The 144179-nt window shown below is 43.3% G+C and overlaps 2 long non-coding RNA genes and 1 other non-coding gene across 7 annotated transcripts; all 3 read right to left on the bottom strand.

Moving 5' to 3' along the window:
* Positions 1-25789: 25789 nt before the first annotated feature.
* LOC128349816 (uncharacterized) lies at positions 25790-78529 on the bottom strand. Of its 2 annotated transcripts, XR_008319009.1 has the most exons (4): positions 78461-78529; positions 57521-57639; positions 36631-36949; positions 25790-27395 (listed from the first exon to the last, which is right to left on the bottom strand). It is a non-coding gene; the product is annotated as an uncharacterized LOC128349816 (long non-coding RNA). The 2 variants fall into 2 exon arrangements; XR_008319010.1 differs by lacking the exon at positions 57521-57639 and having other exon boundaries at positions 78461-78524.
* LOC128352592 (5S ribosomal RNA) lies at positions 53239-53357 on the bottom strand. Its single transcript, XR_008320521.1, has one exon. It is a non-coding gene; the product is annotated as a 5S ribosomal RNA (ribosomal RNA).
* A 3310-nt stretch (positions 78530-81839) lies between the features above and the next one.
* On the bottom strand, positions 81840-124300 carry LOC128349814 (uncharacterized). 4 transcript variants are annotated; one of them, XR_008319007.1, is made up of 4 exons: positions 89458-91608; positions 85252-85378; positions 84198-84295; positions 81840-82430 (listed from the first exon to the last, which is right to left on the bottom strand). It is a non-coding gene; the product is annotated as an uncharacterized LOC128349814 (long non-coding RNA). The 4 variants fall into 4 exon arrangements; XR_008319008.1 differs by lacking the exon at positions 89458-91608 and adding exons at positions 123165-123391; positions 124165-124300 and having other exon boundaries at positions 81840-85378; XR_008319005.1 differs by having other exon boundaries at positions 81840-84295.
* Between the last annotated feature and the right edge of the window lie 19879 nt (positions 124301-144179).

Raw genomic sequence — 144179 nt, 5'->3', positions numbered from 1 at the left:
TTTGGAGGCCTGGCTGCCTTTCACCTGGCTCCCATTCACTGTGCCGGTTGCTACCGCACCACTCATGTGGGATCACGGCACGGCAGAGCCATGAGCGGCAAGGATTGTGGGGGGGGAAGGCAGGTAGGCTCCTGCCTTGCTCTCAGCCCTCCCCAGCACCAGTGCCGATGGTCATGTGATCAACCTTAGTCTCTGATAGATAATCACTGTTTGCTAACGAGAACCCTGATGCAAGAGGACTGGAGGCTGGAGTGGCTTGTTCAGCCGCATTGCCTGGTAGTGGAACTCCCTCCCCTATGAGGCCCATCACACTCTTTCAGAGGATCTTTAAAACAGCCTTCTTTCACCAAGCTTATGATCTGGTGGAATATTTCAGGACGGGAGGGGAGTGAGTTTCACTGTTTTGTTTTGTTTGGCTATTGAACTCTTTGGCTACTAGTTGTTTCATCTGATGTTTGTTTTATTTTGATTGTTTAAATTGTTTATTGCTTATTTGTGGAATGCTTACTTTATTGTTAACCACTCCAAAAACCTATATAAGTAGAGGGGTGATTGATTGATTGATTGATTGACACATCAATCAATCAATCAATCAATCAGTAATATTGCAAACAGCAAAGAAAACATGGGAAACTCCAAACCGCACAGAATAATCTACTTTGTCTATATAGCACTATGGTTATTTCATTATTGATGATCTATATCACTAAAGAAAGTCCTAGAAAACCAAATAGTGACTTTTGTAGATTCTCAGATACCAAATCAATGACTCAAAAATACCCTTTAAAATTAGAAACAATTGACTGCTAGCCAACAATGTGTATATTTTAAAATACATCAAATTTTCAAAATCCATTGTCAAATATTGTTTTAGAATTTTCCAAAAAGTATTGTTTCAGCTCAAGTTCAGGTAGAAATATGTGGAGCACCAAGGTGAGAGTGTCTTGAACCAGATCAGCCAACAGCTAGTCATTGGTTTCTTACCTCGTACTACATCACCAGAGCAGCATTGTGTACAGGGGAAAGATCTAGGTGTCCTGAGCCTTGCCTCACCTCATCTTGGTTCTTGACAACGCATCCAGCCCCCTGGACCACTTCTTTCATTTCTAGCCCTTTTGATACATGACTACCTCTTTGGGTACTTGACCAGCCCCCCATCCTCAACTATGTCCTCTGCCTCTTACCCTTCCCATCCCCATCTGCCTACTCAGGTACTTAATGTCTCAGCCTGCCTTGACCACATTACCTACATCTGGCCCCTATTTGATCCTTGTCCCTCTGCATCTTAACCAGACTCATAGCCATGGGCTGTCTTGGAGCTTGGCCAAGTCCCGAGAGAGTTAATATTAGATGAGCATTAATGCACTCTGAATAAATGACAGAAATTCGATGTCCCTGCAATGTAGCATGTTGTAATAACTTATTTAGAGGTGGGGCTTCCACCTCTAGCTAAGACATCTAGCTGAGATGCTAGCTCAGATGCCAGCGTTTCCCATACCAGCTTCTACTGGTGAAGGTGTGTTATGCTTCAAAATCAGAGGAGTTGTTTTTGCTTCATGAATCTTTCTGTGAGATCAACATTTATTTATTCAGGCTGCTTTCCATTAAAAAAAATTAAACTTGAATTAAACAAAAACATTATAAAACAAGAACAGCACAAGCATCTTGACTTATGAAGCACCAATGCTGTGTTCGATTAACACAGGGTGTGCACACGCATGTGTGCATGTGTGTGAGTGTGTGTGGTTCAATGAACTCTCCTCCTGGAAGCATCTGTGCCCTTTGAAAATAAGCCCAAGAGCCATGCAGACCTATTTTCAGGTGGTGCAAGGGCTTCTAGGGGAAGGAGAGGTTGTCAAAATCCACCTCCCTCCACCATGAGTGCTGGTGCTGGTGCTCGAATTCAGCAGCAGCACCACACCAGTGCATCTCATGTAGCACCAGCACCTCGTGTATGCAGTTGGCCAGAATACATACTTTTATTCATACAATACATACATAACAGTGCATACATAAGTTATGTATTGGCCAGAATACATATAACTTTCAAAGTGGTTTAAAATGAGTTATAAAAGCATCCCAAGAACATTCCAAAAAGCCAAGGAGAATAAAAAAGATCTTTGCCTAGCACTAGAAGGATAGCAATATAGGTGCCAGGCAAAACCAGTTCCACAACCAAGAAGATCCTTGCCCTACACAACATGGCCATGGCTCTTTATACCAGGTGTGGCTCTCTGGGGGTGATAGGAGTTGTAGTTCATCAACATCTGGAAAGCCACACATCCCCTCCCTTTGAACTTTGAAACTGATGGATGCCAGCTCAAGAATACAGGTGAAACTCGGAAAATTAGAATATCGTGCAAAAGTCCATTAATTTCAGTAATGCAAATTAAAAGGTGAAACTGATATATGAGACAGATGCATTACATGCAAAGCGAGATAAGTCAAGCCTTAATTTGTTATAATTGTGATGATCATGGCGTACAGCTCATGAAAACCCCAAATCCACAATCTCAGAAAATTAGAATATTACATGGAACCAAGAAGACAAGGATTGAAGAATAGAACAATATCGGACCTCTGAAAAGTATACAGTGTACTGTGCTTGATTGGCCAGCAAACTCGCCTGACCTGACCCCATAGAGAATCTATGGGGCATTGCCAAGAGAAGGATGAGAGACATGAGACATGAGACATGCAGAATTGCTGAAGGCCACTAATGAAGCATCCTGGTCTTCCATAATACCTCATCAGTGCCACAGGCTGATAGCATCCATGCCACACCGCATTGAGGCAGTAATTGCTGCAAAAGGGGCCCAAACCAAGTACTGAATACATATGCATGCTTATACTTTTCAGAGGTCCGATATTGATCTATTCTTCAATCCTTGTCTTCTTGGTTCCATGTAATATTCTAATTTTCTGAGATTGTGGATTTGGGGTTTTCATGAGCTGTACGCCATGATCATCACAATTATAACAAATTAAGGCTTGACTTATCTCGCTTTGCATGTAATGCGTCTGTCTCATATATCAGTTTCACCTTTTAATTTGCATTACTGAAATTAATGGACTTTTGCACGATATTCTAATTTTCCGAGTTTCACCTGTATGTACCACTGTTTTAAGGTCATTCACATCTAGAAATGGACGTAACTGACATATCAGCCGAAACTGATAAAAAGCGTTCCTGGCCACTGCCTCAACTTGAGAAACCAAGGAGAGCTTTAGGTCCAGGAGCACTCCCAAGCTACATACCTGATCATTCAAAGGGAGTTTAGCCTCATTCAGAACAGGCAGATCTAAACTATCTCTCGGGTCCTGACTCCACCCCTGTCAGAACTTCTCTCTTATTTGGATTCAACTTCAGTTAGTTATCCCTCATCCAGCCCATTACTGCCTCCAAGCAGGCATTTAGGGAAGATACGCTGTTCTTCTGGGACTGTACTTCTACAAAATGCAGATGAGGATAATGGCAAAAGCTCCCTGCTCATGGAATGCTGACCTGTCAGGAAAAGGGTTTCTACTCTAGCTAGGCTTCTAAGGGCAAGGAGAAAGAAGAGAAGAAGGGGAAAGTATTAGGTGAACAACAGCAATTGCCCATAGTCTTAGGGCAAATGATACTTGTGGATAAGAGAAACCAAATGTGGCTTCCAGCTTAAAACCCAGTTCACTAAAGGCAGCTTTACATGACCTCTGGTGAGACCCAAAGCTGGGGAAATGTTGAGAACTGTGAGTGTATACTCCTGGCAGATGTGTCGTCTGAACCTGGCCAAATCTGGTTCCTGTGCTGTCTGCCCAACATTCTACTGACTTCCTCTAATTACTGGAAGCCAATATATGAAGATGGGCAGAGGAAGTCAGTAGAATGTTGGGTGGATGGCATGGGACCTGTGCAGGTTTGCATGACACACCCACTGGGAACGCACAGTCACAGTTCCCAACATTCTACCAATGTTTTCCTGGCTTTTGGGCATGCTGATATTTGTATGAAGCTGCCCTGAAACTGCTGCAGCAGCTGTGTATTAGAAAGGAAAGGTGTCTAATGGCCACTAGGGCAGTATAATTGCAAACCCGTGGCTTTGTGATGGCATTGCTAGCCAACATAGGAGCCACCTCAGCAGAGAAATATGAATTGGCAATAATATGCTAATTAAGCCAAGTCAAGTGTATTGCTATTGTAGCAGAAAGAGTTAATTCCCAGACCAAATATAGAGAAAATACAATATCACCAACAGAGGATGGATTTCAGGTTAGAATTAGTTGAAATATAGCACTGAGAAAGCATAGACTGGCTTCTGCTCTCTCCTGAATAATGCAGCTATTAGCCATAAATTATTGCAAAGTTTTGTATACACTACTGCAGTGGTTCCCATTCTGGGTTCCTGCAAACAATGCTGAATTACAACTCCCAACATCCCAAGCTAGCTGGGGATGTTTGGAGTTGTAATTCAACAACATCTGGAAGACCCCAGGTTCCAAACCACTATACTAGTCAAACGTTTGAATGTTGAATATTGAAAAGTTCCAGATTCCACTTTTGAAATCAAAATTTTGAGACTTTTTTTAAAAAATGAAATAATAAACCTTATTGATAAATTTGAAGGCAATAATATTATCATTTATTTACTGCTTTCTACCAAGGTTTTCAAAGTAGTAAGAGACTGAGAATCAAATTTCCATTCAGCCATGACACTCACTTGGGCCAGCTACTACTCTCACACAGGGGCGTAACTACTATCAGGCAAGGGGAGGCGGCTGCCTGGGGGCCCCCACACCCCGAGGGGCCCCCCAGAGAGGCAAGTCACATGACTATATATTGTGAAGTGTGTGTGTGTCAGCGAGGGGCCCATTTTAAAATTTTGTCTCTGGGCCCACTCCAGCCTTGTTACGCCCCTGCTCTCACAGCCTATTTATTAAGGTATTATTGATTTAGGATGTTTCTATACTGCCAAAACATGCATCTCAAAATGGTTTAACCTACCCTCAAAAGGTTGTGAAGGTAGAATGGGGGGTGGGGCATGTATGCCCCTCTGAGTTCCTTGAAGTAAGTGGGGCTTTAAAAAATAATAAATATGAAATCAATGAAACAAAAGTCACAAAAGACAAAATAATAATGGGCAGGTGGTCCTGCGCATTCAGGAGCTGAGAGCATCCTGAAGCTAATTTTAAACTGTTTAATTAATTTTTATCTTATGAGATTGTTTTTAACTTCATTTTGTGAAATTTTAACTGTTTTTACCATTTTTTATATTGCATTTTAAATTTTGCACACTGCTTAAAGATGCACATATCAGGCAGTATAAAAATATGGTAAACAAATAAATAATGAATTAGCCCTGGCCTAGGTTTATTTTCTTCTGCCTTCTCTGAAGGCATTTAGGGCTTACGTAGCCACTGGGAACAGGCAGTAGGGCTTGCCTCAAATGTTAACTATATATTTCAAGAACAGAATGTGTTACATACCATGGCATGGATCCAAAAGTGCCATTGTAAGAGTAGAAGGCTTTTACCATCTCACAAGAGATGTCCCTTATTATCACAAATTCGCCTTTCCACTGCAATGCGTGCCCCCCGCATCACATTTCATGGTATTCCAGAGTGTCCTCCAACAGTTGAGAGACTGTTGAGTTATATGACCAATATATGAGTTATATGAGCAATATATGATAGATATGACAGTCGGGTTATATGAGCAGAACTTGCTCACAGATGTTAGAACCCCACACCTTTCCCATCCCCCACCCCAAAGCCCTTAAATACAAAAGTATCCATAAGTATGAAGGCCAGAGGAGAAATCCAATGACAAAATTATAACACAGCATTTTCCAATCAAATTTGTATTAGGAAAATGTTCTTATATTGTTCTTGACAGCATCCCAAAATAAATTCCTCCCCTCAACCCACCTATCCTTCTCAGGGGGGATATTTAAACCTTTTAAAGCTTGGTTTTAGGCCTGCAGCTTTCACAGGAGAGTCAAAAAGGCCAAAAGCAATAGAAAGCCTGTCTGTCTGTTAGCATCATCCAGTCTCATGACTTCCCTGAGAAAATAAATGCTACTAATAATTTGGGTGGATTGAAAAACATATCCTGAGACTCATTTGAACAGTTGTAGAAATGCAGCTGGGTGTGGGATTTATCATTTTGAGGCACGGTTCTGCTTTTGACACATAGGAAGCTGCAGCAAAGAAATATCTTGTTCGTTATTCCATTTATTAACTTTGTTTTGTTCACTTGAGCCTAGTACCGTGTTAGATTTTGAATAACTGCAGCTATACAGGTAGCCACAGTGGAGTGAATGAGTGAGGCTTTTTTTTCAAGGGTTCTGCTCCCTGCAGAAATGATTTGTACCTCTGGCTGATTGTCACTAACAGAAAATGAAAAATAGGAACATTCAATGCAAAGTAATGTGTTCTGTACAATTACTGGATTAATAATTTTATTCCATTACTATGTGGGGAGAGAGGACATCAGGTTGAAGATCTGCAATTCTAGTATATTTCTAAGCGTCCTGTTAAGAGAGTGAGCAAGGGTCAGGAAACTTAATTATGCCATAACTAGATAGAAATTGCCAAGTGATAAAAAGAAACATCCAGCCAGATTCAGCAGGAAATTACAGCTTTAATAATATAGCATAATGCCTACTTCTATACAATTATTGGAGAGACTGTGAACGGTTTTAAATAACAGGCTTGGGTTTCCAGTAACGACAGGGGGAAAAAAACCTTGAAAATGACATTTTGAATTTTCCTGTAAATATTTTTCTGTTAAAAAGGCATTATTACATGATCAAAACTCTTATATTTCATCTGGGACAGATAATGTAAGCTGATTAATATTTTAAAAGGCAAAGGGAAAGGGAATTCTTTATAACGTTACTTATCCTTGTCCAAACTAACCCTGTACAACAATGTCCTTGTTCCTTCATGGTTAGATTTTTGATATGCTTTTGAATTGTAGAAGTAATGTACTGTACTAAGCCGTGTTCAAAAATGAGCATTAAATAAGGCTGTGTGATCTCACATTTCAACTATGAGATCATATTTGTATTTATCTCTGAAGCATATTCTTCCAAAGTAGTATGTGGTATGATTGAATTAAAGATACACTTTAATTCTGACACACAAGATGGTGTTATACTTGTGAGTTCACACACACACACACACACACACATACATTCTTATTTTGGAGATAAACCAAAATCCAAGATATAGTAGCCTGATTTAAATATTAAATATCATATATGTGTGTAAACATGGCATATGCTGTAAAGGCCCTTTTCAGTATTTGTGTGTGTGCGTGTGTGTGTATGTGTATGTGTGTGTGTGCATGTTTGTCCATTTATTTCTAATGTAAGAAGGGAAACTCATTTCTACTGCTAACCCAGGAGAGCCCTGCATTTCATTTTGTATTCTGCGGATGCAGATTAATCAACCTGACTCCGTTACCCAGGGCTAGCCATTCCGCCTAGAAATCTGCATATCTGCATATTACTGTTCTTCCCTGAATTTAATTTCCTACAGGAGCTGATATTAATCACTCTGTTTAAACAGAGGGGATTTGGAGTCTATACAAATATGACCATTTTTTGTGGAACATTTTTTCTACTTTTTCCCATTTAAAGAGACAATTACTTGGTATATTATTTCTAAGTATAGTAGATTATTCTTTATTAAATAGATCTGGTGCCTACTTGTTACACTTGAATAATTAAAACATGATACAATAATAAAATTGACATTAAAACCTTTAAATGTAGTCCAGTCCTTTTCCATTTGGCAGTTCCATGTATTTAAGGGGAAAGACAGCTAGCTAATAATAGACATCTATACAATTCACGTGTGTGTGTGTGTGTGTGTGTGTGTGTGTGTGTGTATTTTGTACTTAGGTATCTGTACCAAAGACAAACATGAGAAGTACTCTAAAGGAGGCTTTTGGAAATGCTCTGGGACTTCTGACTTTATTTTACATAGCAACAAAATGTCCATCATTATGATGGGCAAAGTGTGCAGAGAAAGAGAGCTTATATATTGGAAAGACCCCAGGGCTCTGGGGAATTCATAGCCTTCTGAAGAATCCTTGTCAGTACAGGTTAGGGCCCCCACTGTAATGGGTGGAGGGTGAGTTTTGCACCCCCAAAGCATCAATTTACCTATCTGCACAGGAGTAAATGACTACCATTCATTTAGATAGTGGGGATGTGCATGAACCGAGGTCCTTGCACTGGTCTGGCACCACAGGGAGTGGAATGGAGTGGAGAGTAGGAACTTTAAAAAGGAAGAGAGTGGGTTCTTACCTGCTCTCCCCTGCCTCATGCAGCTTTCTGCTGCTGCTGCACTCATCCCAAGAATCTGCCCATGGCACCAGTACACACATGCTGTCTGTCCATGCACAGATGTGCCAGTGCCACACACAGGCTCAGCAGCAGCAGAAAGCTGCATAAGGCAGCAGAGAGCAGGTAAGGACCCACTCTCCTCTTTTTAAAAACACCTACTCTCCCCTCCCCTCCATGTGGTACCGAACCAGTTCGGACCAGTTCTGACCTCATCCAAACTGGTTTGGTGCCTAACCTGTGCATGGACCTGTGCAGATTCCTATTAGATGGGAGAAAGGGGGGAAAAACTGTACTTAGACTGCACTGGGTTGGGAACTAAATCTGTTCTCTGCCTTCTGGTGATCCTGACCGTTGAAAATCAACTTAACAACTTTAATTGTATCCCACCCCCCGCCCCCGCTTGTTGTGCTGGTCAGAGACTATAACAAAATTTGAACTGAACTGAACAACTTAACAACTTCCTGCCTTCTTAGTCACACTAGAGTGGCCAAAATATTAGAACAAAATAGAGGGAGAAAACTATCTATAAAAGATTATCTATGGACATGAATCAAAAGTAAACCAAAATATCTCAAGCCTTTCTCAAAATGAAAAATAGAACCTGTGGTTTTCTGATGTTCTGTTGGCAAAACACAGGTATAATTTAAGTAAAGGTAAAGTGTGCCATCAAGTAGATTTTGACTCCTGGCACCCACAAAGCCCTGTGGTTTTCTTTTGGTAGAATACAGGAGGGGTTTACCATTGCCTTCTTTTGCGCAGTATAAGATGATGCCTTTCAGCATCTTCCTATATCGCTGATGCCCAATATAGTACCAGCGGGGATTTGAACTGGCAACCTTCTGCTTGTTAATCAAGCATTTCCCCACTACACCATTAGGTGCCTCATCATTTAAGTATGGAATGGTAAACAATTCTGAAAAATTTGGTCACACAATTAATAGAACAAGTTAACTGCAACTATCTTAAGCTCCATTGATTTGAATGGGGCGTATGCATGACTATTTTCTTCAGCTTGGGAACCTATATTCATTGGTGGGATGCAAGAAAGAGACCCCTTAGAAGTTAAACTGTAGACTCCAGCCAAACATGAATGTATCAGTTCTATATTGGGGGACTCAATCCTGTAGACCCAGGCCAGGGTCAAGAGAGATCCTGGTTTGCACTAGCATGAGGACCTTACTTAGAGTAGATGGCTCTGGATCAAGGCTGCTAGAGCTAGATATGGGAAGGACACAAATGTGGAATGGTGCGCACTCAGCAGCAAAGGGTGAGTGCAAGTTTAAAGACATGTTTGAGCCCTATAGAGATCCCCTCTTGTATGTATAATATTTTCTATACACTATAGATGAGTTCTTTTACAATGGCAGGTAATCCTGCCTCGGATTTCCTTTCCTCGAATGTTCTATAGAAATGCTCACAAATATAATAACAATTAAATAATAAATGTGTAGTTCAAAGTTTATTTTTTCTTAACACATCACACAACAGAATATGCAAAAAGAAAGTTATAGAGACTTGCTCAGACTCATGTGTCCCAAACTGAGGATTTATTTTAGTTATTGGGTTATTTGAGAGTTCTTTCTTTCCCATTAAAGGCCAGCCAAAATCTGGAAACTCACAGTTCTATATCTTGATCTTTCTTGGCTAGTGTTGAGACAAAGTCTGATGTTGCTGAACCCTCTTCTTGTAATCTGAAATTAATAAGTATAGGCTTATGAAACAACCAGCTAGTCTCACGGGAGCTCCCTAGGCAGGGACATTCTTCTGCAAACCTCTGAATCCTCTGAGGATTGCACCTTTTAAACCATATATGGTAGTCCCTACTCAATTTGCCACCCCCTACTGGACAAGCCTATATTACCTAATGTTTTAACCCTTAAAGAGCAGGGGTTACACATGCTCCTCTGTGTAAGCTGTGTGCAGAATGTATCATGTTGCAGTTTTCAAAATTTCAGAAGCAGTCATGCCTTAAGAGGGAGCAGAGAAAAGCTATTGCTCCATGGTTCTTTGGAAACCTGGCCATGGAAATTATTGTGTAAGTGTAGTGAAGTCTTCAACTGGATCACAAACTAAAAGTAACTTTATATCACAGTTATAAAAGCAACTGGTGTTTTTTTGCCTATATGTTTAAGCAGGTGGATTTGCTCCTATATGTTTAAAAATGAGAGAGTAGACTAGACCTTTTCCTGTTTTCCAACATGTTTCATCTAGCAAAAGTCATATTTAAAGATTTGAATCAAACTTTTAAGGAAACAGAAAGCCTATTCACTAGTGATTATGATTTGCTTTAAGATTTTAGGGTAGGTTTTTGTACTATTTATTATCAAAGGCTTTTACATCTTTATGCAATAAGTAGATATTCATATTATTAGTCTTTGAACAGCTAGGCTGCTATATTTCCACTGCCATAACTCACAAGGGTATCAGAATGGTTTAACATGTTTATTTGTCTGTGTTAATAGCATTTTATTTGAAGTCTTGAAACTTGAAAGTGACTAAAAAGGGCGCTTTTATATGATTTCATGCTTTTTCTGCAAAATGACATAGTCTGATTACATTTGTTTTGCTGTTAAACTTTAATATTCTAAGCTACCAACATTTCAGGAACTTTTGATTCAGATTTGGAGCAGGATCCTCTTGAAACAAGACCCTGTTTCCTGGAGACAACAAGGAGTACTTAAGTTATAAACATATTGTTTCCAAGATTGTTACTGTGGTTTTCACTAGTAGAGCATTCCTCTCCATTATTTGTTATATTGCCAGCTTGTCTGAAAAGGAGACATTTAGGATAAATTGCCCTTTTTCTCATTAACAGCCACTACCTGTCTACATTTGTATGGAAGGTGCTGTGTGTGTAAATGTTTAAGGCATATATATTATTTCTCATGAAGAACTGCTCATACATGTTTAGCTCATTGTAGTGTATTGTAGCTCATACACTAGATTGTTTGAACAAAACTGTAGAGTCATCAATCCTTCCTTGCAACTCCCTCATCCTTTGTTTTCTCGACTTCACCTCCTGTTTGTAACATCTTCCTTCTCTTAAAGAGATAGATAGATAGATAGATCCCTAAAGCATATAGACCTCTATAGCATAGATGCATACATGTCAATTGTGGGCACTATTTATTAGAGGATTCTTTCCTAGTCTCTGTTGAAACTAATGAGATTGGAATACAGCTGAACTTCCACTTATGTATGCAGAGTTTCAAAGGGCTTTACTTAGGAAAAGTTATCAGAGGATTCGGCACAGTGAACACAAGTGTGTCTATCAGGGGGGAAATGGTTTTTGCCTATCAGAAAAATATGCAGAAATGAGAACGTAAGAATATAGGAAGATACTTGCTAGATCAGGCCCAATGCCAATCTAGTCTTCCATCCAGCTCCTCACAATGGCGCACCAGATGCCTCTGGGAAGCCCACAGGCAAGAGATGAAGGCATGCCCTCTCTGTTGCTGCCCTGCAACTGGTATTCAGAGGCATCTTCAGAGCTTGGAGGTAGCCTATAGCTATTATAGCTATTACTAGTAGCCACTGATAGAGCTGTTATCCATGAATTTGTCTAAGCCCCTTTTAAAACCATCCAACCTGGTGGCCATCACCACATCCCATGGCAGGGAGTTCCATAGATTAATTATATGCTGTGTGAAAAAGTACTTCCTTTTCTTGGTCCTTAATTTCCTAGCAATCAGTTTCGTGGGATGACCCTTGGTTCTAGTGTTTTGGAAGAGAGAGAAATATTTCTCTCTCTCCACTCTCTCCACACTATGCATAATTTTATACACTTCAATTATGTCTCTCCTTAGTAACTTTTAAAAAAAACTAAAAAGCCCCCCAAATTTGTCAGCATTTCCCATCACACAAGGATGGGAGATAGACTATGAGGCTATGGGACCCTCAGGGACATATTTTTAGGAGGCACCATTGATTAGGGAAGGAAGGAAAGATCATCACAATTCCCCCTCCCCTCTTGCAGAGTGAAAAACACTGGCACATTGGCATAGTGTTAATATGGATGTCAGTCAGTATGATTATTAACAATAATTTATATTGCTTTCCCCCCCCCCGTTCTATTTATATACATGGTAATTTACATAAGGACAATTTCCTATTCCTAGAATCTTATAATATAATGCAGATCATCTGGTGACCCATGGACCATTTCTCAGTTCCAAGGAAACTTTTTAGCTGTCCCCTGGCAGCCTAACCAAATTCTTGTTTTTAAAAATAAAAAGTCTGTCCACAGTTTCACTCAAAAGGAAAATAATTTTTTTTAAAAAATACAGAGCTGTTTAGTATATTATAAAATATTTCATAATTGGTTCAACTACTGGCAGTTTTATAGAGAAAAATGGAAACAAGAAATAGAGAATCTATATGTTTAATTCTCTTGGGACATGCGTGCCCAGGATTTGGCGGTGGAACTCTCGCAACACGCTGTGAGAGTTCCGAAGTGATGACTGAGGAGGAGAGGAGGAAGAAAGTGCCGGCGGTGGCCGGCCAGCCGGCCGGCGGAGAAAAGGGGAGAGAAAGGTGGCAGCGGGCGGGGGGAGAGAAAGGTGGCGGCGGGCAGCGGGTGGGAGGAGAGAAAGGCAGCGGCGGGAGGGCGGGGGGGGAGAGAAAAGCCACGGCAGCAGGCGGAAAGGAAGGAGAAAAAACGGCAGCAGCGCCCTTCTTGGCTGCCCGCCGCAGCTCTGGGGGGGGGGCAGGAGGGGAGGAGGGCTGGAGAGTGTGGGGCCGGAGGGAAGGGGAAGAGAGGAGAGACGGGGCAGGAGGAAGAGGGAGGGAGAAACAGCCGGCCCCAAGGCGCCGCTCAGATTCTCTGTGCGGGGTCAGCTAGTACTATTTATTTCTTTAGAAATTCTCAGTGCTTTAAATTTCCTTTGATTGATCTAATTTATACTCTCATAGGGGGTGCACTAGAGAAGCATGCTACTTTTCAATTTCCAGGATATACCCCATTATCTGCGGTTCATGGCTTTGCATATCCACGGTTTTCAGCAGTGCAATTCTGCCCATACATGGTCTTGCTCTTGCTGCATGTGCTCATGGATTGTGAGAGGAGTTTGGAGGAGGAGAGTGGAGTGCTCTGGTCTGCATGTTTTGAGTTTTTTGTGCTTCTAATGCCATCTGGGGTATCTTTTTAGAGCCTTTCCTCTGGAGTCATTTTCTGGAGCCTCTTGCAGGATTGTGCTGCTCTCATAAGATGCTAATTATTACTTTTATAAGTTTAATTTTAATATTGATAAAATTTTATTTTTAATTAAAATTTTCAAATTACAAATTATTTTAATTTTGATAATTAATGTAAATTGCAGTTATAATTCAATTTAGATTAAAAATTAAAAATTGATTATATTTATCCATTGAAAATTGATTCTCCTCTCACTCCTTGATTCTCACACAGTGTGTTTACTTGAATTGGATTTAATTTTCTGCTGCATCTTTGGCCAACCTACCAACCAATCAGGCCAGGGGATGTGTGCGGCTAAGTGTTAGACGTCAACAGTGGGGTGAGGAAATGTCATGATTAGGCATTATTGGAGAAGCCGGGGAGCATTGCTGGAGGAGCTGGAGAGTGTGGGAGAGCAGGAGAACTGAGGTGGCCAAGGTACAATGCTGTGCTCCATCGAATTTCTGCTTTTACCCTTTTTGGGGGGAGGGGGTGATTTTTTTGAACCTCCCCCCCCCTTCCAATTCCATTGACTCAAGGTTTCATTAGCCATGGTTGTAGGCCAGAACAGAATCCCCCATGAATAATGAGGGCCACCTGTACTACACATGAATATGAAGATATTCTGCTATATTGCATAAACAAAAAGAAGTGCGGGTCACGATATTTTTTTGACTACAATTGTATTCTGCAACAACATTTTTATTTATTATACTGAATATCAAGAAGAGTGCCTGATCTCCAGGAATCTGAGTACTGGAGATGTGTGTCAGAAGAAAAGATAATTTATAGTAAACGTCAAATATTAAATCTTGATCTAGTTATTACCCAGCATATTAGCTATGTAAGAAGCTTAACAATTACAGCTGTGATTGACTAGGTGGGATCCAAAATCCTAAATATCAACTGCCAGAAGGGATAATTATAACACATTAGCACCTGCATGCTTAGACAAGATTGACAATTCCCGTCTAACATCTGCTTAATATCACTTTCATACTTTTTATATTTTTCCTCCTTTTGAAAGGAGTAACAAAGATGTTCTTGAAAGATAACAATAAGTCAGCATTTGTGTTACACATGCAGTCGATTACAGCTGCTTGTTGTGTTTGGCCGTGTTCTGCTGCTGACATATTTGAAAATTAAATAAAGTGTATTAAACTGGGTTTTTAGGGATTAGGCAGCTACAGTTGCGATGCATTCCACACCCCACCCCCAGAAAAATGTGCTTGTCAGCGAGAATCCTCTGAAAGCAAGAAAACTAGCAGAGAAATCTCTTCAGCAGGCTGGGCTGAACAATCTATTTGATCGGGTTTGCAAATAAATGGCTCATATTCCCATAATTAAAATGAGGGAAGATTATTTAATCCTCTGTGGATTCCTCTATGGCCACTTCTGTTTGAGAATCTCTCTGTTCATCTAAAATAGAGGTGACCACAGTTTAAGATCTACTGTATAAATGTACCAGGAGTATGAGAAGGTCAGTTGCAGATGAACCCTAGTGGTGCTTAGTGGTGGAATTAGCTGCAGATGTGTATGTTTAGGCATGATGTCCAAGAATAAAAGGGCTATGGGAGAACAAATTGATTGTTACCCACTCTGGGCCTTCAATACAAGACCCAGGTTAGGCAACATAAGTGGAAACGAATTCATCAATACCTACATCCATACAGAGAGTTGCCAAAATCCTTGGGCCTAAAATGGCTTGCATTTTATGACTGAATAAGTAGCTGTGAAAGAATAAATCAGTTTATTGAGTGGGAATGATAATTCTTCTTTCATGTGAATGCTGCTCTCTAGCACCACAGGCATTGCATTGTACTGTGATTTGGAAAAAGATTGACTTCTGCACCAGTGCTTTTGTTTATCTGAAGGTCTGTGTTGTAAGGGTCAATTCACATGGCCCTATGTATATTGTGGTGCTTGAAGAGAGAGGCTTTTCTAACAATAATAGTTTGCATAGTTCTATACATGGCCTAAGCACTTGCTAATTAATCTGATTGTTGTTGAAGTCTGTAGGGAAGCTATTTTTACACTGCTTACTAACCGCTCATTGAAAAAGGAAGCCGCACTCATAGGTCTGAAGGCATCTGGTATAGTTCCATCTGAAAGCTCTAAAGCTCTGTCCTTGACCAGGATCCGGACTTAAGACCACTAGGAACCCAGCCAGCTCTGAACTCCTTGGAGGCCATGTGAGAAACACACACAAGAAATTTATATCCATTTAATTAATATTGCATGGCACACGCCATGCAAAAATAAGTGCAAAAGGAAAATATTGCCAATGGAAATATTGTCAGAAGAAGAGACATCATATGGGAAAATAACAGGTGATATGTAAAAGCCAATCACAACACACATTTATTTGAAATCCCATTGCATCACTAGTAGTGGCAAATGCTTCAGAGAATTCTATATTTATACGTAATCTTGAGCCAAAGGTGGAGGGCGATGACATGTCTTGCAAAACTCTTCTGTCCCCCACAAAACATAGCACCCTGTTTTGTCCGTTCTGGGGGAGATCATGGAGGGGGGAGATGTTCACTCTGAAGTTTCATGCATATGCCCACACCCCAATTTTAGCATCTCATAGGAAGATAGGAACATAGGGAGCTGCCATATACTGAGTCAGACCATTGGTCCATCTAACTCAATATTGTCTACACAGAATGGCAGCGGCTTCTCCAAGGTTGCAGGCAGGAATCTCTCTCAGCCCTATCTTGGAGAAGCCAGGGAGGGAACTTGGAACTTTCTGCTCTTCCAGAGTGGCTCCATCCCCTGAGGGAAAGATCTTACAGTGCTCTCACATCAAGGCTCCCATTCATATGCAACCAAGGCAGACCCTGCTTAGCTAAGGGTCTGATTAGGTACATGACAACCTTGGTGTTTCTAGGTTTTTAAAGCCACTGAAATTGCAGCTGACAGGGGCATCAAACAGTTTTAAAAGGTAGAAAAGAGAAAAACAGTGAAGGGGGGCATGCAGCCATGGAGGGAGAGTGGAGGAGATCTGGTCATGCTTCTACCACAAGACCAGATCTCCTCCATTCTCCCTCCATGGCTGCATGCCCCCCTTAACTGTTTCTCTCTTTTCTACCTTTTAAAACTGTTTGAAGCCCCTGTCAGCTGCAATTTCAGTGCGGGTGGCAAATGCAGACGGACCTCTCCTGATGATCTGAATGGGCGGTGGGGTTCATTACGAAGAAGCCGTTCTCTTAAAAACCCAGGGCCCAAGCTGTTTAGGGCTTTATAGGTTATGACCAACATCTTGTATTTTGCCCGGAAACATATTGGCAGCCAGTGTAACTCTTTCAATACGGGTATTGAAAATATACGACATCCATAATAATAATAAAAATTGCTCCAAAAAACAGCGAGTTGGGGCTGCAAATAATTATAGATAAACACAAAAGGTTAAGAACTAGGAGTGGCTTTCAGGGATAAAAAAATTGACACCTCGCCCCTTTTTTCACACTGAAAAATGAACCTGGAGAAAATTCAGCACTAGGCAAATGGTTTTCAGCATCGTTGACAGGTATAGATTGATACACATTAAGGTTGTTCACACAACCTTTGAGCGGGGCGGGGAGGACTGGGGGGGGGAGGCAAGTTCAATCTTTTATCCCCCCACCCCCAACGAGACATCCTGTGTCTTGCACGCCTACACAGCTGGCACTGCCAGGAGCTGTGGAGCCCAGGAAGTGCAGCCCGGCTTCCAGAAATCCCTCAATGCATTAACAGAAGAACATAAGTAAAGCCCTGCTGGATCAGGCCCAAGGTGAATCTAGTTCAGCATCCTGTTTCACACAGTGGCCCACCAGATGCCACTGGAAGCCTACAGGCAGGAGTTGAGGGCATTCCCTCCCTCCTGCTGTTACTCTCCTGCAACTGGTACTCAGAGGCATCCTGCCTTCGAGGCTGAAGGTGGCCTATAGCCTTCCGACTAGTAGCTGCTGATAGACCAATCCTCCATGAAGTTATCCAAACCCCTCTTAAAGCCATTGAGGTTGTTGGCTGTCACCACATCTTGTGGCAGAGAATTCCACAAGTGGATTACGCGTTGTGTGAAAAAGTACTTCCGTTTGTTGGTCCTAGATTTCCTGGCAATCAATTTTTTGGGATGATCCCTGGTTCTAGTGTTATGCGAGAGGGAGAAGAATGTCTCTCTATCCACTTTCTCCACACCATGCATGATTTTATAGACCTCTATCATGTCTCCCCTTAGTCACCTCTTTTCCAAACTAAAAAGCCCCAGATGTTGTAGCCTTACCTTATAAGGGAGATGCTCTAGGCCCCTGATCATCTTGGTTGTCTTCTTCTGCACCTTTCCCAGTTCCACAAGGTCCTTCTTCAGATATGACCAGAACTGCACACGGTACTCCAAATGTGGCCACACCATATGTGCCCTTTGTATAAATGCATTGCAATATTAGCAATTTTATTTTCAACCCCCTTCCTAATGATCCCTAGCATGGAATTGGCCTTTCTCACAGCTGCTGCACATTGCAGCAACACTTCAACAAGATGTCCACCATGACCCCAAGTTCCTTCTCCTGATCAGTCACTGACAGCTCAGACCCCATTGGTGTAATTGTGAAGTTGGGTTCTTTTTTACCCCAATATGCATCACTTTACACTTGTTAACATTGAACTGCATTTGCCATTTAGTTGCAAATTTGCCATTTGCCATTTAGTTGCACTCCCCCAGTTTGGAGAGATCCTTTTAGTATCCCTCACAATCTCTTTTGGATTTCACTATCCTAAATAGTGTAGTGTTGTCTGCAAATCTGGCCACCTCGCTGTTTACCCCAACTTCTAGATCATTTATGAACAAGATAAAGAGCACTGGTCCCAGTTCCAATCTCTGGGGGACCCTACTTCTTATTTCCCTCCATTTAGAGAACTGTCCATTTATTCCTACCCTCTGTTTCCTGTCCTTCAACCAGTTACCAATCCACACATGCATTTGTCCCCTTAACCCATAACTGCTAGGTTTTCTCAAGAGTCTTTGATGAGGAACTTTGTCGAAAGCTTTTTGAAAACCCAGGTATACTGTGTCAATTGGATCACCTCTATCCACACACCCATTGCTATTCTCAAAGAACTCCAAAAGATTTACCTTGGGGGATTGGGGGATTTGCAATGGGCAATTTCCACAAGCCAGGCACATTAGATACCTGGTTCTATAGCTGCTCGGGCTGCGGAAAGCCTGAGCAGACACATGAACAGGCTCCACAGTAGAAGGGAACATTCGTAAGGGAACATTCTACCTGGGTAATAGCCCAGGGGAAAACCTCTAGCTACCAGGGTGGGGGGGGCAGTGCCAAGATCAGGCTCAATCCCGGCACTCTACAGAGGCAGCCTTACCCAATAGGGCTGTGCAGACTTGGGTAGGGCTACTCGTGTGAACAGCCTCTGTAAGTACCAGCAAAGAAACACATTCCACACCAGGTCTTAGAAGACGAGGGGTGGGCAATATTCATTGATCTCTTCTTCCCCCAGAAGTGCCCTGCACCACCTAAAAATATGTCCCTGAGTGTAATGGGGGGAATTTCTGGTGAAGAAATTGCTCCCCATCCCCTTGTAGAATCAGCTCTGCAGGGTCTGCTTCAGGGCAGGGGTGCTTCTTCCCAGTGTATGGCCGCATGTTTAGTGGGGATGCTGGCCAATGTCTGACCTAATGGTAATCCTTTACAACCTATTTGAGGGGTTGGGAAATATATTTTTGGTTCTATATGTATATCCCCTGTCAACTGTGCCAAGAGATTCCTTTTTAAAGTGGTGATTCTCTTGATTTAGCAGGGGGACAGCAACTGTCCCTATCCACCCCCAGCATCGCATCCCTCCAGTGGCTGTTGCTGGTGTATATCTTATGCTTCTGTTTTAGATCTTGAGCCCTTTGGGGACAGGGAACCATTTTATTTAATTATTTATATTTATGTGAACCACTTTGGGAACTTTTGTTGAAGAGTGGTATAGAAATATTTGTTGTATTTGTATTCATATTCATTGTGGCTGTGGAGGACATGGAGAAAAGAGGACTGAAGATTTGCTGGATGGGAAAACTTGCTGGATGGAACGACTTGTGTAGTTTGTGCTGCAAATGTAGCATTGTCCAGTATAGTTAGTGCATGCTTATCATTCCTTCTCAGTCTGGTCACTTGTTAAATAAGCAGATTTTTTACAAAGAGAGGCTAAGCCTCCGGTGATCTCACTTCTCCAAAGGAAACTGACCTGGAAAGGCATTCCTGGACTTCCAATAACATGGGGGAGGAGGAACTAAACATGTTGGTAATCTGATTTGCTGTCACATTTAAATGGCATGGCTCTGCATAGTACAGAAATATTCTGCAAGCAGTAGATAATTTCAGGTATATCACATAAGCCAGCAGCACTGAAGCCCTCTAAGGCTATAGGTAGAGGGGCCATTCACATGTGAATGTTGAATCATTTAATGTATGATGCTTGAATATGTGAATGAGCTATCACCATAGTATTTTCATATCACCACACATCACCAAGATCTTCAATAAAATAAATTCACATGCTTGGCTGCAAGCCATCAATATTCATTACTCAAGTGATGAGAAGTTAGGGATGCGCAAGCAGTAAATGAGAAACAACTCAGAGTGAGATATTTGCAGTGAATCAAGCATCTAGAAAATTAAAACTGTAATCCTGTGCAAGTCCTAAGTATTTTTATTTGGGAGTAAGCAATGTTAAACTCAGTGGAACTTGCTCCCAAATAAAAATATTTAAGACTTGGGCTGCCTGACCTTTCCCTCTCTAATCATGGAATATCCATGAGACCATCCTAATTTCTTAGAATTAATTTTAAAGAGAAGTTATAATCTGGTTTTATATTTTTGTTCTCCATTTCTGCATGGAATTTGAGTTGATCCAAAGGAAACTGATATCTTTACATTGCCAACTACTTTTCAACTAGATCCCAGTTGGCCATCATGTAACTGCTTTCAACTATTGATATCCCCAAATCTGTGGCCACATTCTCACGTAATGCGGAACTGGAGTTTAAGGGGCCAGAGGTTGTCTGAATGCATGCAACTCCAGTTCAGCAACGTGAGTGACTTGAGGTATTTTCTTTGGAACTCCAATTTGAATCCTCGGGTTGTAGTGAGTTTCATTGCCCCAACTCAAGGTTCAATGCAGCCTACGTTGCATCCAAATTTGGAACTGCAGGCTCTTTTTCCTTCAACCGGAGTTGCGGGAGAAAGCTTCTCCCTCTCTCCAGCCGTGATTGGCCGTGTAGGCTGTCCTTCATGTCAGAAGGAAGCCCATAAAGCCAGTTAGCCCTCCCCTCTGCAGGCTCACTGACTGCAGGCTCCCTCCACTCCATTATGTCCAAATTTGGACAGGAGAGCCAGGTGTGGGTGGACAGCAGAACTGTGGGTCCATTGGACCCACAGTTCCACATTATGTGTGAATGTGGCCTATAGCATCTAACTAGGATCGGACCCTAGTTCTCTCTTTTCACTTGGCGTTTATCTCAAACTTGACATCCTTGGGAATGTGTCATACTCTGAGAATTCTTTCAATCTGGGAGTTAAGTTTTTTTAGTTTTGATTTTCCTTTGTATTTTCTGCATTCATAGAGGTTTGAACTAAACCCATCATTGAGAAGAATGTGTTTCATTGTAAATATAGATGTACAGTGTTTAGAACAAATAACACATGCATTTCTTGTTTTGGTGTATTTCACCACTTTCAAGACATCTGAAGTGGGATTGTCATCATATCAAATGTCACAAAGGGCTATGATCTCAAGTTTTGATTAGTACATCTCACTTATGTTGCTCCTGCCATTCCATTCCACCCATTTATGTGGAGACATTCCGCCTACTAACTGGCAAGAGTTTAAACTCTTGATTTAAAACAACTTTAACATTGCGCAACACCAAGCTATTTCCCAACATGCAATCAGAAGTCACGCACAGTACAGACATTTTGCCACTCTGGCTACAAAATATTTTTGTAACAGTTTGCTGTGGTGACAGTCATTGTTAGGGAACTTCATTAAGTCTATGAAACTTTCTACATTGGTGGCTGATCTGGAACAAAAGGTTGATGCAAAACTATGGATACTTTGTTTAGTTGGGAATATGGAATGGAGTTTATTCTTGGGCTGACAGCTGGACTGTAATATGAATCCTAACCTACTAATGGTCACTAAGGAGTGTGGCTTTGAGTGGGCAGGTTACTGTGGCAGAGAAGGGGGAAAGTGACAGCAGGTCACCCAGAAGAAAGCCCAGAGGAATGTGGAAGGGAGAGAAATAACTTCCAGGGCAACTGTGACTGTATGTACAGTATGCTCATGCACATGCCATGGGGGAAAGGAGGAAACATTGCTCTGCTACGCCCTGCAGGGATCCCCTTGTGTGTGTGTGCGGCACCTGATCAAGTCCATTTTGTTTTCACATTTCATACTGTTTTTGCATCACAATGTGATGTTTAGCAGTGAAAAGCAAGAGAGCAACCAATACTAACTGGTTCACCATCATTCTTTTTGTAACTATTCTGTGTCATCCCTCTTGGGATAAAAGGCAACCCCTGTAGTCAGAGCTGCAGGCTTATTTGGAATGGGTGCCCTTCCAGAGGCAACTTCTCTGTGACGTTGTTCCTCCTTTCTTCTATTCTGTCCATCTCCTACTATATTTATTGGAGTAAGATCCACTGCACCCTCGTGCTTATCTGTGAAGTAAAGTAACGTAAAGTCGTGCCGTCAAGTCGGTGTTGATTCCTGGTGACCACAGAGCCATGTGGTTTTCTTTTGCAGAGTACAGGAGGGATTTACCATTGCCACCTCCCGTGCAGTATGAGATGATGCCTTTCAGCATCTTCCTATATCGCTGCTGTCCAATATAGGTGTTTCCCATAGTCTGGGAAACATACCAGTGGGGATTCGAACCAGCAACCTCTTGCTCAAAAACATCTTCTCAATGCATTATATTTCCACCACACTTGTGTATGGACTTCTTTTCCCTCTGGCTAACCAGTAAGAGATGGTGGCTATAGTCCTCTGCCCCATGGCAGTCCTGTCCTTGAACAAGAGCTGTCTTCTCCTCTTGTAAGGTAAGGTAGGATCTCAGGAGGCTCTCCTCTTACTTTGTAACTCAACCAAGCCAGACTAAGGAATCAGCTGGCAGCTGTAAGTCAAATGGATACTATCCAAACATTTTACTAGGGCACGAGCCCTGTTTGTTTAGGGGTCATCTTGCCTACCACCAGTTTAATGGGTTGCCTGTTGCTTGCCCATCCTCTTTAGCAATTGCCTTTATAAGCTCTCTGCTTCATGACAGGTCTGTCCTGACTTACAGCCCAAGTTATGGCTCCTTCTTGTCCCACAGTAAGGTACAATCCAAGAACCCCGTCAGCAGTGTTCCATCTAAGACATGTGCATGTGTGCGCACACACAAGATTTTTGATGTCCGCTCAGTTAGTTTTAGATCTATCTTTAGGAAGGTCCCATTTTGAATGCAGGTGCGCACACATTAGGGATGTGCACGGAACTGGGTGGGGGGTAGGACATTAAGGGTGGGGGGAGGGTGCACTTACCCCTCCCCTACTTTCCCCCCACTGGCGCTAGAGTTAGGTAAAATCCCTCGGGGCAGCAGCATACATCCCTGCCACCCCTTCTGCTTCTTCGGCCGGAAGTGGCCAGAAGTACTGGGTGCGTGAGTGCATGCCACGATTGCTTGCGCACCCATCTAACATGTGTATGCACATGGCTGGCATGCACATGCATGCCTGGTACTTCTGGCCACTTCCAGCTGAAGAAGCAGAAGGGGTGGCAGGGAGGTACACTGCCACACCGAGGGATTTTACCTAACTCCAGCGCCAGCGGGGGGGGGAGGAGCGGAGGGAAGGGTCAGTGCACCCTCCCCCACTCTTGAAGTCCTACCCTCCACCCCCGCCAAATGTTCGAACTCGCCAGTGTTTTAACCTATTTGGAGGCCCATAAAAGGGCCTCCAAAAAAGTTCGTGCACATCCCTAGCACACATTGCCTTGATACTGCCACCCACAACAAAACTCATTCCATACACAGATGAAAAAGAATTAGAGGGAACACTGCCTGTCAGCCGTATTAGTCCACCTATCTGAGCCAAGCAAGTCCAAGGACTGGGTCGTAAGCTTGATATCCAGTGACTTCATCAGTGAAGAACGTCGCCATAACTGCACCTGAAGTACTATCTCCATGTATATGTGGTATGCAAATAATCAGTTAATGCAATTGCACTATGCTATTAGCTTTTGAGCTGTTTTTGTTTCCCCAGCTCAGCCACAAACTTCCCTTTAGGCTTAGGCTTAGGCTCAGTATCCCTAAATAACAGAAAAATAAATCAATATACTCATTCCCACTTAATGACCAGTCCGCACAGTTCCTGCTAACCCCTCTCCTTGGTTGCTAGAAGCAAATGGTCTCTGCTTCTAAAGACCGGCGACCTCAGCCCATGAAGCATATACCAGCCTGCTTAGGCTGCTGCTGTCTCTACCAGGCTCATGCAGGCACACTGTGACCCTGATCCTAGCACCACGCCCTAGCTGGCCAAGGATGCTTAAGAAGGAGTGACACAGCCTGCCACACCTCAAATGCCCCCTTGCTATCCTAATGCTTCCCTACCTTGGCTTATAGCAGACAGTAATGATGACCCTGGAAATGAAATCACTCCACTGGGACTAGAACTTGATGAAATTCCAGGTGCTCCACTATAGGCTGCCAGGTTCCTCTGCTCCAATCTGCTTCCAAATACGTGTAAAATACCTGTAAAATGCATAGAATCCCTCCTGCCAGCTACCACATCCCCAGCATAAAACTCCATGGGTATGAGTGAAGGTGGAGGAAGAACATAACAAAAACCCAGCTGGATCAAATCAAGGGACCATCTAGACCAGTATCCTGTGCTAGGTTTGCCTACTAGGGACAAATTTGCCTACTAGGAACATTTTGTTCACTCAGAACATTTTGCTCTCATGAGCAGCTTCTCTTCCTCTGTCTCCTTTTCCTTCCTACTGTCCATGCGTCCAATGGGGAAACCAGAGAGGAAATTCTGCTTCAGTGGCACGTTGCAGGGCTACGTGATGTAGGAGCATGGATGGGTAGGCCTGGCAGGTGCCACTTGCTTCCTTTGTGTGGTGGTGGTGGTGGTGGTAGTGGCAGCGGCAGCGGCAGCGAGAAGTTAGCAATTAGCAGCTAACCCTGCTCAATTAACAGCTAACCCTGCGGAGTAAAAAGGCACCTTTAAAAATGGCCAATCTCTTCACCATTATGGAGAGATCAACTGGCCCTATCCACCCCCAGCACAGCATTCCTTCAGTGGCTGATGCTAGTGTTACCTTGCATTTCTTTTTAGATTGTGAGCCCTTTTGGGGATGGGGAGCATCTTATTATTTATATTTTGTTGAAAACCACTTTGAAACCTTCTGCTTAAAAGCAGTCTATAAATGTTTGTAGTCGTAGAGAACAGCAAGCAATGGGGAGACTGTGCACGCACCACTGTGCCAGCAGGCAAAGAGGCTGGCTCGGTAGCTGGCTGGCTACCCTGCCGCAAGCCAAAAGGTGAAGTTGCTGGCCTGGCTGAGGAGAGCAGGTTGGGCTACCCGTGGGGAGGAGGACAGAGGACTGTGGGTGTGGCAAACTTAATCAAGAGATGAATTTATGGCGAAGAAGCAGGGGCCTTGAGAACTCAGCACCTAGACAGCAGATTGAGCAGACATGCCCAGTCACCTGGTCATCAGCTTCATAGTGGTGAGCTGTATTTATTCTCAGATTATCCAATTTTTATCAAAATATGCATATATTATACCAGTATATGCAATGTCTATGCTAAACGGGGACTTTTTGGGGAGAGAGAGAGAGAGAGAGAGTCTGTGTGTGTGTCTGTGTGTGAAAAGCATCCTCTATTTCCACTTTTGGGGTTATGGATATTGACTTTTTCCACCATCTGAACCTGGCAACCCTAATCCTGCCATCCTGACACCAGGAAACTCTCCACTGGGGAAGGTAGGGAGCAGCCATCACCCTGAATCCTGCAGAACTTTAGGTTCTCAAAGCCTGATTGATCTACCTCTGTTCTTCACACCTCCAGTGACCTCCCACCTCTATTTGTGGACAGATCTATAGCAGATGAGAATGGGGCTGTCAAGGGTGGGGCGATGAAGATGTTAGGGATCTATTCTCTTTATCTTCAGATAAGCAGAGATTTGTTATTTGTGCAGAGCCCTTCTTAAAGAAGAGCTAGTCAAACATTCTCATGAGGTAGGGAACTTTATTCTATAATCTGAAAGGATGGTACAGCGTGCACTTATGACCACTGATATTAACAGATCAATTCAGTGTTTTCAGCTTAATCTTTATACTTCTTGGCTTTTTCATAGCTGTGGTCTTACTGTAAAGAGACCACTCTGAAGATGATTATATTGATGTAAAGATTAACTTAAAGAACCATTTTTGGTTGTTCTAAAAAAGCAATTTAATCTATACATTAACTAATAAATTACTTGAAAGCATTTGTGGTACCTGTGTGGACTCAATTGGTACTTATTGACCAAATCTATATTAGCATCTGTAGGGCAAGGAGGTGGAACAAATTGTCTTATAGTCTATTATTTGATTTTCCTCGAAAGTATTAATAGAAACTGTTTGGGAACCGTTAAAACATATTTGGTTAAAAATTTCTCAGGACCACTTAAGTGTGCAAATGCTGAATTATTTGCCTGGAGCAGGTTATGCCTGTAATACTATATTACTTATTCATTCTCCAGGACCATGGTGGGAAATGATGACACAAGAAAGCAACAGCAACAATATTTACATCACACATTTTTTTAAATGGCAAAAATAGTTCAGGAATTCTACTGTTCAGCCCTGTAAGTCAGTCCAATATTATTACTATTATAATTATTACTATTATCTTATTATTACTGACAGTGAGTTCATGGTTGAACTGAAACCTGAACCTGGAACGTCCATTCACAGCTGTTCAACACTACACTTGCTTTCAACCTTTGCTCTTACCCATATCTACCTAACCCCAATCAGGGATCATGCAGTGAATCGGATGACATTACAGCACTACATACAGATTTGATTATATGATGATGTCACTGGCTGACATACTGCATAAGAGCACATCAGCCTAGTAATGTTGCATTTGCACAATTTATGTAAATTGTGCAAATTGTATCACACAAGAGCAAACCCATTGGAAATAACATGTTTATTCTTGTGTGATGCAATTTGCGTAAAGTTTTGCATTGCACAACTTACATGGCTTACACAAACTGCAGAAATACAACATTACTAGGGTGGCAAACTCTTTCATATTATGTCAGCCACTGTGGGCACTTGGAGGCAGTTGAGAGTGAAGGCACGTGACAACAGATTACATGAATAAGGCAATATTTTTGCAATGAGTGCTCAAAAATCACAAAAGGATGGGTTGTTTTGTGGTATTACCAAAAATGTTCAAAAGCACAGGTAGCAGTTTTAGCTCAGCATTGGTAGAAATGATTTGGACACACTTCTAAAGAAACGTGTTTAGGATCAAAGAGCTGCATTACTAGGCTTTTGCAAATGCAACTGTTTTGTGAAACATTTGACTTCCTTCCAGATCATATGGCAATGCCTCTTTGAACATGGTATTCTTGATTTCCTTTTAAAGTTTCATGGCTCAGACAAAGTTTGATCTCTCTTTTTCAACACCAATACAGTTTTAGAATACTGTTTAGTTTTATGCCTCTCACTTCTTTGACATTGTTCTGTAAGTGCTGTCTTCTTAAGAATAATGTTTCTTCTGTCATGGGTATTCTGCTATAGTTGTTCCATCTCCAAATATGTTTTTTTCCATATCCACATGTCAATCAACAGCTTCCTTTAAATGAGCAAATGACAGACAGTAGAATTCAAATTAAGGATAACAGGTTTTATGCTGAAACCTAACTGCTGATGGTACAAAAGATATATGTGCATCAGAAATGGGAGCATATCCCCACAAATAAAATCTATTCAAATATATTTATTTCACATAAAATAAATATGCTTAGTGTTCCAGAAGGACATTTCTTAGAAACATCTTGGTGCACTATGCAATAAGTAAGCAATCTTACATTACAATAACCCAAACCAGCAGCATGCATCCAGAGATCCTCAGCCCCCAGAGGCCTCCACATTCACTTCTATACAGGAAGTACTTCTCTCCATAAAAAGGATATGTGAGCAGACCTCTTTGCTCCACTGATGTCAGCAGAGAAGCTGGCTTGTGTCAGAGCTTCATTAGAGCGTACATGGGGCTCTGGATCAGAAGATGCTTATAGTAAAATTTTAGCAAGGTTAAATAACAATAATACGTAGCATGATGGCTGCGGAATATAAATATTTGTATGTATGTATGTATTACCAGCAGGGGTGCAGGCACCATTGGGCGAACGGGTTCAAAGAACCTGAGCCGTGCCCAATCAGGGGCCGCAAGCGTGGCCCCAGACAGGCCCCCTGCATCTGACGTCAGACGCAGGGGTGTTATTTCGGTCCCATAGGCCGCCAGCCTGGCTCCACTCCTGATTACCAGAGAAAGTGAAATGTCTGATCGAAAGCCCATTACATTCAATGAAGATAAGATATACCATTAATTTTACAGAACTTATGAGCTGATAAACATGTGACTGACTGTAAACCCAATAAAATATATAGCTCTTTTCAGGAGCAGAGCCAAGCTCACGGCTGCCCGTGTACGACCGCGCCCCCTGGCCCCACCCACCCCCACGTCTGATGTCAGATGCGCCCAGCTAGCCATGCCCTCACATCTGATGTCAGATGCAGGGGTGTGGTCTTCCTTCCAAACGGGGCTGTGTGGCTCCATTTGGGAGGGAGATCAATCGGTCCTGCTTCATTGGCAGCGGGACCAAGAGTGGCTCTCCCCACCTTTAAGGCAGGGAGAGTCACTCCAGCCACGCTGCCAACGCAGCGCGAGCTGAAAGAACGCCCCCGCATCTGATGTCAGGGGCCGTGTCTGGGGCCGTGCTCGCGGCCTCTGATTGGGTGTGGCCCAGGTTCTTTGAACCTGTTCGCCCAATGGTGGCTTTGCCCCTGGTTCTTTTTCCTGTTTGCATGGCCGTGTCTTGCTTGCTTACTCTCAGTTGACTTCATTTACCTTCAGTGATGTCAGATATGATTGGCTCCATAGTGCAGTGATATCAGTCCATTCACTGTATGAACCGTAAATACATCTTCTCAATTCTCCTTTGTCAGTTAGACATGCAGTCTACCAGTATTCTTCATTTATCTCCATTAAAAACATAGGTGCCAGGTCTGCTAAAGTTAGTCATGGGTAAGTCCCATTGACACCAAGCAAACAAGTTAGTTAAGTTTCATTATTTTCAATGGGACTCAATTAGGTCTAACTTTAGCTGGATTGATGCCAATATTATTTAGAATATTTGCTATCTCCTAGTTGGAAGGTCCTTTGGGAGAGAAGGGAATAAGACAAAGGAAATGGGAAACAAATTTCCTTTACTTTAAAGAATTCATTACAAGCTGCTGTTTGTTACATCACTTTACAAGTAAAAGAAAAGCACTATGTTAATTATTCATAGTGTTTCTTTGATTTTTGCTTTAAAAGTGAAATAGACATAGTACCCAAGCTCAGGAAATACAAAACCAAGATGGCAACTTAATAACAGTTGGAATGAATTTACCACCTGTTGTATCAAAACATGCTCATAAAACAGATATCAAACATATGGCCCTTCTTTGGCTGTGAAAAATGAACAGCTGCTCCAAAACAACCAAGCTGCAAGCAAACAAGAAAAAAAGAAAAAAGCATCTAAGGAGCTAAGAGAAATGGTGTGATAATTGATAAAGCTTGAAGCTAAAGAACCACAAACCAAGAGCTAGAATTTACTCACCCATTCATGCACAGCGCTAAATATCACCATGGCTCATCTGCATGGGGTCTCTAGACTTGTTCAAGAAGTAACATGTGTACAGATACTGACATAGATACTATGATATGTATGTATTAAGAATTTTTATATCCCAGGGCAGCCATGGCAGCTCACAACAGTAAAACAATAAAAGTAATATAAATTTTAAAACAGCAAAACAAATAAAATTCAGTGTAGAATAAAATCAGTTAAAAGCATTAAAAACTAAAAACTATAGCAAAGAAACATTAAAAAGCCTTTTAAACAAGTAGGTTTTAAGATCCTTTTTTTTTTAACCCTCTAAGGGTGGGAGCATGGTGAAGCTCTTCTAGGAAGGCATTCTAGAGCCAAGGGGCCATAACTGAAAAGACCTTGTCTCTTGACCCTGCCACCAAATCTTGGTCAATGGTGGAGCCATGAGCAGGGCTCGAGATGATGAGCAAAGGGCCCTGGCAGATTCGTATGGGCGAATGCGATCCAACAGATACTTAGGCCCCAAGCTGTTTAGGACTTTAAAGGTCAAAACCAGCACTTGTAATCTGGCCCAAAATCAAACTGGCAATCAGTGAAAATGCTGCAGGATGGGTGTAATACTTGAGAAGTGACTAGCACCCACCCCACAAGCATCCTTGCAGCAGCATTTTGGACCAGCTGAAGTTTCCAACCCGTCTTCAAGGGCAACCCCACATAGAGCACATTGCTGTAATCCAATCTGGATGTTACCAGTGCATGACTGACTAAGGTTAAGTCTCTTCTGCAAGGAGGATGTGTTTCAATGGCATGGTATCCATATCTTTGCTACTAGAAGTAACCCCTTTGGCCATGCACCTGTACGTGTAATACCCTGAGCCTTAACTAACTTCAGAACTGCCTTAACTACAGCATTAAGTGTTGATGTGCAGATAAAAGTTCCATACATTATTTATCCATATTTAAGAGAGCGTCTTCTTCACTACAAACCCCACCACCCATTGCGGTCATTTGAGGAGGTCCATCTCCAGTTACCACCAACTCATTTGGTGGCTACACAGAGATGGGCCTTCTCGGTCGCTGCCCCAAGATTGTGGAATGCGCTCCCTGCTGAGATACGATCCTCCCCATCTCTGGCAATTTTCAAAAAACACCTGAAAACCCATCTTTTCACCCAAGCTTTCTCAGCGTCCTAAAAAAAATTAGGTTTTAATCTCTGGTTTATTTTTAAATTGTTAAATTGTTTTAAGTTTTGTGTATATGGTTTAACCTTGTTTTATGCTATTTTTAACCACCCAGAGACTAAAGTTTGGGGTGGTGTACAAATTAGAGAGAGAGAGAGAGAGAGAGAGAGAGAGAGAGAGAGAGAGAGAGAGAGAGACTAAGGCTTCACATCAATGCAAACATCATCTTTCAGTGAAGTTGCTTCACACATTCAGCTGCCAGTCATAAAGTACATGGTCCTACCAAGGATTTAGCTATAATTGAGCAGATGGGTTCAAAGAGCCCAGACCCTGAGGGGCCCACAGCTCCACCTCTCCCTATCATGGAGAGGGGTAAACACAGGCACCCTTTCCCCTAGATATGCCCCTGGGTCCTACCTGGAGATATCAAGGACTGGATCTGGACCTTTGCCTACAAAGCATGTGCTGTCCCACTGAGCTACAGCTGTTACCCAAAAGTAAGATATTCTGGAAGCATCTTTATATATATAGATGGCTCCATACCTGATTGGAGCAGCAGTGCCGGTGAGGGGATGTTTAACTTTCCCACGGCACTGATTTTAATGTAAAGAATGTCAGGAAAACCCATCACAGATCTCTCATATCACTTGTGGTTTGGCCCTAACCGTGTGCAGGAGTACAGCCTGCATCTGTCCTCTCTGTTGGTTTTGGAATGTTGAATTCCTCATGGAGGGAAATTTTCTCCTCTGTACAAAAGCTGACGGACCATTTCCTTCTGTTCTCTGACATTTATGAATAATTAAGTGCCCAGTCTTCCCCTTTCCCCCCTATTGCCCTTCTTGATAATAATGTGTGCAGAGCTCCTTGCTGTCATACTACGAATGGCCACATTCCTAGAACTCTCATACTTGGGGGGAAATACCTTCAGCTGCCATAATATTGTTTCCCTCTGTGAATCAATGCTGCCATTTATACTAGAAGCCACTGTTGTACAGATTCTATTTTATCTTTACCTCCAGGTCTTTCTTTTGCTCCGTATTTTTTTTTAAACCATTTTTGTATTTGGGAAAGAAGTCCTTGCCTTGTTTTGTGTCCCAGATCTCATTATCTTGCATTTCTCTACATTTAATTGCACAAGGCACTTATCTTTGGGCCCATTCTCCCTGAGCCATTCTGTCATTTTGTCCTTCTTTCTATTGATTGCTACTTACGAGTATATACAACAAGCACCAAATTTCATTATCTTAGTGTATACCCCTTCTCCTAGGTCACAGCAAGTTGCTTAGACTGAGCTAAGCTTTGGTGCCAAAGCAACATTTTCCTACAACAAACTGCTCCACTTCTCCTCTTGGTGTTGCAGCCTATCCTGATTTACACATTTAGATCATCTCTATAGCACAGTTTTATCTCCTTGCAGAACAAAGGTGTGTGTGCCACATAACAAATTAAATGTTAGAAACAATTACTCCCTTACCATTCTCTCTTCTTCCTCTACACAGACATTCCTGGTTGGATTGTGGCACGCGATGTATTTTATAAACGTCTGTACAAGGAAGCTTATCTTTCTATTTTGTTTACCAGAACCACCACTACCCAGGACCATTTATTAATCATAAATATTTATTTATTATTTACATTTTACCACTCTTTGTCCTGAAACCTCAGGGCAGTGTACAAAAAATGTTTAAAAAACCCAACAACAACCCAACACAATTATCACTAAAATGTAATAAAAACAGCAAGGCAGAGCTCCTTGCTGATTACCATCATGATTTAAATGACTAGTGAGGAATATTCCATTTTCACAATTTAAACCACAAGTGAGGAAGACTCAGTTTCAGCACTGTTTTCCTCTAAAAGTGCATTCTTCATGTTTGATACAAATACAAAGGAACAGGCTACCATCACCATAACGCTTTGCCTCAGGGCTGCTTTGAACTTGTAAGCAGCCCCAACACTGTTCACAGTAGGGATGTGCACGAACAGTTTGTGTAGTCCCTGGAGCAGTGTGTGTGTGGGGGGGGGCTGCTTTTAAGTGAGCAGGTAAGAAGCTCCTTATCTATTTGCCACCTCCCCGCTGCTCCCCGCTTCGCTGGTGCTCCATTTTGAAAGAGGTGCATGGGACTTAAGTGTTCTTTCCTGCATCCCTGATTGGTGTCAGCATGCATGTGGCTGGGGCACACGTGCACCCTAGCTATGTGCCTGATGATGCCAATCGGGGCTGCAGGAAAGAATGCTGCAGCTCCTGCATCTCTTTCAAAACGGAACACTGACAGGGAGAAAGCCAGGAGGAGGTGAACATATAATGAGGGTCTTACTTGTTTTTAAAAGGCACCCCCCCCGCTACCCAATGAGCTGGCCCGAACCGATTTTGCACTTCAAAAAGGGAGCACCGAACCTGTTTGTGTGCATCCATAGTTCACAGGGGGGAAACCCGTGCTAGTACTGCTTATGCAACCACTCATTCGGAAGAGCATCAGGGCTGCTTACAAGTTTGCAACAGCCTTGGGCAATGGTAGGTTGCATGTCATGTCAACAAAATGGTTCTCTACTTAGAGATAGGTGTAGGTTTCATTTTTAGAAGGTTTCATTTTTACACTATATATTGTAAAGCAATGCTTTATTTTGATTTATTTTTAAAATTAATTTGCAGCTACATCAAGAAACTAGAGATGTGCAAAATATTTCAACATCGAAACATTGCAATTTGAAATGGGCCATTTCGAGTGTTTCGAGCTTGAAACAAAACACCCTTTAAATAAAGGCCTTTTTTTTTTTAGCTTGGAACAAAACAACCAATTTCTATTCAAAACATTTCAAGCACCATTTTGGAGGCCTATTTTTGCCCTGCTGGTTGGTTTTCTGGCACTGGCTTCCAATTGGCTTGCAATTTCCTTGCTTCTTAAACAATTGTTTAAAACCACCTGCTTGCCATTTCTTTTGTGGGCTGGATGGTAGGTAGCACCCATCATGCCCTAACCTTCAACCCACTTTGGTGTCCCTAGGAGTTACCCATGGGGAACGATGGGGTGTTTCTAGTTACCCTATTGTTCCCTATGGCCAAAACATTCAAAACGTTTCAAGTTTCACGCTAACCATGAGTAAGCTTTGTACAGCTTACCATTTGTTCAGAAGAATTTTCTAGTAGCAGTTGAAGAGGTTGCATAAGAAAGATTAGGACGTTGGTCTAGCATGTGGTCCAATGTTATTTTGATAAGATCAACTTCCACTTCCACTTCAAAAAGAGACATCTTGAAATGGAGGTCACCGTGGTGTATGGACTTATTTATTCATTTCCACATCATGGACTTCATTGCTTCTTTTTAATTATACAGCATGGAACTTATTCATTCGTGTTTCATACCTATTTCCACATTGTTGACTTTATTGCTCCTATTGAGTATACAGTTGTTTCATTATTGGATGATGTTGGGTTTGTTTCTTTCCTAATTGTCAGTGGTCAGTTTGGTGGGGGATCTTTTGGGTTTCTCGGTGTGTCTGCAGAGATCCCAGTATGCTTTACATTTTTTCTTGTTTTCCCATCTCCTGTTCAACCAATTATTGAATATTTGGGGGATATTTTTGCCATGCTATAATAGGAAGGCTCCTACTGTCACTGAACAGATTTTTAACACAGGAAATGCAGGAAGCTGCTTGATACTTAGATGCAGAAGAGGGCAACCAAGATAATTAGGGGCCTAGAGCACTTTCCTTATGAGGCAAGGCTACAACACCTGGAGCTATTTAGTTTAGAAAAAATATGACTGTGCAGAGACATGATACAGGGATATAAAAATAAAATCATGCATGCTGTAGAGAAAGCGGACAGAGAGACATTTTTCTCTCACACACATAACACTAGAACCAGGAGTCATCCCATGAAATTGATTGCCAAGAAATTTAGGTCCAACAAACGGAAGTACTTTTTCACACAACACATAATCAGCTTGTGGAATTCTCTGCCACATGTGGTGTTGGCTACTAGTTTGGATTATTTTAAGAGGGGTTTGGATAACTTCATGGAGGAGAGGTCTATCAACGGCTACAAGTCTAAGGGCTACAGGCCACCTCCCTCCTCAGAGCAGGATGCCTCTGAATACCAGTTGCAGGGGAGTAACAGCAGGAGAGAGGGCATGTCTGCAGCTCCTGCCTGTAGGCTTCCAGCAGCATCTAGTGGGTCACTGTGTAAAACAGGATGCTGGACTACATGGGCCTTGGGCCTGATCCTGCAGCGTTGCTCTTCTTTTCTTATGTACTGTGTCAGACCATTGGCCCATCTACCTCAGTGTTGCCTACAATGACTGACAGTGGCTCTCCAAGGTTCCATGTGGGGTCTTTCCCACCCCTACCTGGAGATGCCAGGAATTGGACCAGGGAGCTTCTGCAAGCAAAGCAGATGCTCTATCACTGAGCAATGGCCCCATCCTCATAGTAAAGTATACTAACACCACTCAGAATCAGAAACCTACCCCTCAAGACTTCAGGCATATTATGCTCATTTAGCTTTTGTTTCACTTTCTACTGTCTATCCCTCTTTGTATTTATCTACAGACTCCCCCTCCTTACCCAGATCTACTTCACCCCAGACACTCCTCTATCCATTACTTTCTTTGTTCTTGCACTTTTAGAGGGGTTAGAGCTGGGAAACTCCTATTTTGGGCAGCAGTGATATAGGAAGATGCTGAAAGGCATCATCTCATACTGCGCGGGAGGAGGCAATGGCAAACCCTTCCTGTATTCTACCAAAGACAACCACGGGGCTCTGTGGGCACCAGGAGTTGACACTGACTTGACAGCACAACTTTACCTGTGTGTTTGTATATACAAAAAAAATTTACAGAGCAATTGAGAGAGACCAGGTCTGTTATCTCTCATCTCCATATGTTGCTGTTAACAAGCATGTTCACTGTATAGAATTAGAAATCATAATTCTTATACACAATGATAACTTTGAGCCTTGACCCATATCAAAGTCAAATTAAATAGGTTCCAAAAAAATTTTAACAAAGAAAAATAAAATCTCTAATTCTAATTTAAAAATCGGTTTTAAATTTTTTAAACCCCAATTTAAATTTAAAAATCTGATTTTTTAAAAATACTGATTTTTATCTACCCTAAAAAAGTACAAAATCAAAACAGCAGCCATAGAAACCCATCTAATGGGCAGTCAACAGGCAGCAGCACACTCTACAGACCAAAAGCCAGAATTAAAAGAGAAGACTCACTCATCAGCCTGCACTGACAGCATATAAAAGGTAACATTACATAACTGGATATTTGCTGTTTATTAGCTGCTTGGGGATATTGTATGCTCAAGCAACACCTTTAGTATCTTCCATACCGGACCTTGAGTTTAAGACTCAAAGCATCATTATATTAAATACACTTTCAGTGATACTTTTCCTTTGGACAGTGTACAAGATTCTATAGTATCTTTGTTGCCTGACATGGCCTAGAATATGATATCCATTCTCTCAGAAGACTAGTGGATCAACTCAAAAAGCACTCGTATTTCCAGTATTCCTCAGGAGAGTTATATCTCTGTATAATCTAACTAGCTCCCATAATGCGCAGCATTGCATGGGTATTTTGGGCACTGCAGGAACTGTGGCATGCTCTTAACACAGCTTGCATGTAGTTTTGCAAGATTGCTCTTGTGCAAATGTCAGAAATTGTGTAACTGCAGGTGCGCAATGGTGCAGCCATCACAAAAATGCAACAGCGACTGCACTCATGCAATTTCTGTCATTTCCACAACAGCACTCTTGTGCAACCGCATGCACACTGTTAGGAGCAGTTCCTGCAGTGCCCAAAATGCCTGCATGATGCTGTACATTATGAGAGCTACTTATACCCTGAGATGAAATGCAAAATCTAAATCTTGGCACTGAAGATATTACAGATTGCATACTGCCATTTTCATTGGCGAAATGGGGTCACGAGGCCAGGTCCTTGAGCTTGAAGGCGGCATCAGGACAAGTCTTAGAGGAAGCATCACAACTGATATCATTGGGTCACATGATTGATCTCTCACCTTTTATTGGCTGTTTTGCTTTGGAGCTCATAAATCCTTTCAGTGACTTGTGTGTAGAGCTAGTCTTCCTTCTGGGTCGTTCTACTTATATATGTTGGAAATACTACATAGCAGCTTTATCATAGGCCACCTTTTTTTAACCACCTCAAAATCCCAATATTTTTGAGATGCTGTGTGATGGCTACTGCCATGCTCATGCTGTGGTTGAAATTGGGTCTCTGCTCCACTGCCAGGGCATGAACTGCACCCTTTTGTGGGAATCAGACCCTAACCTTGGGCAATCCATCAGTGCACGGGCAGGACCTAAGACTTCATATGCCTAATAAAAAAATAAGAAGATAACATTGATAATTGCATTGTGACAAGCTATTTATACCAAGGCTATACAGAAGATGAAATTCACTAGCTGGTAGTCATAACGTACATGGTTGGGCTCTCATGTAGATGGTTATCCACTTTCCCAGGTGTGCTTGTTTGATTTCCAGATGTATTGAAAAGACTTCAAACTAAATTCTGCATGTTTAATGCATGCAACCTTTACCCTATAAAGTGCTACTGTAGTTCTGCCTAAGAACTCATTATGCCGCATCAATAGAAGGATATTAGCAAAGTATACATATATACTCACTCTGCATCTCTCTCTTACAACAACCTTGTGCCCTGATTTCCAGCTACTTTAAATCAGCATTATAATTACACTAATAAGAACAATGTCTAATAATACCTCTTCAGGTATTCGGCTGACATAATTTTACAGGGTCATATGATGCCATGGGTTCATTAAAATATTTTTATTACAAGATTCACTAATGCAATTCATAAAAAAAATTACAATACAAATTAAAGTGCATATGCATAGCTAATACATTTATTCCAATAACCCATCTTTGTTTGGCTGAGAGCCTGTCACCATATTTCTGTGCTTATTATGACTTTTCAGTTGCTGTTGATGAAGTTGGATGAAATAGAGTGAAGCTAGGAAACAAATATCTGCTTAGCCAAGGGAAAACATTCCTATTTTTGACATTTTACACACATTACAATTATGGGACTTCCCCAAGGGATGAGGGACCTATTTGTAGCAAAGATGGATGGAGCAAACTAGGAGAACACTTATCCTGTCCTGCAAGTGGGCATTCATAAGGTCCAACGTGGTTTCTGACAGGCAGCAAGAGAGAAAGGCAAGGCAAAGAGTTGCAGAATCATGGAAAGCTCCAAGTGAATAAATTGTTCCAACAAAGGCCAAAGGTAGACCTGAAATCTCTGCAGGCTCAAATTGCCCCTCCCAGATCCTGCCTTCATGCTTGGAGAGTGGGAAGTCTTAAAGGGGCAGCTCACTGGCTTAGAGGTTTCCGCTCCTCAGTTTCAGCACTCATGGCCCATTGCCGATGCTGATGTGCGGACTCCGGGGAGTGCAAGCAAGGTCCTTTGTGTGGAAGGGGCTGCTTCTTCAAGGAGCTTGGGCTCAGGGCAGGCAGAGCTGCTTTGCTCTGGGACCTTCTGACTCTGGCAGGGTCTGGGACACTTCCTTCCAGTCCAACTGCTTCCTGCTCCTCAGAGTCAGATATCAAACTACTGCTCAGGATGGGGTTATGGTCACCAAACAAGTCTTAACCTGGTCCTTAAGCCCCCTGACTTTTCAGGAGACAGTTGAATAAATTATGTGGCTTTTGACTACATGTCTGAAAAATATGAACTGTTCATTTTAAAAAGTTCATTTTAAAAATCCTGGAGACTAGGATTTAGTTCTGAATTGGAAAACCTTTGTCTGAGCTTTACCACTTCAGACTGTGTGCAGCTGATGTGGCTGAATGTTCCTCCATACAAAACAATGCACAGAATAAACTGGCATGCCAGGGCTAGAATCTATCTCCCTGACTTTTCATTTTCTTTATGAAGGGAAATTATTTATATGGAAAAGCAGTTGGTCGGAAGTGCTATAACCCAGGCAATTTGAACAAATAAGGGATTTTTAAAAGTTCTGTATTAACAGTATCTTTAAAAATATATCTTTGACTATTTGTCCCTGCATTCGTGTTTTATTAGACTTGTTTTGAAGTGGTAACTCCAGTTTGTAGTCTTATGCAGATTAGAATTCTGTCTTCAATGTACTATCAGATGATTCTTTGTCCTGGGAACAGTTCATTTAGGGAAATGAAACAGACAAAACAGAAAACATGTCCCTGATTACTTTTTCAAGTTTGTGAAAGTTGAGACATGCCTCGGACACTTGGCAAAATGCCAGCTGGCATGAAAAAAAGACATATCTCTGTCATGCACCACTCAATACAGCAACTTGTACAGGAAGCTGCTGGAACTAGGTTGGTGAGACCTCTGGGGGTGAACTCCAACAGTAGCAAGAATAGGAAGTCAGTCTCTGGTCATTTCACATTATGTGTACATCTTTGTTTCTGAGGTGTCACATTCCTTATTATATTACACTCCATTCAGGGTGTTTTTTGTTTTTTGTTTTAAAGCATGCAATGCCCATTTTTATGTTAGACCCATTGAAATGCCTGTCATTATGATAGACAAGGGACAGTGGAGGAAGAGCTAGTATCTTGCAGGGAGCTCCAGAGGAGGCACATACCTCGGCAAGATCCCTGTTGGTGAGCACTGGGACACACAACGTCACGGCTGGAGAGTAGGTTTGCCCGCATCACATTACTTTATTTTCCCAATGGGAGTAAATTAATGGTTGCCATTCATTTCTATGGGAGATGATATTAAGAAACACACACACCCAACCCCTGCAATAAAATCTCAAGACTTAGAAAGCTTGCAATTGCAATTGACTTGGGCATTGCCTTGGGGTCACTGGGTCTGTAAACTGCATTGAAGAATGCATGTTTTATTCCTATATCCCAATAGACACAGACATAGACACAAGCAGCAGCTGGACAGCAAACAGTCATGTTGAAAGAATGAATATTTAAATATTCAGCTCCCATTTTTGAAAATTGCATTGCAATTTTGAAAGCACATTTTCACTTAGGAAAATTAGGCCTTAGAGTCCTGCTGCAGATGACTGACAGAGCCAGCTCCCTGTCAATCTCCTATAGCTCTGAATGCTGATTAAGTTCCCATTTAAACTGCATGACTACATTTCACATTGTATGCTCGCATCATGAGGAACAGTAATGTCTCTGCTGGATTTACTGAGATGATAAAAGAACGAAAAGGAAAAAAATCCCAGCAAAACCATTTGCAGTGCCTTCTTGGTTACAAAAGGTTTCGGCTCTGCACCAAATGACAATCGGCAGAGATTTGGAGCCTAAACCTAGGATTTCTGATCTGTATAATTAAGCCCAAGACATTTAGAAGCTTTTGAGCTGACCTTTTGACTTGTCTTGTAACCAGATATGGCTTGGCTCACCAAGGACGTACCTAGTTTAAGCCATATCACCATTATATTCCTAGGTGTAAATTTACTACCTAGAAATCTATGGCCCATGTAGAAATCCTGTCTCTCTGAGGCAGAGATCTTAAAAACTGTAAGTATATGGGAAACACCTATATCGAGCAGAAGCAAAATACGAAAGATGCTGAAAGGCATCGTCTCATACTGCATGGGAGATGGCACTGGTAAACCTCTCCTGTATTCTACCAAAGACAACCACAGGGCTCTGTGGTCACCAGGAGCAGGGGTGTAGCCACCATTGTGCAAACAGGTTTAAAGAACCCAGGCCGCCAATGGTAGGGGCCGCTGAATTCCCATGGGGGCATGGCTCAGGCTCCAGAAGAGCCCCAAGCGAACTCCCCCCACCCATGCCCGGGCTACTAAGCGCCCCAAGCGAATGCTTCCCTGTCCTTGCTGCCTGAAATCATCTATTACCCTTTCTCTCCCTCCAGAGAGGTAGAAAAAGGGAGAATAGATGCTTTCAGGCAGCAAGCACTGCCTAAAATGACACGGAAGCACTCACTCAGGCTCTGCAGAGTTTATGGCCACACTCCCTTTGTGCACAAAATCACGAGCAACGGGGGCATGTCCTCAAGCTCCGAAGAGCCCAAGCAAGTGCTTCCGTGTCATTTCAGGCAGTGCTTGCTTCCTGAAATCATCTATTCTCCTGGGAAAGAAGGGGAAATAGATGCTTTTTCAGCAGCAAAGGCTGCCTGAAAAGTACGGGGAAGCCATAGTGCTCGCTCGTGCGTGGGGAGGAGATTCTCTCGTGGCTCAGCCACACCTCATGTGCATGACATCATGTGCATGAGACATCGTTAGAGGGGCCACTGGGCAGGGCCTGACCCAGGCCACCACTTGGCTGGCTCCATGCCTGGCCAAGAATTGACGCCAACTCAACAGCACACTTTACCTTTATTTGGGAAGTAAATGGGTACTGTTACATTTGCTCCCTTTGGCTCTGCTTACACATTGTACTCATTGTTGCATTGCAGGGTTTGGAGTGGGATTTGGGGTTTTGGTTGTTTGAATTTGTTAATGGTAGTTGGGATTACTTCAGATGACTACAGTGTTTTTGTGAAGAGGCAGTTGCTTTGACAAAGTTTACCTAGTTAATCCTTTTGCTAAATTAAGAGATCTTCAGAAACCAAATATGGGGGAGAAAAGTTTTAGTACAACTGAGCAAGAGAAGGTGCATCCTCCACTCAAAGCCAAACCACAGATTCAGACACTTCTTCAAGAGCGTCTATATTCCTGCGCAAGTCACTGTTATAAACCAGGAGTTCCCAACTTTGGATCCCCAGATGTTTGGATTACAACTCCCATCATCCCTAGCCACAATGTCCAAACCATTGTGGCTGGGGATGATGGATGCTATAGTCCAGCAATGTCTGGAGATCCAAGGTTGCGAACTCCTGTTATAAACAACTAGGCCTGTGTATTGAGGATGTGTGCTGAAGATGTCATAAACCTCTTGCTGAAGAAGAAGAAGAAGAAGAAGAAGAAGAAGAAGAAGAAGAAGAAGAAGAAGAAGAAGAAGAAGAAAGCTTCCTGTTTCACCAGCATGGATAGCATTGCTAGAGTTACTATGAGGCATTTTTTTAAAGTCCCAAACAACACATATTTTTAAAATGCACTCCTGTTTGCTATTTAATCTTGAATACATCCCAGATTGGGCCTTTAAAGCATTCTGAAAATATCTTCCCTGCCTCCTGACCACTGTCACCATATTTAATCTGAAAGGCTGCCCATATGTTGGTGCAAAATCTGCTGGTGAAAACACTATGCAAACCTTATGAGTACTCTTGTCTCTTATACTACTACTGTATCTTACAAGGGGCTCAGTTAAAATAAGGAAATGTCCCTTCCTTGTGTGTTTTAATTTACTTCATTATTATTAAGACCAGCCAACTGACAAACAACCACACTGATCCTGTTTGTAGCATATTTCCTGCAGTTTCGACATCCAAGAAGGCTTATAAAATTAACAGAGAAGCCAAGTACTTTGTGATTCAGCTGCCCACTTTTGGCTATGCACATGAAACCAAACAGAAAAATAAAAATCTCTTGTGAAGGTGGAGTAGCAGCCCTGTCTCCCTCCCTGTCGAAGTTTAAGTAGATAAAAGAAACACTAGTAATGTAAAATCCATGTGCACTTGGTTTCCCCCATCAGTTTCCGCCCTTTCTATTATGTTGCATTTTTGCCAGCATAAGTGAAAAGGAGAAATGAGTGGATGGAATGGGCCTACTTCATGCAAAATAAGGACACTGTGCATTAGGGACCCGTTTTGTTTTAATCCTTTCATCTTTTTCTTTAGCTCCTTTTTGTTTCAACTGCCATAAACACTTGCTGTGAAGCCAGTGTTCTGTCCTGAATGGATTCCCCCCTCCCCTTTTATTTTCTCTCTCTATTTTGGGGGGTATTCCTCTCATTTCTGTTGAAACATGACACTCAAATTGGAGATAGGAGCAGAGATCAGCAAACCCTGTCAGCTCTTGTCAACCCAGGTGTAACAGTGTGATCTTCTTAAATTGCTGCTAATCTGCCAAAAATCTCTTTTATCTGCAGTCTCTATCATGCTGTTTGCTCACATTTGGTTAACACTTTAAATTTCCCTTTTGGAGGTGTCACTGTTTGCCATTTAGTAACTAAGAAGAACTGTGAGAGCAGCTTAAAGCATGGATTTGGGAAGCTAGAAAAGCTGATTAGCTATTCAGGGAGAATAATCTTATTGAAAGTAGTAAGAGCTGTATAAAGAATGCTTTTCCCTTTCCCCATAACAATCTTCTAATTATGTTGTCAAGCTTGCTGTCGTGTTCTCCCCCTGTGCCATTAAGGAAACCATTTTCTATGTTAAAAAAGAGATTTCCAAATCGTGATGATGTTTGCTGATTTTTTTTATTGTTTAAAGAATCTGTGTGTATTAAACCAAACATTAAAAAATGATTCATGTGCAGCATAATTACTTGCGATGAGGAGTTCAAGGTAAGGGTGGTGGAGAGAGAGCTGGGGAGGTGTGTGTGTGTGTGTGTGTGAGAGAGAGAGAGAGAGAGAGAGAGAGAGAGAGAGGTGGGTGGGTTTAGTATCACACATCAGTGCAAGAGCTTTCACCTCAGTGGCTGGGCTCCGAATCTAGCTGGGACCTTTGTGACTAAAATGCAATCATAAATCGATAGCAGAGCCAGGGGTCATAAGCAAGGCCAACAGATATCTGCAGCTGGAGATTTCATAGCACAACTGAACAACATGCCCGGTCAATGGGTGAATAACAAGTTCAACAGTTCATAAATTTGCTTTGGCTACTAGGCATAGTGCAATTGGAAGAGAACTGATGGGGAAAGAATTGGCCGTGCTGAGCAATAGTCAGCCTTAGCCATTACAGTTTGTAGCCCATTCCAACCAAGCCACTGTATGAGGAACTAACAGAAGAATCAATATATTATTCCCAAGGTTCTGTCACACTATTCAGATCCCGAGGTTGTGTCATGATAGTGTGACCCAAGAAAGGGCTATGCAAATGAAGGGGCAAAACTATGCAGATAGTTTTATTTATTGCCTCTGAGGGAGGCAATAAGAGTTCTCTCTTCATAACTTTGCCAATCAGGACCCACTGCTGACTTTCCCCACATGTATGCTTTCTCTCCCCTCCAGCAACTAACTTCTTTGCTTTGTCTGCTTCCAAAATGGAGGGCCCCACAAACTATTCTCATCCTGGGCCCCATAAAAAGAGCTGGCCCTGCACTGCAGATAGCCACACTATTTCTGTGCTGTCATGCAAAGGGGAAGAGTGATTTTCGCTGATCTTTCCTTCCCTGAAGGCCACTGTGCCTCCCAAAAATATGTCCCTGAGGGTCACATAGCACTAGATGGAGGAAGGGAAAATTGATTTAAAAAAATAGATCCTCTGTCCACTTTGTGAAATGACATAGTGTTTGTGTAGATGTCAGCACCATTGCACCACCAAAGCAATGCTTGTCTGGAAATCAGCCAACGTCTCAGTAAACCCTTGGTCACTTCATGTATGATTGTTATGCTGCTCAACATAAGGGATGGAGGAAATCTCAGAAAGCCAAAATACCCTGGTCCTGTATGTAGACATCATCAGAAAGTCTCTCAGTTTCCATGTACCTCTGTGAACTTTATTAAAATAGTTTACATTTCAGATAGCTGTATTAATTGATTGCAGTAAAGGAAAACTGGTAGCACTATGTAGACTAACTATCCAGATGCTTTAATGATATATTTGAGGATGAGTTTTCATGGACAGTAGTCCACTTCACCAAATGCAAAAAAGAAATTGGTTGAAGCACAGCAGAAAGATTAAAATCATTCCAACATTTTCAAAGGGACAGTAGTAATATATACTAATTGGAATCTGTGTAGTGTGAAGGAAACCTTTATTCCTGTTAAGACCTTTTGAAGTTCATGGATGCATTGTACCTACAGATCCATGGTACTGCAAGAGGTACACATATGGCTCTACAATATGCCCATTTGTTTATGGCTGACTTGGAAAAATGTTTATTGGCTAGCTCAAAAGTCCCTCCAACATACCTTAAGTATATCAATGATATTTTCCTTATCTGGACTCATAGTGAGGAATCACACAAGGAAGTCCACCAAATTCCAATCCTCGCCGTCCTATAGTCAATTTCAGTATTACTTGCTGTTACAGATGTGCAAACAGATTCGACTGTTTGGGGTTGAACCGAACCATTCCCAACCCTAGACCGAACACCCTCCGACTGTGTGGGGGGTTTGCAGACTTCTTTTAAAAAAAAAAAATTAAAAATGTTTTTGCTTACCTCCTTTGGGGGAGTTGTTGGAGGCGATGGCGGTGCGGTCTGTGGAGGTTTTCCCTCCCACCGCCAGCCTCCCTTCATGCCTATACCAGCTGTTCGGCTGGCACTTCAGCCCATTCGGGCTTTCCTCCTCTGGAGCCATGGCCATTTTGGAAGCTGCCACACCTCTGCAATTGGCCTCTGTTTGACCCAGGCCACACAGGCACAGTGGCCTGTGGCCTCCAAAATGGCCACCGCGCCAGAGAGGGAAGGCACAAATGGGCTGAAGAGCATGAAGGGAGGCTGACAGGGAGAGGGGGAACCTCCACGGAATCCCCCCTGCAACCTCCAACAACTCCCCCAAAGGGGGAAAGTTGAAATTTATTTTTATTTTTAAAAAAATGTTTGCAAACACACACACACACCCCACCCCGACTGAACTGAACCAGGGGGAGTTCGAGGGGGTGCCGGACCGAACTGCCCTGGTCCGGATTCAGTCCAGCTGGTTCCATGCACACCCCTTCTTGCAGTATATTTAGTGAAGTTTTCTAGGACTTAACAGGGGTTGTGGTTTTCTTTCACACGACACAAATCTCATTTAGTATATATTACTACTGTAACTTTTTAAAAAGTGGGGATTATTTTAATCGACCTTCCTGCTGTGCTTTATCCAATCCTTCTTTGAATCTGCTGAAGTGGACTATTGTCCACAAAAACTCATGCTCAGATATAGTATCTACGAAACATTATTACAATCTACACAGTAGGAATGTGCAGAACGGTTCCACTGCAAAATGTTTTGACTCGAAATGGGCCATTTCAAGTCTTTTGAGCTCGAAAACAAACACCCACTTTTAAAAGAGTCTGTTTCAAGCTTAGAGAAGAACAACCCCATTTTGATCAAAGTGTTTCATCATTTTGGGTGCCATTTTGGAGGCCCGTTTTTCTCTTGCTGGTTGGTTTCCTGGCACTAGCTTCAGATTAGTTTGTGATCTCCTTGCTTCTTGGTTGGCTTGTTAGCATACGAATCAAGTATTGTCATGGGCAACAGTGCCCCCATTGGCTGGGGGTAGGGAGGAGGGAAAGGGAAACAGAAAAGGAGGGAAATTCAAAATGTTTTCAAAGACGATTTTGAGGCAGAGAGATCCCTTATGCCTCTCTTGAAGAGGTTACATTTGGAGAGGAGGAAGGTAGATTTGATTTTGTGGTTTTCTCTTCTCAGCACCAAGTATAATATGGTGTGCTATTGCTGCTATTAGTTTTTCTGGATCTCAGATTGACAAAGGCAGAACATGGGTGCCTGACTTCCTTGAGTTGTGGTTTGTTTTGTTTGTGAGATAGTGTTGTGGTGACAAATGGACAGTGCCGTGGCAGTTATTTCTTTCTGTGTGCAATATTTCTTGGTGATTGCTATGATGATGAGCTCCATATCTGACCTTGAGACTAACTTGTGCTTCACTCACTGCCCTGGTCTGCTCTGCAATCTGCATTGCAAGCTGTACTCAGTCAAAACATGGCTGAAATTGCTCTAGATAAATAATAAGTTGTTAAATAAATAAATAAATAAATAATAAAATAGTTGAGCTTATGGCTGTGCTTGCTGCTAAGGGGGCTGCTGTGACAGCTATTGCAATGCTAGGAAGTAAGGAGTCATATTTGTGTGTGAGAGAGCAACTTATGCCATTGATGTTACTGCAGCACAGGCACTGTGGCTGGCAGTGGATTCTGGGTCAGTGATTCTTTTTTGGCCATTTTTTGGACTGTGTTTTAAATGTGTGTTCTGTGTTGGAAGGGACAGATTCCCTTCTACTGTGTGCTTCTACAGTATTTTTCAAGGCAGGGTTGCAAAATGCATTGTACTCTTTGAGTGCCATTTCTTCCAGCCATGGGGAAAAGAAATGGGCAAGCAAGCAATTTCTTTAACAAATTTAAACCTTTTTAAAGGTTAAAAAAAATGTTTAAAATCATAGGAACCTTGGTTTTAGGGAAAGGTTAAAAATTTGTTTAAAATTGCCTGCTTGCCATATCTTTTTTGGGCTGGGCTTTTATGGGTTGGGCTTATCCATTTCTTTTGTGGGTTGGTTGAAGCACAGCAGAAAGGTTGATTAAAATGGTTGAACCCATCTTTAGAACCCAACATGCCATACTACACAACTCACTTTGGTGTCCTTATGAGCTACCCATGGGGAACAATGGGATGTTTCAAGGTTCTCCATTGTTCCCTATGGCTGAAACACTCTAAATGTTCCATTGTGTTCCATTGAAACAGCTGGGGTTGACCTCTGTTTTGATGAAATGTTTCGACCATCTGCATTTAGTTTCAAGCTCGAAACGGAACACAAAATCCATTTCATGCACATCCCTACTATACAGTTCTACCAGTTTCCTTTTTTGTTTTTATTAAAATAGATATGACTACCTCTTTCTGAAGATACTATGAAAAGGCAACTGAATTATGAGATGAAATTGTTTATTATGACTATATACTGTATGTCGCACATTTCTTGTTTATTAAGAAATAAAGAAATTATTTATTTATTTATTTTCAATTTCAAACCTTTTGTTAGAAATTAGAAATACCAACAACAAAGAATAAGATCCACAAATTCATAATGCAATCCTATATATACAAAATCAAATTTTTACTTCTGCATTTGCAAACCCATGAACTTGAATTTCTCTGGTATAAGATAAAAGGCCATAATATGGTCTCAGTTTAATTCTTTTCAGTCACGTAAATTGTTCGGTCAATGTCCACATATAGGGAGAGGGCCCTGCCTCCACATGTTTATTGAATGTGCAATTTGCACTACTGAAAAGGACTATGTCTGAATTGATTATTTTCTATTGTCTTTAATTAAGTTTGTAATTTCACCCCCTACACACACACAATACTTACATCCCACACTTTTTTTTAAAGCCAACAGTCTATACTGGAACATTTGGCTCCTTCTACGTTTTAGCAATACAAAATTTAGAAGTCACTAACAAATACTGAACAGAGTTGTAATCCTCCTGTCTACTGATACTTTTCATTGTAAAACCATAATAAAATAGCTGGATCCTTCATTAGCAATACCCAGTAATAATCCTGATTATGTCTAATACTTAACCCTATTTTCTAACTCTTTCTGGTTTATGGGTATTTTTAAAGGTAAAGTTGTACCCTCGAGTCAGTGTTTACTCCTGGTGACCACAGAACCATGTATTTTGGTAGAATACAGGAGGGGTTTACCATTGCCTCCTCCCGTGCAGTATGAGATGATGCCTTTCAGCATCTTCCTATATCGCTGCTGCCCGATATAGGTGTATCCCATGGTCTGAGAAACATACCAGTGGGAATTCGAACTGGCAAACTTCTGCTTGTTAGTCAAGCATTTCCCCACTGCACCACTTAAGGTGTACTCTATACCAAATGTGCTGCCACCCAATGTAGTCCAGGAAGATATAAGGAGCCGCCAAAATCACATTTCATTTCCAATGGTTCTCATTATTTTTTAAAGAAGTTGGTTTTAGTGGCAGACACTGTGCAAGGGGACCCAGGTGGCTTGAGCACCATCCAGCCTCCAGCCAGTGAATAATCACAGTCATCCCCACTCCACTTCAGGGATCATATCTGTTGTTCTGAATTAGTAGAATCTGTTCTATTATCATTCTTTAACCAGTCCAACTATAAGCTGAAAAGGGTTTGTACTACAGAGTGTACAAACAGCATGTACATAATCCATTAGCTGGAGAACAGCAAAAAAAAAAAAGTTCAAAGAAAGTAAAACAGTACTGTTTTACTTCTCAGGAAAACAATTCTCAGGATGAAAGTTTACCTTTAAGTTTCCTCAGACTAGATGCAATTACAAGGGGCAAAACAGATGTTTCTGGGAGACGACATAGCATTTTCAAAATCTGCGGTCTGCTTCAGTCTTAAGGTGACAGGAGAAGATATTCTTGCAGACTAATTAAGTACAGTGCCTCATTTTAAACATTTCTGTACAGTTCTTTGTTAAGGCAGCTTTCTAAAGTTATTTACATAAGGTAGCCATAAATAACATCATAATAAAACGATAAAACTGTGCCATATCTGATTGTACTAAAGGTCTCAAATTAGTATTTACACTGAGGCATGCTAGGCTAGAGAAGTAATTACTAAAGTAATTACATGAACCAACTAAAAATAAGTCAAATTAATTTAAATAGGGCTAACTCCCAGATAAGTGTGATCTAAGAACTGGGCCTTTGTATCAGGGGGACAACTGCCCAATGCCCAATACATGGAGAGAGGATCTAATGGTTAGATATTTGAAATGATCAGATCGATCCTTTTCATTCCATGCAGTAAAACTAATCATTTAATATATAACCCCAGGATCAAGAGCTATTTCAGTATTTTGTGTTTTTACATTGACACCAGATGCAGTGGCTGATATATTGTGCAACATGACACACATGGTGGGATGAAACATTTGTGCAGTTGCACAAGCACAAACATTGCGGAAATGGAGTTGTACAACAGTGCAGCCATGACTTCCCGCATGCATTCAGTATGTCAGCCAAAGAAACGCGACTGGAGAAACAAAAACCAGCAGTTATCAGAGTCTGTGTAGTATCAGTGGTACACATGTTGTGCAGTGTTAACACAGGCTGTGTGGATCCACCCCTGCTGCTGCAGGCTCATAGTGAAGCACCAGCAATCTTGCAAGAGTCCAAATGCTTCATGTAGTGTGCCCATATTTCAGAAGTGCTACTTCAATCAGAATCATGTCAGTGACAGTATATATCCATATGAAAATACAGGGAGGTACTGCTCACACTATCCATCCACCACTATTGTGCAGCTAAAGGATCATGTGAGCCACATTTGGCCCTGTATGCAGCCTACAGACTGGGGCTGTGGGTGAAAGAAACATTGGTAGACTTACCGTGAAGGGTTCTTTTTCAGGTATGGGGAGGGCATCCGTTACCAGATGGGTTGTCAGTCACTGCATGCTCCAAGACAGGGCCAATTAGAATTGAGCACGTTCAGTACTCCCTCTGTCGAGCCCCAGCTTACCCAGTTCTGGTCTTGTGGAGCGACAAATGATCAGCGTTTCGCGTGCTGCAGCTCAGCTCAGAGAAGGAAATAGTATAAAAAACAGTAATAACAGGAATCAAGAAAAGTCAGGAGCTAAGGTACAGTGATAGTTGAAACTGCGTACCCTAGGAGTTGTACCGCCACCCGGAGGAAACCCTCCCAAGCATCCGTGGGTGGGCCGGATGCCCTCCCCATACCTGAAAAAGAACCCTTCACGGTAAGTCTACCAATGTTTCTTTTTCCAAGTATGGGGAGGGCATCCGTTACCAGATGGGACATATCCAAGCTAATGCCTGGGTGGGTAGCGGATGCCTCCAATGAGCCTACACCACCTTCTGTAGGACTGTACGGCCCAGTGCTGCCTGCGGCTCATAAAAAGACGGAATTTTGTAATGCCTCACAAAGGGCGACTTGGAAGACCAGGTCGCCGCTTTACAAATATCTTCCACGGGCACCCGTGCCGAAAAAGCAGCCGAGGTGGACGCGCTCCTCGTGGAATGCGCCGTGATGCCCAGAGGGACCTGCAAGCGCGACACCTCATATGCTAGCGAAATCGTAGCCCGTAACCAACGCGCTAAGGTATCCTTAGTGACCTTGGTCCCCAATCTAGAAGGAAGGAAAGACACAAACAATGAATCTGATTTTCGTAAGGCTTTAGTCCTTCTCAGGTATATACGAAGTGCCCTCCTAACATCTAAAGAGTGCCATATACGTTCCTTTGGATGCTTAGGGTTAGGGCAAAACGATGGCAAAACCAATTCTTGAGACCTATGAAAAACTGAATTTACTTTTGGTAAAAAGGTCGGATCCAATTTCAGCACTACGGCTTCCTTTTGGAAGACACAGAGCTCGTCACGCACTGATAGCGCTGCCAACTCCGAAACTCGCCTGGCCGATGTGATTGCGATGAGGAATAGAACCTTGAATGACAAGATGCGCAATGACATCTTCCTCAACGGCTCGAAAGGTTCCTTCATGAGCACTTGGAGAACCTTGTCCAAATCCCAGGTCGGGAATCTAGGCACTGGGGGCGGGTTCAAGTTGGTAGCTCCTTTTAAGAAGCGTTGCACATCGTGGTGTAATGAACGTGAATGCCTGTCCGAGATGTCTAAGATAGAAGAGAGTGCCGAGGTCTGGCGTCTTAAGGTACTGGTGCGCAGGCCTTTGTCAATCCCTGCCTGTAAGAAACTGAGGACCTCAGGCACCCCAGCAAGCAAAGGACTAACGTTATTCTTACTAGCCCACGAACAAAAAGTTGCCCAAGTCATTTGATAAATTCTACACGTGGACTGACGCCTAGCCGCCAAGATAGTTCGCTGAACCTTCACCGAGTAGCCCCTACCTTCTAATGCCCTGCGCTCAACCTCCACGCGTGCAGGCATAGCCAACCTGGGTCCGGATAGAGGATTGGTCCCTGACTCAGCAGGTCTGGCCTCATGGGCAGCACCCAGGGATCCTCGACCGATAGGGCTAGGAGGTCTGAGAACCAAGGACGTCTCGGCCAGAAAGGCGCGATCAGGATGACCTCGGCCTTTTCGGCCACTACCTTCCTGATGACCAACCTCAGGATAGTGACCGGCGGAAATGCATAAAGCAGGACTCCCCGCGGCCACTTGGACACTAGGGCGTCCACTTGCTCTGCCTGGTAGCAAAGGTGTCGGGAGAAAAACCTTGGGCGTTTGTGGTTCAGACTCGACGCGAATAGGTCCACCGCAGGAAGACCCCATAGACGGGTGATTTGTGTGAACACCTCTTGGTGCAATTCCCACTCTCCCGGATCCAGATATTGTCTGCTCAGCCAATCCGCTAATGTGTTGGCCTGACCCGCCAGATGTTCCGCAGTCACGGACCTCAGGTGAATCTCTGCCCAGGAGAACAATGCGTCCGACTCGCGCATCAGGGCCCGCGACCTTGTGCCCCCTTGATGGTTTATGTGGGCTTTGGTCGTGACGTTGTCCGTGCGTACCAACACGTCCCGTCCCTCCAGAAGTTTTTGGAAGCTCAGCAGGGACAGACGCACCGCCCTCAACTCTAACCAGTTTATATTGTGTTTGAGGTCTTCTTGCCCCCAAACCCCCTGGGCTTGCTGGTTCTCGCAATGCGCTCCCCACCCGCGTAAACTCGCATCTGTGGTGAGGACGTGTTTTTCCCCCAGGTCCAATGGAATCCCCTGCATTATGGCCGGTGAAGTCCACCACAGGAGTGACTCCAGCACCTTCGTTGACTGTCTCACCCAGACATTTGTTCTCTCCATAATATTCTCCTGATGAGGAAGCAGGTACCATTGCAGCGGTCTGGAATGCCACCTTGACCAAGGCACACAATCGAAACAGGCCACCATCATCCCCAGGAGCTGCGCCAGACGCATAAGGGGCACCCTTTTCTCGCGAAGACAAGTGGAGACCACCTTGTAAATCTTCTGTCTCCTTTCTCTTGGTAGACGCACAACGCCTGCCCTTGAATCGATCAGAACTCCGAGATGGACTAGGACTTGAGTTGGCTGGAGATGACTTTTTGCTTCGTTGATCAGGAAGCCATGCTCTCGTATGATCTGTACCAGTCGGTGCACACTTGTTTCTGCTTCTGTTGCGGATCGGGCCCGTACCAGAACATCGTCCAAGTACGGATATGCATGAATACCCTGCATCCGGGCGTGGGCGATGACCGCCACCATTAGTTTCGTAAAAACTCTGGGAGCCGATGAGAGGCCGAATGGTAGGGCCTTGTACTGGTAAAAACGGTCGTTGTACACGAAGCGGAGGAAACGGCGGAAATCTGGATGAATCGGTACGTGCAGATAGGCCTCTGATAAGTCGAATGAGGCCAACCAGTCCCCTGGGAGGATCGCTGCCTTGATGGACCTGAAAGATTCCATCCTGAAGTGCCTTTTCCGGACGTACCGATTCAGCCTCTTTAAATCCAAAACCGCTCTCCATGAATCGTCCTTCTTTGGGACGAGAAAAAGTAGGGAAAAAACACCCTCGGAAATCTGATGTACTGGAACTTGCTCTATCGCCCGAATGTCCATCAGATGTTGAATAGCTGACCACATCAATTCCCTCTTTGCCGGGTCTTTTGACGTTGGAGTATTGAAGAAAAAATCTGGGGGAGGGGAGGTGAACTCTATGCGGTACCCCTGAGCAACTGTTTGAAGGACCCAAAGGTCCGTGGTCGTATTCCCCCAAACCCTGTCAAAGGCCCGCAGTCTGCCCCCTACGTGGGAGCAGTCATTGCTTACGGTTACGTCGATCCTGACCGGCACCGAACGAACCGCCTCTTCTGCTGGTGCCTCTGGATCTGGAGTTCCAGGACTGACGCCAAGGCTGCCTGTATTGGTTTCCTCTGATGTCTCTGGCGTTGAAGCCTACAGCACCCGGTATTCCCAGGCGGTCTCCCATCCAAGTACTAACCAGGCCTGACCCTGCTTAGCTTCCAAGATCAGACGAGATCAGGCGCGTTCAGGGTAGTGTGGCCGTAGACGGCCACTGGAGCATCGACCACGGGAACAGCTAACAGCGACATAATATCATTAGGCAAGGTATATAATTTTTTAGGAAAGTTAAAGGCGGGCTTAGACGCCACCGGTACCCCCCACTCTGCTAACATGACCTCCTTGAACTGGGAGGGGAAGGGAACTGTGGCTGGAGAACTCGAGGTAGATGGAAAAACCTCCTGGTCCAAGCCAGTTAAAGGTTGAGGGTTAGTTTCACTAGACACGTCCTTAATAGCTCTCTTGGCCTTAGCCAAAAGAACCTCAAACTCGGTAACTGAGAAAAGCCGTGAAGTAGAAGGCCTTTCTGATGGGGTTTGCTCATCCGAGAGCTCCCCCTCCTCCTTTTCTGACTCATCAGAGTCTGAGCTGGAATGCTGCGGGCTGGAACCACCACCCCCTGTGGGGGTCGGACCTCTGTGTACTGCAGATACCTGTTGCAGGTTCTGGTTAGTCCCGGGAGCCGCGATCTTATCGGAAGCACAGGGTTCCCTTAATAAACAGGGTCGTTTTACAACCGAAGCCTCTGCGTCCTCTTTAGCTCTCTTGTGTCCTCTTTTTCTGGCATTGTGAGCCAGCCAGACTCTCTCCCCAAGGGGAATGGCCTGCCTGACTGGACTGGAGTCCGGTGAAGAGGAAAAAGAAGGTCTCCTCCCTCTGCGAGGTATAGGCACCTGAGTGTATGGACCCCTATTCCCCTGCAGCGCTGACCCTTGCACAGAGCTGCCTGTCAGCAGGTTAACTGGACCCCCTGTCTCTTGTAAATCGGGACCTCCTGCAGGCTGGTGTGTCACCTGGGGGTTAATTTGAGAGGGAGCTTGTTGCGCCAGAAGAGGGGAAACCACGGCTAAACACTGTTTCTGAACAAACGCGCCTAGCCAGGCAAGCTCTCTAGCAGAGAGCAACTCCCCGCTCGGACCTACCGCCCCTGATAGAAGGTCTTCTGAAAATGTACTCACGGAAGGGGCCATAACTTGTGCCGGCCCCAGGGGCGCAGATGTTGCCGATTGAGTAGGCGCCCTCGTGGCCGCTTGACTAGCAGCCGAAAGCGGCTGCAATAAAGCCCCCAACTCCTGTGCAGGCGGCGCGATCGTTTCTGAGGCAGACAAAATGGCGGGCGCGACTAGCGCGGGAAGAGCCGTTAGCCCTTTTCCCGGTTGCTGCTCCCTCACCGCCTTAATTTGAAGCCTTACGCTCAGTGGCGATTTGGCCGTTAAAGCTTTCTTTTTCTTCTTTTTCTCTTAGTGCCTTCGGGCTTCAAGTGCTTCGATTTCTTGAGAGCCTTAGAGTGCTCTTTAAGCTTCAGTTTCTCTTTTCCTGCACTGTGCCCGGGCGCGCTCTCAGCCGCCGCCAGAGCGGGCGTCACTGACAAAGCATTCTCCCCAGCCCCCGAAGGAACTATTGGGGACTCCAGAATAGCAGGGGCATCAGATACTGGCCCCTCTGAGAGAGGGCCAGTCAGCATATCGCCCGTATGAGCGATCTCCATAGCGGAAAGAATGCGGCAGAAGAAGAGCGAGAGGAGGCTGAGGGAAGGAAAAGGCAGACAACGAGGCAGACAGGAACAAGTGGGGAGAGACTAGACAAATTGTACTTAACCGCGATGACAAGGCTAATTAACGAAGTAACAACTCCTCTCCCCCCCTCGCACACAGAAGAAAGGAAGGAAGGAATGACAGCTGAGCCAGTGAAGTAGAACTGTCCTGGAGCGAAGACAGGACCAGAACTGGGTAAGCTGGGGCTCGACAGAGGGAGTACTGAACGTGCTCAATTCTAATTGGCCCTGTCTTGGAGCATGCAGTGACTGACAACCCATCTGGTAACGGATGCCCTCCCCATACTTGGAAAAATAATAAATAATAACTAGCTGATCCAGTGCAGAGCATCTGCACCCCTAGTCCCCCCACCCCCGCCACTTTTTTGCTTGCCCGCCCCCACAGCATTCTTCCCCACTGACCGTCTTCTTCTCCCACTGCCTGCAGCTGCCTTCTTCCCTGCCCCCATCTTCTTTCCTGCTGTTCACAGCCACTGCAGCCGCCCGCGTACTGGGCCCACCTGCCATTCACAACTGCTCTGGCCGCCCACCGTTTGCGGCCACCCGTCTGCTGGGCCTGGTCGTGGCCACTCTGGCCACCCACCTGCTGGGGCCGCTCACCTATCTGCTGGCCGCCTGTCCTCTCCCCACCCCCGCAGCCAGCCATTCGCTGGGCTGCCACTTCTCCCTGTCACCTCCGGCAGCAGCCGTTTGCTGGGCCACTGCTTCTCCCCCCGCCCCCTGCCACTAATCAGTAGCTCTCTCACAAGAGCTGCCACACATGGGATTAGTGACAGGTACGCCTAAGAGAATTAAAGATATAGATAACGATGACTTTATTTGTTGACTACCCCATTACAAATTGTTATCTAGGCTACTGTACAAAATGTACACTACTGTACAAAATGCACATGTTTATAGCTTGTCTTCCTCCTCCCACTGTGGTTTGGCAGTCATCCTATCAATATGCCATGCTAAAGAACATATTTTATTTTCTGTTTCATTGGTTTTCTGCTGGTCAGCTAGACTGTACTTTGCACTGTAAATGGATACGTCATTTACAGTGTAGATCCTTTATATCCACCCCAGAAATAACAGCACAAACTAATAGACATCTAACAAAATTTGACGTACTGGTTTTGGAAGCCCCGGATACCCTCAAAGGTGTGGTTTCAAAATTATGTGGTTTGATTATAAGCCACACATTTAACCTACTGCCTAGCCTTAAAACGTCTTGGGAAAATGACTTCCAACAGGAAATCAAAGATGAGGAGTGGATGAACATATGGAAATGGAAGCTAGTTACTTCGTCTTTGGCTCAAATTAAGGAGAACTTTCTCAAAATTTTCCATAGATTATACCTGACCCCAGTAAAAATAGCATACATCCAAAAAGACTGCTCTCCAATTTGTTGGACTGGTTGCGGGATGAAGGGAACCTATTTTCATCTCTGGTGGACCTGTACTACAGTCTTATCCTTTTGGACAGAGGTATTCACAGAGATGTGAGGGATTACCAAAAAAAAAAAAAAGATTATGCCTCCAGCTTACATTAGTAAATGTATTTTCTGGGGTCAATATGGATGTGACATCAAAAAAATTGATTGTGTTTATGATATCCGCTGCCAGGTTAGCCAAACACTGGGAAAATCAAACCTTGTCGATGGACATCTGGTATAAGAGCCTAAGGTATATCATGATCTCAGAAAAGCTAACCTGTATTATTCGGTCCCGTGCAAACCAGATTACAAATAATTCATTTTATGTAATTTGTTCAGATTTTATTATTTACACTAATTGGGGAAAATATGGTTGTTTTCCTACCACAGACAATATTAGAGTGTGGATGGATTGATGAATTGTGGTTTGCTGTATTATGTTTTGCTGTTTGTGTTTGGATCAATATTATTTAGCACTGTAAGTTTTTTAAAATAAATATTTAAACATTTAAAAATTATAAATAAATAAATAACTTTATTTGTTGACCACCCCATTACAAATTGTTCTCTGGGCAGCTTAGTACTGTACAAAATGCCCCATACTGTACAAAATCCAAATGTTTATAGCTAGTCTTCCTCCTCCCAGTACGGTTTGGCAGCCATCCTATCAACATGTCGTGTTTAAGAAAATATTTTATTTTCTGCTTCATTGTTTTTGTGCTGGTCAGCTAGGCTGTACTAAGCACTCACATGTATTGCAGTTTCACAAAATACCCACAGACTCCATTTTTGGTCCAATTTTGTTCTAGCCAAAATGAAGCAAAGCCCTATTGTTTTCAGCCAGTGTAAACAAAAGCAGAAGATGCCTTTTCATCTCAAATCAATAGCACAGACAGCTTCTATAAGGCTTTTCTTTAGCTCATATACCAAATTACAGCATAAAATTATAATTATTCTCCAGTTACTATCATAACCCCTCTTTTTTTCTTCCCTCTAGAGGATAATTTGCCATGCAGAGATAGTGGTAAGAACATAGTTATCATGAAGTTGTTTGTCAATGGGAAGTTGTGATCTCCTGTTTCTAGCAAATTAGACAGATTCTTTTTAGTTTCCACATTATAGAAAAAACCAATAGAGAAAGGAATTAGTTTACATTGTAATGATTTTTATTTAATTCTTACCATTTGGCGTATTATTTTTTCTAATTATATCTCAGTGTAAATCTGTATACTTTGGGGTGCCTGTCATGGATGGATGAGATTGTTTGTTGATAGGCTTTGCCTGGTGGGTAGCGTTCTGACTGCAAAAATAAGGAAACAATAGAAAACTGATGTGTCCCAAAGATCTTATTATAGTACATTTACTTGTTATATTTATTATGGACACAAATCTACCAGGCTTTCCATTACTTTGTCCGAATAAAGGAGGCTAGGGACCTGCAGCCAATTGTATCGAATTAATGTGAGACATTCAGCTTTCCTCATCTCTTTAGCAAATGTCCATGTGCACCTCTCTTCCCTGACTCTTCTGTACTCCAGTTTCCTTCCCCTTTCACACTCTTTCCTCTGACCTTCTCTTCTATTTTATACTGCTTTTCAACAAAAATGTTCACAAAATAGTTTGCATTGCAAAAGGGACTATGGTACCCCTGGGGTGTAGATTGGCACCTTTCGTTGGTGGTGCACCAGAGGTTTTCTGCCATACAGCTCAAAAGTAATAATTTTGAGATGTTCCATACTTGGTAGCTGCAATTTCTTTTCTTCCGACTAAGAACATTGGTGGTGATGCATCGTTCTTAAAAAAAAATAAATCTAAACTTTGCTGTTCTTTTGAAGCCATTTCTTCACTGTCTTTCCCTGACCATGTTCACCGCCTATGTAGGCCCCAAATAAATTATATATATTTTTAGCATTTTATAGACTTTGACACCCATTTCAAAAAGGCCATCTGAAACACATGTCATGTGAAACACGTGTCATATCATTCTGCACTTCTGTTTTAAATTGTTCCCAGCATAACAAAAATGTCACAAATAATAAATAGTTTATTATTTATTAATTTATTAATGGTGTGATGAGAATCTTGGTAGGGAGAGAGATAATCCACTTTCCTCTTTTCTTTGGGTTCTTGATGCCACCATCTCTTTAATACCACCCTACCACCTAATGGCACAGCGGGGATATGACTTGACTAACAAGCAGGAGGTTGCCGGTTCTAATCCCCACTGGTGTTTTCCCCAAACTATGGGAAACACCTATATCGGACAGTAGCGATATAGGAAGATGCTGAAAGGCATCATCTCATACTATGTGAGAGGAGGCAATGGTAAATCCCTCCTGTATTCTACCACAGACAACCACATGGCTCTGTAGTCACCAGGAGTCAACACTGACTCAACAGCACAACTTTACCTTTAAAGGGTTTCAAGGAAAACTGTGTAAACCAAACAAGAACATGGCAGAGTAAACTTTCTTCAGAGCATTCAAACACATACTAAGCCCACATGGTCAAAATACACACAAAAGTTTCATTATAGGTTTACAACCAGGGATTGGGGTAGGGGAAAAGGCCAAGCATATAAGAAAGTAAAAACTTTCAAATTAACGTCTAGCCTTAGAGGCCTAATTTACTTCTGTAAATCACTCACAGTCTTTCTAGTCACCTTAACCAGGGAGAAACAAAAAGTACAGGCTGCATTCACCTGAAGGAGAGGGAATGGCGGTAGTTGAGGAAAAGATATGACATCACCAAACCAGGTTAGAGTAGATGGGGATAAAATTAGTCTTACAACCTAGAGGCTATTATATCTCTCACAGAGCAAAGTTGCTGGTAAGGAATCAGCCCCATTGGTGGCTTTGCATGCAGAACATCTCACTTTCAGTCCTTGGAATCTCCAGGCTGGATTGGGAAAAGATCCCTACTTAAAACCTTGGAAAGCCACTGCCAACTCTACTTTTCCTGATGGGCCAAATTCAGGATAAGGCAGCTTCATATGATCTACAAGTTAGCCTCAACTTTTTCTTTATGATAATTAGGGATGTGCGAGCCGGCTCGCATCAAGCTGGACTCAACATCGAAATGGCCCAGTTTGGGCAGTCCAAGTTCAAACTGGACTGGCCTCCAGTTCAAAGAACTGGCTTACAGGACAGCTTGGGGGATACACTTGTAAAGGGGAATCCCCTAGAGGGAGCTTCCTTAGACTACAAAGGGTGTGTGTGGCAAAAGGGGAATATTTACCTTAATTTTCCACCAGTGGAGATGGCTGAGGTGGCTGCAGTGACATTGTAAGTGGCGGCAGGGGCTCCTCCAACTCCACCCCCCAATGGCCTCCAAAGAGACAGGCCAGCTGCGGCCCAATTCAGGCCTCTGCTAATGGGCAGAGGCCCAAACTGGTCCACAGCCAGCCCAGCCTGTCATATGGTAGGCCAGAGGGAGGGTTGGAGGAGCCCCCGCCACCACCTCTGCCACCTCCGCTGTCCCCAAGATTGTCACCAGTGGGTAACCAAAGGTAAATATTCCCCTTTTGCCGCCACCCCCTTCTAACTCTAGGGAATACCTCTTTACTTGTAAAGGGGAATCCTAGCTGGAATACCCTTTACAAGTATATCTCCCGAGCTGGCCGAATGGCTGAAATGGACCAGATGAGGTTCAGCTGTGCCCAAGCCTGCTGAACAGGGCCAGGTTGGTTTGAATCCAGTCTGGATTTGAACCAAGCCGCACACCCCTAATGGTGATGGGTTTATAGCCCTGATCAGGTCCCTGTGGACCTGATAGTATAAAGATTTAGTTAGTTAGTTAGTTAGTTAGTTTTATTTTATTTATTCATCAGATTTATATCCTACCTTTCCACCATATAGATTTTAACGGTGACTTAAAGACATATTTGAATTTCAGAGAATGTCTTCTTCATGAAACCCACCGCCTATTAAGAACATCTAGTGAGGTTCAGTTGCAGTTGCCACCAGCTTGGTTAGTGGCAACTTGAAACTGGGCCTTATCTAGGTTTGCCCTGGGACTTTGGAATGCACTTTCTAACAAAATTAGAGCCTCCCCTTCTCTGAATATTTTTAAGAAGCACCTGAAAACATACCTGTTCAAGTCAGGCTTTTAGTCTATAGTTTTAAAGTTTTAAGTTTTAGAATTTTTATCTGTATTTTAAACTGTGTTTTAATTGTCTTAATCTTTTTATTGTTGTATTTTTAGCTTTTGAACTGCCGTATAAAAATGAGTATAAAAATAAATAAAAATGAGTATAAAAATAAATAAATAAATAAATAGGATTTTTTTTGTTTGGTTGTTCCGATGAGGCACACTTTTGTATACAGGTCTTCCACTATTACACACCAACAGACTCCTGGCCTTCCCTTGAATTCTCACAGATGGAGGCTCAATGGAGTTTTCTTCTTCCCTCATCAGTCTTTATGGTAGTTCTGGCTTCTTGGCTCTCCCTAGAAGAGCTTGCTCCATCAAGAGGGCAAGCTCCACCCTACCCCCACCTGGGATCCAGAGTGAGTAACAATCTCCACACCAAGTCTGCTCCTGCCACAAAAGTCTTCTCATAGACCACTGACTGTGATAATATGGACCTTCCTTATTGGATTGTTGTAAGGATCACTGAGATAATGCATGTGAAGTGCTCTGAATGCACAGATCTAAATATCTTCTATATATTTAATTATCCCATGCGTGGCAGCTCTTGCGAGAGTTCACAAGTGAGCAGCCGATTAGCGATGGGGACGGGAGGAGAAGCGGCATGCCAGGCTAGCTGCTCATGGAGGAAAAGTGGGATCTGGCCACCAGGCAGGCTGGCCAGCTGTGCAAGGGAAGCGGTCACAGCCAGGCTGGCAGGAGGCTGAGGAGAAGTGGCTGCCTCCAGGCTGCCAGGCAGCCACCGAGGAGAAGCGGCAGCTGGCCAACCGGTGAGGAAAAGCAGCCTGGCCGCCAAGGGAGAACGGACTGGAGGGGGAGAGAATGAAATGGGGCTGGGGGTGGAGAAAGAAATGAAGATGGGGGAGGAGAGACAGGGAGAACTAGGGGCTCAGATTCTCTGCCCCAGCTCAGTTAGTTATTATTATTTCCAGATCTATTGATTTCAGGAGCTACTATTAAGGGGGAAATCTCATTACCATATGGAGTTTAGATCACAGTCCAAGGTCCTATAGTATGTGCCCACAATATTCTAGAGTATGGCCTAGTGACCAGTGCTGCTTCATCATCTGCTGCTGCTCCCCCAGGTTTATAACGCCATCCTGGTTGCTGCTGGGATGGTTGGGAGCTCACCTGTGGGAGGTGATGCTTTCAGGTGCAGCAGACTGTAATTTGACTTGCACATTATTACCTCTCAGGCATTAATTGCAAAAATTAGTGAGGAATGTGAGCCGAAGTGCAAGAGTTACCTCACCAATTGCCATAGGATGCCTAGAATCTGTGTGCAATGTGATACAATCTGTTCCAGTAGCACTTTCTAACCTGCCAGTTCCAATATGTGTTACTGCTAAGTTCCTCCACTGGTTCACCCTCCCCCACCACCTCCTTTTCATTTCTACAGGCCCCTTCACTACTAATGGTTCAGACAGCATTCTTCCTTTTCAGGAAGCTTATCTCCTGCATGTCATGCTGTGGTTCTGACTGTCCTTTGCTCTCTGGTGATCCTTTTAAAGTACTTCTAACTCTAATGCGTGCTGACTCCATGCATCCAAGCTATGTTTCAAAGTGTGTGCATTTCCAGTTCTCTCATGTGCATATCAGCACCTGAGTGCTCATTTTTATGTGTATCTGTCTGTATTAATTTCTGAACATTTTGGGGGGCAGTTGATAGGCAAGTATTAATTTTGTGTATTTATTGGACTTGCCAGGCTAATCATGCATTTTTAAAATCATAATCTCTCCTTGTTATTTAGGATGCTTTCCTCAATAAAATTAGGTTTCTTCACTATAAAACAGTTATTCAATCTCAGAAGGCGAGACCAGAAACTAAGAAGAGGGCTACTTACTAGATGTTATGCTACAAATTCATATTTATTTTCAGAGAGTTCAAGATAGATTTAAAAGAGATGACAACAATGCTAAACAATAAATGGATTCCATACAAGGTTATTTTCCCCACTTGTATTTCTGCTGTCTCTCTTCTTTGTATATCTAATACCCCAATCCTATGGATGTCTACTCAGAAGTAACTCCTAGTATTTACAATGGGATTTACTTCCAAGTAAGTGTGCATAAAATTGCAGCATAGGTTTAAAAAAACTGAAGCTGCTAATTTGAAAAACTGTTCTGAGTGTGCAGGACATTTTTTAAATGTGCAACCAGACACAAAATGTGTGGTTCCCCCCCAAAAAATATGTGCTGTTCTGAAAGAACATTTGTGCAATTTAGAAATTCAAGTCATGCAAAAGTTGTATTATGGTAGAGAATTGCCTTTTTCACACACTCTTATCCTGGCCTATTTGAAACTAGGCTTAATGTGGATTACTGACAGCATGATTGCGTGAACCTACATCATGGTGGCTTATGGCTCAAGATGAAACTGATATTCCCACCTTGGTGTCACACAATCATGCTAATGTCAGTAACCCACATTAAACCTAGATTCCAATGATTGTGTGAACCAGGCTACTGTAAAAAGTGACTTATTAAAAAGGTGCAGTTTCTAGTTAAGCTTCTCTTGAACCCAGGCCCTGATCAAGCAAACCCATTTCTCCTCCCCTTGCAAAAGCTGTTTCCTGCAGACTCTTCTCCTACTCCCCACAGAGACATCAACAATGAATGCTCTTCTGCAAGAGTGCTGTAAAATTCCCAGTTCTGAAGATTTTCTCACACTCTATGTAGGCTTCTAAATGTCATAGAATATTATTCTAGGCAATTATGTATGTATAAATGGACAAGGAAAAAGCACAAGTGTGTGTTGTAGCTATGCATGCTAAATATGCGAATTATACTCTCATACTATTGTGCAGTTCTAAATGTTCCTTTTAAAAAGCCCTGTGGGTATGAACAATTTTCAGTTCATACCAGTCTTTTTTTCAGACTTGTCACATAATCACTATTCATGTTGTTGCCACTTGATGTTTTTTGACCCTTAAAAGAATCTGTCAGTAAAGCCACTAGAATACATGAAAAATAGCCAGTGTGAACACATCTCTTAACTATTTGAGCTCTTCACAACCTTTTCCTCCAAAAGCGCATAATCCCTTCTGTCTCTCTGAAAGCTTTCCCATCTCATGCCTGACTTCTTAGCCCTGTTTCCCTAGCTCTCCAAATCTCAGCACCACTGCATCTCAAGCACATTGACTCCCCAGGCTCCTTTGCAAGACAAAGCCAATCTTGTCCCCAGGACCCAGATGAGAATTTCCGACAGTCCAAAGTAAATTTCTACTCTGGAAAGAGGAGAAGCAACCTGAGAAGGTAGCAAGCTTTCCTTAAACAAACAAACAAAAAACATTTTCTTCTTCAAACAAACAGGAGGAGAAGGAGATTTTGAGGGGCTGGAGTCTCTTTAGGGGAGAAGTCCCAATGTGTGTTTCTGTTTTTGTTGTTGTTTTCTTTGCCCGGGCTTGTATTTGACAGGGCTCATTTTGGGGGCTTCGTTTTAGTTTCTGTCTTGCCTGGAGAGACACAGTGAGAGTTGCTAGCTAGGGCTGAGGTGAGTCACACCTAGTGAAAAAGGCCACATTCTTGTTGAGCATGTTTGCTTCAGTTTGAAGCCACTCTCTACATAAGAGGCCAGGAAACTTAGCGAACAGAGCTTAGCAAACAGGAATTAGCTAACAGGGTAATAGGAGTTTTGTGTAGAATTTACCAGGTAGAGATGTGCACGGTCCGGACCAGTCCGGACCGGCACTGAAGGGGGGCCCTTTCTTTTAGGGCGGGAGGGCTTTCTTACCCCTCCCGCCTCTTCACCCCCTCCAGCGCCCGTATTTAACTGAATAATGGGGCGCTGGAAACCAGCCGCCTCCGCCGCCGCCCCCCCTGAGCAGATTCACATAGAAAAGTGCCCATACCCCTGCCGCCGTCGCCCGCCCGCCCGCCAGCCAGCCCTCCCTCCCTCCCAGCTGCCCGCCCGCCCACCCGAGTCCTTACCGAAAGCTGCAGGAGAAAACGAGAGGAGCTCCCGGACAGAGCTCCTCTCGTTAGAAAGGCCTGCTGCAGAATGAAGGTGCTTTGCGTGCGCGCGCATGTGCGCGCCGCAAAGGACACCGGAGGCCCGGTCTACCCGCCGGGAAAAGGCCGGGTAGACCGGGCCTCCGGCGATCGGAGGCCCGGTCTACCCGGCCTTTTCCCGGCGGGTAGACCGGGCCTCCGGCGTCCTTTGCGGCGCGTGCATGTGCGCGCACGCAAAGCGCCTTCATTCTGCAGCAGGCCTTTCTAACGAGAGGAGCTCTGTCCAGGAGCTCCTCTCGTTTTCTCCTGCAGCTTTCGGTAAGGACTCGGGCGGGCGGGCGGGCAGCTGGGAGGGAGGGAGGGCTGGCTGGTGGGTGGGTGGGCGGGCGACGGCGGCAGGGGTATGGGCACTTTTCTATGTGAATCTGCTCAGGGGGGGCGGGGGCGGGTGGTTTCCAGCGCCCCGTTATTCAGTTAAATACGGGCGCTGGAGGGGGCAAAGAGGCGGGAGGGGTAAGAAAGCCCTCCCGCCCTTAAAGTTATACCCCCCACCCGGACCCGAACCAGCAAGGGCCGAACCGGTCCGGCAGTTCGGCCATTCCTTAGAATGGCCGCCGGACCGGTTCGGACTCACCCCTATTACCAGGGAAATGTGCAGGGGAGCTTGAAAGGATCCCCTTGGTCACAAGGAGCCTAGTGGGTATTAAAGGTAAATACTACTCCCTCTTTCATATTCTCGGGGGGGAAAGGTTTAAAACTGTTGAATAGCTGACAACTGCAGCTAAGACCTCACTTTCACATAAACAATCTCCAAATACACTAAACAGCCAACAAAAGCAATCATGAAGATAGAAAGCCAGCAAGGAAGGGGTGCTTACAGTGTATTGCACAGAGTGTTGCATGTATGACTGTCTGCTTGATGGGCAGAAGTCATGGGCAAGTCCAGGGCAAGGAGCTCCTGGCTGTTAGGAAACATGTTCATTCCCTTGAAGCCTAAATGTCTGATCTGGAGAAACTCTGAGAGTCAGAGAGCTACATGGACGAGAACTTCAGGGACATTGTAAAGGCATCCCACTCCTAGGCTGATGGCTTCTTGGAGAATGAAGGTATCAGGGAAGGAGGACATCATTCTGAGGAAAAGGGAAATGCTCCCTTAGATGGGACCCCTTCCATGAATGATGAGCCCATATCATCTCACACAGGGAATACTCTGGGGGGGGGGGCTCCTGGTAGTGGGTGATTAAGTCATTAGGTGTTTAGACAGATGGTACTGTGACACGTGTGTAGACCGCACAGTGGCTTGCCTGCCCAGTGCGAAGGGTGGATGTCATGCAGCAGCTAGATAAGCTGTTAGGCAGTGCTGGGGAGGAGTCAGCTACTGGAGGCAGTGCTGGGGAGGAGGCAATGAGGGGGAGGAGTCAGCTACTCCTAGGAGCCCCCCCCCCACCGATTAGTATCCCCTGTGGCAGAGGATATGGGCTTATCAATCAGCACCAATGATGTTGGAAAATGCAGTCGGGGGTCCTGGAAGCCTAATTTAGACTTTAAGTAGCATATTGAAGTCCAGGACCCCCAAGGTAGCATTCTCAGAAATGTTGCCTGTTCCACACACAAGGCCAGTGAGACAGGCGAAGCTGAGGGGTCTCAATGATGAGACAGTGGTACCAGAAGGAGAGGTATAGATTTGTTAGGCATTGGGAAGTATTTTGGCTAAGATGAGCCTGCACAAAAGGGACAGGCTCCACTTGAACCAAGATGTAACCAGACTGCTGGCACTTAAAATAAAATTTTTAAAAGTTCACAGAGTAGCTTTTAAAATGATACCTGTGGGGTAGCCAGCAGGAGCTGGGCAGTATCTGGTTCGGCAAATGTCATCCCTTAAGGTGCGAAGGTGTAAACGCTTCAGATAAAACAGAAGGGGACAGAGTTGAGCCAAATAAAGAACAGAGAGAAGGATGTGTAAGCTGGTCAAAGAGATCAAATGGCCAAAAGAAAGATAGCACACACCAGGTAAGAGATTCAGCATATAGGTGCTTATATGCCAATGCCAGAAGCCTCCAAGCCAATATGGGTGAGCTGGAGTGCTTGGTTGCTAATGAAATCATAGATATAGTGGACATAACAGAAACATGGTGGAATTGTGAGAACCAGTGGGACATTGTTACCCTTGGATATAAGCTCTATAGAAAGGAGCGGGAGGGGTGAATTGGGAGTGGAGTACCGCTGTACGTTAAAGACAGGATAGAATCTAAGAAGCTAGAAAACCTAGTATGACTGGAATCCTCCTGTGGGTGGCACAGAGTAATGTGGTACTGGGGATGTGCTATCACCCTCCAGATCAAAACGCTGACAGTGACTGGGAGTTACAGAATGAAATCAGGGAGTAATCAAAGAGAGATCGAGCTGTAATAATGGGTGAATTCAATTATCCACATATAGACTGGGTAAATTCACATTCAGGTAATGACAAAGCGGCCAAATTTCTAGATACGCTGAATGACTGCCGTAGAACAGTAGGTAATAGAACCAGCCAGAGAGAAGGTGACCTTGAACTTAATCCTGAGTGGTGTACAGGACCTGGTATGAGATGTCGGAGCCATGGAACCTTTAAGTGACCAAAGTGTGATCAAATTGAGCATATTTTTATTTATTTTTATTTTAAAAAATATTTCTATACCACCCAAAACTTGCGTCTCTGGGTGGTTTACAATTAAAATTATTTAAAACGTTAAATCAATTAACAATTAAAATCATTTAAAAGATTAAAAGCATTTAAAACCCAGTATTAAAATTATTTACAACTATAAATCTAATTTAATCTAATTAAATGCCTGGGTGAATAAATGTCTCTTCAGTGCCTTTTTAAAAGTTGCCAGAGATGGGGAGGCTCTTATTTCAACAGGAAGCGCATTCCCAAGTCCAGGGGCTGCAATGGAGAAGGCCTGTTCCTGAGATGAGTTGGCAACAGCCGCAGACAAAATTCTCCAGATGATCTTAGCAGGCAGAGGGGCTCATGGCGAAGTAGACGTTCTCTTAAATACCAGGGCCTAAGCTGTTTAGGGCTTTATAGGTAGTGACCAGCACCTTTTATTTTGCCCGGAAACGTATCAGTAGCCAGTGCAATTCCTTCAAGACAGGAGTAATATTGTCTCTCCCAGATGACCCAGGGACCAACCTGGCTGCCGTGTTCTGAACCAACTGCAGTTTTCAGACTACGTACAAAGGCAGCCCCACACAGAGCGCCTTGCAGTAATCCAGCCTAGAGGTTACCAGCAGATGTACCACTGTTTTGAGGTCATTCATCTCAAGAAATGGACACTGTTGGTGTATCAGTCGATGATTTAAAAAAAAGCAACTCTGGCCTGAGACACTGGCCTCAACCTGAGACACTGAGACTCTGGCCTCAACCTGAGACACCAGGGAGAGCTTCAGATCCAGAAGCACCCCCAGACTGCATACCTGTTCCTTCTGGGGGAGCGTGACCCCATCCAGAACCAGCAGATCAAAACCGTTTCCCGAGTTTTGACCCTGCACAATAAGTACCTCCGTCTTATCTGGATTCAGCCTCAGTTTGTTATCCCTCATCCAGACCATTACTGCTTCCAGGCGGGTGAGGAGAGAATCACCAAGGAAGTCTAACACAGATACTTGAATTTCAGAAGAGGAAACTTCTATAATATGAGAAGTTTGGTCAAAAGAAACCCCTCTGCGAGCTCATAGCTAAAGCATGCATGCTCCCCCCTATTTGTTTGTTTGTTTGTTTGTTGAATTTATATTCTGCCTAGTATAAACATCTCTAGAAATAAAACATAAAATCTAACACATTTAAAATTCATAAAAAGATAAAAAATCATAGAGAAAAACATATTAAAACACATTAAAATTTAAAAATCGAATCTCATTTGAAGGCCTGGGAAAACAGGTACATCTTCAGCGTCCTCCTAAAAGCAAACAAAGAAGAAGATGCTCTTATTTCAGCAGGGAGCGCGTTCCAAAGTCCTGGGGCAGCCACAGAAAAGGCCCAGTCCCGAGTTGCTACCAAACGAGTTTGCGGCACCTGTAGTCAGACCTCTCCCGATGATCATAATAGGCGACAGGGTTCATGACAGAAAAGGCACTTTCTTAAATACCCTGGACCTAAGCCATTAAGGGCCTTATAGGTAATAACTAGCACTTTGTATTTCATTCTGAAACCTATCGGCAGCCAGTGCAGTTCTTTTAGAATTGATGTTATATGGTCCCTTCAGGTAAACCAAGAGACCAGTCTGGCTGTCGTATTCTGTACCAATGGTAGTTTCCAAACTAGGTACAAAGGCAGCCCCATATAGAGTGCATCACAGTAGTCAAGCCTAGATGTTACCAGCATATGTGCCACCATTTTAAGGTCACTAGTCTCCAAGACTGGAAGTATCTGGCATATCAGCCAAAGCTGATAAAAAGCACTCCTGGCAACAGCCTTAACCTGAGAAATCAGGGAGAGTTTGGAATCCAGGAACACTCCTAGACTATGAACCTGATCTTTTAGGGGCAGTGTAACCCCATCCAGAACAGACAGCTCTAAACCATCTCTCGGATCCCTACCACCTACAGATAGTACCTCCGTCTTGTTTGGATTCAACTTCAGCTTGTTATCCCTCATCCAGCCTAATATCGCTTCCAGGCAAGCACTTAGGGGGGCCATGCCATTTCCTGATGAAGTTGGTATAGAGAAATAGATCTGGGTGTCGTCAGCATATTGATATCATCCCAGACCAAACTTCCTGATGATCTCTCCCAGCGGTTTCATGTAGATGTTAAAAAGCATTGGAGACAATATGGAGCCTTGTTGAACTCTACACTTCAGCTCTTAGTTTTCAGACCAATAGTCTCCAAGCAACACCATCTGGAATCTGCCAGACAGGTAGAAACGGAACCACTGCAAAACAATGCCACCCAATCCCACCTCCTTCAAGCGACCCAGCAGAATACCATGGTAATTGGTATCGAAAGCCACTGAGAGATCCAAAACGATCAGCAGAGTCACACTCCTTCAGTTGATCGCCAGTTGGAGATCATCCATCAGGCCGACCAAGGCAGTCTCAACCCCATAGCCCACCCGAAAGCCAGTCTGGAAAGGACCTAAATAATCTGTGTCACCCAAAATTGCCTGGAGCTGAGAAGCAACCACTCGCTCAATCACCTTGCCCAACCAAGGAAAATTAGAGACAGGCCTATAATTAGCTAACTCTGTGGAATCCAAAGCAGGTTTCTTCAAATAAGGTCTAATAACAGCCTTGTTAAGGCGAGGAGGCATCCTGCCCTCCCTCAGCGAAGCATTTATGATATTTATGAACCTCTCTAGTAATAAGACTATCAGGTGAAATAAGCAAAGTTGGACAAGGGTCAAGAGAGCAGGTGGTGGTCTCTTACCAAGCCGCCCACTGGGCAGCAGCTCAGTTCTGGCCTCCACGCTTGTGTGGATGCCTTTTGCATGCCATTTGCATTCAAATTCTAGCCAAACCATGGTTTTGGGTTTGTGCACATCTCTATATCCAGCTTTCTATGAGTGATCCCTTCCCCATCGAAGTTTAGAATGAACATTCAATGACAATGGCTCTAGTACATGACCACAAGGGGCTTGTGGAGAAGCAACAGGTGACAGCCAGTGTTTATCTGATTGTATCTAAGATAGTTAAATCTTTTTGTGCAAATATTGATAACCATCTAAAAACTCCTTGACTGGAGTGCCATGGAAACAGCATTTAGAAAGAGGAAATTGCAGCTAGAGTTTCCCCCACCTTTTGTGTTGATGCTTTTGATCATTTAAAAAATGCAGAATCTGTTATCTACAGATAGCATGGCTTCATTTCAAAAACTCCTTCCATCTGGTTACTGCAGATGAGGTATTTGTATTTATATAAGTAATTCAATTAATATTTGAGGGCAAAATATCTACTTGGGTGCATGTAAACATACTGGTTAGGCAGTATATCTTCATTTCTTCCACTTCAGTGAATGAAACTGTGGAGAATAGACTATAAAAATTGCACCAAAGAGCTTTATTCTCTTTTTATTGCCTGTCAAATTATTGCTGTGACACCCATAGTTGGTGGTGAAACATTGTGATCCACTGCTTGCAATGAAACACTGAGTGTAAGTTTCTTATTCAGTTTAGGTAATGTACCATAAAACATTGCATGAAAACACTAATTTTCTCAATATATATTAGTAGACACCGTGTTTACCAACGAGAAGGGAAGATGTTTTTAAACACAGTTTGTTCCCATGAAGAGTTGGCTAGGCTTTGTTTATCTCTTCATCAGCCCTGTGATGGCAAGTGGGCCACCAAAATGCTGACAGGTGGACCCTGGTGGCAGAGCGGCCCACTCTCCTAGCCTCTGTGTGTGTGTGTGTTTGTTTGTTTTTTCATAACAACAGCCCATGTTGATGTTGCTTGATCTGTTTTACAGGCATTTAATTTCTGTAACAAGTTTTATAGAAGTGGGTTCTAGATCTTAATGGATCTAGTCTAATCATTCTTGGCAAAAGGGCAACTTTTCAGTCTACCAATGACCAGTGAAACTATGGGAATTCTTCATTCCTTTAGAGAATTGCATGCCTTGTGAGACCAAAGAAGCAAAGTGACTACAAGCACATGAACTCATACATTGGCAGTTGACTAGATTTGTCAACTATTCTCAGTTTCAGATCATGTTGTTTTCTGTCAGGCCAGGAGAATCGGAGTCAGAGTGCCTCTGGGTATTACCTCAAGCACCATCCATTCAGTCCACAATTCTACTCTCCTCACAACTCGGGTGATTGTGCTGCTACTGCCGTGTTAAAGTTGTCTGTGTTCCTGGTGCACACAGAGCAAGGCCTTGATGGATGATCTATTCCAAAGTGTGTGCATAGGAGGAAAGGGTTTATATTAGGGACACTGGAAGCTGCCTTATACTGAGTCAGACCATGGGTCTATCTAGCTCAGTATTGTCTACTCTGATTGGCAAGCTCTCCAAGGTTTCAGGCAGGAGTCTTTCTCAGCCCTTCCTGGAGCTTCCAGAGACAAACTGGAGACAAATATGCAAAGCAATAGTCTTCCTAAACGTATGTATTGAAACATGCAATAAATTAAATAACTCTTAGCTCCTTAAAACATATTTAAAGCCAGCCTGTGACAGTTGCCATGAGGGCCAGTCTGATAGAAAGACAACTTGGTAGAGGAAGTAAATATAGAAGGGGCTGATCTGGAATAAATGGTTTGGTCATTTGAGTCTCTGCTGAGATGTACCTATTTTCATATCTAGTTCTATCTAGATATAATATCTAGCTCTATCCTCGTGTCATCGACACCCATAGTTTTATCAGGAAAGCTGGCAATTTGGCACATCCTATTGTGATTGTGAGTTTAGTCCTTATTACCTACGCAACGTACTTAATTGGTGTAATTTTTAGAGCAGCAATTTGCCCTGTGAGGTTATTGTAAACATCACATTGGGCATTTGTTCAAAGTTTTTGACTGTCACCACCACTGTCATTTCAAAGTCATATTAAAAGCACGAGAATGAGCCAAGCCTTTTATCTTACACTAATAAATATCTACTCATATGAAAATGAGCATGGATCAACCTAGGTCTGTAGCTGGTAGCTCCTTCATGTGCTCTAACACCTGGCAAAATTATTCATTAATTCAACAAGCCCATTTAAAAGCAGTAGTTCAAAGGCCCAGTGAATTGTAGAAGAAGGTGTTCAGAACTGAAGGGCACTTCAGCTGTGGCAGTGTCAGAGTTTAGACAGAGCACCATTTCCTGTGAGATGAAGGGGCTTGCGGAGTGAGCTATCACAAGGCTTTTCTCTCCCACAGACTTCTTCCAGCCAGGATGTGACAAGACCCATAGTTTGGCACTAATCGAATTCCATTCAGTTCATGTTCGGAAAGAGAAGCCTTTGATACATTGGTGTCTCCAGAAATGCCTGTGTGTTTTGTTTTTTAAATTAGTTGGGCATAAAGTGGGGGAAAGCCATATGCTAAAATCTCAGCCTAAAGGTTGTGCATAAGGAAAGGAAAGTATGCTAAAGAAGCTGATCCCAATCCAGCAACTAGTATGTGCAGCAGCTAGTAACCCATGATGGTGATGCCCCTCTGGATGTGTATCTGTCTGCATCACCTATGCCTGGTCTTCCAAACCCAGATCTCCAGTAAGGGATGACTGTGGGTAGTAATACAGTTTGTGTAGGTTTATCAGGTGATGTACAGCTTAAATAAAGAACACAGGAAGCTGCCTTATACCAGATCAGACCATTGGTCCATTTAGTTCAGCACTATCTTCACTGCCTGGCAACAGTATTCCAGGATTCCACAAAGGGATCTTTTCCAGCCCTATGAAGGGATGCCAGGAATTGAGATCTAGATCTTTTGCATTCAACACACATGCTCTACCAAAGAGCTACAGCCCTTCCCTCTCTCAAGTGGGACTATATTTCAACAGTGCCAACACTTGCTCCAGATAGTCTTTTGAGCACAATTCTAAGTGCCGGTTTTGATCTCTAAAAATTTAGCAACTTTAATCTTACATGCTTTCAAGATTACCTTTTCTCCTGTGTACCATCTTGACCATTAATATCCTTCTTTGCCTTCTTTTCTTTACTAACATATTTGTGCCAAGTTTTAACACCAAGATGATTGGTCTCTCTCTCTCTCTCTCTCTCTCTCTCTCTCTCATTCCCAAAGATGCCTTGATATTGTAGAGCAGTAATTCTCAAACTTGGGTCCTCAGGTGTTATTGGACTTCAACTCCCATAATCCCCAACCAAAGGCCACTGAGGCTGGGGATTATGGGAGTTGAAGTCCAATAACACCTGAGGACCCAAGTTTGAGAATCCCTGCTGTAGAGCATTCATGTCAAGGAGCAAAGGGAGAACAGAATCCTGCTAAGTCTTATGCTGCTCACTCTACATATAGGCACGTGCCCCCATGTAGAGATGAATTGGGCACAAGACAATATCGTTTTTGCTCTATTTGTCTTGCCTTCCGGGTTAACGGATGTTGCTAGACCATCAAATAGGGTTAAATATGGTGGCCGACATTCTGACTAAAGAAGCACCAGCACTTCTCATGGAGAGGGGCTGCTGCTGCACGCTGCAGGCCAAAACAGCTCCACTGTTAACAGGAGTTGCCATCTCCCCTGCCCCCGGAAGCACTCCCTGAAGCCTGGAAGTAGATTCTTATGGGCAATTCTTGAGGGAACACTTCTGGAGGTAGGGGAGATCAGTGCAAACTCCCCACCCTACATGTCAAATCGATCCAGAACACAACAGCAGTGCCTGACACTGATGGTTCTTTAGTCATGGTGTTAGCTGGTGTTGAGAATGGTTGGTTTCATCTCTTACCCCACACTTGTAAGATTATTCCAGGCTCAAAAAACATTAAACAGAAGTGATATATTATCATCGTGAATATATAGTCAATTTCAACTTCCCAAGATGTGCTATACCATGAAACAATAGCTTGCATTTTCATTGCTACAATTTCGAAATGGCAGGAATTCTTGCCGACAGGAAGTCAGCTGTGATCTTCTTGCTAGTGAGCCAAGAAGAAGAAGAAGAAGAGGTCTCTTTTTCTGTTGTTGTTGTTGTTGTTGTACACCTCTTAGAGGAGGGGAAACACAGTTCTGTAACAGGGTGCTCAGAAGATTCTCCATCACCCTGATGGTAGATTCTAGGGATGTGCAAAAAATTTCGGGCACAGAACGATCTGTGCCCAAAACGAACAATTTCGGGTGATTCGGGGCCGAACCGAATCACCCCCGATGTCCCCCGATATTTTTCGGGCACGAGCCGAATCACCCGAATTTCGGGCACAAAAAGTTCGGGTGATTCGATTCAAGGTTGATCTTTGGCGATTTTTTAAAGTTTTAGTGACTTTGGGGCAGTTCGGGGGCATAGCATGGGATCTGGGCAAAAGGAGTGGGGTGGGGTGGTAGTGCCTAATGGGTGCAGGCTACCACCCCAATTTCAGGGGGATTGGGCAAAGGGATGATTTTTGGTAAATTTCTGAAAATTTCATGTCTTTGGGGCAGATTGGGGCATATTGGGGCAGAAAGTGGGGCCTGGGGCAGAATAGTGGGGTGGGGTGGTAGTGCCTAATGGGTGGAGGCTACCACCCCAATTTCAGGGGGATTGGGCAGAGGGCTGATTTTTTGAGAATTTTTGAAGTTTGGGTGTCTTTGGGGCAGATTGGGGGCAGAAAGTGGATCTGCCCCAAAGGAGTGGGGTGGGCTGGTAGATAGTGCCTAATGGGTGGAGGCTACCACCCATCCCCAATTTAAGAGTGATTGGGCAGAGGGGTGAATTATGGTGAATTTATTTGTATGAGGTTTGTCTTCATAAGGTGAAGTGTGCTAAACTGATTACTTCCTCATATTATTCATAGTAAAGGAAAGTGTGAAAAAGTGAAAGTGGGGTCATGAGAGTTGTTTAATTGAAAAATATCTCATTTGCTATGATAGAATGAGAATTCACACCTCAGAAAAATAAATATGCTCATGTGAGGTAGTTGCTTATTACTTGCACTTATTCCAGTACAACTCCTTCTGGCTATGGTTTTCGGAAAGAGGCTATTGATTCCCTTTGTTATCATAGGTAGTCTACTTGCCCAAATGCAACACATACCGGATACATAAATGGAAATGCAATCATATGATGCTTACTCATGCCTCGTGAGTTTGAAAGTGAAAGTGAAAGTAGTCTGCAACAGTATTGTCTCTTGTTGTAGTAGCTCAAAAGGAGAAAAATTATCTCCTCTAGTCAGATAAAGCAACAACTGGAAAAGAAACTTTATCTAAAATTCCCTGCATCGCCTGAATTTTCCCCTGCATTTTTCTGCATTTCACCACTTTTTAGGTGAGATTCCCTGTTCCCTGATTTTTGAAGCTAGAATTCCCTGCACTGGGGGGAAATCCCTGCAGGGAGCATCTTTGTGCACAACCCTCAGGGACATATTTTTGGGAGGCGCAGTAGACTTCAGAGGGAAGGGGAATTTTTTTTTTTTTAATTGCTCCTCCTCTGTAGTACCAGTGCAGTATTAGCACCACCAGCACCAGATTAGTTTGGATGTCAGCCAATGTAAATTTCCTATTATTTTTCTGTTCCCCAACCTGCAGATATTGTTTGACAATACTTTGATGCAAAATGTATTTCCCCCCCCAGTTTTCATTCAGTCATTGCTTTTGTTACTTTTATATATTTAACTGTAATCTTTTTAACTGTGTGTTTTCTCTTTTGCTATAATCTTTACTCTTGTTTGGGGGGAAATAGAACATCTCATAATGTTCTTTAAAAAAAAAAAAACAACCTCATGAGATCTCGGTTTCTCACTCTGCAAGGCTACACAGTGAATACATTTTAAAGCTTTTTTGTCTGTAGTCTCAGGGCTTAGAGAGTTACAAATAACACCACAAGGCTTGAGATAAAAAATATGGGCTGATCCAGCCCAGTGGAGGTGGGCAGAGTCAAAGTGGATGGTGCAGGGATGGAGCAAAAAAACCAAAACAAAACAACACTAACTCCTGTGGGCATATAGGAAGTAAAAGGTAAAGTTGTGCCATGGAGTTGGTGTCGACTCCTAGCGACCACACAGAGCCATCTGGTTTTCTTTGATAGAATGCAGGAGGGGATTACCATTGCCTCAGGGGCATAACTACTATTAGGCAAGGGGAGGCGGCTGCCTGGGGGCCCCCACGACTCGAGGGGCCCCCCAGAGGCCAGTCACATGACTATATATTGTGAAGTGTGTGTGTGTGTGTGTGTGTGTGTGTGTGTGTGTATCAGCGAGGGGCCCGTTTTAAAATTTTGTCTCTGGGCCCTCTCCAGCCTTGTTACGCCCCTGCATTGCCTCCTCCCACGCAGTATGAGATGATGCCTTTCAGCATCTTCCTATATCGCTGCTGCCCGATATCGGAGTCTGGGAAACACAGCAGTCGGGATTCGAACCAGCAACCTCTTGCTCCCTAGGCAAGTTACTTCCCCACGGCGCCATTAGGTGGCTATGTCATTCCAAGGAACATACTTATAAAAGCCTCAGCACTCAAGGACACCTATTTTCAGAGTTATAAAAACATGCCACGAGTACGTGTCTGACTGCATGGATTTTCCCACATTCGCACTATGACACACACTTTGTCTGTATACAGGGCTGTGTGCTCATGTTCTCGGAGACCTTGTCACCAGCTACAGACATGTATGCACACAGTCCCATGAGCATGCACATAAACCAAAATTCTATCCGCACATGTAGATGCACATCCATGCTCATGAGAGCACACACACACACAATTCATCCATTCATACACATGCATGTTTGTTCCACTCAAAGAGAGCCACACAGTTCCTCAAACCTCTCTTTGCTAATCACTCAGCTTGGGGCTTCTTGTGAGCTGTTCCCCTTCACCCCTCCATTTGCAAGAACTCAGTTTTAAGTTCTTGGCATTTTTGTTGTTCTATTCAGAGGGACTGCAGGAAGATGGGAAGGTCATCCTTTTATGGACAGTGGAGTTCAGCCTCACAGAACCAGTCACCTTCATTAAGTAAATTCCAAAGTGAGAGGAATTGCTCAGCAGAATCTACATCTGCCCATCCAGTTCCATGCATGGAGGGCCAGAAGCCTCCTGCCTGTCCTATCACAGTTGTTTGGGGAATTATGCACTGCAGCAGAACTCCTACTGCCCACCCCTCCCAACGGAGATCTGTGAACTTTCCCAAGAAAGGACTTTTGCCTTCAGTCTTGTTCTGCAGATGAGAAAATTACTTTAGCCCGTTTGTCTATGCCAGGCACCCTTCACTGTCTACAAGCATAGCAACAAAGTCTTTGAAGAAATACACCAGAAAGTTGGAAGTGCCTGAAGGCTGGGGAGAGTATATGCTCTCAGAGGGGATAAAGGGACTTTCCCAAGGCTATTAAGACAGTCCTGATCAGAGAAGCAGGACCAGAAGGTTAGAGGACATCATGAGAGAAAGAAATGTTGCTCTGTTGTCACACTACTACCAGTGGTAGCCTACCACCCCCACCCCACTGTTTAAATATACATTGTAAGCTCCTTGGGGCAGGGAGCTGCGTCATATATGGAGTTACCCCATTTTTGCAGAATTTAAAGACAACCATTTCATGTGCAATTTAAAAAATGAGTTTCTTGTGAACTGATTTGCAAAGCCTTATTTTGAAGCAAGTGTACAAAAATAGACTTTTGGTGGGGGAGCATGCTACAAGCACAAAGCAAAATAAAATAAAATAAAGTAGTAATGTTTAAAAGGGGAAACATGTTAAGAGAACCATTTTCTCATATTTTGCTATTTAGGCCATTGTGAGAACTCTGTTGCTAAAAAACAGCATATAAATATTTTTAATAAGGGCGGAGGTGGGGAGAAGAGAAAGCAACACACACACAGAGACCAGATTAGAGCTATAAACCAGTGTAACTTCAGGAATAAAAGGAAGAAACCAAAACGGTGGCTCTGCAGTTCCATACAAATTCCAAGCGGGGGAGGATCACAAGACTCCAGGAGAACCAATAGAGCTGGGAGTAAAGTTAACCCTTTCTTGACTGTCTGCTCCTGCCAATTTCCAAGGCCTGCCTGGAGAGCTTCAGGCTTCAGCGAGGCCTATAAATAGGCCACTCTGGAAGCCTAGCCCACCTGCCACTTTTTACTATTTCAGAAATGCCTAACAGAGAGTTTTGAAATATTTATCAATCATTTCCCTTTCTCTTTTTACTTGTAACCCTGAATGCCTAGAAAACCATCTGTCTGGCTCTGTAGCTTTGGTGTATTTAAAAATGCTAAAAACAAACAAACAAAAAACCCACCAAAACCCTCCACAAATTAAGTCAAGTTGTTATTTCCACATAGTACTAGCATGAGGGGCTTATGCCTGAAGTGATCGCTTTAGGTACAGACCTGAGGTCTGGTGCAGGGGGCTACCTACCACGCTGTAATTGCTGCTAGCAATTACATAATTTACATAATCTGACAATTACATAAACTTAACTCACATAATCTGAGGCTCAAGAAACAAAATAAATGGTCTCTCAGCAAGCTCTGCTCTCAGCACACTGTCCAAGAATGAACAAAATGGTGATTGCCGCTCTCTTCCTTCAGAAGACTAGAACAAGGACTGCCCCCGGCCACCCTGACTGCTAGTCAGAGGCAGAGGGATCTGTCAATCAGTGTGATGTCTTCTTGATAGGGCTATTTGAATTCAGCCCATCTTTTGACAACAAAGGCAAGCCATGGGATTGGCTCCTGCCTTATGAACACTGTTATTTGAAACTGTTTCGTGTGCTCTTATAGGTGTTTAAGCAATTTTACTACCAGCTCCTACTATATGGCAACACTGCAGGCATGCAAGTCAGGGAGGGAAGTGCAGGGCTGCAGTGACTGAGTCAGTCAGACCTGAAATGCTGGCAGAGGACAGAATGGCTGACAATTATTATTGTTTTTGGACCATTTTTATTAGTTTCTTTGGACATTTTTGGCCTTTTTGGGGGGTGGGCATTGCCCACCCTGCCCTAAGGGAAGAGCCCCCACTGATCCAGCCAAAGTAAAGCACAGTAAAGCTGAAATCCTAAACATGCAAAAGAGTTTGTAAGTCCCATTGAGCTCTGCGAGACTTATTTCTGAGTAGTCTGATAAAATCATGAAGAAGCTCTCATAGATTTCAGTGGGAAAGTGAAATAAGTGAGCCATGCTTAACTTTGTCTGAATCATGCTACATCATATTTGAAAATCCTCAGTTCAGTGAAGTACTATGCAATTTTAACTGTTTGTACTGATTCATCCAATTCTGGGGACCTGTTTCCGGTTTTCAGTGACAGTTCCAGTGAGGTCCTCCTCATTCATTTCTCTGGAAAGAGCAGATGCATAGGATATTCCTTGGCAAGAGATTATGGGCACAGGTTTATGTGGAAATACCACCCTCTGGTCTTGAAGCCCTTTTTTCTAACCCCTGGCAATCAAGGAACCTTCTCATTGCTCATTGGCACAGGAATTTGCTCAGAAACTTTTCATATTATTTAGTTATTTATATTTTTATACCACACTTTGTCCTAAGACCCCCAAGGCAGTGAACAAAAAATTAAAAACACAATTTAATAATCAGTAATAACATCCTCAGTAAAATAGACACGGCCATAACCTAAAAAGGGAGAAGGGCCAAAAGCCTGGATAAAAAGGATAGTTTTCATAGGGCCATCCCTGTCATATGCTTCAGGGATAGGCCTTGCCTCAAATTTAGCCTCGCACATGAATGTGCTCCCTCTGTAAAAAGGAATGGGGCAACCCATCTGAACATCAGTTTATTCACAAGGCTGTAGCCCTTTTAAAATCAGACAACACTGGTTTTGTTTACAAAAGGGTTGTTCATTGTTTTCTATAAGAGGATGTAATTTTGGGGTCAGGCTCAAATGGCCGAACTTTTCAAATGCTATGCTGTCTTCCCATTTCCCTTGCTTTTTGTTGTCATCAACACATTAGTCTCTTCCTTGGCAAATGAAAACCTTGAAGCACCTCTTACCAGCTGAGCCATTTGCTTCCCCTTTTTAAAGGACCCACAGAAAGGGGTCGCTCGACTCCTCCAGGAAAAAGCATATTAGGAGCAACCTCCACAGATTATGGGTTCCTTAGGGGAAAGGCAGAAAAAATGATGAAAATAAACACAATCTATACACTTTTCCCCCCGTGCAATAATTTTTCCATGGATCCAGTAAAAAGAGCAGGAAAGGCACACAGCCACTCTAAAAGATAACGGCCCATATTCTAAATATGTGGCACATTGCTACGTATGTTATGTTAAAGGTAAAGTGTGCCATCAAGTCGATTTTGACTCCTGGCACCCACATCGCCCTGTGGTTTGCTTTTGGTAGAATACAGGAGGGGTTTACCATTGCCTCCTCCCATGCAATATGAGTTGATGCCTTTCAGCACCTTCCATATCGCTGCTGCTCAATATAGTACCAGCAGAGATTCAAATCGACAACCTTCTGCTTGTAAGTCAAGCATTTCCCTGCTGTGCCTCTTAAGGTGACTATATGTTATGTTACTGTTGGTATTTCCCCATGCACCAAAAATTTGAAGCAGCTCATTCATGAAGTATCATGAGAGACCTCTCCCTCTTTAATGGACTGAGTAATTATTATGATCTTTCATTCCATAACATCTTTGTCAGCCTTTAAAAGAGCCCTTAAGACACATTGTTTTTAGCCTGGCTTTTAGTAATCCTTGAATGTTTTACTCATGGTTGTTTTATTATATTTATGATTTGTGAACTGCCGAGAGCTGTCAGAGTCAGGTGGTATATAAAATTTTAAAATAAAATAAAATAAATAATTATTTTATTGAACTGGCAAGCTACTTTGAGTATGTGGGGTAAGAACTGAAATGTTTTGCCTTGCTTCATGTTACCATTAGGAAAAAATAGCACCAATAGAGGCCTTCTATCTTACTATTTGTTGTCTGGACTCATAGGGAATACCAAACAGAAGTAATGAAAGAAGATTGTTATCAGAGGAACGGTAGTTTGTCCTGGTCATGCAGAGGGGTTCTTTTTCACTTGGGAAAATTAGCCCTGCATAACAGTTGGTGGTTCAAGCACTTTGTTCATAATGTTTTGCTTTCCTTCATACTTGATCATAAACAGACCACATCAATTTGTCTCATCACTTTATGTCCTTCTGAAAGGAAATAGCTGGGTAACTCTAACAGATGTGCATTTCCCTCCTATTACATTCTTATTTCTTTCTTTTGCATTATCCACGTGTGTATGGAAGTTCCATTCATAAACGTCTTCAAAAACAACAGAAACTCATACAATGCAATCAGACTGAATTCCCAAGTTTTTTTTATAATAACAAATGACAAGTCTTCTGACCAGAGCCCTCACGGGATTTTTGACCCTATGCTCTTCAGTACTCAGTACATAAACCGCATCTTGTGAAAAGGGTGCAAGAAAGCTGTAAATTTGCACCAGACACTGCAACAAATGGGTGTTAAATTTGCACCTGACACTTCCTGGATATTTTTATATCAGGTGGTATAGAAATATGATTAATAAATAAATTGATGTTTTATTATACAAAACAATATGGGAGAGATAACAAGGCTGTGGTTAAAACCATTTCCATTTTCAACTCTGCAAAGGCTTTGAGGCTGTTCACATGAGGCTGTCATACTTGCTCCTGACTGAAGCAAGGAGCTGAGGGTATTTCTGGAAAGGCATCCTGTTATGGTCCAGGCCTGATTTATATACTAAATATGCTCATTAGCTAGCATATAAAATTAGGCCTGTCTCATAGTGTCACCAAGTGACCAAGTTCTTTTATATAGTGACCATGTAGGATCTGGGCGCAAGGAAGAAAGGAGATCAAGCCAATCCTAAATGATTCAATGGGCTTTATTGAGTATAAAAGAACAACAACTTCAATCTAGCTGAGCAGAAAGCAGAACATTCTATAGCAGTATTTCAACCCAAGCCAACACCAATATTCATCCACTGTTCCTAACTAACATATGTGTGTGTATTAAATCTTCCCAGAGCCTAATACAATTCAGATACAGATGGAAAAAGGGGGTGGTGGTAAGGAAGTCTGAGGCCTGGCATGGTTTGGGGAGATCAGGAATTAGTAGATGGACAAGGGGAAGGGAGAAGAAGGGAAGGGATGAAGGGATCCAAGGCTTGTAGGGGCAGCATATTACCAGGATCAGAGGCTTTGAGAGCGGTGGATCTTTCAGCTGAAGGATCGAGGCTTTTGGCTGGAGACAGGAGCTTTTGGATCAAGCATGCAGTTTGCTCAGAGCACGGCTGAGAGTCAGGGCACCATGGCTCATAGAGTCTATTCAAATCTCATCTTTTCCCGGGTCCCCAAAAAAGGGGTGACAATGCTGTTACCTTCTGGATAATGTCTTCTAATTATTCAGGATATTGGCCAGTCCAGAGAAATCTGAATCCCATCTTCTGTAAGCTGTGAGCTTAGAAAGGGAGAAACAATGCCCAAAGCAAATCTGCATCCCTGAGCTGCAAATGGGCATCTTCCCAGATTTGCCAGCCTGACCCCAAAAAGGTGTTAAAGTGTTAGCAAAGTAAGAATTAAAAGTCTATAGGTGTTTTCTTTGTGTGCATCTACCTATGATGAATTTCTATAGAGAGCAATTGAGTCAATCATTGACAAGAATTAACATGGACTTCTTGCAACAGGAGAGGGGAGATCAGCCTCTGGCCTCTTCCACAGACATTATTTGATAGTGAGTCACATTTTAGCATTTGGATTGTTCGGGCCTGGTTTTTGTGCTTCCTTGAGTACCCATTTCACAATACAATGCTGGATCACCTCTTCCCTCACAGACCAGTTGAGATCTGGGGTGTCAATTCACCCTGAGTCCAGGCATTAATTCATTTCTTAATATAAAATGAAATCAGACACAGGCCTGAATTCCACATACTTCTGGGTTGGTACCTCTGAGTCTATTATGTTGTGGTGCCCATAATAATCCGAGAAGTTAGAAGGAAGATTTACCTAGGATTAGATGATGGAGGAATCACATCTCTGGAGATTCCTTAAAGTTGTGCCATTTGAAACTGTTCATGGGCCATGTTTATCACAGAGTCCTGTAGCTTGCGGGGCCAGGCAGAGTGGAGATGCTGCAGTATTGAGGGCTGCCTCACTGCTGTTCACACAGTGCATTGTGGGATATCTGGAGGCCCCAGCTCTCAATATCAGCAACAGAGATTGCTGCTCTAGTGCTCATTTGGCTGCATAAGCTGTAGAGCCAAAAGGAGGCTCTGGTCACGAGAAGAGGCTTTAACTGTCCTAGTAAAATGCTAGTTTACTGGTGTGATTTGACCAGGATTACCCTGAAATACTAGGTTCTCACAATCAGCTCCACAAGGCTCATTTATCCTGCTTTTTTTTTAAACCAGCATACTTGTGATTGTGTAAACCCAGTCTCAGAAAAGTATTATGGGCCAGCATTGTATCCTACCCCATTCTGGAGGATTGTCCAGCCATCAGGAGAGGCTTTTGTGGGGTGTAGAGGACTGTAGCAGGGAAGAGGGTGGGGAAGTTGCATCCAAAGAAAAACACATGGAGCTCATGAAAGGTAAACTTATATGTTCAATTAGTCTAAAATGATATGGCTTCCTTTTTTAAAAGGAAGATTTTTTGTGTACTACATTGTTTTTCTTTTGCTTCTTTGAAAGACACATTATTCTGGTCTCATAAGAGGGTATTCTTATGGAATTTCACAGACCAAAGTGCTTTGGATAAGTGTATCACCTTGTGGATGTTTAGCCAAATCAGATTGGCCCTCTGAACCTTTTAGTGTTGGCTGGTCTAGCAAAATGGAATTCAAAATGACTGTGAAAGGCTGAGCTGCAGGCCTTGCCCCTTCCACCTCTACCTTACATTTGTAGTTCAAGTTGCTTTGCTGCAAGGTAAATTGACAACAATCAACTGAACACAGTTCTATCTGGCCTCTGGATATTAAATTAAGGCTCTTCAGTATTGGATGGGTTCACCAGGGAGTTGGGTTAGATCAAGGGTCAGGGCTGAACACTGCACTGATGGCCTGCAACTCGTAGCAACCGTAGGGCAGTCATCATAATACAAACTGCTTTGTCATTAAAGTGTCCTTATAATTAAAGGTTGAATCTCTTCTATAAACGATTATAATTTTGCTTTACATATGCCCACGCACCCCGCACCCACCCATTCAGGTATGTTTTGTGATGCCACATACCATGAAGATAACCGTACTGACAGACCACAGGCTTTGCATTCTCGGTTTGGAGAGTGTTTCACAAAACAGCGGAATTCTTAAAGTGTGAGACCATTCACCTGTTCAGACATTTAAGAAGAGGAACATTGTAATAATAATAATAATAAACAAACTTTATTTATTAGCCACCCCATAACAAAATTGTTCTCTGGGCAGCTCACAACACAGCATTAAAACATAAAATAAAAACCCATAACACATTAATCATAACAGATGAAAAGGGGAGAAAGGAAAGAAAATACAAAATACAATACAAAGCCATTCTAAAACTCTTTTAAAATCAGTTTAAAAATCAAATGTAAAAATCAAAATTTATATGTATAAGGCCGGAGCGAACATAAAGATATTTACCTGGTGTCTAAAAGAACAAAGTGATGAAGCCAGGCAAACCTCACTGGGAAGGCTATTGCATAAATGGCATGGAACCACTGAAAAAGAACCACTGAAAAGGCTCTCTCTCTAGTAGCCACCCACCTCACCACATTTGTCAGGGGCACTCGGAGGAGGGCCTCCGAAGAAGATCTTAAGGTTCAGGTTGGGACATATGGGGCAAGGCACTCTCTCAGGTAGCCCAGTTTCAAGCCATTTAGGGTTTTAAAGGTTAAAACCAGCACTTTGAATTGGGCCTGGAAACAGACTGGGAGCCAGTGCAGCTGATGAAGCACTGGCATAATATGAACAAAATGTCCAGGACCAGCTAATAATCTTGCAGCCCTATTTTGTACCAGTTTCCGGATCATTTTCAGTTTCTAGTCCATTTTCAAAGACAGCCCCACATACAATGCATTGCAGGAATCTAAGTGAGAGGTTTACCAGAGCATGAATAACTGTGGTCAAGCTATCTGTATCCAGGTAAGGTCACAGTTGGCGTATCAGCTGATGCTGATAAAAGGTGCTCCGAGCCACAGAGGCCACTTGAGCCTCTAGCAACAATGCTGGATCAATGAGCAAGATTGCAAACCTGATCCTTCAGGGAGTGTACAACCCCATCTAAAACAGGCTGAACACCATTCACCTGGGCAGATGAACCACCAACCAACATTACTTCTGTCTTGTCTGGATTGAATCTCAGCTTTTCATCCTCAACCGGTCCATTACTGCATCCATACAGGCACTGTTTCAGGACAGTCACCACCTCAGCTCTAATGAAAAAGAGAGAGATAACTAAGTGTCATCCACATACTGATGACACCTCAGGCCAAATCTCTTGATGACCTCTCCTAACGGTTTCATGTAGATGTTAAACACCATAGGGGAAAGAATGGAAACCTGCGGAATCTCAAAGCATAACTGCCAAGGGGAAGAGCAGTAATCCACCAGCACCACCTTTTGGAACAGGTAGGAGTGGAACCTCGAGGAACAGGAACCTCGAGGTAGGAGTGGAACCACATCCAAGCAGTGCCTCCAAGCACACCCAACTCAGCTAGCCTATCCAAAAGGATACCATGGTCAATTGTATCAAAAGCTGCTGAGAGATCCAAGAGAATTAACAGAGTTGCACTCTCCCTGTCTCTCTCTCTCTCTCTCTGCACAGGTCATCCAACAGGGCGACCAAAGCAGTTCCTGTTCCAAAGCTGGGCCTGAAGCCTGACTGAAATACATCTAGATAATCTTTTTCCTCTAGGAGTGTCTAGAACTGGTAAGCCACTACACACTCAAGCTCTTTTGCCCAGAAAGGGAATATTGGTCACAAGCCTATAATTGTGGACCCTCTGGGTCCAGACTTTTTTTTTTAAGGAGTGGTTGAATAATAGCTTCTTTCAATGGAGCTGGGACCACTCCCTTTCTCAATGTGATATTTAGAACCTACTGGACCCAGCCAAAGATTCCCTCCCTACTAGATTTAATAAGCCATGAAGGGCAAGGGTCAAGCAAGCACAAGGTTGATCAAACTTGCCTAAACACCTTGTCCACATCCTCAGGGAACAATAACTGAAACTCCTCCAGCAAAACTAGATCAGGTGTTACTCTGGACACCTTTCCCAATAACACTGTATCAGCTGTAGAGTCCAACTCATGGTGAATACAAGCGACCTTACCCTCAAAGTGCTGTGCAAATGTGTCACAGCATGTTACCGAGGGTTCTAATACATCTTGCCCAGAGCCAGATTTCAAAAGGCCAGTTTGATGACATTGACATAATACAATGGTGGACAGGGGAAAATATTTCTTCTGTTCTATCACTGCCACAGAATAGGCTTGATAATGATCTCTAACCTGTGTTCACTCAGACTCAGCCCGGGTTTTCCTCCACTAATATTCCAGCCATCTCCCAACTTGCTTCATCACCCTCAGCTCAGGTGTTTACCAAGGTGCTGCACTGGCTCTGCTTTGTGGGAGAAGGCACTTGGATGTGATTGTGTCAACTGCCCGAGCCATCACTCCATTCCAGAGAGCAACAAGAGCTCCAACAGGAGCACCTGCCATACCAGCTGGAAAATCCCCCAGAGACCTCAGGAATCCATTGGAGTCCACTCCAGGGGTGGACCATTTTTATAGGTGCCCACCCTTGCAGAGTGGTGTAGCCACTGAGACTCTAAACCACAGAAGGAAGTGATCTGGCCATGACAACGGCAGAGATTACATATCCCCCACTTTCAAATCACAATCCTCCTGTCCCATCCAAAAAACTAGATCCAGAATATGTGATGATTCATATCGATAATTCAGTTATCCATAATTCATGTGCTGGGCCAACAACATGTTGGAACAGCCCTATGGTTGCCATGGTGGCACTGAAGTCCTGAGCCTTAGAACTGGGGTGGGGCTTGCCAATGAGACCACAGGACACTGTACACAAGCATTTTTTTTAAAAATCTGCATAGAGCTTATGGATACAAGGGGGGTATCTAGCTGAAGCGTAAATTCCTGCCAGATCCCAAACATTCAGGCATCTGGGGCCTTGATAGGGCCTGCCCACTAGCATTTAATTCATTTTAAAAGTATAAGAAATCAAACGTTTCACCATTACATATTCTTCAAAAACTGAGGACATATAACAGGTGGGTTTCAGAACAGAAGAAAAGAAGGGGCAGCATCAAACAAATAATAGGCAAGAAGTGAGCTATTTAACAGATAATTGGATAGTTTAGAAAATAAAATTGAAAATGACCAGTCATAGGGTCAAACTAGATTTCAGTTTAACCATGTGTTTGGTGATTAGGGGTAGCATGCTTGGTTTTTATTCAGAAAATAGCAGCTGTGTCAGTCACTGTCAATCAAAACTAAGGCATGAGAGAGGAGGGTTTAACCCCCTGTCCTAACCACAGTCTTGACCTTGATCCCCCCCCCATGCCCCGCCACACACACACACCATTTGCCCTGGGGGGGAAAGCTCCAATTGGTAACAAGGAGTTGTTTTCCCAGGACAAATAGTGGCTATGTGGAAGGGATCTAATCTAGATCAGAATTGTAGTAGGGCAGAGGGTTAAGCCTGTTGCAACATGTGTTCTGCCTGTGTGGTTTACAGAGCAAACACCAGTGAAAGGGTTTTAAAATAACTTTACATGTGAGACAAAGGCACTCAGCGATCAGTACAGAACTTGCTGACTCATACACAAAGGGACAGGAACAAACAGGAACAGGAAGAATAATAAAAACTCCTAGCTAGCCCAGCCAATACTGAGGAAACTATAGTGGCCCCTCTGGCTTCTTAGTAGATTACATGCAAACTATACAGCAAGCCAGGCTGCAGTTGTTGCATATCCCAACAAAGCCCTAGGGATGTGCACACACTGGCAGATGGCCGGTTCGGTGTGGCGGCGGGGGGGGGGGGTACCTTTAAAGATCAGGGAGGGTGCTTTTACCCCTCTGCTGTGTTTCCCCCACCAGCACTGCCTTTAAAACCACTGGCATGGGGTGGCAACATACTTCCTTGCCGCCCCAATCAGTGTCAAACCTTGCCACCCTGGCCATGCATGTGCATGCATGCTGGGCACTTCCAGTTTGACACTGACTGGGGTGGCAAGGAGGTATGCTGCCACCCCACACCAGCATTTAAAAGATAGTGCTGGTGGGGGGGAAACACAGCAGGAGCGGGGTGAAAGCACTCTCTCTGATCCTTAATGGTAAACCCCCCCCCCAGCACCAAACCAGTCAAACTGCTGGACCTTTGAACTGGTTCAGTGATCCTCAAAAGGACCCTGAACAAGTTTGTGCACATCCCTACAATGCCCCTTCTTTCCCTCATGCCTCAACGCCATCTCTAAGGAGCTCAATCCAGCTCTCTACTGAATAAAAACAATCCTGCTAGCTCCAATTCCATGCTTAAAGTACATGTCATACATGAAGACTTTGAATATGTGAACAAGGGACATGTAATCATGGCTGGGTGTAGGTATTTGTGGGCACTCAGATATTGGGGAGGAATATAATTCACCCCACTTACCACCACCACCGCCCATGGCAGAGGGCACAACTCTCTGATTCTCCTTGGAACTCCTCCAGTATTAGTGGTGCTAAAAGAAGCATTTAAAAAGTCGCTAGTCTGCTCCTTCAGTGCTCCTTCCTTCCAGAAAGCAATGGAGGATCTCCCAGTGAGCAAAGCAGGAGCCTCTGGAGTGAGTTCCCATTCCTAGATGGGAGGCAGCTTGGCAGCAGTAGGGCACAGCTGTCTTCTGCTTTAGCCCCATTGATGCCAGCTGGGCTCAAAGGAGCATAGAAAAAGGTTGCCTCTTCTAGGCACTCTTCTAGGCACCGCTCCCATTATAAAATGAGTGAGTGGCCTGTTGTCTTCTGTCAGTGGTGGCCCCTCTGCTTAACTGCAAGCCTCCCAAGGTGTGCAGGCATGCCTAGAACAATACATTGCTACTTTTAGCACTCCTCTGAGGGAATATTGGGTGTTTGGTTTCAAACTGGGCAGACTGTAATGGTATTCCTGCTTCAGCTCCCAAAGAAATAGGGATGCTATGAGAAAAGCAGCACTACGTCTGGGAAGCTAGGCTCCTGAAACCTGGAGTTGTGCCAGACTGTGTGGTAGATTCCATAGTGTATTAAAAACCATGCCAGATTTTGCTCCATAATGAACTGAAAAGGGAGAGGAACCAGAAGTAAATGCCTAAAAGACACATCTCTTCCTCAGAAACCTTGATTGCCATTTTCAGCAGGCTTAGGTTTTCATTTTAAGATTACTTAGAAGGAAGTCATTATTATAAGGAGCATGGGGGTGTGCACTCATTAGCTTCAGCTAATGGCACTTCAAGGACGTTGCTTTGCATCTTACCTAAGTGGCCAAATGCATCTACATTATGGTTCTTGCAAGAGCTTTTGCCATGAAAACTCAAATCTTCTCACTTAGCTTGGTCTCTTCATCAGAATCAATTAGTAGTGTTTAGCATACTAGCAAATAAAAGCAAGCAAAACACACATTTTATGTTGCTGTTCTGTGTATTTAGAAAAAGAATACCCACAGTGATCTTGAACCTCCTGGTCCAAGATCACTGGATTAGAAGGTTGGTTTTTTCAGCCTGCAGTTATTGAAGATGCTACTTTTAATACTTATAAATTAATGCTGTTCTTTGCAGTTAGATCGTTGATCCAGTGGGCTGCACTGTTACTAGTTAATGCTGCTCATCAGCCTTACAGCCCACTCATTTGCAGATTGTTTGTTCGTTCATTCATTCATTCATTCATTGTTCGATTTATATACCGACTTTCATAAAACTTATCCCAAGACAGTTTACAAAAGTTAATACCATTAAATCCCATAAAATCACATTAAAATATTAAAATCAATTAAAACCACAAAAACACCAAAAAGCAACAGCAATAAAAACAAAAGCCAGGAAAAAAGACTGGAGTCCCCTATGGGGTAGAAGCCTGAACAACAGAGAAGGCCCTGTCCTGCGTACACGACAATCAAGTTTCCCTAAGTGTCAGCACACGGAGCAAAGCACCCTCCGATGACTTTATTGGGCAGGCAGAAACCCTTGGGAGACGGCGATCCTTCAGATGCTCGGTTTTAATTATTCTACATATTGTATGTGTGGACACACACACACATACACACATTTCTTGGCAGTTTACACAAGATTAAAATAAAACACAAATGTTAAAACAAATGTTTAAAACATTTAAAACAATTTTAAATTTAACTAAATGCCTGGTTAAACAGGTGTGCCTTGAGGCTTTTTTTTTTTTTTAAAGCTACCAGTTCCAAAACTTTGGGGCAGCTATAGAAAAGGCCCAGCACTAAATCACCACCAGATGACCACAGTCACAATCCACCACTGCCACCCCCGCAAGTAGTGTGTGCCAGAAGCAGGATGCAACATCACAACATTGCTTCCCTTCCTGGGGCATGTTAGGGTGCACCCAGGAAACCGAAGGCAGAGATTTGAAACGCTGCAGCTGTGGCTTCTTAGAAGGCAGCCCATTTCTCCAATAATATTCGATAGATTACTGATACGATTTGGTATTGCATCAAATTGTTTGCTGATATTGGAGACATTTCTCAACTGAACAATTTCTGATGAAATATAGCCCAATAGGGCTTGTATAATCTCGTACCCAATTATTGGATGCAATGCGCAGCTCTTACAAATATATTTCCTGGAGAACCACTGAATTTAGAAGTTGCTTCTCATAGGGTTAATTAGGGAAAAGATGCTTCTTTTTAGATTTGTAGACTTCATTGAGCTTTCTAGTTCCACCCTTTTTGATACCACACTTTATAGCCAGGGCTGAGATCCAAAGCAGTTTGTGATACAGCATATGGGCCTGCTTTCTCATGGAGACAAAAGGCAAACTTTGTATACTTAATACAGTTCTTTGTATGTCAGCCCACATTTCCAGTATATCGTTGCCCCTTCTCTAACAAATTCAGTATAGCAAACACATTTTCATACGTTCTATCTGAACCAAGCAACTGATTTTGGCCCCATTCTCTGGTAAGAGTAATGGGGGGAAATCATTTCCTGACATAGTGATGAAAATAACTCAAAGTACTTCCACTGAAATCAAAGCATCATTAGGCATGGCCTAACTTGTCCTTTTAATTTTAATGGAACTACTCTGAATAATTTTCATCAGTATGGCACTGCTTGGTTAGCTAAACATATTCTCCCTGATAAAGCAAACAATTCCCTCAGCCTCGGGGGGAAACCAGCCAAATCCAATGTCTGACCCAATAAATGCTGCATTCTGAAGACTGAATAAATTCAAAGTAACTAGCCAACCCCGCACAGAGCATCTGTGCGCTCTTTGGGGCCGGAGGTTACCTCTCCCCCCCCCCTTCTGCCCCAGTCTCTTTTTCCAGGCCCAGCCACCTTTCCTCCCCACTGCCACTTATGCCCCTCCCAGTTTCATTCCCCCCTCCTGGGCCTTGCTTCCATGGCTGGGCCTGACCCGGGCCCACCACCTCTAGCCTCCATGGCTGGGCCGCCACCACGGCAACCAATCCTCCTGGGTGTGCCTCAGCCAATCAGGTGCGTCCGCCGCCCAGCCAATCAGCTGGGCTCTGGGACGCACATTCCAAGGCACACCCAGGAGAATTAATACAATAGATCAATACAGTGCACATATATCTCCACATCACACATTTCATTCTACTTTTGCTGCATATGTGGAGAAGCAAGAAGCTATGCAGAAGGCACAAGCCACACCTTCAGACTTCCTTGCATCTCCACATGTCTCTGGAGTTTTTATCAAGTTCTGTTCACCTGTGTTCAAGTTTATCTTCACAGCTGGATTTAAAAACTTGATTTGAGAGCTGGAATTATTTTCAAGTAGAGTTCTGTGTCTAATAGCAAATTATGCTATTGTGAAGTGCAGTTGCAGAAGCCCAGAACAAACTGATTAACATGGTACCTTCATTGTGATGGAACCAAGCACAGATCCATAGACTTTAAACAAGTCTTGAGAAGTAAAATGTGTCAGGATTGGACTTCCGACAGCCCTTTCTCTGCAGAGGTTCCCCCTCCCCCTGCCAGTCATCCTTTTCCTAAAAACCACCCAGTTTGGGCATCTTCGGCCTTTTCCGGGCCTATTCCCTGGTTCAGTGGCCATTTTGGAGGCTGCCGTGCCTGTGCAGTGGGACCCATAGTGCGGCCATGGTGCCTCCGGTATCGGTCCAGTCCCGGCAGTACACATGCGCATGCAAAACTGGGCTGTGCTCCCTTAGCCTGGTTTTGCACATGCATGTGAATAGCCTCATATTATATAAAAAACTTCAAAAGAAAACTAGCCTTCATATTATATATGAATAGCCTTCATATTATATGGAAAACTTCAAAGCACATAAAGAACATAATATAGAATGTTAGAACGTAAAATAAAGCACCACAATAAAATAATAAATCAAGAATACAGACAAAATATGAATCAATGTACATTATAAACAAAATGTCAGAGAAGTTTAAAAAAACTAAACCAACAGCAACATAATATCAGAATAGCAAAAGAAGGGGAAAAAACTACTACTCTAATCTGAAGACCAACACAACTAAGAAGCTTTTACTGAGCATTAGAATACCTGTAAAGTAGGATTGTGGAAGGTGTCCCATGGGAAGGAGTTTCAGACCCGAAGTGCTGCTACTAAAAAGGTCCTGCCCTGTGCCCTCAACATGATCTCAACAGGGAGCAGGGTCGTGCAGCAGAAGACAGCCTTTCAAATACCTTGGCCCAAACCAAATCTTCATCAAATAAAAAGGGATTGCCAATATGTTCAGCACCATATGGAAAATGTTCCAATCACTTATTTATTGCCATAATTACTAGAGCTTTTCTTAAAGCTAAAATGTTCCTCTGGTTTTAACAAAATCAAAATACAAAATACAAAAAACCAATAATCTCGAAAGAGCTTTCATGTACTGTAGCCTCTTGGCTTTAATCGCCCATTTGGAGGAGAACATGCACCAACTGCAGGAATCACTCCTAAACTTTTAGCTAAAATGATGTGCAGATAGACTATTATCTTAACTCAAAAAAATACCTGTAATCTCCATCCCCTGGTCGCACAGTTTTCTTTTGTACTGCTTTGTCCCCAGACCTTGCAATTCACTCATACTGTTCCCGTCATGTGCTATCATTGTTATATACTTTTCTTTTGTTCATAATCTCTTGCAACTTTTAAAAAGGCAGTCAAGACGCATTTGTTCACCCAGGCTTTTAATTAGACATTGTTTTAATTGAGTTTTAATTGTGTTTTAATAGTTTTAACGGTGTAAATTCTAATTGTTGAAATGTGTTAATCTTTTTAGTGGTTGTTTTTATTGTCTTGTAAACCGCCCAGAGAACTTGCATTTTGGGCGGTATAAAAATGTGATAGATAGATAGATAGATAGATAGATAGATAGATAGATAGAGCACTTATAGCAATTAAAATATAGTAGTATTACAAAACATAACATTACATAAGATTACATATTAAATCAATATATAAGAGCATCCCCATCTCTGACAACTTTTAAAAAGTCTTTAAAGACTCATTAAGGCTCTCCACAGGAGCAGTGTGGAGAGCCAGCAGGGGGATGCGGGGAAAGTGGGCTTGACCTACACTCTCCACACACGAGCAATCAGCTTGCCCTGGGTGGCTGGATCAGTCGCTTACACGATTACCAGCTCCATCATGGAGCCGGTTGGGGAAGCGGGGATCAGGGGCCTCCTGGCCACCGGGAGTCCCAGAATGCCCTGCTTGAGTGCACAGGGCATGCTGGAGAGTCCCTCAATGCCAGGAGGCTTGTTGTAGCCTCCCAGTTGGGGGTCTTCTTGTGAGTTGCCATTACACAGAGCCACACCGCAGCAACACATGACCAACTAAATGGGGTTAGCAGAGTGCGCGCTCCGCTAACCTTGTTTAAGAGGAGGGGGAATTAAGCGGGCTTACCACTGGCAGCTGCACTACTCCCGGTGATTCACATGCGCAGTGGAAACTGGGCTGAGCTCCCTTAACCTGGTTCCCACCACACATGAGGATAGCCTCATTTTTTTCACTCAAGCTTTTTAACTAGACTGTGATTTTAAAGTTGTTTTAAGGGTTTTATTTCTGTTTAAACATGTTTAATATTGTACACTGCCCAGAGATGGAAGTTTGGGGTGGTATACAAATTTGATTGATTGATTGATTGATTGATTGATAATAGAAAAAATAAGATCAAACACAGCAATTGTTATAGAATTCATTTACTGAGGTGAGTCTCACAATCAGTGAGACTCCCCGAGCTGGGAGGCTCCTCGTGAGTAGCCACAGCATGGAGCCACGCTGTGGCAACTCACAAGCAGAAAAACCAGGTTTGCGGAGTGCTCACAAACCCGGTTTAACTGCTGGGCTACTTAAGCGGGTGACCTGCTTAAGAACCACTGGGCTCGCAGCTGAGTCCAGTGGTTCTCACAATGGGAGGAAATTGGGCTAGCCTCCGCTAGCCCGATTTTCTCCCATCGTGTGAATAGCCTCACTGTGTTATAAAATTCAATACGGTTACTATGAACCGCACAGAGTTCTTTGGATGTGGCGGTATATAAATGTAATAAATAAATAAATAAATTTAAAACAGCAGCACAATTACCTTATGAGGCTATTCCCATGATCACTGGAAAGCGAGCTAAGGGAGCTTAGCCCGCTTTCCAGGGATCATGGGAACCACCAGGCTCGCAGGTGATCCCAGTGCTCCCAAGGTGGCTAGCCCTCCAAATTCCCCCTCCCCTTAAATGAGGTTAACAGAGCAAGCGCTCCGTTAACCTCATTTTTTTGCGACACACAAGTAGACCCCTGACTGGGAGGCTGCAAGCAGCCTCCCGGGCTCAGGGCTCTCTCCAGCATGCCCTGTGTGCTCACATGGGGCATCCTGGAACTTCCGGGGGCCATGCAGCCCTGATCCACACAGCCCCTGATCCCCGCAGCCCCACCAGCTCTGTGATGGAGTCAGCAGTCCTGTGGATAGCCGATCTGGCTGCCCAGGCTGCCTTTGATCATCTGCGGGGACAGTGGGCTAAGCCCACTCTCCCTGCAGACCTGGAAGAAGCTCTTTTCACCAATTGTGAGAAGAGCTTCATTAACTGCTATCACACATTCCCACCTAGGAACTACTGATCAACAGTAAGTTATGCAAAATATTTGAGTATTTTATGTTATGTTATGTGTGGCCCAACAGTGTCCTTAAGATGGCTCACAGAATGAAACCATAAAATAGTATAAAAATGGCAATAAAGCTTAAATATAGGTCACCATTGAAAATAAAATCAGCAGTCGACATACAATAAAACAACAGTCAGCAGCAAGGATCTAAAATAAAACCATTACTTCCTTCTTCCCACTCTGGACCTGGAGGAACAAAATGATTTTTGTTTTCCAATAAAGCTCTTAATGGCTTGAAAGGTGGATCTCTCTGGGAAGAGAATTCTTTTGGAAAGGCACCACTATGCAAAAGGTCCTGAACCTTGTCCTGAGCCAAATTCTTTTATACTTAAAAAACAGTGTATATTTGAAGTGATTTGGGTTTTTTGTCCCATTAATGCAGAATAACAGAGGCATAAAGGGAAGAAGGCTTTACTCACTGAGCCGGGTCTCATGATCAGTGAGACCTGGTTTTGCAGAGTGAGCGGGGAGAGCGGGCTAAGCCCACTCTCCCCAGACACGAGCAGGGCAGGAGCCCTGGGAGGCCAGATCGGCCACCCACGCGATTGCCGGCTCTGTGTCAGAGCCACAGGGGGCTGGGGGAAGTGGGGGCCGATCAGCTTTTTGCCTCCCCTCCGGGGGTCTCCTCGTGAGTAGCCGTGGAGCCACGCCACAGCTACTCACGATTTTTAAAAACGGGTTTGCGGAGCACTCGCTCTGCAAACCCGGATTTAGGGGAGGGGTACTTAGGCAGGTTAACTGCCTGGGAGCCTCCAGGCTCGCCTGCAAGCCTGGTGGCTCCCACAATCAAGCAAAATCGGGCTAGGCTCCCCTAGCCCGATTTTGCCTGATCGTGGGAATAGCCCCACAAAGTTTGTTATAAATAACTTAAGTAACATGGTGAAGTATAGTGGCTACAGATTTGGGTTTGGCTATGAAAAATCTAAGTTCAAATCCCTCCTTGACCTTGAAGCTCACTGGGTGGTCTTGAGCAAACCACATGTCTCATCCTGACGTACTTCACAGGATTGTTCTGGGCTTAAAATGCTGCTTTAAGTTCTTTGAAGGAATAGTGGCAATACATGTAACAATAAATATGCATTTATTGTATTTACACTTATATCCTACCTTTCTTCCATCATGTAGATCGAGTAGTATATTATCTCAGGTGCTCTTCCATCCAGATACTGACTGACCTCAGACCTACTAAGCTTCAGCAAAGTTCTGATACCAAATGCCATCACCCCATTCTCTACTGTACACATTCGTAGGGAATCCATGTGGCAAGTTTGTCTTGTCCGTCAGTTTCATCCACTTCATTGCAAGTTTCTGGTACAGATTAGGTCAGCATTACCATTGCAGCAAACCCAGCTTTGCATAGCGGGGACACTTGGCAGTGTCCGCTTGACAGCTGCATCCTGGCTCTCTGATTAGTGACCCTGGATGATATATGTGTTTCCAAACACATGAGTGTCTCATTCAGTGGAGGCACAAGAAAAAATTGAAGGGGGCACAGAAGGGGCAACATGCATTTCTGAGGGGTTGAGTTGTGTCCCACATGTCAGATTTCTGAAATAAAAGGAGGGGCAGAGGGGCAAACTAGTTTCCAGGGAGACTTGCCCCCCATTGCCCCGGCCAAGCCACCCTTGGTCTCATTTATATAGATGTGTGCAAAAAAACCCATACAAACCATAATGTGTGAACTGACCCTCAATCGTGACCCATTAGCATACATTGAGGTGAGTCTCACAATCAGTGAGACCCACCTTCAGAGGGTTTGCGGGGTTTAGCAGGGCCCTTCAAAGGGTTTGTGGGGCTTAGCCCGCTCTCCCCACAGACGATCCCCAGATAGCCCTGGGTGGCCAGATCAGCTGCCCACACAACTGCCAGCTCTGTCATGGAGCCGGTGGGGGCTGAGGAGATCAGAGGCCGCATGGCCCCCCAAGTTCCAGGATGCCCCACACGAGCGCGCGGAGCATCCTGGAGAGACCCCCAGGGTTGGGAGGCTTGTTTCAGCCTCCGGCCGGGGGTCTCGTCATGTGTTGCCGCGGCGCAGAGCCGCACTGTGGCAATACATGATTAGGCTAAAGGGAGGGGGAATTAGGAGAGTTTTCTGCCAGGAGCCACGCAGCTCTCATGGCAGCAGACGATCAGCAAAAATCAGGCTACGCTCCCTTAGCCCACTTTTTGCTGATCGTGAGAATCTCCTCAACATGCTGAACACACAAAAAATCTGGGTACAGTGTAAGCACATACAGATCCTTAAACACATACAGTAGTACACTTCCTATCTGTACCTTGCCTTTGAAGGGGCCTGTGTCTATGTTCCTTTTAAAAAAAAAATGCACGTACAGACTTTCCATCAAAAATCATGTGCATATGTATAGACACCTGAACACACATACAATAAAATGGGGCTATTCTCAAGCACAGGCAAAACTGGGCTAAGGAAACCCAGCCCAGTTTTGCTGGCATGTGGAAACCACTGGGAGCCCCGTGGTTCCTGGCAGAGGTGCGGAGGCAAACCCACAGCCAGAGCCCACCTTCATAATGAGGTTAAGGGAGGAAGCATTCATTTTCAACCTGATTTTTTCAATCATCCGCTAGACCCGTCTGCTTGCATATGGGGCTGAGAGACTGCAGGGCTCCCTGCCGGTGCTGGGAGATCCCCATAAGGCACTGCACACTCGTGTTATGGGAGTTCGAAGGGCCTCCCAGTCTCCAAACATCCCTGCTGCCAGCAGCAGTGGAGGATCATCTTGGTGCACAATCCATGCACCCAGACGAATGGATCGTCTGCACGGAAGGTAAGGCTTCCTCCCCTCACCACTTTGATCCCTTTCTCATTATGCTGAAAAAAGGGCTCCCTGTCTGAGCAGGGCTATTGTAAATGGCATTTCTGTGATAACTGCCTTCTTGGGTCATCCACAGATGTTATCCCCATCTCTTTGCTGCTGTTTCTCATCTGTGGCTGTTTCTGTGCCATGTGACACCATCCTGCTGTTCCAGAAATAGCATCCTAGGTTAAGACTCACAGTGGTAACATTATAACTCTACAGGCCACGATGCACTAGAATGGTCATTAAGCCCCATACCAGCTACTTATTTACTTGTGCAACTAATATAGACCTTATAGTGCAAGCTATACCTGTAAGTAGCTGAAAAACAGCATGTTCACTGCTCGTGTTATTCAGAATGATCTTTTGCCTTATTATGTATATTGCAGTTAATGTCTGGGATGTGATGAATGTTGACAAAATTATGAGCTGAGCTGAAATGCCCTTCTACCAATTTCACCCCTCCTGCATTTGTAAACTGTGAAGTTGGAGGGTGTCATTTCAGCATTTTGGAGGGACACAAACGGGGGTGATGTTGGCGGCAAACTTAGTATCACAGTGTCTTGGCAGCTGCTTGTTTTTCTTTCTCAGGATTGCCAGAGTGAAGACATTTCAGGCCTTGGTTTTGAGCCAGGCTACAGCTGATCCACTCATAGAGTAATCAGTCATGGGTCAAAGAGATCAGAGGTGGCAGATGATGATGATGATGATGATTTTACATTTTATATTCCACTCTTCCTCAAAGGAGCCCAGAGCAGTGTACTACATACTTAAGTTGCTCCTCACAACAAACCTGTGAAGTAGGCTAGGCTGAGAGAGAAGTAACTGGCCCAGAGTCACCCAGCAAGTATCATGGCTGAATGGGGATTTGAACTCGGTTCTCCCTGGTCCTAGACCAGCACTCTAACCACTACACCATTCTGGCTAAGACACTCTATGGGAAATAACTGTAATAGTTAGATCAGAATCAGGTAAGTTAGGGGAAGGGATGTGCATAAACCTGTTCAGAGGCCCTTTTATGGGCCTCCAAACAGGTTCAAACACTGGCTGGTTTGAACATTCAGCGGGGGTGGGGGGTGGACTTTAAGGGTGAGGGAGGGTGAACTTACCCCTCTCCCCACATAAACAGTTCGAAAGCTAATAGCATAGTACAATTGAATTAACTGATTATTTGCATACCACATATACATGGAGATAGTGCTTCAGGTGATGAAGTCACTGGATATTATTAATCATGCTTATAACCCAGTCCTTGGACTTGCTTGGTTCAGACAGGTGGACTAATATGGCTGACAGGCAGTGTTCCCTCTAATTTTTTTCATCTGTGTGTGGAATGAGTTTTGTTCTAGATGGCAGTATCAAGGCAATGTGTGCTAGGGATATGCACAAACCTGTTCGGAGGCCCTTTTATGGGCCTCCAAATAGGTTCAAACACTGGCCAGTTCGAACATTCAGCAGGGGTGGGGTGGACTTTAAGGGTGGGGGAGGGTGCACTTACCCTTCCCCTCACTTTCTCCCCACCAGCTCTGGAGTTCTGTAAAATCTCTCGGGGCGGCAGCGTACCTCCCTGGCGCCCCTTCCCCTCTTTGGCTAGAAGTGGCTGGAAGTACCGGGCACGTGCACACACATGTTGCGATCGCACATGAGTCCATCTGATGTGCACACATGCATGTGCATGCGCGCCCAGTACTTCCAGCCACTTCCGGCCAAAGAGGGGAAGGGGAGGCAGGGAGGTATGCTGCTGCTCCGAGGGATTTTACAAAACTCCAGTGCCAACAGGGGGGAAGTGGGGGGAGGGGCAGGTGCACCCTCCCCGCCCTTAAAGTCCTACCCTCACCCCTTTGGGCCATGCCAACCCAGTTCCATGAAAATCCTTAGTTGGGCAGGAGTTTTAGTAAACATTTCACCCCCAAGTGCCCATAACATTTGAGCCAAATGTTCTCTTATGAGAATGTCTAGGTCAGCCTCAGGCTAGTCATAGCCAGATGACTTTTGTAAGGTCTGAAAACAGAAAAATATGTATTTTCCCATCTTTCGCACATACATCAGTGCTGACAGGTGCCTACCAACATTCAGCAGTGTATCTCTGGAGACTTGGGCATTCACAAAATGTGCCTCTAATTGTCAATATTCATATGTAAGCATCAATATTTACCTATTTTGGACAATTACTGTAACATATGAATGACCGGGACCAAGGTTGTCTCGGGTTTATATTTTGTGGGCTTAGAGAAAAATCAACACAAACCTGCCTTAGAAATCAATATACAAATGAAGAATGTTATGAAAGAAACTCAGTACATTTAATCAGGACCTATTTCACGGGCATATTGTCTTGCTGATGCCTCCACAAAATGGGATTTCCTGGAGTGATGTCAAGACGATAATTATATACCCAGTAAAATGGTTTTAAAAGTGATTAGTCTGCAAATCCTCAAAAAACATTATCTGCTCTAAGACTGTATCCTGGTGCTTCAAAGGGAATAAGTATGCTGTGATAGCTGGGGGTGTAAGAGTAGATTTTGTTTTTAAGATCAGATGAAAGGCCTGATCCTGTTTTCATTGAAGTCAGCTGGAATGCACTCATAAGGAGTGACTCACTGATCTCTTATACTTTGGCTATATCTCAGTTACAAATACTGAACCACAGACTTTTGAAATTGATAGGACTATGCCACAAAAGAAGATAATACATCTCATATTTAGAATTATTGCAATTTTTCCTGCTGAAGCCAAATTGGTAAAAAGAGGCACAAGTCTAAAAAAGGCAATTTGCCAAACTTTGGAAGAACATAATCACATTGAGATGTGAATATGAAAAGGCCAGTATTTTTTGCACTTGGTAAATTCTATTGAAATGTCCTAGCATACTCAAATATTTGACTTCTATTAAAAAAAAATTTGCACAGCTAAACACAAAATGTTTTAGAAGTGTGTCCAATTTGCCCAATATAAATTGTTCTCAAGAGCTAAGGAGATGTATATACTAACTACTCTACAGCAGAAGGGCACCAAAAAGTTGGTGGTGGTGGGGCAGAGAAGGGGCAAAGTACATTTCTGGGGAGAGAAGGTTATAATATGTGTTAGATGTCTGAAAAGAAATAACTAATTCATGTATATATTTTACATTAATACTTCCATCTGAAATGTTTTCTGCTAAAATATTCCTTGTTGATTTTGATGAAGTTAAATATTTTCTTACGCAACCTAGTTCCATCACCAACAGATGCCAGTGAGAGAGAGCTGCTCTCTCTCTCTCTATCGAATGATTATAATAAAGAGAAGCATTCTATGTGAAAAGTGCCTTTCTTTCAAGAAACCACAGGGGTCCAGCCATGGGGTAGTGAATGAGGACAAGTTATTTCCTTGGGCGGTCATTTGCCCCCCTCCTCTGGTGCAGTCTACGGGATACAGGCCTTCAGGATCTCATAAACAGGTGAAATCCTGTCACCTTGAGTAACAACCTTTCCAGTTCAAGCCATGCAGAGTTCCACCATCCTCTCTGCGTAAATGTACAAGGCAACAGAGGAACAGCAACACAGTCCTTCCCTCACAGACAAGCAATATCTTCCAAAACATTCAGCCCTCTATTACAGTAATATGATTTAGTCTGTCTCTGAATTACTGTGTCAATTTCTGAATGTTATACAGTTTCCTTGTATGTAACATGGACAAATATGGACTGACATGCCACACTTATAGTCAGAATGAGTGCAGGAAATTTGTTTCTCTTTCAGAGGCAAATGTTTCATGTGCAAAGTCACAAACTTGAAATGTAGGACTAGGGATGTGTGTGGAACCAGTGCAGTGCTCCCTTCCTAGAGCGCTGAACCAGTTTGGTCTGCCCGCATCCGAGCCAGTTCAAAGGGCGGAGGGTTGCTTTAAGGGACAAGGAAGGTTCTGCCTACCTATCAGCCACTGCCATGCCGCTTTCCCCCCACCAGCACTCTCCAAAAAAGCAGGCTTACTGGACTTCAGCCATGGGTCATGGCAGGCCTCTCAGAGGCCAATTGCGCAGGCGCAGTGGCCTCCAAAATGGCCATTGCACAAAGGGGGAAGGCCCAACGGGCCGAAGAGCTGGCCAATTGAGGCTGGAGGTGGGAGGTGGAACCTCTTCAGACCCCCCCCCCCGCCTCCCACAACTCCCCAGGAGGGGGTAAGTGCCTCAAAAAAAAAGTAAGTTTTTAAAAAGTCAGCGAACCCCACGGAACCGAACCGTGGGGGAGGGGTTCAAGGGGGTGCCAGGCTGAACTGGCCCGGTCTGGTTCGAGTCTGGTCCAGACTCGAACTGAACCGGGCCAGCCGGTTCCGTGCACATCCCTACTAGATGCCCTTCCCAAAGTGGCTCCATCCCCTAAGGGGAATATCTTACAGTGCTCACACTTTTAGTCTCCCGTTCATATGCAATCAGGGCAGATCCTGCTTAGCTAAGGGGACAAGTCATGCTTGCTACCACAAGACCAGCTCTCTTCCACAAGACCAGCAGTTTGCACACCATTTAGATTTTTCATTGTGTGTTAGAGTGTAGCCCAATTTATGTCTGGGGTTAAAAAATCGACTTTTTGTGTTGTTTTTGAATGAAATTCTATTGAATTTATTGTATTTTAACTTTTGTAAACTACCTTGGGATGCCTTATGAAAGGCAGTGTAAAAACTGAACAATAAACAAGCAAACTCTTCTCTCTCTCAGTTGTTCTTCTCTTGTGCACTCTTTCCTTTTATTCCTTTTATTCACTTCTAAAGGGATACTTGGCCAATGAGAGATTTTACATCAGACATCTAGAGCCTTCTTTCTGTGCCTGGCCATTTTCTCGACTACGAGATTTGCAATGGTTAATGCATAGCAAACTGTGATGGAATAGTGCAACAATTTCAAAACAAGAGTAAAGGGTTGTTTCATGCTTCGTTGTAAGATGGTTGAATTATGATTCAAGTTATGAGTTGTAAGCCATGAATTATGATTCAGTGCAATGGGCTTCCTTTTAAGTAAGTGACTGTTCCCTCTCCCTGCCCTTTGCCTTGGATTACACAGAAGTAAATGATTTAGTTCAATGGGCTTCCTCTTCAGTAAAAAGTGCATAAGAAAGGGTTGGATTCAGAAATCTGCTCAGCTGTGCTCCCCTCCCCTTCTGTGTTGACAAGCTCAAGTTATATTGGAAGCAAGTGGAGGAGGAGGGAAGTGTGTGGTTTGGGATCTGTGGGGAAGAAAGGTGGGGAAAGCCGAGATTTCTCCTGCCTCTCTCTCCACAGTGAGGGGGTGGAGGAAGCAAGCATGGGCGGGGCAAAGAACTGTCCATCCTGCCACACACAGGGCTGTCCTTAGGGCATGGCAAGCAGGGCAACTGCCCTGGGTCCCACTTTTTTAAACCCCATTGGAATTAACTGGAAGGGGCCCCCACACTGGCTGATTTGCCCCAGGCCCCGCACCCCTTCAGGGCTGTCTAAGGACAGCCCTGGCCACATGCTGCAATGTATAAAATGCGGGGCAAGGCATCCTACAATGGAAAATACATCCACTTCCCTGCAGCGTGTTTACAACATTGTAGGGCAAAACCACATCATTACACTTTGAATCAAGGCATGGGAAATATGAACGATACCCTGCTGACAATGCAGCGATACCAATGTGAAAACATGGGCAATACAGAGGGGCACATAGCAGATACATTGCGAACATGTTGCAGTGTGTAAAAAAACCTGAACAATAAATAAATAAATTCTTCTCTCTCTCATATCTGCTCTTATGCACTTTCCCCTTGAGCTGTAACACAGTCTCCCTTTTATTCAGCTCTAAAGGGATACTTAGCCAATGAAAGAGTTTGTTACCTCAGGCAGCTGGAACCTTCTTTCTCTGCCTGGAGACAATTAATACTAACAGTATACAACTTTCCCTCCAAGACTCTGCAGCTGACAACTTTTACCTCAGAGCTTCTTGTCAGAGGTAGCAACATTTCTAACTCTTACAGAGCTCGGAGTTAACTCAGAACATGGCAAGTACAAAACAAATTACAAGCCATAGAACAAAGTGGGAAGGGGTCATTCCTTCACACTAGGGATGTGAATAAATGGGCTTGGGCAGCCGCAGGCAGGCTGCGGAGCATTTCCCTTAAGCGGCAAAGAAGCAGGTCCTTACCTGCTCTGCTGCCACCTGGCCGCTTTTCCAGATGCAGTGCACGCTTTCTCAAAGGCTTCTTGCGGATGCTGAGCTGTTCACTGCAGTGTGCACGGCATTGGCACTCACATGGCATCCATGCATGTGCCGTGGCCATGTGCACATTGCCGATGCTGCATGCAGGCTGCAGGGAAGAGCCCCACAGCCCCACAGAGTCTTTGGTGGAGGGAGTGCCATGCCCAGAAAAGTGTCAGGGCGGTAGCAGAGCAGGTAAGGACCAATTCATGCACATCCCTACTTCACACCCCTCCTGGTTCATTCATAACCTCAGAAGGCACGACAACCCACCATATTAAAAAGACCATTTGATCTCTGTGGGATTTGCAACCACTACTGGGGGGAGGGGTGTAGGATGCATGAAGGTGCTTTATAACAGCACTAACTTGAATATCTATGGATAGTACACCACAGCAATGATGGTTATATATTGAAAAGGAGCCCTTGTTGACTTGTTAAGCTGAGTATCTAGATATGGCAATGTATATTCAGTAACTAAAATCGCCACCATTGTTCTGCGCTTCTGGCTGAAGATTTAAATAAGAGTGGAGGTGGTGAAAGGAACTTTCTTAGTCATTTCTTAAAGCTTTGAGAAAAATACATCCAGAAACCCTCATATGAAGAGGCAAAAAGTAGGAAGCAGGGGACATTCACAGTCACACCAACAAACCACTCCATATGCTTTCTGTAGCAATAAACAAATGCTTAGAATGGGGCATCTTGACTGCAGCCAAACACGCCATTGTGCCAGTGTCATTGTGATGTTGCATTGTCATTGCAGGTGAATACACTTTTTGCAGATGTTCAGGATCAAAGTGTGAAGGCTTCCACTGCTAGGCTGCAATGTTGTGCTCAGTTACATGTGTTTGAATGCCATTGATTTCAAAGGATTTGCACATGGGTAGGGGTCAGTAAGACTGAAACTGTAGTGAGCAGCCAGTTCCTAAAGAATAAGAAGTACTTTGAAACAGCAGAGACTACTATGATGTATTTCAGACTGATAGAAATGGTGAATGATTTTAGAATGTTTACCATTTACAATTTTTCTGTAACAAGCAGGAAACCCTGACTCTCTGGACCAGTTTATTGAATGGTCATGAACTAAAAGGTATAGCTAGTTTTAGATTTAATTGGATAGCTATGCTTTGGTCCAGAGGCAGAGCTGGAAAGCTGATATATAAGGCTAGAACAGCTGCTAAATCTGAACTTAACGTATCAAATACTCAGAGAAATTCATTAACTAACTTTAACATTGTTCTTATTTCCTTAACAGTGTTCCAGAATAACTAGCTGTGATTAATAGACCATGATCAGAATTTTGATCAGTCGTCTCCTAATTTTTTTCCATTAAAAAAGGAGAGGGTTTTTGTATTGCACATTAAAATTTGCTTGAATTATTTAATTGTAGATTTCAATCTTGTTTGAAAATGCAATTTTCACCCATTCAGTAGCACACAACATTACCGTCTTCTGTGCAAACATTTACAAACTTGCCCCCATTTCCTTTTCTTCTAACATTGATATCATTTAATTTCATGTGGTTTTTAAATGAGTGATTGTTTTCAGCAATTTCTGGGAGTTCAGTCAGCTATATTTCATTCTGGAATAAAAGCTAATGATCCATAAATTCTTAATGCCATATTCTTATAGCCACTAAATTAGTCTTTAATGGGTTCAATAAGTTTGGTGATGTATGTCATTAATTGTTAATGGTGTTTTAACTAGATAATTGTTGTGAAAGGTTGTTTATCATCACCATTGGGGAATGACTGATCCTTCCAATCTGTTCCGCCTCGTAATGTTGAACTTATTCTATCTACCATCACATGCTGAAAGCAGATCAAGAGCCTGGGTGGCATAGATCAAATACCAAATTCAAACATTTCCAGTGGATAATGAACCATCACATACAGACCATCAGACTTAATGAGGTCAGATTAGTTTTCATTTCCAGACAGAAACACATCTGTACTGCATCCCAGAGCCCTCTGTTCATGTTGCAGTCACAATATAAATCACTCTGTCTAAGAGGTAAAGCAAATACCTGAGCTATAGATCCCAGCCAATTGGGGAATTAAATTACCTGGAGGGTTTACAATCCCAAGTGCTGCATGTGTCATGTGAGTCTTGAATAGTCAGTATATTTTCCCAGTGCTGGCTCATTTCCATTGTCCACTGGAGGTGAACAGCAATGAATCCCCCTGCCTCGCACATGGCTCCACTTCCTGGACCAGAGCTGGCACTGACACCACCCTCTCTCCCTCTTAGATCCACCCCTCTCATTCTGGTCCATCCGCCACCCTCTTCCCCCTCTGCTACTACTTGCATGCTGTGAAGCAGTGGTTAGCAGCACACATCCAAGCAATGGCAGCTTCATATGCTGGCCTCTCTTCCTCACTTCTGTGCTAGCACTAGCTCTCTTTTTCAGTGTTTCTTCCCTCCAATCACCAAACTTGTCCTCTTTGTCTCCAGACAAGTGTGGTGGTTGGAGAGGAGAGACACAGAGCCCTTTCTCACAAGCAGTGAGAAAGGGCAAGAGGGTTAGCAGGGAGAAAGCCCTAAAGAGCTTACCTCTCTGCAGACAATTGACGACCTCTTCAGTGGGCGGATCGCCCACCCAGATGACTACCAGCTTGGGATTCTGGGACATGTCACCCTGCCTCCCCCCCACCGAGCTCCAATAATGCATTGCATGAGTGTGCGGGGCATTATGGGGATCCCTCCTCCCTGAAACTGCCCGGGATCTCCTCGGCCAGCAGACAATCACAAAAAATGGGGTTAGGAGAGTGCTCACTCTCTTAACCTTGTTTTGGAGGGCAGCTGCCTAGGCGAGTTTGCCACCAAGGCACCACTGGAATTGGGCCCAATCCAGGCGGTACACATGTGCACCCGAAAACAAGGCTTAGTTCAGTTTTCAGTGCACGTACGAAGAGCTTCATTGTGTATGTGTGTGGGAGGAAGAGAGTGCTGGCACTAGAACAGCAAAGAAGAACAAAGGACAGTGTGTAGAGCTGCCAGTGCTTGGCTGTATGCTAACCACTGCCTCGTGGCATGGAAGCAGTAGTGGTACTTCCATTTGGCAGTGAAGGGGAAGAGGGTGACATCTGGGCCAGCAAAGGGCATGGTGCAGGGCTGGCAAAGGGGAGGAAGCACAGAGGTGGAGACAGTGACAGCACAGAGGAGGTTGGAGCAGCAGCAGGAAGGTGATGTGATGCCCATGGCAAGGGGCAGGGCACCTGCCACACTCACCATCGCGTCACATACTATAATGACAGAACTGCTCCATATTCTCCTCCTAGGTGGATGTGTAATTGTAGGACAACATCAAGATGGGATTAATCTCTTTAACTGATGCAAAACGTGTTTTAATTAACACAATCAAGAAAGAAACTTCTTATGTCTGATTCATAAGACTACCTGTGTTATAACTGTTATAACACAGTTATAACAAATAATATGGGAGAATTAAAGAGATAATGAGGTCATTCACACAATCAAAAACTGTATTCTACCCAGGTTTGGGAGCTGTGTGTGCTCCCAGTTTTCGGTTGTGTGGAACCAAGGTAAAAGGAAAACCTGGGTGGAAGTGATTGTGTGAAGGCAAAGTAGGAGGAAAAGCTACCCAGGTAGAATCAGAGCACTCATTCAGCAGCAACTGGTGGTTCTTCTATATTTATCTACTAGAGTGCTGCTACATGTAAAGCAGCACATAGTGTTACCAGTAAACCATCCCATGTGAATATGTAGCTTTGGGATTAATCACTTCTTTAGCTGATGAGGAGGAGGAATTTGATGGTGATGAGGAGAAATATAAGCAACTATAAGCAGAATCCAAGACAACTTAAGTCCACTTCACATGTTATGTTCGGTGCATGCAAAATCTGTGTGCAGTGTAAGGATGTGCACAAACCAGTTCGGTGGTCCTTTACGAACGAACCAGTTTGAAGGTCCGTCATTCAGACCAGTTCAGAGGCGGGGGGGGTATCTTTAAGGAACGGGGAGGGTGCTCATCTCTGCCCCACCACATTTCCCCCACTGATGCTCTCCCCAAAATAGTTGCTGCCCCAGTCAATGTCAAGCCAGAAATGGTCAGTGTGTATGCACGACATGCATACATGTGCTGGACTGGGGCGGAAGCAAGGTACGCTGCGACCCTGTGTCAGTGATTTTGGGGAGAGCACTGGCAGGGGGAATGTGGCAGGGTGGAGATGAGCACCCTCCCCACTCCTTAATGGTAAACCTTCCCTGCCTCACGGGAGTGCACAAATCCATTTGTGCACATCCCTAGTGTAGTGCAAACACATATAGATTTGTATGCACATACATACATTCATACATACAGTAGTACACTTCTTTTCTGTATCCTGCCTTTGAGAGAGCCTGTGCCCAGGTTCACTTTTAAAATGAATGCATGTACAGTCATGCACAAAAAAGCAGTACGTATGTACAGACACCTGTATGCATGTACAACATAATGACACAGCGTGGGCTGATTTTGGCCCCGTTTGAGATCAAAATAATGCCCCCTGCATCTGACATCAGATGTGAGGGGCATGTATGGGGCTGTGCTTGCAGCCCCTTATTGTTAGCGGCCCGGGTTCTTTGAACTCTTTCACCCAATGGTGGTTCCACCCCTGCGGGCCGCCAATGAAAAGGGCTGCCAAAGCACCATGGCTTGGGCTCCAGAGGGGCCCAGAGAGAACTTGCCCCTCACACGCCCAGGCTGCTGAGAGCCTGGACAATCTCTCTGTTTGTTATTTCAGGCAGCGCCAGCTGCCCGATAGGACATTTTCCCCTTTCTCTCCCTGCAGGAGAGAAAGGGGAAAACGTTCTATCAAGCAGCCAGCACTGCTTAAAATAACAAGCTGAGAGCTCACACAGGCTCTCAGCAGTCCGGGCCATGCCCCTTTTGCACTTGATGTCACACACAAAGGGGAATGGTCCATGCTGCTGAGAGCCAGAGTGAGCTTATTATTTCGCGTGTTATTTCAGGCAGTGTCGGTTGCCTGATAGGACATTTTCCCCTTTCTTTCCTCCAGGGAAATAACAAACAGAGAGTTTTCTCGGGCTCTTGGCAGCCCGGGCGGGAGGGGGGAGTTTGCTCTGGGCTGCTCTGGCGCCCGAGCCAAATCCCCGTGCATGTGACATCATGCGCACGGGTATATCTGGAGGGGGCCGCTGAGCAGGGCCAGAACCAAGCCACCGTTCCGCCGGCTCCGTGGCTGCCAAGGGAGCCTGCCTCTTAAGCGAGGTTAAGGGAGTGTTCGCTTCCTTAACCTCGCTTAAGAGGCAGGCTCCCTTAACCCTGTTTACCTGACTGTGTGTCAGTTCCAGCACTTAAACACCAACGGGTGCCTGCCCACTACTGGGGAGATCCCCATAATGCACCGTGCATTGGCACAGTGAATTGTGGGATTGCCAAGGGCTGAAACGATGTATCCCAGACACTGGGCCTCCGCACTGCCAGAGGCAGCATGCCCAGCACCAACAGGATGATCATCTGCAGGGGAGGTAAGCTTCCCAAGCCTTCCTCCCTGCCTGCCCTCATCGTGAGAATGGCCCCAATGTCTGAACAAGGCTTAGGTGAGCCTTGGCTGCCTCAGTGGAAATAAAGTATACAATGAAATGCTCAAATTTTACTGATGTCAATGTTTCAGTGAGAAATAAATTCAAGGCAGATTAACAGTTGATATAAACAATATGTGTTGTGAAGATTTTATGAACCATAGGCCAAAACCTGCCTAACCCATATATGATTTCATTCCGCTTTGCTTTATTTTATTCCTTTGATATGGAAGATAACAATAGCTGATTGCCAAGTGAAGAATATTACTAAATATAAACTTACCCTAAACACAGCATTTTAAATATTGATATGGATGATTGACATTTGTGATTATTTCTCAGGTAACTATTACTTAGTAATTATGCTCCATTATTACAGGAACATGCTGTTCCTGCTTTGATCTTTGCAGGATCCCCTGATCTTTGGTGGAATCCTGAATATACAGTACTCATATATAAAGTGAATAAAACAGACCTGTTTTAGTTGGCACTGTTGGCACGTAAGTAGCTTATCTGGTCTGCCAAAAAATACATATGTGTGTGATTGCATTTATTTACTCTAAAACCTTTATACCACATGGAAGTGCAAAGTGTGTTGTGAATGAGTGAACATAGCTGTCCTGAAGAAGACTCTTGCTCCGTTTAATCATTTAATTCAAAAGGAGACCAATGCATCAAAAAATAATAATAATAATAATAATAAAGGAAGAGGCTTTTTGTATTCTTTCTAGTAATCTTTGGTGTATTGTTGTTTGGAAGTTTGTCCCAGTGGGGTTCCTGTAAGAGTTCGAGGGGGAATGAGGAAAGAGAGACAGAAGCAAAAGGGAGGAAAAGGAGAAGGAGAAAATGGAATTGTTTCTGGCATAAAGTCTTAGTTAAATCCACATAAGATGGTTTTGTGTTTACGAGGGACACAGTTGTAAAAAGGCTATATTCCTGTTTTGCCCTGGTTGCCTGGGACTGTCCAGAAGGGAAACTGTACTGGTGATCCCAAGTGGCAGGTTTCCAATTCAGATACTGACAGTTTATCCTGAAAAAGTTGACCTTTTTAAACTAACACTGAATCTTTTCTTTTTCTGTATGACAGCATTTTGCACTTATTTTTGAGCGGAAACTGTTCTCTAATAGATTTTCTCTTTGCCATTTATTACGCATTGAGTGCTAGGTTTGGTTTCTAATAGTTCCTTTTTATCGAGCTGCCTACTGCTGACTGTGGAAAGTGTAGGTTTGGCTACATTGATGGCTCTCCGTAATGGCTGTGATTACACCCTCTGCATCTTCTTCACAGTGCCAGCCTTTCAGTTGAACAGCACATTATGCCTGGATAAGACTCAAAGAGCAGCTTAATATCAGGGTTCTCTGGAGCTATAATAAATGGTTCAAGATCGAAGAGATAAAGCCACAGCAATATGTCTGTGTGGCCCATGAGGCAAAACACATCAATACAGAACATGTGTACATTTGAATGAAAGAGGAACTTCTGTTTTACCAAGTCACTGGAAAAGGGCAAGTAGGAAACACATTAGTGGCCCATGAAAATGTACAAAAGGAAGCAAGTGTGATAAGCATGCAGGCAACTATCAAGCAACAGGCTATCCATTGCCATCTTCCAATATGAAAACAGAGTCCTTTCTAACTCAGCCTCAAGACAACTGGGCTAAGAGGGTCCTTTTAAAGTAGTGGCTGTATTAGATATAGCAGACTGATATCAACTGTCCCTGATCATATATCCCCTTCAAGAAAGGTTATAATATATGGTCCAAACATGCCAATGGCTTGTTCTGTTTAATTATTTACTTGAATGATTTATACCCCACCTTTTGATGGAATGATCTTCAAGGTGGCTTAGAATTTATTGCGGTAATAATAATTTTAAGAACAAAATCCCCACACATAGTTGGCAGCTCTTAGCCCTCTGACAAACAGCAGAGGCCAGAGGGTGCTTCCTGTTAGAACTGCACCGCTGGGCAACTGATGGTTGAGGCAAAGTGTTCTTTTCTGGCAAGGAGGGTGAAAGTGAGCTTTCTGTGGCTGCTCCTTCTCCAGCCAATGATTGGAACTGGCCAGTCTTCTTCTTGCCCCAGTGTTCTTCTTATTGGGAGATAGGGGGTGTAACATCCCAGTGCACCATAGCCCTCTAGATGGCCATAGGGGACTTCCTTTCCATTAGATCTGCAGTCTCCAAGAGGCTTTTCACACAGGGCTTTTATTTCAAATCCACTCCTGATTGGAGTGTGCCAGTCCACATATTAGCTGGATTTACCCCCGAGGTCCCTGCAGGCTATCAGGGACCAGGACAGACAGGACGTTGTTCCCACCCCCCTACCCCCACCAAATGAAGGGTGCAAATTCTGGCTTAACCCAAAATATGTCTAGTTTTAAAAAATCCTCTAGTTTCAGAGGCTTTTGTGGGGAAACCCGGGGCTTCTGTCTTGCCCCACAGTTTTCTCTGTTATGTTTTATGTTTCTCTGTTATGTTCTCTGTTATGTTTTATGCCAGTAAATCGGTGTTTTTCAAAACTCAATGAAGAGGAGTTTGACAGCTGTTTGGGGTATGGTCGGCTCTAAGTGATTTGCAATTATAAGCACTGGTGGGGGTGTTGTTGCAGATTGGCTGATACTCTGTTGAGGGAGGGGGAAGGAGAAATTGCTGGGGGAGGGAGAAATGTGTCTTGCTATGTTTTACATAGGCTTTAGATATGCAGAACAGATGTAACCTGAACCCTTTGTTATCTAAGCTGATTCTGTTAGGTGGGAAGGGGACATTATGTGATGAAGGCAGTCACTCACAAAGGCAAGGGTTAAATGTCCTGATGTTTGATCCAGCTGTTAGGCAACTTGTTATGCTGGTCTTGCGCTCTTAGCTGTCAAACTATTTTTTAAAAGCTCTCTTGCCTCTTCCTCTGTGGTGTGATTTCTGACTGGTTGGAGGGAAAACCCAGATGAGGTAGGTGTGAAAGCACAGGAAAAAGATCTGCCAGGGAATGCGGGGAGAAATCAACAGCTAGGTGAACTGTCAATTTAATCCCCCATAGTAAACATCTTGTGAATCTGCTGCAAAGCAGATTCGCTCTTCACATACCTCGAGGCATAAAGCCATGTGTGAATAACCTCTAGGCAACTTTTCTAGTAGAACTAGATGTGACGTTGATCACAGTGTTGGCACTCAGAACAGCAACCCTATGCAATTCCATCTTCTGTCCCTCTCACATTTAGCAGTGGAAATGTGTGCACCATGGCACATCATGTGCTTCCCCATCCCTGCACCACTTTATTGGCATCAGGAGCACAGTACTGTAGATTTCCCTTTCTAAACATTACAGGGCGAGAAGGACACCCTGCTAATCAGTATCACATTTAGGAAAGAAAGGCATTTGACAGATCAAACAAATATATATTTCTATTATACTAAATCAGTCATTGTTCATGTTATACTGTTACATAATTTCCCGCCATGGAAATCTCTTCCCACCTTCCCTCTCAGCTCTTTCATTTCTTCCTTGGCCTACCTACTGGGGCTGGTGCTTGCAGACTTGCAGTTGGGGCCTGGTCTGCACATGCAACAAACTGAGGTGGGAGTGAGGTGCTGGAGTTCGGAAGTGATAGAATGAACTGAAGTATTTGTTATTTCAGTTGGTTGGTCATGTTTTGTGAAGGTTCATTTAAGTGGAAAAATTCCTGCAAGTAAAAAACTAGCACAGAAGGAAGGAAGAACTAGCACACAAAAAATGCTAGACAGATCTAGACACCCCGCTGCTCTAGCATTTTACATCAAGGGGGATTTTAAAAAACCAAAGTCTGAAGTGCTACAATCCATGCTACCACCCCAAGGTTTTAGTGTTGCAGCCAGTGTAAAAGAGTTGCCAGTTATTTAAAATCCCAAATAATTTACCTGGGAGTAAGTTCCATAGAATTCAGTGAGATTTTTGTCAGAGTCAGCATGAATAAGATGGCATGTTGTGGAACCAAGAAAGAGAACTAAAAGTTGGAGCCCAATTGGATGTGTTTGGACATTTAAAGTTGTAGTTGCCTGGCAACAGCATCACATTCTACTATCTGATCCCTCACCTATTCCCAACAAAATGGCAGAGCTGAATTCTCTAAAGTTATGTCTGTGGATAGCAAGATAAAGGGATGAGAAAACAAAGAGTTGAAGAAGAAAAAGGAAGAGGGATAGGAATAAGGTTCAAGCTGCTGTTCTCATATGGAAGAGTAGCCTACTGCATGATATTATATCTCCGATAAGATTCCATTTGAGTAATATAACCAGGCCCATGGCTCCTGGATTATAGGGTCTGAGCCTAAGGAAGGGTCTTAATCCTGCAAATGAAGGCACACAAATATTGCTGTGCCCTCACATATCCATATGGTGTCTCTGCAGTCATGCACATGATTGAAATTTATAAGGCTTCATAGGGGCGTGTGACAAAGCTGTTGCACTGACATGGTTTGTTTGCCAAATACTTCTGTCTCCTGCAGTCTAAGTGGGACTTTGAAGTTTGTGTGTGTGTGTTTGGCAATTCTGTTATCAGCCAGGTGTCTTTCTTTTAAGTGTTCTTAAGGATGATCTTAAGGATGATCAAATCAACCAGTGTGCCAGCACTGGGAGAATACCAGGAAATCTGATGTTATGTCAGCATTTCAGGGTTTTATGCTTTCATTGCTGGAGTACACTTTAGGGCAAATTTCAGAATCAGTGTGCTAGCTGTTTTGAGATAGCGGAACAGGCTTATCTCAGCTCTTTTTAAAATGTGGTTAGGAGGATTGCATTGATAAAATCCACAACTTTTCAATTTCCATAGTGTCTCTATGAAGGAGATAAAAGTCAGGGAGGGATACATGTTTAATTTTTTTTTAAAATAATCATTGTTTTATAATCAAGAGAAAAATCCATCCCACTTACATAGGGGATGTACTTATTATTTATTTATTTATTACATTTATATACCGCCCCATCCAAATGGTTCTGGGTGGTGCACAGCAGCAAAAATAAAGCCCATGAATGTATGAAGTGTGGAGAAAATGCTTAAAATATCCACAATATGTGGACATTTGACAGAGGATGATAATCTGAACATAATATATCCATAGAAAAAGCTACAGGGAGAGACCATAGCTCAGTGTAGAGCATCTGCTTTGCATACAGGAGGTTCAAGGCTCAATCCCTGACATCTCCAGGTAGGGATAAGAACATAAAAACATAAGAACAGCCCTGCTGGATCAGGCACAAGGCCCATCTAGTCTAGCATCCTGTTTCACACAGTGGCCCACCAGGTGCCTCTGGGAAGCCCACAGGCAAGAGGTATGTGCATGCCTTTTCCCCTGTTGTTGCTCCCCTTCTACTGGTATTGAGAGGCATCATGCCTCTGAGGCTGGAGGTGGCCCACAGCCACCAGACTAGTAGCCATTGATAGACCTGTCCACCATGAATCTGTCTAAGCCCCTTTTAATGCCATCCAAGCTGGTGGCCATCACCACATCCCATTAGGGGTGTGCAAAGTTCCGAGTCAGTCTGGACGGGCATGGGGGGGGGAATGTAGCTTTAAGGGTGGGGTGGTGGTACTTACCCCTCCCCCCGCCACTCTTCCCCCTCCGGCGCTGTGATTTTTGATGAAGATTTTGGGGCAGCAGCGTTCCTCGCTGCCGCCTCTGCCCCCGTTGTTAGCCTGCAAGTGGCAAAGTAACGATGACGCATGTGCCCGTTCCACCGTGCATGCGCAGCTGCCGCCGCGCGCACTCCGCTGACGTCACACATTGACGTGTGACGTCAGCGGAGCACGCGCGCAGTGGCGGGTGCACACACATGGCGGAGTGGGCGCATGCGTCATCGTTACTTCACCACCTGCAGGCTAACGATGGGGGCAGGGGCAGCAGCGAGGAACGCTGCCGCCCCAAAATCTTCATCAAAAATCACAGTGCCAGAGGGGGAAGAGCGGCGGCGGGGTAAGTACCACCCCCCGCCCTTAAAGCTACATCCCCCCTCCATGCCGAACTGCCGGACCGGCTCGGAACCGGACCGGTCCGGAGGCCCCCAGCATGGCCTCCGGACCGGTTCGTGCACACCCCTACATCCCATGGCAAAGAATTCCATGAATTAATTATGCACTGTTTGTAAAAGTACTTCCTTTTGTTGGTCCTCAATTTCCCAACCTTCAGTTTCATGGGGTGACACCTGGTTCTAGTGTTGTGAGACAGGAAGAAAATTTTCTTTCTATCTACCCTCTCCACTCCATGCATAATTTTATAAAGTGGATGGGAAGAGACGGCTGTCTGAAGTGCTGAAAAATCATTGCCAGTCAATGTAGAAAATACTAGATGGACCAGAGCTAGATGGGCCAATGGTCCAACTTAGCATAAGTGAGCTTTATACATTTCTATACATATATGTTCGGGCTTTTCTTTATCTTGAAAGCCACAACTAAAGAGGTTGACCCAAGAAAATGATAGCACATCAAGTATTTTCAGCATCTTTTATTTATATTATGACACTACAGCCAGTCATCCTAATCTCTAGCACAATCTAGGGATGCTGTTATTGCAGTTGCTAGAAAGCTCATATACTGTAGATTGCTGTGGCCCATTGGTAATTTGATTTACAATTGAGACTTTCTGGAATTGGGTTCTGTGACCATTAGTCCTATGATCTGGTCATTTTTCTCTTCTATACAAGTGAAACTGTAGATAACCATTTTACCACAAAATACCAGAAGTGATCATATGTAATTGCTCTGAAAGATGGATCTGGACTTCTGACCACTAGTTAGCCATTCTTAATCAAATGACTGGTTCGATGTGAGCCAGTGGCTAGAAAGTTGGGTTTGCATGCATGAAATCCAGATTCAGATCTGTGCTGAGCTATGAAGCACACTAGGTAGAGCTGAGTACATCACTTTTTGTCAGCTTGATCCACCATATAGGGTTGTTGTGGATGAAACTCCCTGTGAGCCAGCAATCAGTCAGTTTGGTCTTCTGTTAATTCTGTGGAATTCTGAATCTAAGGGTTGGTTCAAATGATACCAGCACTGGCACAAGTGGAGAAGGGGATGCTTTGAGAGTGTGCCCATCAGCACCCATGGCATATATACTCCCAGCCCCCAATTTGAAGAACAGAATGGCCTCTGAGAATACAAAACTGGACTATCTTTGCAGTTATTTGTGACCTAAATATCAAAGAGGAACAGCAAGCCTATTAGACCATCATGTTTACTGTCTGAATTATTTGTTTGTTATGGGTCATATGTGGTTTTTCTCCTCCCTCCCCCCAATCTATCCTCGAAACAACCCTGTGAGGAAGGTTAGGCTGAAAGAGAGTGACTGACCCAAAGTTACTCAATGAGCTCAAGGCTTATTGAGGATTTGAACCTGATTACTCCTAGACCTAGTCCAACTCTCTGACTACTACACACACTGGACAGTTTCCTGTATGCACTGTCTTGTTTGATTGGTACTTGGTTGTTATACTGTTGCATTCATCCTTAGGTAGCTATAACCCTCTATTGGATAGAGATAATGCATTCAAGATGGGAATAATCTACTACAGAAGGAAAGCTGCAGCCCACCTATAGAATAAATTTGAGGCAAAGCACAACTACTCACTAGGGCAAATGCTGTGAAACTGGAAGTGCTCATGGTTGGATAACAGCAGCTTGGGTTATATAACTCAAAACTCTTCTTTTTTAAAAAAAAAATCCATACACATTTTACCGGAATAAAAGTGCTCCCATGAAAAAAATCACTGGTGTTGTGTGTCTGTTTCCCAGAGCTCAGATGCCTCCCATTGCATCCACCATCAGCAATGCAATCATTCAAATAAGATGAAATCAATCATATAATGAGTCCCACCATATGATACTCATCTTTGAGGAGAATGAATAAATCATTGTGCCCCTGACAGGGTATTTATGCCACAAATTGACCTAGGAAGTGGCTTGGCAACACTTTGATAGTTATGGCTGTGATAGTGGCAATATGGGAATGAATGCATCTTTGTACTTGGACCAGTTCAAGTCTTGGAACCTGTTGAAACTAAGACTGTGCAGGGAGAAAAGTCTTGCTGCTACTAAAGAAGCAGGAAACAAAACCTACAGCTGTCAAAGGAGAATTCATTTGATGAATGACCCCCCTCCCCACCATTCCCATAGAGAAATTTACCTGGGAGAAACAGGAAACTGATAAGCTCTTTTCTCTTTGGTGAGAGAGCAAAACTGCCAGGTTTCAACCAAGAGCAATCATTTTCATTCATCTGTCACCACTGGAGCCCTAGGTTTGTTGCAAGGAGTTCTCTCAAACATACCATCATGATTATCATAGCACCTTAAGTATACCAGGCACTTTACAAAAGGGTAAACTAAACAGGTCCCTGCCCAAACTGGCTTACCATCTGACCAGAAAAGAGGCCAGAGAAACTGGAAAAAAGAAAACAAATTGGAACAAGAATATGCAAAAGTAAATTCAGAAGTAAATTCCATTGGGTTCAGTGGGGCTTAATCCTTGAGTGTATATAGAATTGACTCTGGCCTATTGAAATAAAAGTTATTCAGTTTAGCTGGATCATGCTCAGCATTTTGGTTTTGTAAACATATAATTTAATAAGTACAGTTTGAAATTAAGAGACTGACTAAAATAAGAACAAGTTGTTAAATGTTCCTAAGAAAAGGAAGTGGTTCAATATTTTCAGGGAAATCATTCCTAAGGAAATTAGTCACTCTTGCAGCCCAATCCTACATAACTTTAATAGAAGACTTGATAGCAAAATCAACTTGCTGAAGAGATTATTTAAAGATATGCTTGTGTACTATATCTGCAGCTAAGCAAGTCTGGATCTGATGGACCAGGAGACTCCCATGTATACATATGACCAGCAAATTTTTTTCATGTTAAGCTCCTTAAAGGTTAATGTGAACATAATGTTCTGCTGCATGTTCTGTTCTGGATAAGCAGGAGTAATTGGCAAAGATGGCAAACCATTCTGCTAGCATGGTAAATAGAAGTAATAGCTATTCATCATGCTGGCAGAATGGATTGCCATCTTTATTGCAGTAACTCCCCCCCGCCAACAATTCTAAAAGGCAGGTCAATACTATTTCCCTTTTACAGCTAGCAGACTTATGCAAAGTCCCACAATGAATGCATAGCAGAGAGGGAGTATGACTAACCAAAGGAGGGAAACTTCCAAAATGGGGGGTCGCGGGAGGGGACAATATGTCAAACAAAGGGATGCTTGTAATGGTTACAGCATATATGCAGGATAACAGTCATATATGCAAACGTTTGGATACAATGGGATGCCAGTCCCACACAGTTCATTTCAAAGTGATCTTAATCATAATCATACAGAATAAAATAGTTGTTGCCATATTTCATTTTAGCTGCCCCAGCAAAGTTTATCTGAGGTAGCTCCAAATTTAATGTCTTCCTCAAATGTAATAATGGAAAGTCACTCAGACCTCTGAAGTCACCAGCTTCAGTGTCTACCCTGGTAACTGAACAAAATAAAAAACAGGGTTCTTCCATAATTTAAAAATCTTCCATCATTGAACATCAATTAATGTACCTTCCACCAGAGAGATGGAATTTCAACACACTAAGCAGGGCAAACCCAAGGATATGCCACTCTTTTTTCTTTTCTTTTTTGTATTAACATTTTATTAACGTTTCAGTGAGATTACATGATCAAAAAGCATAACAAAACCCCACAAACCCACTACTGACCATTCATACAGATGAAGAAAGGAAAGCAAAGAGAACACACACACACACACACACACACACACACACACACACACACACACACACAGACTCTTGAATGTGGCCACTAAGTTTGTTTGTTTATTTATTTTTACACTTGTATCCCGCTCTTCCTCCAAGGAGCTCAGAGCGTGCCAACAGTCATTCTAGATCTTCTCAGTCCAAGTTCCTCTCCCTATCCACTAAGCAACATAGATTCTTATATGCTGAGAAAGAAATGTGAGGAAAGAAGAAAGGTCAATGTGACTGGATAACAGAAAGCTCTGGTCACCATGGGGAAAGGGGGTTTCCATGGGGAAACTAACATTGCCTTTGCCTTTAGAAACTGTACAACAAGAAGTTAGGCAGGTGAATCTTCTCCTTCTGCAGGCCTGACCATGAATGACAGTAAAATATGTGCAGGATGTGTGAATAAAGCAAGGGGAAAATCTTGCTCAGAATTTTGATAATATAATCTGATACAGTATCACAATAACATCATTTCAAGTTGTAAATATATCATTACCCATTTTAATTATCTGATTACATTCATTTACACTAAGTTTGTAATTAGAGGTAATTTCATACTTATCAAGATAATACACACACACATATATCCAAGCTAAAACCACAATCAGAATTACAAATTTTAAAAATTCAAATTATAAGTTATTTAAAAAAAATAAAAACTAAGAATGTTTTAGTGGGTGCCAAGTGAGCCTTTTGTGGGAGAATATTCCAAAGGCAGGGTGCCACAGCTGAGAGGTCACTCTTCCCACCTACCTCACCACAGTCTGTAAGGGGTCCCAGAAGAAGGCTTCTGAAAATGATCTTAGTATACAGGCAGAGCATTGTGGGAAGAGATTATCCTAAGGAGGGCCCTGCTTGATCAGACCAAAGGTCCATCTAATCCATCTTCCTGTTTCCCACAACAGCCAGGCAGATGCATCTGGGAAATGCACAATTTGGACACACAGGCAAATAGCTCTATCCTAGTTTTGTGGTATTAAGAGGCATATTCCCTCTGGCCCTGGAGAAAGGATATAGCCATCATGGCATGCAGTCATTATGCATATACATTTGTTTTCAAAACAAATGGGATACTAAAATGAGTGGAACTTTGAAAACAGATAGAAATCTGTTCATTTTCATTTTACATTTATTTCAATACAGATCCATCCCATATTCTGATGCTTATAATTTTGTTGTTTTACAACCAAGTTGCATGAATGTTTTAGGAATTGTACTGTTCCCTTTGTGAACCACACCTGCCAAGTTTCAGAGTAATTGTGTATTAAAACTTTATTTGTATAGGTAACTCAATTTGGTACATGTTAGTATAAGATTTCACTTGATTTCAATTAGAGGAATTCAGCAAATTTCTGCTGACTAGAAATTTTTGTTTCCACCCATTTGGCATTAATTTTTCAGGTATTTTATTACTCCCTTAAAGCATAATATCTGAAAAAGGGCATTTCTGGTTCATTTTATAGGCAATTTAAAAAGGTGCACAACTAGTATAAGCTTTACCTTGACTTCAGTAAAAGGAACCAGGAGCTTTTCTGATTTATGTGCTTTCAACTCTATTGGCATGAAATTTCTAGACATTCTATGAAGTTTCTAAAGGATCAAGCCTTCCAAATATTCATATGCAGAGGATAATTTTTTTCATTTTACAGACAGTTTAAAAGGGTACACAACTAGTACAAAAAGCAAGCCAGACCCTGGATTCTGTAAGTAAGCCAGACCCTTTAAACCTATTGTCCACTCCCCTCTGAAAATCACCGCTCCCAGTGGCTAAAAATCCCCTGATCTTCATTAAATTATCATTAATTGTAGTCTGTTGCAACCCAGTAGCTTGGTCATATACTTCCTTTAAATAAGGATCTCCTAATAGAATTATCCACAACAGGAAATTGGGGAAAGCCAGCCAGTGTATAAATTCTGTTTAGAAGTTTATCTTTTAAAAAAATCAGAGTGACAAAGTGATAATTTCAAAGTGATAATTTTCAAAATGATAATAGACAAAGTGATAATTTCAGGCAGACTAAAATTAAATCAGAACCTTGCATTTCTTAAGGGCTGAAACTGCTTGATCCCCACTTTTATCAGCACCCATTCTCCACTACCCCCTGGAAAATCACCATTTCCAGGGGCTGAAACTCCCCTGATCTCCCTTAAATTACTATCCATTAGGGATGTGCATGAATTGATTTTTTTGATCTGATTTGTACCCAAACTGAATTACCCCCGATTTGTTTTGGGTCCGGATCTGGCCAACTAGCACAGGGTTGATTTGTTTTGTCCACAAATCTCCCAAAACAAGTAGATTCAGGTACAAATCATTTTGTACCCAAATCGATTTGCAAAGGCAGCAGGCACAGTCAGTGATTCTCCCAGCAGCAGAAAGGGGGTGAAAAAAAATTATCTTCTCTTTTCCTCAATCAGGAAAGCAGGAACAAAAAGCAGAGAATCCACTCCAGGCAGCAGGCAGGCAAGGTAAAGCAAAGCTCCTCTCTCTCTCTCTCTCTCTCTCTCTCTCTCTCTCTCTCTCTCTCTCTCTCTCTCCATGAGCAGAAATGCAGAATGGTGGCTGCCTGCCTCCATAAGTACATTTGAAAATCCCTCCTTTGAACTCCCCCCAGCCTTGTCCCTTCTTTGACCCTTCCCCTAGCCAATGCAGGGTCAGTTACCCTGGCAACAAAAGATCTGAATGAAAATGAGCCAATCTGGAACCAGGAGGGGAATCGCCAGCCAATTGTTGCACACTGTAAGTCACCAATCTGAAGCTTGGGAGGGCAAGATTTTAAAAAAAAAAAAAAAAAAAATCCTGACACACAATGGAGACAGCAAAAGAGGGCGACACAATATGGAGGTCTGAATCTACAAATTTTTCAGGTCCGAAATCTGGGCAATTTGTTTGGACCCGAATCTGGCCAGCTAGCACAGGGGCAATTTGTTTTGTCAACAAATCTCCCCAAACAGGTAGATTTGGGTACAAATCCTTTTGTACCCAAAGTGATTCGCACATCCCTACTATCCACTGTAGTGCAGTCCAATAACTGAGTTACATTCTCTTCCTTTAAACAAGAACTTCTAATCTAATTGGTCACAACAAGCAATTGTGGGGAGCTAGCCAGGGGTATCAATTTAGAGTTAGCTTGCAAAGGAGCCAGATCTAAAAGCACAATAGAGCTACTGCACTGTCTCAAGCGGGATGTGGAGACAAAGTTCCCACGTCTTGCTTGTTGTGTTTGAAAGGCTAGCCAAGCAGCATCATACTCTTCATGTGGTGGCAGTGCTGGAGAATGCTGAGGCAGAGCATGCTCTGACCAGCAATCAGTAATTGATTTTTTCATCAGTCACAATGGCCCTAAAGCCCTTGAGAGGCATCACCACAAGACTTAGTGCTGACACTGCCAGTCTTGGGCAAGTCATTGAATTGCTCAAGAGGAAGATAGAGGATGTCCTTCTCTAGAAATATAGGGATCCACATTAATCAAGAATGGCAGCTCTGGTCAAGTCTTAGATGGGTGGCAGCAACCTGTCAGGAATTGGATGAGTAAATGCTGGTCACTCACATGTACTATGCTCCTCTTCAATCTTGAGTTACACATCATGCCACTTCCCTCGTCACTTGTTAGAAGATACTAGTGCTGAGGGTGAACCGGACAGAGGAAGAGGAATGGATCCTTGCTCCAATCGCAGCACCAGTACTCCCAACAGCAGTAATAGGCTGGACCAAGGCAGGACAAGCTATCTGGGAAGCATCTGTTTGAGTGGTGGTGGTTGGTAGCAGAGTCATTGTCTAAAGGGAAGACAGTGCAGAGGTCATTGTGACACGCTATCTGGCTGAGCCCATTGAAATCCATTACATATCACCTGACTTGTGGGGTATCCCAGGTGCAGATTTGACCAAATCAGACACGGTAGCTCAGGGGCTACTCTCCTGCCTACCAATCAACATGTCCAGCAAATATGACACTGCACCATCCCAGGCTGGTACCTGAATCACTTGAGCAGATGATCCTCTTAAAAGTGAACTTCCCACATTCAGCTTATCTCAATCTGCCCCTTCAGACAGAATGAACACTACCATGCTACTACTGAAAGAGCAATACTAGCCAAGAAAATGTCTGCCTGCCTTTTCTGCCACAGGCTGCTTGGCTCCCACCCACCCCTCTCTCTCTCTTAGCAGGGCAGAGATGTCAGCCTGTCAAAAGCCAGCCAGCCAGCCAGCCAACTCTCCTTCCTATCTTGGGGACCTCTGCGTACCTGGTGATTCTCTGTATTCAACAGGGGGAGAGCAAATGGCCCTGATATCCATCCCCAGCACAGCATCCCTCCAGTGGCTGTTGCTGGGATCTATCTTGTGTTACTTTTTTAGATTGTGAGCCGTCTGGTGACAGGGAGCCATTTTGTTTGTTTGTTTGTTTGTTTGTTTGTTTATAGCTATATAAACCGCTTAGGGAACTTTTGTTGAAAGGTAAGGTAGGGTAAAGTGTGCCGTCAAGTCGATTTTGACTCCTGGCACTCACAGAGCCCTGTGGTTTTCTTTGGTAGAATACAGGAGGGGTTTACCATTGCCATCTCCCATGCAGTATAAGATCTTGCCTTTCAGCATCTTCCTCTATCTCTGCTGCCCGATATAGTACCAGCGGGGGTTCGAACCGTCAACCTTCTGCTTGTTAGTCAAGCATTTCCCCGCTGCACCGCTTGAGAGAGAGAGAGAGAGAGAGAGAGAGAGAGAGGTATATAAATATTCATCATATACTCTAGCACAGTGGGCAAATACTAGCCTCACACACTCACAAAGTCAACCAAACAGTGCCTTCTCTCTCAATATGTCGCCAAAGTAAACAAAACTGGGCACAAAGACAATAAAGACACTCTGTCCATTTTCTTCACTGTCCCCACCCCATCCTCAGCCTGGACACACCACTGCCTCCTATTGTGTGACACTTTGTAGTTTCAGCTCAGCCAATGAGCTGTCTTTGTGCTATGGCTTTCAATTGACCATAAAATGTGAGTTTCTGTTTGTATGTCTGATAGAAGGTAAAACTGTTTCTTAATCTGTTGCTGCTTCTGCCCCACTGGCACCCAAGACCTGCACTGGAACAAACACTCATACTGCTGCTCTTCTGGCTGAGTTGCCACCCCAACCCTACCTCTGCCATTATTATTATTATTTCACACAGTCAGACAGCTGTTATTGACTGGTTTGTTTTATCCAGACATCGAGTCCTTCCCAAGGACCTGGGATGGCTGAATTTTATCATCATTACTATTGGTTATTATAGATATCGTCGCAAAATATAGGCTGTTCCCAATAAAGCTGCTTTTTGTAATTGGCTGATGGTGATTTCTGTGGCCCCTATGGTGTTGAGGTGCTCTTCAAGGTCTTTTGGAACTGCACCCAGGGCACCAATTACCACTGGGATTATTTTGGTCTTTTTCTGCCACAGCTTTCAATTTCAGTTTGTAGATCTTTGTATTTTGTGATTTTTTCTATTTCTTTTTCTTCTATTCTGCTATCCCCTGGTATTGCTTTGTCGATTATTTTCACTTGTTTTTCTTTCTTCTTGACTACAGTTATATCTGGTGTATTGTGTGGCAGATGTTTGTCTGTTTGTAGTCAGAAGTCCCATCATATTTTTACATCTTCATTTTCTTCAACTTTTTCAATTTTATGGTCCCACCAATTTTTGGCTACAGGTAGCTTGTATTTTTGGCAGATGTTCCAGTGTTTCATCCCTGCTACCTTGTCATGCCTTTGTTTGTAGTCAGTCTGTGCGATCTTTTTACAACAGCTGATTAGGTGGTCCACTGTTTCATCTGCTTCTTTACAAAGGCGGCACTTGCTGTTTGTGGTTGATTTTTTGACTTTTGCTCTGATTGCATTTGTTCTTAGTGCCTGTTCTTGCGCAGCCAGTATTAAACCCTCTGTTTCTTTCTTCAAGCAACCATTCTTAAGCCATTGCCAGGTCTTGGTGATGTCTGATTTTCCAGTTATATTGCGTAAATATTGACCATGCAGGGGCTTATTTTTCCATTGTTCTGCTTGGTTCTTGACTTGTTCTTTCTTGTAGGCCTGCTTTGTTTCATTGGTGTTGAATAGTTTCTCGTTATTGACCATTTGAAGTGCATCTTCTTCACTGTCCTTGATATATTCTTCAAGGCCTCTTTTCTCCTCCTCTACTGTTTGATGGACTTGCAGCATTCCTCTTCCACCTGAGCTGCGAGGGAGGTATAGCCTATCGACATCACTGCGGGGGTGCAGAGCATGATTGATGGTCATGATTTTCCCGATCTTATGATCTAGCATCTCTAGCTCTGCCTGGGTCCAGGCTATTATTTCTGCAGTGTATCTGATAACAGGTATAGCCCAGGGGTTTATGGCTTGTATGGTGTTCCCAATCAGAAGCTGGTCTTTTGTGCCTCTGGTGTTTGGGCAATTTCCGTTCTGTTCAACTGGAAGCTGTTTGTTAGTTAATAAGTGTTGCATCACTTCATCTGCTATTATTCCAGTTAATAATTTGAACATGGTTGGCAGGCAGGTGATCGGTCTATAATTACTTGGAACTGCACCTTTTGCTGGGTCTTTCATTATGAGATGAGTTTTCCCAGTTGTTAGCCATTGTTCAACATCACCGCCTTGCAAAATGTGATTGAACTGTTTTGATAGTTGTTTATGAAGGCTTGTTAGGTGTTTAAGCCAAAAGCCATGCAGTTCATCGTCGCCTGGCGCAGTCCAATTTTTAATTTTCTTTGCTCTTTCACTTATTAATTCTGGTGTTATTATTAGATCTTGCATTTGTTGGTTACATTTTTTTACCTCTTTCATCCAGCCTGCTTTTTTATTATAATCTATTGGATTGTCCCATAATTTCCCCCAGAATTGCACTGTTTCTTCTTTAATTTGGTGTTTCTATGTTTCTTGCAGTTTCTCCTTCTATGCTTTGGTAGAAACGTCTCTGATTCAACTGGAATTGGAGATTCTGCCTGTGTTGTGTAATTCTGGCTTCATATCTGCTAATCTTCTTCGACACTGCTGTTATTTGCTGCTTTACTATTTCTAGGACTTCTCTAATTTCCCTTGAATCTAGGTGGTATTTTTGGATCAGATACTGTTTGGTGTTTTCATTCTTCAGCTTCTTGTCTTTCATATCTTTCAATTTACTAGCATCTGATCTAAGCCTGGAGTTTTTATTTTCTAATCTAATCTTCCAATTAGGTGATGTACTGCTTTCTTTTTTTACAGGTACACTGATCTTATATCCAAGCTCTTGTGTTGTTATTGTTGCTGCACTGTACATTAGTTGGTTTGTTTCTTGCAAATTATTGGTTGTTATTTCTGTAAGTACAGCATTGACATCTTTTAATGCCTGAGCAAGTTGTTTTTTGGCAACTGTTTTTAGAGCTGGAAGTCGAACTCTGGTGGTTGTTTGTTTCATGTGCTCAGTTATTTTTTGCTTTAGTTCTTGTTGCTTTTCTGTTAAACGGCATTTGGGTTTTTGAGGTGAAGGCAAAGGGGAGGTTGCCTGGTTTTGATTTTGAAACAGTTCAGCAACAGTGGCATCCTCGATTTCCGACACCTCCTCCACCTGCGCCTGAGCAACTTCTTCAGTTGGTGGTAATTCTTCTTCCATATTTTGAGCCTGTGTTGCTCTTTGCAGTTCTTCTAGCTCAACTCCTGTGAATATTTTATTTCTTATTATGAATCTTCTCTGGTCTGCTAGCTTTTGTTCTGTTATTTCTGTATCTGGATGCTTCTCTTTCCAAATTTGGTACATTCTTTGGTACACTCTATGGTGTTGTTGTTGTTGTTGTTATTATTATTAATTCAATTTCTATACCGCCCTTCCAAAAATGGCTCAGGGTGGTTTACACAGAGAAATAATAATTGAGTGAGCATAATACCCAAAAATTCCATGCCAATTGAATGGGAAACCCAGAAGTTTCAAGCAGCAGAAAAACTGCTGGATTTCTGTCACTGAAATGAATTAAAATCTTTACTAATGTGCATCTTGTTAAAATTGCCTATAAAATGGATTCTTTAATCTCTCTGAAATGTGTCAGGTTTCTACAGTTCTAGAAAGGAAAGTACCAACACTTTGAATTATGCTCATACAGGCTTGGAGCCAGTGGAGCTGTTTAAGCAACATAGGAACATAGGCAGCTGTCATATACCAAGTCAGACCATTGGTCCATCTAACTCAGTATTGTCTGCACAGACTGACAGCAGCTTCTCCAAGTTTGGAGGCAGGAGTCAGCCCTATCTTGGAGATGCCAGGGAGGGAAATTGGAACCTTCTGCATGCAAGCATACAGGTGCTCTTCCTAGAGTGGCCCCATCCATTATGGGGAATTTCTTATAGTGCTGCTAATAACCAGTGAAATGTAGTTCTAATGACCAGTTCCAGTTAGCAGCCAAACAGCATCTTGAACTAGAATCTTATAACTCTGCCTGCCTGCAGCCCTGCCAGATGGTTATTTTACTTTGGAAAGGCAGGTGTTCATACACATATCATCCAGATTTATGTTGAAGTCCCTGCAAGCTATCAGGGAGCATTCCATAGACGATTTGGATTTTTCATTGTGCATTGGAGCTTAGCCCGATTTATGTCAGGGGTTAAAAAAATCCCACTTTTTCATCAAGTTTGGGGCAAATTCAAAAGATCCAATATGCCCCCATAACTCACAATATTTCATTCCTCTTAATCCTGAAGAAAAGCCTGCTGTCTAGGAAAGGACCTGGAAAGCAAAATTATCTATGATCAGCAAGGAAGGGCTTTCAGGAAAAGGCTCACTCATTTTGAGTGCAGCAATCACTGTGATTTCCCCAAACATGGAAGACTCAACTGCTACATTTGTAGAGTTGAATATTCACCCATTTTGCTTTTCATGATGAACATAGTGCCTAGGGAGTGAGAAAATGCCCCCCACAACCCACTTAATTATACCATTATTCCTAGCTTTTTGTTCACAGCTATTGTTTCCCATCATTGCTGCTGTTCCACCAGCTTTCCTTCCTCTTCTCACTGCTTCCTGCTTCCTCAAGTGATCTGAGCCCATTAGGGATCATATAGTGAACTTGACAATGTTGTGACAGTACATGGTCAGAAAGATTTGACTATATGATTATGTCGTTGAGGGCAAATAAGTCAGTTGAGACTGAGGGCAACATATCCTGCATTGCACTGCATTCACTCTGAATGTGTGAACACATTTCTTCCTTTTGATGTGATTCCTCCAAAGATCACTGAAAAGGGGACAGTTTTTCCATTGCAAAAATGTTTTGCAAAAAACTCCCGCTTTTTAACTCAGCCACAATTTGTGGTAGTGGGGAGTTGTGTTCATGGCTTCCCCTCATGTTAAAAAATATATATTAACACATTTTTGAATGCACATTTTCTTCTTTTCTTTCTTTTGATGCAGCCTTACACTTTATTTTCTTGTCTCACATTTTCTTTGCTCTTGTCAACCAATGGCTGCGTTAACATCAGAGTAGACAGAACAAGTCCAAGATTTACTCAGTGATATTTCTGAAGCAGAGCAGGTGCAGCTGGGGGGAAAAAGGAATAGCAATTTTTTAAAAAGAGTCAGATGGCATTGTGTAGCAAACAGAAGGCAAAGGACTGGTTTCAAAGCACAAAATCAGGTTCTTTTATTGATGCAGAATACATTAATTTGTGATGCATGATTTGAAATGACTGGTTATAGAAATGTATCCATCTGATTGTGGTTTAATTTTCCATGGGCATGCTTATAACGGAGGAACCATAAGCATCATGTGCAGGTTTAATCCTTTTTGGAGCATCACCTGCAGAGGAGAGAGAGAGAGAGAGCCCATAAGGACAACCATCTTGCACCTATACTATGGTCCCTCCAGTTCAGTATCTGATGCTGATAGACACCAGATGCAGATGCTTCAGGAAGTTTTAACAGCAATGGGAATTAACATGCTGTACCATTTCATGTCATTTGCTTCCAGCATCAACAGCCAGTTCTGCAGCACAACCTCACCCCTCCTTAGGTCTATTAGAGAATCTTGAGTAACTACTCTTCCTCCCCCCTTTCTAACATGTTGCCAGGAACCTCTATGAAAATGAAGAAAGGGTGGCCAGTAGAGAGGAACTCTCCTGATTTTTTGCCAGTATACTCATCCCAAGGGCAGAAAGTCCTGCCATTCTTTCAAAGCCAGCCCTGCTGGTTCTAGCTCAGAAATTCCTGATCTGAGAGCCTGCTCTAAACAGAGATGCCGTCTTCTTTCACATGCCTGCTGCACACCACACAAATCTGTGCATGCATACACTCATGTACACATACTTGATTACAGGGGCGTAGCAAGGTTGGAGTGGGCCCAGAGACAAGATTTTAAAATGCCCCCCGCCCCCCAAGTCCAGGGCCTCCACACACCCCAGGCCCCCAAGGATTTAAGTCTGATATTTCAAAATAAGTATGCTGCCTGGAAATACATTTCACTGAATACACACACGCACACGTCACAATATATAGTGATATACATTGAGTACTATACATTTGTTTTACTTTTAATGCCTAGAACACACTAGAAAGATGAATGATTAAAATGGACCCCTTGCTGCAGATTAGCAAAGGAGACTTTCAACCATGCAGGGTGAGCCTATGTTTGTTTTCTCAGAATTCTGAACAAATTCAGTCAAGTTTGATTCCAGGAGGTTTTTCACAGGAGGCTTTTAAAGCCCTTTAACACACATCTCCTCTGGAATGGAGGTGCTGCATTCACATGTTGTCCAGATTTACCCTGAAGTCCCTGCAAGTTATTGGGGAGCAGTTCACACACAAGAAAAATAAAATAAAATAAAAGCAGAAGACATGCTTCACAGTTCTCACTCAGACCTTCTGGGTTGCAAAACAACTTGAACATAAGTGCATTTATAAATGAATGAATGAATGAATAAAATAAATATAATACTGTTTCTTCCAGAAGTTTTTGTAATTTTTGCCATGAAACAAGCCACTTATAGGACTTTTTAGATAGTTTTTTTTAAGCCAGCAAATTTTCCAAGCTGTTTAAAAATAAATATTCAGAGACTTCTCAGTCCCTTCCCCCCATATCAAAGCCCTATGGCAAGCAGATCCCTATATATCTGGGGGGGGGGAGGTAACCACAAAAAGGAGTTCACACTCTACCTGGCAGCAAGGGGTCTTCTGCTGCAGAGACCAGTGGTGGCCACTCTGGCTGCCTCCTCCTTCCTGGCTGGCTTGGGCCCTACTGGAGTTCAGGCTTCACAGAGGCCTACACGAGGCCTCTGTGGAAGCCCCGCCCACCCACCAATCAGCTGAGAGGCGGGAGAAAAGGAGCTCTTTGCAGCTTGTCTGCTGCCTCGATTGCCGGCCAGGAGAACAAGGTGGAGAGTCGGCGAACAGGGCAAGTGGCTGAGGGGCCTTGGGGCTGGGCAGGGGGCAATGGGGAGTCACGTGAGGTGCCTCTGGGGGGCCCCTCCAGGCAGTGGGGCCCCCAGACAACTGTCTCCCCTTGCCCGATCATTGTTACGTGCCTGCTTGATTATTATCCACTTTATAAAATGACCAAAAAAGTATTCCAAACAGATATTCTGATTCAGACACAATTTTATAGAGATGTTACACGGGGTATTCCTTTTTTCTAATCACTGTGAGAACTTGTGTGTGTGTGGAAAGTGGTATATAAATGTTACTACTACTACTACTACTAGTAGTAGTAGTAGTAGTAGTAATAATAATAATAAATATTTCTTGTTTACAGTCAGACAAGTGTTATTGACTGATTTGTTTTATCCAGACATCGAGTCCTTCCCAAGGACCTGGGATGGCTGAATTTTATTATCAATGTTGTTTTTCTTATTATAGATATCATCGGAAAATATAGGCGTAAAGTTGCTTTTTGTAGTTGGCTGGTGGTGATTTCTGCGGCCACTATGATGTTGAGATGCTCTTCAAGATGTTTTGGAATTTCACCTAGGGCACGAGTTACTAATGGGATTATTTTTGTCTTCTGCTGCCACAGCCTTTCCATTTCAATTTGTAGATCTTTGTATATTGTTTTTTTCTATTATTATTCCTTGTTTACAAAGTCAGAAAGGTGTTATTGACTGGTTTGTTTTATCCAGACATCGAGTCCTTATAAAGGGCCTGGGATGGCTGAATTTTATTATCTATGTTGTTGCTGTTGTTATAGATATCATTGCAGAACATAGGCTGTTCCCAGTAAAGCTGCTTTTTGTAATTGGCTGGTGGTGATTTCTGTTGCCTCTATGGTGTTGAGGTGCTCTTCAAGTTGTTTTGGAATTGCACCTAGGTTGCCAATTACCACTGGGATTACTTTGGTCTCTTTTTTTTTTTTTTTTTTTGCCACAGCCTTTCAATTTCAATTTGTAGATCTTTGTATTTTATTATTTTTGCTATTTCTTTTTTTTTTTTCTATTCTGCTATCACCTGGTATTGCTATGTCGATTATTTTAACTTGTTTTTCTTTCTTCTCGACTACAGTTATATCTGGTGTATTGTGTGGCAGATGTTTGTCTGTTTGTAGTCGGAAGTCCCATCATATTTTTGCATCTTCATTTTCTACAACTTTTTCAATTTTATGGTCCCACCAAGTTTTGGCTACAGGTAGCTTGTATTTTTGGCAGATGTTCCAGTGTATCATCCCTGCTACCTTGTCATGCCTTTGTTTGTAGTCAGTCTGTGCAATCTTTTTACAACAGCTGTTTAGCTGGTCCACTGTTTCATCTGCTTCTTTACAAAGGCAGCACTTGCTGTTTGTTGTTGACTTTTCTGCTTTTGCTCTTATTGCATTTGTTCTTAGTGCCTGTCCTTGCGTAGCCAGTATTAAAACCCTCTGTTTCTTTCTTCAGGTTGCCATTCTTAAGCCATTGCCAGGTCTTGGTGATGTCTGATTTTCCAGTTATATTGTGCAAATATTGACCATGCAGGGGCTTATTTTTCCATTTTTCTGCTTGGTTCTTGACTTGTTCTTTCTTGTAGGCCTGCTTTGTTTCATTGGTGTTGAATAGTTTCTCATTATTGACCATTTGAAGTGCATCTTCTTTACTGCCCTTGATATATTCTTCAAGGCCTCTTTTCTCCTCCTCTACTGTTTGATGGACTTGCAGCATTCCTCTTCCACTTGAGCTGCGAGGGAGGTATAGCCTATCTACATCACTGCGGGGGTGCAGAGCATGATTGATGGTCATTATATTCCTGGTCTTACAATCTAGCATCTCTAGCTCTGCCTGGGTCCAGTCTATTATTCCTGCAGTGTATCTGATAACAGGTATAGCCCAGGTGTTTATGGCGTGTATGGTGTTCCCACCACTGAGTTTGGACTTTAGGATTTTTCTAACTCTCCTGATGTATTCACTTCCAATTTTTCTTTTAACTTCAGCGTGTGCAATGTTATCAGCCTGGAGAATGCCCAAGTGTTTGTAATGTTCTTTCTCTTCCAGGTTCCTGATCTTGCTTCCATTGGGCAGTTCTATTCCTTCTGTTTTTCTTATTTTTCCTCTGTTCATTAATGCAGCACACTTTAGTCCAAACTCCATTACTATATCACTACTGAATATAGTAGGACAGTATTTAGCAGTGATTCGATTTCTGACTGGGACTTCCCATACAATTTCAGATCGTCCATGTACAGCAGATGGTTGATTTGACTTGATGTTTTAGATGTTTGGTATCCAAGGCCTGTTTTGTTTAGTATTTGTGAAAGTAGAGTCATGGTGATTAGAAACAACAGAGGGGATAGTGAGTCCCCTTGGAAAATGCCTCTTCTAATGCTAACCTGTCAAAGTGTCTCCCCATTGATTGTTAACTGTGTACTCCACATGCTCATTGCTTTTAAAATAAATATATGAATGTTTTTGCTGACACCAGTTGTTTCTAAACATTTTAGTATCCATGTGTGAGGCAATGAATCGAAGACTTTCTTGTAGTCAATCCATGCAACACTTAGATTTGTTTTTCTTCTCTTGCAGTTTTCTAAAATCTTTTTGTCAATCAGCAGCTGGTCTTTTGTGCCTCTGGTGTTCGGGCAATTTCCTTTCTGTTCAACTGGAAGCTGTTTGTTAGTTAATAAGTGTTGCATCACTTCATCTGCTATTATTCCAGTTAATAATTTGAACATGGTTGGCAGGCAGGTGATCGGTCTATAATTACTTGGAACTGCACCTTTTGCTGGGTCTTTCATGATGAGATGAGTTTTCCCAGTTGTTAGCCATTGTTCAATATCACCTCCTTGCAAAATGTGATTGAACTGTTTTGATAGTTGTTTATGAAGCCTTGTTAGGTGTTTAAGCCAAAAGCCATGCAGTTCATCGTCGCCTGGAGCAGTCCAATTTTTCATTTTCTTTGCTCTTTCACTTATTAATTCTGGTGTTATTATTAGATCTTGCATTTGATGGTTACATTTTTTGACCTCTTTCATCCAGCCTGCTTTTTTACTATAATCTATTGTATTGTCCCATAATTTCCCCCAGAATTGCACTGTTCCTTCTTGATTTGGTGTTTCTATGTTTCTTGCAGTTTCTCCTTCTATGCTTTGGTAGAAACATCTCTGATTCGACTGGAATTGGAGATTCTGCCTGTGTTGTGTAATTCTGGCTTCGTATCTGCTAATCTTCTTTGACACTGCTGTTATTTGCTGCTTTATTATTTCCAGGACTTCTCTAATTTCCCTTGAATCTAGGTGGTATTTTTGGATCAGATACTGTTTGGTGTTTTCATTCTTCAGCTTCTTATCTTTCATATCTTTCAATTTAGTGGCATCTGATCTAAGCCTGGAGATTTTATTTTCTAATCTAATCTTCCATTTAGGTATGTACTACTTTCTTTTTTGAAAGGTCCACTGATCTTATATCCAAGCTCTTGTGTTGTTATTGTTGCTGCACTGTACATTAGTTGGTTTGTTTCTTGCAAATTCTTGGTTGTTATTTCTGCAAGTGCAGCATCTACATCTTTTAATGCCTGAGCAAGCTGTTTTTTGGCAACTGTTTTTAGGGCTGGAAGTTGAACCCTGGTGGTTGTTTGTTTCATGTGCTCAGTTATTTTTTGCTTTAGTTCTTGTTGCTTTTCTGTTAAACGGCATTTGGGTTTTTGAGGTGAAGGCAAAGGGGAGGTTGCCTGGTTTTGATTTTGAGACAGTTCAGCAAAAGTGGCATCCTCTGTTTCCAATATCTCCTCCTCCACCTGCTCCTGAGCAACTTCTTCAGTTGGTAGTAAGTGCACTTGGGGGGTGCTGGGGTGGCCCAGAGCAAGTGGTGGTGTAGTGCACATAGGGTGCCAACCACCCCCATGGGTTTCTAACCCATGGGGTACAGGGTTCTGTTGTTTCTTAGATGTTCTGAGTGTAGTAGATTCTATGATAGCAAATGAGAGTGGATTCATGGTGTCTCATTGAAAATCTCATTTGCTATCATAGAATCTACACTCAGAACACCTCAGAAACAACAGAACCCTGTACCCTATGGGTTAGAAACCCATGGGGGTGGTTGGCACCCTATGTGCACTACACCACCACTTGCTCTGGGCCACCCCAGCACCCCCCAAGTGCACTTATGGAGCTGCTGAAACCGCCATTATACCTAATGGGGAAAAACCTTAAAGACACGTAAACTTCAACAATTCACCAAAAATAAGCCCTTTGCTCAATCACTCTGCAATTGGGGTGGTAGCCTCCACCCATTAGGAACTACCACCCCACCCCACTCTTTTGGCCCTGGGACCCGAAATTCGAGTAGACATCACATCAGACCTTTTTGCATTGAAGTCAATGGGAGGCAAAAAGGCGGGAAATTCAAGTAGACGTCATTCTGAAAATGGAGGGGGAAGAAGAAGGCACTTTTGGGGGCACAAAATGGAGGTCCGAAACACTGAATATGTCAGATCCGAAACGGGTGATTCGTTCTGGATCCGAAATTTTTCGGAAATCGTCGGGGGTGATTCGGTTCGGCTCCGAATCAACCGAAATTGGCCGTTTCGGGTACAGATCATTCTGTACCCTAAACGTTTCGCACATCCCTATTGTCTGGCTCCTCTGGTGAGACCTGTCCAGTATGGTTGGACCTCTGGCACAGCTCTCACCTTTCTCAGAGCATGCAAGCCCCACAACCACGCCAAGGTAGTGCCTCACTGGGGGATGATGATGATGATGCAATGATCCACTAAAACTTTTGCAAGAATTACAAATTGCCAGCAAGCAACAATTGGTGGAGTCATCCGATTGAGAAGGTCACAGAAAATGAAGAGGCAAAAATCCTTTGGGATTTTCAAATACAAACTGATAGGCATTTAGCACACAATACAATAGAAGTCGGACCTGACCTCAGTCACTCATGCATTGGTAACATTCAGATTGGACTACTTCAATGCACCAGGGGTGTATCTAGGGGTAGGGCAGGCAGGGCATGTGCTCCGGGCGCCACTTGAAGGGGGGCGCCATTTTGTAAATTTATTTTTAAAAAAAAAAAATGGCTGCCAAAAACAAAATGGCCACCGTGCATGCTCAAATGGCCTCTGTGAGGCTCTAGGTCATGCCAGGCTTTGCAGAGGCCATTTGAGCATGCGCGATAGCCATTTTGTTTTCAGTGGCCTTTAAAAAAAAAAGATTATTTTTAAAAACGGCCACTGCACATGCTCAAATGGTCCCTGCAAGGCCCTAGAGGCCAGCAGGGTGAGGGGGAATCTTTGCAACCCCCCCAGCCTTTAGGAAGCCCTCCAAAGGGGCTACGGCTAAAAATAATAATAATAAAAATATAATATAAGACACTGTACACATATTCAGATTGGCACTATGTACAGAGAATCAGGGCTTTTGAATACTGAGCTGACGCTTAAGAGCGAGGATTGTATTCATTTGCTCTTACTTTGCTTCTTGTGATAAGTGAGTTAAATGTGATGTCTTAATAATATGGCTATTAATGGTGAGTTTGTCTTTGAATCAGTGTGAAACCCTTAATATTAAGGCCCACTGGGAGTTTCTTGCTCTCTTTCTCTCATTTTAACTAACTTTCTGAAAGACTAGAATATATTCCAAGCAGTGACACAGTTTACTCTGCATATCCTTTAATTATTTACAGGGTATCTGGGAAAAGTCAAATTCTCCATTGATTTTTAAAACTTATGTAATGGTGATGCTACAATGCAGAGTAGAGAATTAGACAGGCACTTCTGTTTAGTTTTCCAAGTACATCTCCACATAGTATTTGGGTATTTCATGAGCCTCCACATACTGAAATTTGTAGTTTTCCAGAATTTTTTGGTCTGGCTAAGTCCATTGCTAAATAGTTTTTAAAATATTAAAAGATTAACGAGCTTGACTTGTATTTTTCAGCTGATATTATGGTAAAGTTATCTGAAAGATGGGTGTCAGATGCTTGGACACGGGGCGCAATTTCAGTGTTTACCCTAGGCGCTATTTTCCCTAGATATGCCTCTACAATGCGCTCTATGTGGGGCTGCCCTTGAAGACTGTTCGGAAGCTTCAGCTGGTTCAGAATGCTGCCACAAGGATGCTCATGGGTGCGAGTCGCTTCACAAGTATTATACCCATCCTGCATCAGCTTCATTGGCTACTTGTCTGCTTCCGGGCTAGATTCAAGGTGCTGGTATTGACCTTTAAAGCCCTACATGGCTTGGCGTCGAGGTACCTGTTGGACCGCATCCACCCATATGAATCTGCCAGGGCCATCCGATCATCATCTCAGGCTCTGCTCATGACCCTGCCACTAACAGAGATCCGGTTGGTGGGGACTAGAGACAGGGCCTTTTCAGTTGTGGCCCCTCAGCTTTGCAACACCCTTCCTGAAGAGCTTTACCATGCTCCCTCCCTCAGTGTTTTTAAAAACATCTTAAAACACACCTTTTTTAAGGAGGTGAATATCATTATTAATATCATTATTATTATATCTGGGGGTTCTTTAGCTTCTTTAGCTTCTTTAGCATTTTATAATTTTCAGTTTTAATTTGAACCTAATAATTGTTTTTAATCTGACTTTTTTTTTAAAAAAAAAATTAATTTTATTACTTGTATCTGTGTCTATCTTATTGTTGTAAGCTGCCCCAAGCAGTTTGCACTGGAGGGGCGGGGTATAAATATAATAAATAAATAAACAAACAAACAGCTGATCTGACAGTCACTGAGAAGAATCGGGTTCTGATAATTGATATTGCAATCCCAGGGGATAGACAAGTCAATGAAAAACAATTGGAGAAAATAACTAAATACAAGGACCGTCAGACTGAAATTGAGCAGCTCTGGAAAAAGAAAATAATAGTAGTGCCAATAGTTGTAGGTGCCCCTGGTGTAGCACCAAAAGAACTTGAACACCTTGGGCATCAATAGAATTACAACACATCAACTCAGGACAGAACAAATACTACGACGACAGCTTTAAATTTTCTTCAGTTATCCTGATTGATTGATTGATTGATTGATTGAGTGCCATCAAGTCGGTATCGACTCTTAGCGACCACATAGATAGATTCTCTCCAGGATGATCTGTCTTCAGCTTGGCCTTTAAGGTCTCTCAGTGGTGCTTCCATTGCTGTTGTGATTGGGTCCATCCACCTTGCTGCTGGGAATCCACTTTTTCTTTCAACTTTCCCCGTCATTATGGACTTCTCAAGGGAGCTGGATCTTCGCATAATGTGTCCAAACTATGATAGTGAAAATTGAGTGAAAATTCTGGATTGATCTGTTCTATGATCCATTTATATGCTGAAATATTGAGAGAAGCTGGATTGGAAGAAGATGAGCATGGTTTTAAAGTTGGAGGAAGAAACATCAACAACCTGAGCTAAGCTGATGACACCACTCTGATAGCTGAGAATGCGGATGATCTGCAAGCTCTAGTAATGAAAGTCAAGGAGCACAGTGAAAAAATGGGACTACAACTAAATGTAAAGAAGACTAAACTAATGACAACAGGTACAGCAACCAGCCTCAGAAATGACAATGAAGACATTGACGTGGTGGATAGCTTCTGCCTTTTAGGATCAACCGTCAACAGTCAAGGATCCAGCAGTCAAGAAATATGCTGCAGACTAGCAATTGGTAGGGTAGCAATGAAGTCTTTGGAAAGGCTATTTAGATGTTGTGACGTGTCTGGACCTACAAAGATTAGAATCATCCGGATAATGGTTTTCCCCGTGACACTCTATGGATGTGAAAGCTGGACTTTGAAGATGCAAGACAGAAAAAGTGTTGACACTTTTGAACTTTGGTGCTGGGGAACACTTTTGAGGATACAATGGACAGCCAGGAAAACAAACAAATGGATCATAGAACAAGTCAATCCAGAATGTTCACTTTCACTGGAGTAAGAGACCAGGTGGTTGCTGGGGTTCCTTCTGCTGTTGCCTGTCTTCTTCTGCTTCCCCTGTGGGGCTTCAGCCTCATGGTAACATCTGTGGGAAGTTTGGGCAGGATTTGGACCAGCCCCTGCGTGACTCTGCTATTTCTCGGGTCACCTGCTCAGTTTTGAGCTTTATAGGAAGGCTCCTTGTGACTTCAGGGTGTTAAAAGCACAGAAGAGAGGGAGAGGGAGAGTCCATCCACTTCCCACCCGGTGCTGCCTGGAGTGAGAGACTAGGTGGTTGCTGGGTTGTTGTTGTCTGCCTGCTGTTGCCTGCCTGCTTCTTCTTCTCCTGTTGGGCTGCAGCCTCAGGGTAACATCTGTGGGAAGTGTGGGCAGGTTTGGGACCAGCCCCTGAGTGACTCAGCTGTTCCTTGGGTCACCTGCTCAGTTTTGGGCTTTATAGAAAGGCTCCTTGTGGCGGCAGGCCCACCACTGAAGGGGCGACACCAAATGGGGTCACCCCTTTGGGGGAGAACAAGGGCGAGGGCTAGAGGGCTTCTGTTTAATCGGTTTTAAGCTGTTTTGGACTTTGGTTGTAGTTGTTGTAATGTGTTTGGTTTCATCTGGAGATGGGGGGACAGGGGATGCCTTTGTTGACTATGGGGCAGCTATCCTGGTGGTGGTGGGGAATAGAAGAAGTAACGTTGGCAGGTCAGCAGGCCGTTCCAGGGGAAGGGTAGTCAGAAAATTAATAGCTGTCTTCTCTTCCAGCTGTCCTGCCAGCTCTGACCTCAGGGAGTACTGCCACCAACCCACATAGCCTTACCCTGCTCCACTGTAATGCCAGGTTAGTCCAAAATAATCCTGAACTCATCCGTGATTTGATCATGGATGAAGGGGCCGACCTGGTATGTATTACCAAGATTTGGTTGGGGGAGGCTAGTGGTCCAGTTTGGATACCAAACATCTAAAACATCAAGTCAAATCAACCATCTGCTGTACATGGACGATCTGAAGTTGTATGGAAAGTCCCAGTCAGAAATCGAATCACTGCTAAACACTGTCCATATATTCAGTAGCAATATAGCAATGGAGTTTGGACTAGAAAAGTGTGCTGCATTAATAAAGAACAGAGGGAAAATAAGAAAAACAGAAGGAATAGAACTGCCCAATGGAAGCAAGATCAAGAACCTGGAAGAGAAAGAACATTACAAATACTTGGGCATTCTCCAGGCTGATAACATTGCACACACTGAAGTTAAAAGAAAAATTGGAAGTGAATACATCAGGAGAGTTAGAAAAATACTCAAGTCCAAACTCAATGACGGGAACACCATACAAGTCATAAACACCTGGGCTATACCTGTTATCAGATACACTGCAGGAATAATAGACTGGACCCAGGCAGAGCTAGAGACGCTAGATCGTAAGACCAGGAAAATCATGACCATCAATCATGCTCTGCACCCCCCGCGTTGATGTCAATAGGCTATACCTCCCTCACAGCTCAGGTGGAAGAGGAATGCTGCAAGTCCATCAAACAGTAGAGGAGGAGAAAAGAGGCCTTGAAGAATATATCAAGGACAGTGAAGAAGATGCACTTCAAATGGTCAATAATGAGAAACTATTCAACACCTAATCAGCTGACCACCTAATCAACTGTTGTAAAAAGATCGCACAGACTGACTACAAACAAAGGCATGACAAGGTAGCAGGAATGAAACACTGGGACATCTGCCAAAAATACAAGCTACCTGTAGCCAAAACTTGGTGGGACCATAAAATTGAAAAAGTTGAAGAAAATGAAGATGTAAAAATATTATGGGACTTCCAACTACAAACAGACAATCATCTGCCACACAATACACCAGTTATAACTGTAGTCGAGAAGAAAGAAAAACAAGTTAAAATAATCGACATAGCAATACCAGGGGATAGCAGAATAGAAGAAAAAGAAATAGAAAAAATCACAAAATACAAAGATCTACAAATGGAAATTGAAAGGCTGTGGCAGAAAAAGACCAAAATAATCCCAGTGGTAATTGGTTCCCTGGGTGCAGTTCCAAAAGACCTTGAAGAGCACCTCAACACCATAGGGGCCACAGAAATCACCACCAGCCAATTACAAAAAGCAACTTTACTGGGAACAGCCTATATTCTGCGACGATATCTATAACAACAGCAACAACATTGACAATAAAATTCTGGCATCCCAGGTCCTTGGGAAGGACTCGATGTCTGGATAAAACAAACCAGTCAATAACACCTGTCTGACTGTGTAAAATTGTAAGAAGAAGAAGAAGAAGAAGCCAATTACAAAAAGCAACTTTACTGGGAACAGCCTATATTCTGCGACGATATCTATAATAACAATAAGAACAATAATAAATAACAAAATTCAGCCATCCCAGGTCCTTGGGAAGGACTCGATGTCTGGATAAAACAAACCAGTCAATAACACCTGCCTAAGTGAAAGGATGGAATCCAGAGTAATAGGTTTTTTTATCCTGCCTATGAATTGAAAAGCTCGTTATAAGAGTATTTGCAGTTACAACACTGTATGACATAAGGAAACCTGCCTCTTTTGTAGAAGAATATGACTCAAATGATTTGCACAATGTGAAAAATGGAGTCTGGATTAGTTCTGTGATAGCAAAAAATAAAAATAAAAATAAAGATTGTGGCTAATGTTGAAAATTAGTCATAGTAGTCCATTGGAGGGACAAGTCCAGCAATGCCTAACTTGTTTTTTAATTTTAGTGGGACGGCTCTGAGTAATTTTCATCATGTCAGCCAGTATTTCATTTTCAGTTCTGCTTTCCAGGCCCAAGCAACAGATTTGTACAGAAACTTGCCTACTTGCCTGAATTGCCCTACTTCAGGTAACGAGCCCATCTGTTTTCTTGTCTGCACATGTGACAGACAATCTGTAACAAAAAGGTTAAAATATTGCAAAAGTGCAGATGGTCTGCTACAAATGAAGCAGCTGAAGTTCATGCTTACCTGTACATGAATTAACATTAGACTTCCTTGCAATATCTGCATTCTAGATTGAACAATAGCTAGAATGCAGACATTGCAAGGAAGTCTAATGTTAATTCATGTAAGCATGAACTTCAGCTGCTTCAGAAGAAAATAGAGATGGGTGGAGTTGGGGGGGCCCTCAGGAGCTGTGGGGTCCGGGTTCTTTGAACCCATATGCTCAATTGTAGCTACACACCTGAGTTACTTCCTCTAAAGCACTGTGTGCATTTTGAAATGGCTGCCAACATTTTTAGATCAAGATTCAAAAATGACTGAACTGTAATATTTGCCACAAATTCTGAGTTTATTATTGGTGGGATTTTAAGTCTGGAGTTGAGCCTGAGATTTAACCTCAAAGTTGAGTTTACTAACCTTTGCATACCATGAAGCATGAGACTAGGCTTCTGAAGATATTTTGTGTAATGATAAACAGAGAGGCTATCATTTTAAAACAAGAATTAAAATTACTGCATTGATTTTGCTTCCTGTTAGCTCCTAAACCCCATAAAGTTTGGCAGGTGTAACAATTTTCCTGCCAGTTTTCCCTCTTCTGAATTAGGGAAAGGCACCTCATAACAGTCAGCATTCCAGATTCAGAACAAACTGCTATGGGTTCAGCAAGGTGGCATGTAGGTACAATTCTGCTTGTCGATCCCATGAGCCAATTGGCAACCACTCTCCCTATCAGGAGAAGAGATTATTGCCTCCAGAGGGGAAAGCCTCCAAACCCAACATTCACAAGAGGATTCTCTTTGCTAACAAAAATGGATATACTGGCAGAGAGCCCTCTAATTCTATAAATCATTCAAGAAATGTTGGAAGATTTAAATATTGGCAGGCTTGAAAAAGATGGATAATAGTGGGCATGCACATGCAATACTTCTGCATGCTATGTGCTTTTAAAAAAAATGCTTTAATTTTTTGGACTGTCTTTTAGAATAGGTGATATTTTAGTGCTGCTAACATACTGTATCACTACCAACTAAGCAAAGAACCTTTTAAACTGGCGATTCTCTTATATATAGCAGGGGGAGAGCAACCCCAAGACAGCATCTTCCAGCACAGCCAACACATTGGCTGACATGTAGAATAATGCTACACTAGTGTAACAAGCAAAGATGTATTCTCAGTCCACTCATGCAGCAAGTGTCTACTTTGTGTTTCATTTTGGATTGTGAACTTTTGGGGGACTGGAAGCAATCTTTTTTTTAAAAAAAATTGTGTGTGTAAATAACTGAGAACTTCTATTGAAAAGTGATTTAATATTTATGGTACTACTAGCAACCATTTTTCCGAAAAAGTTTGAAGTGGAAATTGTTCAAGAGCATTTTCAGACCACTGCACAGACAGAATAAGAGCATAACAAGAGATCCCATTTAGAGTTGAAATGAATGTTTGTAGATACTTCAAAGTCCTCCCAGTTTCCAGTTTTGCCATTTGGGACTTGAATGAGAAACAAATTTTAAATTTGGAATGTGAATTTTTAGTACAAGTTCAAATGCTGTATGCTGCCATGCTTTGCACACTTCCTGCAAATCAGTCTTATTAAACACATTGGCTGACATGCAAACGAGTGCTAATGCTACACTAGCCAGGGGCGGAGCCACCATTGGGCGAACGAGTTCAAAGAACCCGGGCTGCCACCAATCAGGCGCGGCCCCAGTCTCACAGCCCCAAACATGCCCCCATGTCTGACGTCAGATGCGGGGGGTGTTGTTTTGGTCCCAAATGGGGCTGTGCAGCCAAGTTTGGAGCCAAAATCGGCCTGCGCTGTGTTGGCAGCGTGGCCAGAGTGACTCTCCCTGCCTTAAAGGCAGGGAGAGCCACTCCTGGTCTCACTATCAATGCAGTGGGGCCGATCAATCTCCCTCCCAAAGGGGGCCATGCGGCCTTGTTTAGGAGAGAGATCGGCCCAAGCAGCATTGGCAGCATGGCCAGAATGGCTCTCCCTGCCTTTAAGGCAGAAAGAGTTGCTCTGGCCCGCGCTGCCCAACGCAGCGCGGCTGACCTCCCTTCCAAACGGGGCCACATGGCCCCATTTGGAAGGGAGACCATGCCCCTCGCATCTGACATCAGACACAGGGCGGGGCCAGGGGGCCACAGCGGCGGCCGCACATTGGCCGCCACCAGCCTCTCTACTCTGCTGACACTAGCAAAGTAGATTCGCATCATTCTCAGCATCATATTTGGTCTCAGGAAGAGGTTTCACAGCAGGAGGCATGCCACACGGTGCACAAGTACACACTGTTTCACC

This window comes from Hemicordylus capensis, chromosome 3 (genome assembly GCF_027244095.1).
Source record: "Hemicordylus capensis ecotype Gifberg chromosome 3, rHemCap1.1.pri, whole genome shotgun sequence".
Taxonomy (NCBI): domain Eukaryota; kingdom Metazoa; phylum Chordata; class Lepidosauria; order Squamata; family Cordylidae; genus Hemicordylus; species Hemicordylus capensis.
Note: the sequence above shows the minus strand (reverse complement) of the source record. Positions and strands in the feature narration are given on the sequence as shown.